Here is a 144179-nt window from a genome sequence, read left to right on the forward strand (position 1 = left end):
GTGCGGCTGGGTTCTCCTCAGCGACAACGATGACACTCTTTCGAGGATCTGCTAGAGGCTTGGGGCGAGACGTTCTTGCATCTTTTGGTGTCTTCTGGATAGCGGCGTCGTGATGGTGATGATGTTTCCTTGAGGTGTGGTGTCAGAGATACGCTCGGGGCGGCGATGGCGCCAGAGTTACACTCCGGTTGGATGCGGCAACTTTTCTGTAGAAGGGTGGAGGATTGATCTAAGCTGGGCTAGTCAAGTTTGGACTTTGGATGATGCTTTTCTTTGGGCCTTGTGGGCTGATAATTAGTTAGTTTTCTTTCTTTTATTTTCCTATTTTGTTTAAGGAATCCTATGTTTGTAGCTTAGTCGATCTATTTTCAATAATTCTCTAGTTTTTAGGGAGCTATGCACTTTTATGTGCTTTTAGCAAATGTTCTGGAGTAGTACCGAAGGAAGAGACCTGTTTTTCGATGTATTTGATGTCTAATTAGTGGACCTAGTACTACGTACCACTGTGAGTGCTAACACATCTTCTTGTCTGTCTATAGATGGCAGCGGAAGGGTATGTAATGGTCATTTTGGCTTAAGATTAATATTATTACTGTCTCTATGGGTTTGATCCAAAAAAAAAAAAAAAAAGGGAGTTTGATCTTTCCTGGATTTTGAAGTTTTTTTCCAACACCCAAATCCGACGAAAGTGACGGCGAAGATCATTGATCTCCACAGGCTTGGGTGAGAGGGATCTTCCCAACAAGTATGCTTGAGAATTTCGTCAAGTTTTTCCACGGGACAACATCGTGATATCAATCACATCATCTCCTGCAAGTGCAAGAGACGCTTGAAAGCTTGCAGTAACTTCCTCAAGAGAAGCCATTTGAAAACAAAGATGAAGGAGAGGAGGGGGAGGGTTGCGGGGTAGTGCACAAGGCACTATCAATGGCGGCTTTGGAAGCTGTCTACATCTTTAATAGGATTATAAGATCTCCACTAAAAGAAAAAATATGGGAAAATATTACAAATGGTTACTGAGTTATGACTCACTCAACACTTAACTCACTGTGTTACCAAATTTATCTAAGCGTTATAGTTGGAGTGGTTTTCGGGCTTGGTTTCTCTGCTAGGGTTTCTCAAACTTTTCTTCCTCTCAGTACTCTCTCTGCCTCCTCACCATGGTTGATCACGTCACCGCTCGTCTCGTTGCGGCCTTGGCCATCTCGGAGGACGGCCGGACGTCATTTGGCCTGGCTGGCGCTGCTGCTGTGTCTTCCCACCATTTTGCAGTGGGTAAATTGCTCTCTGTTACGGCTACACGTCGTGCCGATCCCAAGGCTTTTATGGGCACCATGACCTCTCTCTGGGGGCTTGGTAATCGTCTGTCTGTCAGGACACACCAAAATTGGTATGTGTTTCAATTCTCTCACATGGAGGACAGATCAAGGATTGTGGATGGTGGTTCGTGGTTCTTTGGTAAGTGGGCGCTTGCTATGGCGGAGTTCGATGGATTGCTGAGTGTCGCTGTTGTCCCGCTCCTATCTGTGCCGGTTTGGGTTGAGATCATGGGCCTCCCTCCTGTTCTTATCACTGAGGGAGCGGTGGCGCTCATTGGGGCCACGTTAGGGGAGGTGTTGCACCTCGACAGGCCGGGGATTCGGAAAGGCACGGCTAGGGTTCGGAGAAGCCATTTGAAAACAAAGATGAAGGAGAGGAGGGGGAGGGTTGCGGGGTAGTGCACAAGGCACTATCAATGACGGCTTTGGAAGCTGTCTACATCTTTAATAGGATTATAAGATCTCCACTAAAAGAAAAAATATGGGAAAATATTACAAATGGTTACTGAGTTATGACTCACTCAACACTTAACTCACTGCGTTACCAAATTTATCTAAGCGTTATAGTTGGAGTGGTTTTCGGGCTTGGTTTCTCTTCTAGGGTTTCTCAAACTTTTCTTCCTCTCAGTACTCTCTCTGCCTCCTCACCATGGTTGATCACGTCACCGCTCGTCTCGTTGCGGCCTTGGCCATCTCGGAGGACGGCCGGACGTCATTTGGCCTGGCTGGCGCTGCTGCTGTGTCTTCCCACCATTTTGCAGTGGGTAAATTGCTCTCTGTTACGGCTACACGTCGTGCCGATCCCAAGGCTTTTATGGGCACCATGACCTCTCTCTGGGGGCTTGGTAATCGTCTGTCTGTCAGGACACACCAAAATTGGTATGTGTTTCAATTCTCTCACATGGAGGACAGATCAAGGATTGTGGATGGTGGTTCGTGGTTCTTTGGTAAGTGGGCGCTTGCTATGGCGGAGTTCGATGGATTGCTGAGTGTCGCTGTTGTCCCGCTCCTATCTGTGCCGGTTTGGGTTGAGATCATGGGCCTCCCTCCTGTTCTTATCACTGAGGGAGCGGTGGCGCTCATTGGGGCCACGTTAGGGGAGGTGTTGCACCTCGACAGGCCGGGGATTCGGAAAGGCACGGCTAGGGTTCGGAGAAGCCATTTGAAAACAAAGATGAAGGAGAGGAGGGGGAGGGTTGCGGGGTAGTGCACAAGGCACTATCAATGACGGCTTTGGAAGCTGTCTACATCTTTAATAGGATTATAAGATCTCCACTAAAAGAAAAAATATGGGAAAATATTACAAATGGTTACTGAGTTATGACTCACTCAACACTTAACTCACTGCGTTACCAAATTTATCTAAGCGTTATAGTTGGAGTGGTTTTCGGGCTTGGTTTCTCTGCTAGGGTTTCTCAAACTTTTCTTCCTCTCAGTACTCTCTCTGCCTCCTCACCATGGTTGATCACGTCACCGCTCGTCTCGTTGCGGCCTTGGCCATCTCGGAGGACGGCCGGACGTCATTTGGCCTAGCTGGCGCTGCTGCTGTGTCTTCCCACCATTTTGCAGTGGGTAAATTGCTCTCTGTTACGGCTACACGTCGTGCCGATCCCAAGGCTTTTATGGGCACCATGACCTCTCTCTGGGGGCTTGGTAATCGTCTGTCTGTCAGGACACACCAAAATCAGTATGTGTTTCAATTCTCTCACTTGGAGGACAGATAAAGGATTGTGGATGGTGGTTCGTGGTTCTTTGGTAAGTGGGCGCTTGCTATGGCGGAGTTCGATGGATTGCTGAGTGTCGCTGTTGTCCCGCTCCTATCTGTGCCGGTTTGGGTTGAGATCATGGGCCTCCCTCCTGTTCTTATCACTGAGGGAGTGGTGGCGCTCATTGGGGCCACGTTAGGGGAGGTGTTGCACCTCGACAGGCCGGGGATTCGGAAAGGCACGGCTAGGGTTCGGATCTGACATGTCTTGTCAACACCGGTGTGTCAGGTATTCCCTCCTTCCACTTTTAATTTCACGTTTGGAGCTTCTGCTACTGTGAGATTCAAATATGAACGTCTCGTTGGATTCTGTCGTGTGTGTGGGATGATGGAGCACCCACAATATGGTTGTACTGGAGCCCCTGAGGCGGAGGTGGTCTCAGTCGGCCATAACCCTAACCCTAACTCGGCTAGGGTTTCCTCATCTGCTAGTCAACAAGCTCCGAGCCTTGCGGAGGTGTTGGCTCAATCTCCAGCACCGAACTTGTTCGCTGCTACGTCCAGATCCTTTCACATTTCGGGTATTTCTGGATCGGCCTTCGCTGCACTTTTGACAAAGGTTCCAGCTCCAGTAACTGTACCTATCATGAAGCCCATGCAGGTTGATGCTAAGGCCGATAATCCCATTACAGGGAAAAAGAGATCTGCAGCGGTGGCTTTGCTACAATATTCAAAGCGTAAGAGAGCAGATGTAGTGCCCCTTCCAACAGCTTCGGTTGTGTTGGATTTTGAACCAGAATTAGCTCTGAAGACTACCAATGGCATCATTCTGGTGTCCCCTGCTAAGAAGGCAAAGGTTGGGCGTCCTCCGGGTCGGAAGAACAACCCTAAACTAGCTAGTTTGCAGCCCCAGAAGCTGCTAACTGAGGAATCCAAACCTCGGCGGAAGAGGAACTTTAAGGCAATTGAACTCTCTCCTTCATTTGGAGAAGGTGAGATGGAAGCGGTCCCTGCAGCAGCTCCAAAACGAAATGTGGAGGAGATACCGTCCTCCAGCAACGCTCCTGAGCTGAAGGAAAGCACTCTCAAGAGTGCCCTAGAGTATGGTGGTTTTTGGGAACATGAATAAATTGGGATGACTTCTTGATTGTTTGTAGGAGGTCATCCTAGTAGTGTCAGATTTTTCTGCAGCACTTGAGCTTCATCTCATGGTTACATTATGTTTGTGTAGTCTAGGGTCTTTAGATTACTCATTCATGGCTCTCTTCTGTCGTTGCCCGGAGTTCGGGTGAGTCATACTTGTAATGTTTCCTACTTTACTATTAATGGACTGACACCCCACACGTTCAAAAGATAAAAAAAACACTTAACTCACTGTATTTTTAACAATATCACTTAATTCACTCACTTTTACATATGTCTTTCACTTAACTCACTGTCCTTAATTCTACCGTTAGAAGCTGTTAAAATTGAGGGTATATTTGTCTAAATACTAAAAAAAATCCATTTTTAACTTAATTTTTTTTTTTTTGAAGAAAAACTGACAAATATTTTTTTTTGAATTATATTTCATTTAAAAAAAATCCTTTCTTATTAGAAATTTCAGAAATTAAAAAAAAAATCTAATAAATTTATAATTTTTTTAAAAGTTGGAAATGTATTTTTAAGTGTTTTGACAAATATACCCTCAATTTTAACGGCTTCTCAAGGAAAATTTAATGACAGCGAGTTAAGTGTAAGATAATGTTAAATATGAGTGGGTTAAGTGATATTTTTGAAATGTCAGTGAGTTAAGTGTCGAACAGATCAAAACTCAGTGACTAATAGTGATTTTTTGCCTAAACAATAACTGAATAACAATGAGTATATAGAGATAGAGTTTACATCACAAATACACATCTAATAAATATTTACATAGACAACCACATAGATAATAATATTTAGAACAATAACAATAATTATAATACAATTCTAGAACTGGTATAAATGTAAATACGGATCAGATTACTATCAGACTAGATTAGTTTAAATCTATATCTGATCCATTGAAATAATGAATTATCAGATTTAGATGGTTATCATATTACAAGATCGATTTGTTAAATCCGTCTTCTTATGAAGAGGTCCACCTAGTCCTACTTATGAGGATGGATGATTCAGAACATCGACATGCACTTGTACCAATAGAATTTGATGGTTGGATAACATCAAGTGAATTTTTTGGTTATTAAAAAAAAAATCATAAATATCAAGTGTTGAGATCATCTAACAGGTGTTGGCTCACTACCAGTACATAGAAGAATTTCCACGGATTTTAACATGTAATTCTCGTATGAAATAGAAAAAAAAAAAAAACAAAAAAAAACAAAGGTGGACTGTGGATATTAGAGTGTGTTTGGATGAGGGAAAAAATGATGGAATTTAATTGAAAGTGAGGATTTCATAATTCCTAAAAGCCAATTCCCTCGTTTGGCATTATCAGATTGGAAATTTTAAATTTCTCTGTGGAAAAAAACGAAGGAATTCGTTATTTAAATTCATCACTTCAATTTCCACCAAAATAGGTGTCATTTACGAATTCCTTTGCAGTATTCAATTTTTATTTACAAAACAAGACTTTTTTCTATTTTATCTTTTTATTTGTTTTAAAATTTTTTAATTTATTATACATTTCAAATCCTAAATAGATGCAACCAAACAACAGAAATTGCAATTAATGGAATTTTAGATTGATGGAGTTAAAGATTCCATCATTTATAAATTCCTACGGATTTTATAATTTTCTCATCCAAACGCACCTTTAGCGATTGGGTGCACTTATTATTTGTCAAGGTGCATAGATAAGTACGGTCCCACAATGAGCCCGAAATGGTCCTTAAACCCTAAACCTTATATTCTCTTATCTCTCTTCAGGATTTTGGTTCTTTCTGTATATCTGTCTTCCTCTTCCGCCGAACCACCCAGCTTCTCAACCTTGTGTCTCTCTGTCACCGTCAATCTGTGAGCCACAAAAATGGTGAGGCCATACGCAGTGAAGGGAAAGAAGCGAAAGACGAGGGAAGAGAAGTATGACAGAGACGAAGAAGAAGCAGCAGAACAAGTAGAGGAACCCAGTAAACCAGCTATGGGTGACGAAAATGAAACACAAGGAAAAGAGGGCGAGCAATTTGAACTTGAGGGCATTCCAATTGCCCCAACTACTGACCAGAACCCGAAAAGCGGACCTGGGGTCATCTTTATCCTTGAGAAAGCTTCTTTGGAAATCGGCAAAGTTGGAAAGGTTCAATCTTGTTGCTATTGTATTGTTCAGTTGTTCTTTTGGATATTTGGGTAGAGGAGTTGGGTCTTAAATTTCAGATGTTTGTTTTGACTTTTCATTAATTTTTCGTCTTAAATTTGTTCTATGCTTAACAGACTGAACAGCTTTTGAATTCTGATGATCATGCAAATTTCTTGAAGAAGAAGGGCAAAAACCCTGCTCATTATAGGCCTGATATCCTTCATCAGGTTAGCAGACTCGGGCTATTGTTGGTTAAGCATTTTATAATCTGCATTTGCTTATATCTATTCTTGGTCAATGAGCAAAAAGTTAATTTCCATAGTAATGTGATGATTAATTTGAGGTGGACTATGTGATATAGAACAAATTAAAATCAAGAAGATTATAAAACAGCTGTTGAAATTCAATTGGTATAGTATTGCTTACAGTTTCTTTGGTTCTTATGTTACAATGGCATTTTTTGATCTGCAGGCTCTCCTCATGGTTTTAGATAGCCCGATTAATAAAGCTGGGAGGTTGCGATGTGTGTATGTGAAGACCGAGGATGGTAAACTTATTGAGATTAAACCATATGTTCGTATCCCAAGGACGTTTAAGCGGTTCTCTGGTGTCATGTGTAAGTCCATCTTATTTCCTTGTCTTACACTGTGCTTTATAAATTGTTTCTGTTCTGATAAAATGTGAGCAGAAGACTATCATCCTCTTTTATCTTATTTCTGTTATTACACACACACACACATATAGTTGCCTTATATAGGCACATTACAACAAAAGATCACTGAGGTAAAACTAATCCAACTTGACGTATGCATATGTGAAAGCATTAATAAGCAATTACCTCAAAAAAAAAAAAAAAAAAAAACCTGCATAACTATACTTAGCTCACAATGGTAAAACAAGAAAAGCATGTTGAATGTAAATGCCTGTAGTGAGCAGCCAACACTGACCACCATCCATGTGGCCATGCCTTAGTTTAACTGACTTCTAACTTGTTCTTTGCTTTTTCTTGAAAACCCCATTTTAGTGGTTTGTTAATCCTGCCATTCACCTTGCAGTGCAGCTGCTACAGAAACTGAGTATATCTGCCGTTGGTAAGCGTGAGAAACTTATGCGTATGATCAAGAACCCTGTGACACAGTATTTACCTGTTAACTCCCGGAAAGTAGGTAAGTATATTGTACTTTGGAAGCATTCATGTCACATCTATTACGAATGTCATGATGTATTTTTGCATTTCAGGACTCTCGTACAGTTCAGAGAAATTAGTTAGCATTCAAAAATATGTTGCTGCTGCTGAAAACAATACAGACCTTGTTTTTGTGGTATGGTTTTTACTAACTCGGTCTTATCTTTAAATATAATATGGTAAAAAATGGAATTCTATTATAGCACTGCATTTTCAGGTTGGTGCAATGGCTCATGGCAAAGTTGAGACGGACTATACTGATGATTTTGTATCAAGTAAGTTGATTGCCAATTGTGTTCTTTTCTGCTTTGGAATTTCCTTGTAAATTGGGTGGAGCACTCTCTTTATCTGCATGTATATATTTGCTTTTCATCAGCATAATTTTTTATGTTTTTGAGACAGACTCCCCCTGCTTTTACTACTGAAAAGTTAACAGAGCTACTGTTGGGATTCAAAATTATCTAAAGGGGTCCAATTTGGTGAATGATTAAAAAAAATTATTAGTTAAGAAAACCTGTGAGAACATTAGGATTCAAAGCAACATAGATAGACCTAGACATTATTAGGCCCTGCATTTTCTTTATGGTCCATGTATTTGAATTGATTGGATAGAAGTAATTATTTGAAATCATGCATTACTTCCGGCTTCGTCTTCTATGTAAATATCTATTTATTGTTAATAGTTCAATCAAGCTGTTAAACTATAGAATATTAACTGTGTTTTTGGGATTCAAATCACTCATCCAAATGGGGTCATTTTGTCAAAATGTTGATGACCAAGCTGGTACCAGTAACTGCCTTAGATTAATGTACTAACGTGCTTCATGAAGTTGGTCTGAGTGTTTGCAAGTCTTTACCTTTTGTTTTGTAATTGGGTCCTTCTAAATACACCCAGCAAAAAACGTAATGCACCCAGAAATTTTTTATTCCCAGCAAAATTTAAATTCTTTAGAAATGTCTATGTACATGGTACACCCAGCAAGATTTCCCATAATACCCCTTATTTTATGTCTCCAGCAAAACTCAGCCAAATCCATCCCCTTTAACTACACCTAGGCTACCTAGCAATTGTTTCTTTGTTGTTACGTTTACCCAGCGCCACCTTCTTTTTCTGGATCTTTGTCTGGGAGGATTTCTGTTCCTAGAAAGTGTAATTGCTTATTTCTATAATGAGCCGCGGCAGTGGTCCATGTAGTCTCGAAGCTGGAGACATTTTGTTTGCCACCAAGAAGAGTTCCCCTCTCAAGGTCATTGTTTTGAGGTTGTCTTTATTCTTCAGGCCAGGATGAAACTAAATCTAGGGCTTTTGATGTTGTGATATTAATCTTCTGATTGAAAAAAAAAAAAAAAAACCACTGATATATATGTATGCACATATATACGTCTGTGTGTAGATAGTAACTTCATCAGTTTTGATTTTGACTTATGTGGATACTTAGTTGGCTTACTATTTGTGGCTTCAGTTATAAATACATTGGAATATTCATCTTCATGGTATCTATAACGTATTAAAGTTATTATGATTAGTTACACTTGCTTGAACTGGTTGACCAAATTGTTTTTGGTGAGTAGTTAGGCTAAGATCAAGGCTTTTCTTTGGGCTACCAGAGTCGGTATATAAGTTCCTTCTGCTTTCTGGTGGTTCAGAAATATTGCTCTGTTGAATGGTTAATGCCATACAGAAGAGTTTGTAAATAGAAAATAGAAGACTCACATATGAAGGTTATTATGACTGGGGAGAATAGCTTAATTCTTGCCCTTTGAGAAAAGATCATGAACTTAGCGTGAATGTTTTCAGGTTTTGGCATTGAATTGATGAATTCGATGGGTGTATGTTGAATCATATTGGATTTTCATGGCCTTTTTTTCGTTATTATTTTTAAATATGGTGAACTTTAACATCATTTAATGCCAATCAAATTGATTAGGATTTTTTCTGGATACATTTAGAAGCACCATTTTAATTTTACCGAGTCCTGGGATTGTTCTATGTAACATTTATGTTTGTTTTTGCAGTTTGTAGCTATCCATTGAGTGCTGCGTACTGTATCACAATGATTTGCCAGGCACTGGCGGGCAAGTGGAATATTTTGTGATCATTTCTACTGGCTTTAGTCAAAATCAATGATATTCACTAAAAAATATCAAACGTTCCTCGATACGTTTGTTTTGTGTCGGACGATGTATGTGGATCTTATGTATTATTTGTTGAAATGGTTGGGATGTGGGTAATTCAAAGTCATTTAAACTATAAGCTCTCAAGCTGATGCAGATGATTTTTTTTTTGACTTGACTTTGTCAAGGGGAACCCAAAGGCTTCCTAGGCCCAAGATAAACCCCTTCGGCGCATGTGAAATGCTCCAACTGTGCATTGCAGCACAGTGCCTCGCCACTTTGACAGCTTCGGGGATCGAACCTAGGTTGGGGAGCACACCCAATTGGGCAAGAACCACTAGGCCACTTGCAGTGGTTAGCTGATGCAGATGATATTTCTCTTTCTACTTTGGAAATGCGGGTACAAGATATTGGTCGTGTTAACTTTTAGAAAGGCGAGCTTTTAGATCGTGAGAAATCCTCTATAATATAGCTCACATTTCAAGAAGAATTGAAAGGAGAATCATTGTCTGAAGAAATATGCAAGTCACGTTTCAAAAGAGGACAAATACAAATAAAATAGAAGAGCACGGATTCCACATGAATGAAAACGTGATTGAATGCTCTTTGGAAGGGAGAGGTAGAAGGGGAGAGGTACTCGCATGAGGAAAAGGATCCAATGACTTAAAAAAAAAAAAAATTGAACAAGGAGCCGTGTAATACTCCTACAAGGAATTGACATCAATAAATCATGGAAAACGATGGAGATATTTCTTCTGATTGACTGTTGTGGTATCATACCTGCGAAATGCATGGTTTTAGCTCATTTGTTTATCAACCATTAGATACAGTTTCGGGTAAAATTAATTTAAAATAGAGAAAAATTTATGAAATGATAACTGAACTATGATTCAGTATAAATTTTGGTTCTTGAACTTTCAAAACTACCTTGAATCCTTGATGGTACTTGAACTAATGCTCTGTTAGCTTTTTAGTACAAAATGCTGTTAAATTGTTTAGGTGGCATTTGTGTCGCATTCATTTGGTGATAATAGAATGGACAAAATAGTAGTTTTATTTTTAGCTAAAATATTAGGGGAATGAAATTGACACAATTTTTATTTTTGCAAACTACAAGACCGCTTTTCATTCTTGTCTCAGTATTTTACGAGAGACATGTGCGTGCTAAAGGGAAGAAGAAGGAGGAGGAGGGCTTGGGGTGAGGAGGTGTGGCTTGCAAAAAAGGGGATGTCAATTTCACATCCAACAATTATTAAGCAAAAAATAAAAAATAAAAAATAAAAAAATACATAAATAAAAAATTCTATAAAAAAAAAAGCCCTTTATTTGCTGCAACTTTGATCACCCTTTCTCCCCTTGCTGACTCCAATCACTCTCTTCACTCGCCAACTTCATTTGCCCCTCTAGTAAATTCTAGATCTAGTACCATTGGACAAATTTGAAGAAAGGGGATGAAGATGAACTAGAACCATTGGGCAAATTTAATTTTGTAGACCCAGTCTTTAGGATTAGCGCAAGTGATGATGAGGTTTTAGAATTCAGTTAAAATTAAGATAGATCAAGAATTGAATCGCTTCTGATATAACCAAAAAAAAAAAATGTTGTGCATCTATTTGTCAATGATGACTTTGGAGCAAACCAAACTCCCGATAATGTGTGATTTATTGGAGTCAAAATCTTGAGTTTGGTAAAAAAGTACTTTTATATGGTCCAGTAAGCAACCCCAGAGATGTCCTAAGCAATCATTACGAATCTTTATTCTTCCTCCGAATTACACCAGTTGTTGATAACCAAACAATCCTCTGTCGAGCCAATGCATGCATCTTCCTCAGACAGTACCAAAAGTACACAAGCGAACAACATTATAAAAAGGTTGGTGAATTTTAGGCCTCAAGACGTTTTAGACCCGAGCAAGCTCGCGATCGTCATGCTAACTTAAAAGAAATTCTCGAAATTATATTCAACTTCTAGTCTCGTCATCCTAGAGTTGTGACACCATCCCAAGCCACACCAACAGTTCTGGGGCTTAGGGTAACTCCAACCATTGGGTGCCAAACTAAAATTTGGCCAATTATGAGACTTTGCATCTCCAACCATGACTTTTTGGTGGATCTGGTCTTATAAATATAAGACTTGGGCTCATTTGGAGTCTCATATTTGAGACTTTTCCAAGACCAGAACTGGCTACAGTGACACGAGACCACAGAAATATCAGACCCAGCCCAATAAAGCAACTAACGCGCTGGAGAGAGAGATTGATTGAAACGCGCTGGGGTTTACGTCAGGCAAGGAACGCACGCGCAAGACCTGCGCTGGAGAGAGAAGAAACGCGGCAAATGACAGAAGACTGGGCCCCGCGCTGACTGAAGCTGTCGGCTCTTGACCGTTGGGATTTACAATGGTCTTATAATAAATGGCCACGATCTGTCCATTTTGAATATGGACGGCTATGATGTTGTCCTATATATATATATTTTTTAATGTAACGGATCTATTTGTCATCTGACGGCTCAGATTTGAGGAAAAACATTAATCCACGGCTCTTATTAAATAGTGGGTTATTAATTTCATTTTTATTCAAATTTTTTTAAAAAAATTCAGAAAATTGAGGAAAAATATATACCCTTTTTTTTTAATTCATTAAATAATAAGAATAATTTTTAAATATTATGATAAAATGTTAAAATTTTTTTGTTACCTTATTTAATTAAATTAACATATTTTTAATATAATATTCATCAAAATTATACTCATATTATATTTTAGTCAAGAATAGTAAAAATAGCACCTCATGGTTGGAGATGAGAATTGAGTCCTATATGAATAGTGCAACAAGGGGGTGCTAAAATGAGAATAGCACCCCCAAATAGAGCCAATGGTTGGAGTTGCCCTAAGGGATGTGGTGCGGAAGATAACAAAAATATATGACGTCGATTATCGATTTCAAGCTAGATTACTACGGTGAATGCCCATTAAAGAACATGAAGCCTTGGAGAGTTTAGTTTGTTATTGGAACTTCCTTCCGCGAATAAGCTTTGGGCCATCTTTGTGCAACTGGTAAAGGGTGAATAGAGGCTACAAAGCCAAATCAGATAGCCTAACCTCTATCAAAATCGCCCTAATACATGTCATCCTTTTGATATCTTACCTAAGTGGATGTTCGTATCCATATTGGCTCTGCAAATCGAGCCAAAGAGAGTGCAAGAGATGATACAAGACAGGGAAACACCTCTTTGACCATTCTCCGGGGTCATTTCCTAACCAGTATTGGGAATGAAAATAGGACTTAGGAGAGTCGCTCTCATTTCTCCTTAATCATGTATTTAAGTTGGTAGTGTGTGAGTAGGTAGTGATTCCCAGTCCTGAGGGAATCAACTTTTCATACTCACTCTCATTTTTTTTACAATAATCCAAAAACACCTTTATATTAATTTGTAAGTTTTTTTTTTTTTTTATTTTATTTTATTTTTTTTTTATCAAGAAGAAACTTCATTAATAATGAACTGGTTACAATGATTTTGGGCAACATCTCTTACATAGAAATGACCACTAGACTTCACACTGGAACTCTATAAAGACTGACTGAAGGAGCCAAAAAGGCTCCGACTAAAACAAAACTTGCACAACAACTAAATGACAAGGACAAAAAGCGCAGAAGCAGTGACTCTTTGACGCTCAACTTTGTCAACACTAACTCGCCAGCCAGAGTCCACACAGCCTGCCTTCAATCGACCAAGCCTACACTCGTTGTGACTTCGAACCCGACCAAATTGAATAGCTGGACCGTTAGACCTGGGACTAAAGTAAACCCAACACCGTCAACATCGTCAATCCACTACTGCTCCCAATCTCTATCGCCTCTGACCCGAAACCAGACAGGAACGACCCACTAGAAGGCCAAGGATGATTGTCTATGCCACAGCTAGACATTTTCACCATCGCTGCTGACCTAACTCCAGAACTGGAACGACCCGCTAGACTACCAAAAGCAAGATTGTCTCTATCACAACCTGCAGTGCGTCCTAACCAAACCTTGTGTTAATGTCTAAGATTCAGCGGTGGCTAAACCTTGGTTAACCCTGACCCGATGGGCGGATAGCTACTTGTGCTGTGATCAATACTTCCGCTACCTGTCAAGTAAAATACAAAGGGCGTCAAAGGGAGACCGCGCTGGGCGGTCTTCTCTTCTCCGATGCCTAAGTTAGTCGATGTATTTATGTTGACAGAATAACAGTAGGTAAGTAGTAAATGCGTAATTAATGAGGAGAGAGGAGAGAACCTTTTATAGGTGAGGAAGAGGCTGACCTCCTCCATGTTTTCGATGTGGGACTGATATGCTTCAGTTCCCAGCTTCTGGAGCTTCTGATGCTATCTTGGCACGGCGTGTGGCAGCGCGTCAGCGGTGATCTGAGGGTGAGTCGGGGCTCAGGCAGTAGCTGCTTGGCTGTGTTCCCATAGGTCACTCCTTTGGCGGGAGTTGGTACCGCTGGCGGTAGCATGAGCGTGGCTCATTATAGCTAATTATGCTTGGCAAATGCCTATGTAAGTACAAGTCCCCCAAGTCCCCAGTCAAGGATGGCCATCTTGGTTGGGGAGTTGCCTATCGGTCTGAAGCGTTACTTCCGCTAGACTTGCAAAAGCATAATTAGCGTCAGTGCGTTGTCAACCATGGACTTACTGAGCAAACGCTTTATACCCTTTCGGGTGGGCCCCTGCTAGGTCCCCCAGGGAGTCCCCCACTCCCCGGCTAAGATAGACCTCTGTTTGGTTGGTGTATTGTTTGTTGAGGGGAGCTACGCTGAGCAGAGGGTGTTGGGTAGCGAGCCCAATCTTTGATACCTGAGTGGCCGGGGTCAACATGCCTGATCAGGGCCGTTGTAAACTGTTGACAAGTCCCCTTGTCCCGGAGGGACGTAGCTTCTGCAACGCCGCGTGGCGGTCGTCGTAGATTGTTGACTCTAACGCCGTGTGGCGGTCGTTGTCAGAATGAGGCGTTTCCTTGGGCATCGCCGTTGGCGGAAGTCTATAGTAAGCGGAAAGACGTTGCGGGGACCTGGCTGGTTGCCATTCGGCGGAGACTGTCTCGCTTGTAACTTGTAAGATGAAGAGGGAGAAGTTCCGCTAGCGCGCGGTGTTGCCCTTAGCGGAGACTGTCTCGCTTGCAAGATGGACAGGGAGAAGTTCTGCTAGCGGTGTTGCGCTTAGCGGAGACTGTCTCGCTTGCAAGATGGACAGGGAGAAGTTCTTCTAGCGGTGTTGCGCTTAGCGGAGACTGTCTCGCTTATAAGATGAAGAGGGAGAAGTTCCGCTAGCGGTGTTGCGCTTAGAGGAGACTGCCTCGCTTGCAAGATGAACAGGGAGAAGTTCTGCTAGCGGTGTTGAGCTTAGCGGAGACTATCTCGCTTGCAAGATGAGAAGGGAGAAGTTTCGCTAGCAGTGTTGCGCTTAGCGGAGACTGTCTCGACGATTGGTATGTTTGCCTTTTGACTGTTACTTCGGCGAGACGCTTTGTCTGACGGCGCCCGACACGTGGCCATCCTGCATTGGGTTAGCGTGTGGGATAACGTCTCCTCAGCACGCCTGCATCCTCGCCATTAATGCGAGTAATTATGGATTTTGTAACTGACGCGACACCTCGGTTAATCCGGAGAGTAAGTACGATCTTGGGGCACGTGTAAGGCTGACGTGCGATGTCGTTTTCCAGCGAACGACCTAGATTTGTTTGATGTTGACATAAAAGAGAGGGAAACCGAGTGGTTCACCACTTTCTTCACTTCGAACTGATATCGTCGTCGTTGTCGTCTTCGAACTGATATCGTCGTCGTCGAGGATTGTCTTCTGCAAATCAAGTGAGAGCGTCGTTTGGTGAAGGAAAGAGATCCTTGGAAGTGAAGACCTACATCCCAAGCGTACTAGATCTCCCATATTTACAGGGTGGTGATCCGAGTTTCTTTACTTCCTTGCTTTTTGTCAGTTTCTGCCTTTCTGGTTTTGCTATGTGGAGTGATTTATTCCGTTCCCTGGTGTGTTTTGAAGGTCGAGAGTGATTTTTGGGGATGGGATTAGGTGTTGGACAGAGGGTTAAGGTTTCTTGTTTTGTTAGATGGTCGAATCTGGGTTTTGAGTGAATATGCATTTTGTTCTTGTTTTGGTACTTTCTGGGTTTTCTGGGTATGGTTGTTCTTGATGTTCTTGACTGAAAACTGTCATGGGGTTAGCTTAGATCATTGTTGAACTAACTGACCTGGGTTTTAGGGTTTATGATGGCTAGCGTCGTAGAGATCTCGAGCAGTGAGGATTTCGGGTCTGACGTGCCGCTCAGCGTGGCGGATAGGATATTTATTGATTCATTGCGTCCGTTTGCTCCTGCAAGAACCTCACTGCCGGAACCGCTAGACATCGAGCCTTTACAAACCATACCCTGGGACGTAGCAATGGCTAGAAGTGGGCGACCAGAGAGTTCTAGAACAAGGGAGGACGCTGCCGCTCGCAATCGGCGCAAGGAGAGGCTAGCGAGCAATAGCACCGCTAGCGGTTTCGCGGATGGGGGAGAGGCTGGCGGGGAAGAAATAGAATCAGCATGGGTCTTCCGTGACTGTACCGCAGTTGACGAGGTGGGCGGTCCGATGACTGCGTCGGCGGTAACTCGTCTGAAGAGGGTATTCCGCCTCCCTGGCGTAGTGAAGCTGCGTCCGCCGACGGGAGACGAGAGAGCGTCGATTTTGCCAGCGTGGCACGCCGCCGTGCATGAGGCCATATTCCGCCAGGGAGTGACGTTTCCGCTGCTGCCAAACCTTCAGATCCTAGTATGCGAGTTCGATTTTGCCTTTGGGAAAATTTGCCCTAATATGTGGCGGCTACTGATGGCGCTGAACTCGCTTTGGCATCTATCTAGGTGTGAAGGGCCGATTGTGGCGGAGGTGCTTCACTTCTACGAACTTGTCTACGTGTGGTGACAAGGGTGTAGCGGACAGGTGAACCTCACTCGCCGACAGGGGGCACCTAAGTTAATAAGGAACTTGAAGGATTCGATGTCTCCCTGGCGGGCGACATTCTGCGTTGCGACCTCGGGGTGGGAGTATGACGCAGGAGCAAACGATGGTGTGCAGACGTTTAGGATTAAGTCGGAGTTTCAACCAATCCGAGGTTGTCGACAGCCCTTGCTGACCAAAGTTGGCGGAAAATGTTTGTATGATATGCCGGTATTTTATCTTTTTTTTTTTTTTTTTTTTTTCTATCTAATGATTGGTTCTCTGTGCAGCGGGCTTGCGCTTCAACCTAACGCGTGAGGAACAGTGTCGCGTGGCGAGGATTAAAGGTTGTTGGCAGAACCGCAATCTTCTCGACCTCCGCCTGCTTACTGGGTGGGAGCTATTGGTCGACCTACAGTTGACGCGCGCCCTTGGTAAGTAACTCCTGCTGACTTGTGCCCTTGCTCAATTTGTCCCAGGCTAACTCGTTGTGCTTGTTTTAGATACACCGGCAGGCAACAAAGCGAGCCGTGACGCATTCGACAAAGCCATGGACCGCGCAGAAATTAATAATTTTTTGGAGAGCATGTACACCTCTAGGCTGGCTGTGCAACAAACTGTCGTTGATCCACAGACACTGGCGGTGAGCCAGTCAGAGACTCCAGTGGTGCTGCCAATGCCTCATCATTCGCACCTTGCTCCCGCTGATCAGATCGTGGCGAAGGCGGAGACGCGCGCGGAGCGTGGAGCTGCTGGCGGGAGCCAGGCACAAGCCGCGCCCGAGAAGGCAAAAGAGAAAATGCCCGTCACCCGGCGTGGGCCCCAGAGGGACGGGGTGGCGGTAAGGAGGGAAACTGTTGCCATTGCGGGATTGGAGCCGCAGGTAACCTCGAGGCCTGTCGCCACTGGTCCCACACCGGCGGTGCTTCAGAGGAAGCGGCGACAGAACGACAATGATGCGGAGGATGAGGCAGACGACACGGTGACCATCGGGGTCCGCCAGCAGAAAAGGGCAAGACAGGCCCTACCGAAGGTGACCGTGGCCACCGTCAGGGAGGTGCAGTCGGGCGGTCTAGATTTCTTTGCCGCGTATGCTGAATTCCTGACCGACCCCGAGTGGGAGTTTCTCTTCCACCTCTGTGAGCGGTTGGGGTTTGGCGGACTGGATGGGACTGTGCGCTCGACCGTTGTTGAACAATCGCCATTCAGCTCAGCCTTCCGGCATATGTCCGTTGGGCTACATGAGATGTTCCTGGCGGCGTCGAGCCAGCCTCAGGTTGAGCGGCAGCTGAGGGAGGAGATTAAAGGTCTCCAGAGGGAGCTGGGGAAGGCCAAAGACAAGCTGGTGGATGTTGAGCGGCGCCTGACCAAGGCAGAATGCGACGCTATGGATGCCCGCGGCAAGCTGAATGTCGCCATTGAGCAGGACCTCGAGCGGAACGACCATGTATCCAAGCTGGAGCAAGACATAGCTCTGCTGAAGGACAAACTAGCGGCGAAGGCTAAGAAAGTTGAGATCCTTCAGTGGGACTCTGCCGCCAAATTTGCTGAGGCGAAAAAGTTGGAGGGCGAGGTTGCCCGGCTGGAAGTTGAGAGGAGCCGCTCGGAGGCTGCCGCCGTAGAGTCGTTCAAGCAGTCTGCGGCGTATAAGCAAGCAATGATGGAGGCGGCGAAGGCTGGTGCAGCAGCTAATTTGGACTTGCTGAACAAGAAAGGTGCAATTGACTGGGTCAAAGCGTCTCAGGCTGCCAGCACGTCCAGCCAGCCTCGGGTGCTAGTGGGTGGGTCTGTCGCTGCCCATACTGGGGTGCGCGCTCTGGCAGTGGTGAGAGTGACCATGGTCCGCCGGATGATGCTCAGCGGACCCCCATGCCTACTCAATCCGAAGTGTCCCGTGCCGAGTTTATGGCGGCCAACACTCGGGAGGATGGCACTATGGTGACACCGAGCCTTACCGCTCGTGGCTCGGATCAGACGAGTCGCCTGGTGAATCCGCCGCCGCCGGTAGAAGAGAATGCTGCTGCCGCGCCCGACAATCCGTGAAGACTACACCGTAGCTTTTTGTAATGTGCTGAGGCTCTCTCTCTTTTTGTAACGTGACAATATTTTTTGGGCGGGGAGTCCCGACCCTGAATATATATGAAGTATGGCTATTTGTTTCTAAAATTTTGCCAAGTGTGGGATTGTGTTGTTTGAATGTTAATATACCGCTAGAGTTTTGACTTAGACTTTTTGTTAATCAATGAAACATTAAAGGAATTAAAATTGTTCCAAGTGCACGACGTAGCGGACATGGTCTACCGAATGTTGTTGGCGTTGCTAGTTAACTTTTGTGCTGGACTTGGTGACAATGGTTTGAATAATTCCTCGTTTCATTGATAGCTGACAGATCAGCATTTACAAAAGCGGGGTTGTACCCGTTGGATAGCTTCCCTTAGCTAAATATTGAACAAAAATTTAGCTAAGTCAAGATGCACTTGAGTAGCGGCATGACTATTTGTAATAATACCGAAGGTGTTCGGTATTCCAAGGGTAGGTCGTTGTGACGCCATCCTTGTCCATTAAGTAGAAGGTGCCGGGGCTAACGACTTCCACTATTTTGTATGGTCCTTCCCAAGTTGGCCGGAGTGCCGTTGGCGGTGGGATGTCTTCCTTCATTACCCAGTCTCCCAGTTGGAGGTTCCGGGCTTTGACTCTGGCATTGTAAAAACGCGATACCCGTTGTTTGTTTTGCAAGTTGTGCAAATGGGCCTTGTGGCGTTTTTCCTCGAGGAGGTCCTTGTCGAGGTTGACGCCCTCGCCATTGGTCTCGGAGCAGTAGCCCTCGACTCTAGCGGTAGGTTGGGTGACCCCAATGGGTAGGACGGCCTCAGTGCCGAACATCATACAGAATGGTGTTTCACCGGTGGCGGAAGTTGGGGTAGTCCTGATGGCCCACAGAACTTCCAGGAGTTTTTCCGCCCATAAACCCTTGGCGTCATCGAGTTTCATTTTTAGCAGCTTCTTGATTATCTTGTTTGCTGCTTCGACTTGGCCGTAGGTTTGGGGGTGAGCGACAGATGCAAAACTCATCTTGGTGCCCAAGTTAGCGGTGAAAGATATGAGTTCCTTGTTGTTGAACTGTGTGCCATTGTCTGTGATGATGGTATGGGGGACGCTGTAGCGGCAGTAGATATTCTTCCAGAGGAAGTGAGTGACCTTGGCGGTGGTTATTGCTGTCAGCGGTTCTGCTTCGATCCACTTGCTGTTGTAGTCTATGGCGACAGTGATGTACTTGAACTAACCCTTGGCGGTTGGGAATTTGCCGAGCAAGTCTAGGCCCCACATGGAGTGAATCCATAGGCCAATGATGATTGACAGGGGTTCCGCCGGGGCATGGGGTAGGTAAGCATATTGTTGACACTTGTGGTAAGACCTGGAAACCTTCCTTGCGTCATCGCAGAACGTGGGCCAGAAGTAGCCTTGTCGCATTGTGCGATTGGCCAGAGATCTGGCGCCGGAGTGGTTACCGCATTCTCCGGCGTGTATCATTGCAAGAACGACATTCCCCTCCTCTGAGGTCAGACATCGGAGGTTGGGGTGGGTGAATCCTTGGAGGTAAAGCTTGCCATTCTGGATGTTATAGCGGGTTGCTCTCCGTTTGAGTTGTCGTGCTTCGACCTTGTCTGTTGGCAGCGTTCCATTGAGCTTGTACTCGATGATTTCATCCATCCAACTGGGATTGACCTCAATGCTAAAAATCTCCGCTAGGGTTTTTGTGATGCTTGGCTTGTCATGGCATTCTGCCCTTGTGTCCGCTAGACTTTGGTGAGGTTGGGCGGTTGCTAGTCTTGCCAGTGAATCAGCCTTGGCATTCTTTTCCCTGGGAATCTGTGTGATGGTGTGAAATTTGAATTTTTTGAGAAGTGTCTTGACGTACCCCAAGTATGCTGCTAACTATTGGTCTTTGGCCTGGAAACTGTCGTTGACTTGGATAACGACTAGCTGGGAGTCGCTGAATATGTTGACACTGTCAGCTCCAGAGTCGATGGCTAGGAGTAAGCCTGCAATGAGCGCTTCATACTTCGGCATGTTGTTTGAGGCTGTGAAATTGAACTTTAAAGCGTATTCCACGTTCAGTCCCCCTGGTCCCGTCAAGATAACTCCGGCGCCGCAGGCCTTGGCGCAGGCGGAGCCGTCTATATAGAGGTTCCAGTCTGACTGCTGATGGAGGGCTGGTTCATCAGCGGTTATCATTGCTATGTTGGCCTCTGTCCCCAGGTTGGGTTCATCCTGACGCTCGGTGAGCTCAGCGATGAAATCTGCCACCGCCCGGCCTTTCATGGCGGTCATTGGCTTGTAGTCAATATCGAACTCGCTGAGCTCGATGGCCTACTTGCTAAGGCACCCGGAGTGCTCAGGGTTCTACATTACCTGCCTCAACGGTTGATTTGTAAAGACATGAATTTTGTGGGCCTGAAAGTACTGGCGGAGGTGTCTAGCGGCGACAATGAGTGCAAGGGCTAGCTGCTCCAGGGGGGTATATCCTGTTTTTGCCCCATTCATGCCTCTCCCGGCGTAGAATACTGGGAGCTCTTCCTGGTCCTCCCGTCTTACAATGGCGCAGCTTACCGCTGTATGGGGATACCGCTAGGTATATGTACAGTATCTCACCCTGTACAGGAATGGAAAGAAGTGGAACTGCTGCCAAGTATTCCTTCAAGTTTTGGAACGCCGCCTCACAGTCTGGTGTCCAGTCAATTTCTTTCTTGTGGGTCTTCTTCAAAACTTTGAAAAATGGGAGGCATCTGTCAGTGAGTCTGGAGATGAACCTAGAAAGGGCGGTCAGCTTTCCCTGTAGGCTCTGAACGTGTACCTTCCATTCCGGGGCCTTCATGTTGAGGATGGCTTGCACCTTGTCAGGGTTGGCCTCTATGCTCCGTTCACTGACGATGTAGCCTAGAAATTTGCTGGCTGTGACGCCAAAGAAACATTTCTCAGGGTTAAGGCGCATACCATAGGCCAAAAGAATGGCGAATATGATGCGGAGGTTTGCCACGTGTCCACTGGCCTTGATGCTTTTGACCAACATGTCGTCCATGTAGACCTCAATTATTTTGCCAAGGTGCTCCGCGAACATGGCGTTCATCAACCGCTGGTATGTTGCCCCAGCGTTCTTCAAACCGAAAGGCATGACATTGTAGCAGTATAGGCCCTTGTCGGTTGTGAAGGTGGTGCATTCTTGGTCGCCGATGTGCATCTTGATTTGATGGTATCCCGAGAAGGCGTCCATCATGCTGAGCAGCTCATGTCCCGCTGTAGCGTTAACCAGTTGGTCGATCGTGGGAGTGGGAAACTATCCTTGGGGCATGCCTTGTTGAGACCCTTAAAGTCTACGCACATCAGCCACTTTCCGCTAGGTTTTTTGACCATGACCAAGTTGGAAATCCACTGAGGATAATTGACTTGGCGGATGAATAGCTCCAAACCGGCTATTCCGGGTATTTGTAGGACTGCTCTTGTTGGACCCGGAGAGCTCGCCAGAGTGATTGTTGTTGTTGTTGGGCCCCGAACCGGACCTTTTCACATTAACCGCACCGATCCGGACGAACTGAAGCTGCTGCTGATGGTTTTACAGAGACTCAGCAATGTGAGCCAACGAGGCCACTCCAAGAGCAACAATGGGTGCAAGTAGAGAAGGACAGACACAAACCCAGAAGAAGAAGAGGCAGATGCGAGAGAGAGAAGGATTCGGGTGCAAAGAGAGGATTCGGGGTGTCCAAATCAACTTTCCTGGTACGCTACCGGTGATCAGAGCCTGGTCCTGGTCGTCGGAGTTGGGACGGTCGGAGTCCGAAGAAGAAACCGGTATCGTCCGCGTCGACGTTTTGGTCTGGGTTTTTCCGATCTTTGAAGCTCCGAGCCCAAAAGGAGGAGAGAGAGAGCAGAAAGAGAAGAAAGAGAAAGAGAGAGGACCTAAAAAGGAAGATTGTTGTGGTTTTGGAAGAGAGAGAGAGAGAGCGAGAGAGAGGACCCAGAAAGGAAGAAAAAAAAATTCTGATTTTAGGGTATTTTAGGAAGTTTTAAAAATTGTGAGATGAAATAATATTAAAAAATTAAAAGGGTGTGCCATTTGCAATTAGGGGTGTGCAAATTTCACCCCCTTTTTAATTACATACAGAATCTGTGTATAAGAACTAATTGCAGCGCGCATCTATGACACGCTGTGAAGAGACATTATAACGTTGTTAATATATATCCTTTTTTTTTTTTTGAGAGAATTGTCAACTTATTGCATTGATCAGCGAAATTACACATAATGACTCATCCCTGTGGGACTGTCAAAAGAGTCACTACCTAAGTAATTCAACCTTTTTAAAGATCATGAAGCCCTGCCAAAATCTAACCTCGAACATCCTAGAGAATCAAGAGGCCAAGACATCCTGGTTATTTTTGGCGACAAAACTCAGAGAGAAGCTACGAGTTCATTCTCCATAGGAGAATGAACCCTTACATAAAAGTAATTAAAATGAAAATAAACTAGCCCAACAACCCAACTACTCCATATGCCAGACAGAGGCCCAAAGGAAAGGGAAACCCTAGCACTAGGCCCAGAAGGGTTCAAAGCCCAACTGGACTTGCTAATGCCACCCAAACCCATGGACACCCAAACCCAGCAAGGCAGAGTACCAGTCCACCTCCATTCGACGGCACCGATCGAGGAAGACTTCCACCACCGCCCACCGCCATCGTCGCCGCTCCCAACAGCAGCCAGCTTTACTCCGGCACAGATCGGTGGAGCCATTGCTAGCCCAGCGCCGCAATCACCATCTATATCACCATTCGCCGACAGCACCCAGCCACTCAGCCCAGCAAGAACACTCGAGGAAGATCGTCGCCCGGCGCTCCACTGCGCAACCTCGCAACCAGCACCAATCACTGGATCCATTCTTGTCCAGCCAACCTCAATCTCGAATGACCCAGATCCCTCATATCCGCTGCGAGAAACTCCTCGCAACACAGGCTCACCACCACCCCTAAATTGGAGATGCCGACTACGAGGAACCCCGCAGCCCTCAATCTCCCAGCGACCAGATGAGAGGGAAATTCCATCTCCTCCAGCCCAATATGCAGAGCCGCCGCCATAAGGCCACGGCCTCCACCTACCTCTCAGAGAGAGTAACCTAAGCATTTTTTTTATCACTCTATAAAAAATTGTTAATATATATCCTTAATATATATAATTAAAAGATCAGAGATGTTCATTCTGTTTGGAATACAGAAGTTATTTTATTGTAGTTTACAGATAAATTGTAATTAATTGTAAATTCATAGTAAACTTCTGTTCATTATGAAGCGGCAAATCCTAAGCTCTCCATCAGGTTGTCTTGTTCCTAAAAGAGGTATACATCCAAAATGTGGAACAGAACTGTACTTATCCAATACCTGCACCATTTTTATTATTCTTATTACTTTGGTGAATGCTAATGTATACTTCAATCTTAATACTATTTTTTCTTTTTTCAAAAACATTAACATGGAGCGATATGTATGTGGTAAACAAAAACTACTTGGAAGAACTGTTTCAAAGGATAGTAACAAAAGAAAAAGAAGTACAGACAATATTAAAAACAAAAACAAAAGAAGTTCTTTGCAAATAACATGACCAAGCACAATGAACCGGATAAATAGTGATTATTTATTAATTTAGAAGTAAAATACGTTTTGGTTGGGTGAACCGGGACATGGAGAGAAAAGCAAAAGTCCTAATTTCTATCAGCAGTCTCCACCAAACTTCTATTTATATCATTTTCCTTGATTTCGTTCTCATTTCCTTCTCATTTCCTTTTCACTTCTTCATTTCCTCTTCTTATCGTTCATCTTATTCCTAATATATATTCTTTTCATATGTAAAAACACCTCCTCTTCTTGACTCACAAATCACTCATCTACACGGTACAGATATCTATATGTATGGAATGAATTCATGGGTTGCTCAAAAGAGATCTTGCAATTGCAGTGAATATATGTTCGCGGATTGATGTGAATGTTGAGGTGCAGCTTTAGAATCATATCTGTCATGGTTTTATTACTTTTGACAGTGTTTCTTGTTGTGCTACCGCTGCTTTTGCCACCACTGCCGCCGCCTCCTTTGATTCTTCTATTTGTTCCGGTCTTGATCATGGCGGTGCTTGTATTTCTCGCCATGTCTCGCTTGCCACAAGTTCCAGATCATCACCATATGGCAGCCGTTGTTAGTTATGTTTGATACGCATATGAACCAGCTTCTCTTTTTTATTTTTTTGAGGAGAAAAGGCAATATTTTATCCCCACACTACTCATCTCACTACTCATCTCATGATGTTAATGATGAGATTTGAACATCCAACCTCCACAACATCGGCTAGTCCAGAAGCCACAACTCACCAGTGAAGCAGCGTTACTTTATGATATTTCGATCTTTCATAAGTCCTCAGGTTGGTGACTAGTTAATAGACTAATTTGTTACAAGTAGGCTCTAGATGCAAAAGTTAATTTGCAGCATTTTTTTTTTAGATGAAAGAATTATATTTTAAATAATAAAGAAAACTGTATAGGGAAATTATCATGGGGTTTATAATGGCCGTGGCCATGTAAGAAACCAATTGAATTGCACAAATCTATAATCTCTAGGGTTGAATTCCAAAATTCATAAACTTGATAGCTGCTTGTCGGGTGATGAGTGATGACTACGAGCTTTTTTGGGTAAAATAAGATTAAAACCCGCGGATCACAATGTTCATATTTTGTGTAAATCAATCTTCTAAAAAAAAGAAGTAAAAATGCAGCATTTTATTATTGGTAAACATATATGTTTCTACCTCATTTATGCCTGGTTGCAAATTAAGAACACGATTATCAAGATACAGAGATGCATGTGGAGAAAAATTTGGTTTTGGATGGATAATGTTTTCCAGAAATTACGGTTCAAGTGAAACGATGATGATGTTATCGTCGCCGCCCAATGACATTTGGAGGAGGAGAAGAGCTTCGGAAGCCCAGCCTGGGATGGCCTTTGCAAACCACACTGCGGCTGTTGTAAAAGCATCACCGGATACGACTCCGTCATATCTCTGCCATAGGCTCCACTACTAAAGCAGCTGCGGTGTCTAACCCCACCACCGTATCACCTTACACCACCCTGCTTGACAGTTGTGTCACTTTCCTGGTACCAGCCAATTTCCCCAGTACATCACTAGCAGTTTACTCCTCGCCTGCGCCTTCTTCTTGATCAAGAATTGATCGCAACCTGCTGGAGCACAAGCGTTGCAGCAACCCCTTCACCTTGTTGTATTGCAAATCCACCTCCACCACCAACCCTTCAGCAAATTTATACTCTCTTGTTATCGAGCAACCTACCCATGGAAGTCCCAGCAATGAAGCGGTGGGACCTCCTTGTTGAGAATATATACATCCCCTCATAGGAAAAATTGGACTTTGTCCATGAGTTTTATAAAAGTTTAGGCCACTCCATCCATTGTCAATTGATTTTGGATGTGAACTCCAGATTACTTTATCATGGTATCAGAGCAGTTTATCCCACGTGTGCATGCCTCACAGCGACATGAGCTTCACGTCACCTAAAGTTGTCCACATGCATGACTTGAAAATTCGTCACACGTGCGGGGGTGTGTTGAGAATATATACATCCCACATGGAAAAAATTAGACATTGCCTATGAGTTTATAAGGGTATGGACCACTTTATCTATTGCTAATTGGTTTTGAATGTAAACCTCAGATTACTTTATCACTCCTCAACCTCACCCGAACCATTGTACTCTCCCAAAAATAACATCATTCCACTGCCATTGTTCATGAAGCCAAACGCGAACCGCTCCTTACCATGGACTAAGATTGAGCCGCTGCCATCGTCTCTGATAAACTCTCATCATCATTACGTTTGCTGGTCACCAGCCGTCTCACGAAATAGAAGAAGGAACTAGCCATCGTCGTCGTACCCACCTATCCAAAGTCCACCACCACATCTTCAGTCAATGCTAAGGCCGTCGATCATTGAGCCACCACATCTTGAGTCATCTCGGAAGATTGAAAGGTGTTGAGAAGATCTAGAGAAAAAAAAAAAAAAAAAGCCCTAGCAGACGGCTCTGTTTTGTTTTGAGTGGATGGTTGAAGCTCAGAATTTAAGTTGGGCCATAGAAAACCGAATTGAAAATAAAACCGACCCAAAAATGGGTATTTCTAAATGTACCAAGGGAGAGAATTCAGTGCACCGACGTGCACTTGCACCGACATAAATGGATAGTTAGATTATATTAAATACACTCTTAGGTTATTAATAAAAATATTAATAATAAATATCAAGGGTTGAGATCATCTTATAAGTGTTGGGTCATTTGCACCGTCAATGCATAGAATAATTTCCAATGTACCAAATAAATTTCTAAGTATATCTAGCAATTTATGTGAGATAATATTTGGCTAACTATAACCAATAACAAGAGGACACGTGCCCATTTAACAAGAATAGTACTTATAGTTTATTGTGGGGGAATATTCTTCACATTCTTGTCAAACACTTTTAGGTGGTTATTGGACACGTGTTCTCTTGTTATTGGCTGTGTTTAGCCAAGTATTCCATTTATTTATATTCAAAATATTTAATTAAACCCAGCAAACATTCCCAAAATACCTAGCTAAACAAATTACATGCACCTAGCAAATTGAATACTTGTTATGAGATAGGTCTGGATGTCTAACAATTGCAGCCTCCAATAGACTTCTGGTAGTTATAGCTAATATCCATAATTGGGTATACAAACCCAGAGCCGGCCCTGAGGGTTGCCAACTGAGGCAGCCGCCTTAGGCCATGGGCTTCCGGCGAGTCTCGAGAGATCTGACCTCCAGTATAATTATAAAATATATATAAAATTTGCACATAAATGACATGCAGTTTGCATTAGCATAGCGGTATTTTAACCATTGTTGAAACCACCGGAGTTATGGTTCGAATCTCACTGAGACCCTTTTCAAACTCGTCTCAAACTAGGAATCTTTTAGGTCTCAGAATTTATAAATCTACAAATAAAATAAATTTTATATATTTCTTTATGTTGTTATTATTTTTGTAATCATTAAATTTAACAAAAAAAAAATTTTGTATAACAATTTAATAAAAAATAGTTAAAATTCATATAAGGCCACATTCTAATTCTTTGCCTCAAGTCTTTTAAGGACCAGCCCTGATACAACCTGTTCATACCCATAAGGTCATATAAGGCCATAATCATGATTATATCATGATTATCCATTGATTTTTTTATTTTCTTTAATTCTATGCTATATTTTGGAAAAGGATTAATTCCTGTTTACCTACCTGAACTTTCCCTCATTCTTCATGTTAGTCCCTGAACTTCTAATTTCATCTACAACACTCCTGAACTCCCAATTTTCATCAGCCGTGTCCAATTTCTTGAGCTCCGTCCAAATTGGACGTTAAATCTGAAGTTCGGGGTCCACTGTAAGGGCTAAAATGGTCATTTCAAGACAAAAAAAAATATGTCATTGAAAAAAAAAGACAAAAAAAATCATATCAGGCCATTCCTCAGCCACACCTCCTTTCTTCTTCTTTCTTCGTTCTTCTCTGTTTACTCTGCTCCATATTCCAATTTAATTTAATCTAAAGCCAATCTCCCCCACTAAATTCCTCCACCTCTCCAAATTCACACTCCCAACCCATGATTGGCCCCCTACCCAAACCCACCTTGGCCACCTCTCCAAATTCACACTCCCAAACCCATGATTAATCCCCTACCCAAACCCACCTTGGCCACCTCTTCTTCTTCTTCTGCACTTCTCCTCCAACTACCATGATTCATCCCAGACCCAAATCCCCTTTCTACTTGAACAAACTTCATAGTACGTAGAGAAAGAATAAGAATACCATACTTTAGAAGCTACATGCTCAAGAACCTAGAAGACCTTGTTAAGAGGATCCCCTTCGCTCCCGGCTCCTTTTCTGTCCCATCTAGACGATCACCGCTCGGAGTGAACAATCTCGTTTGAAAATTGGCAAGCTCTCTGATGAGGAGTCTCTCTCTGTCGCCACCGACCAGATGGATTGGTGGCCCTGCTTTGATTTTTTGAGCAATGGTATGCTTGATTAACCCTTAACCTAGTTTGAATGGGTTGGGAAAGTAAATTTGCACGTGGGTTATGATTGTATTTGGGTGAGAATTTGACATGGGTTTGTGTGGTGAAGCTCCAGATCGGTCCGGAAGATCTTAAGGATGCAGATGGCGGTGTCGATCGAGTAGCGGTAGAGGCTTGTTTCTGGCGGTGTGATTTTTGATTTTGGAATTTAGCACTGTTGTGGTAGAGGTAGAAGAGTTTGGGGATTGGGACTCTAGGGTTTAGAGTTTTTGGGTGAGGGAGTTTTGGAGAGAGGTGAAATGGAAATTGAGGTGAGATTAGGTCTGACAAGAGAGAGAGGACGTTAGAGTGGGATTGAAGGAAGAAGAAGATTTTTTTTTTGTTCTTATTTTTTTTGTCTTGAAATGACCTTTTAAGGCCTTACAGTGGGCTCCGAACGTCCGATTTAACGTTCAAGGGTGTTGTTGATGAAATTGAAAATTCAAGGACTAATATGAAAAATGAGTGAAAGTTTAGGTAGGTAAACAAAAATTAATCCTTTGGAAAATCTTCTTAATTTCTAGAGATTAGAATTCAAGATCCCTATCCTTGTTGAGCAAGATCATACAATTTTATTCAATATTCAAAACAATACCAGTATCACGGAGTGAGTAGAGGGAAGAGGTAATCCTAAATAATTTCTTTTTCTCGTCTGCAAAGTGTGATGCTGGTGATAGCGAAGTTCGTTGCGAGTTGTTTGACAAGTCTGGGGACGATTAACTTCGGCGGTTGGACTCAAAAGCAGATTCTTTTGTGGTTTATGTATCATTTGGGAGCATGGCGGTGATGAAGAGTGGTCCTCCAACAGCTTCCCTATAATTTCTGTATAATAGGGAAGCAAAAGTCAAAACTTTAGCATCTTTTTCTTCTCAAACTCCAACAGATTCCCTATTTTAAAGCAATCTCTAAAATCTCCATATTCTTCCTTCAAATTTTAGAGATTGCTGTAAATATAGGGAATCTTTTTCTTTCCTCACTTTCTCTAAAATAGGGATAGTTATAGGGAATCTGTTGGAGCAAAAGAGGCTTATTTTTCCCAAAAGTAGAGAAAAATCAAAATATGGAGAAGCTGTTGGAGTTGCTCTCAGATGCAAGAGATGCTACATGGTTTGTTAGAGCAACTCCAACAGCTTCCCCATATTTTGATTTTTCTCTACTTTAGGGAAAAATAAGCCTCTTTTGCTCCAACAGATTCTCTATAACTATCCCTATTTTAGGGAAAGTGAGGAAAGAGAAAACCAAATTCCCTATATTTACAGCAATCTCTAAAAATTTAAGGAAGAATATGGAGATTTTAGAGATTGTTGTAAAATAGGGAATCTGTTGGAGTTGAAGAAAAAAAAGATGCTAAAGCTCTGACTTTTGCTTCCCTATTATATAAAAATTATAGGGAAGCTGTTGAAGTTGCTCTTAGATTGGTTGACAATGGACTCCCAGTTCTGTGGCTCATCCGTAAGTCAGAAAATGAAGGAGAACAAGAAACTGAAAATGTGATAAACAAAACACTAAAGAAGGAAGAAGAACACTGGGAATTCTGGATTGTTTGTGTTGGGTGCATAGTTTTGTTAAAGATGGGGTATACACACTGATTGAAATCAGTGGGTATAAATCCTAATAGTTACTGAAGTCAGTGTGGGAAGCCCCATGGCTACCCTACACTCACATATTCAACATCTGTTCTCTTTGGTGGGGTACGTGGTCTTTGGTCTTCCCCCACTGATAGAAAAATCAGTGTGGATGTTTTCATGAGACCCGTACTTTTATCTAACAAAATAAATAAAATTGATAGAAAATTCATCTTAAAAAAATCGGTGAGATGTTATTCAATACTCAACATCCGTGTGAACGGATTAAATTAAAATTATTCCAATTAGTATTTAATTTATGAGTCTGTCTAAATGTGATTACTTTTTTCATTCTAAACTTCCAGATCTGGTTCTTTATCTAGTATAGCCCCTACATCTTCTGCTTCATTATCATTGAGGTAATTTGAAACAGTCAAACTCCTATTATAGCTGGATATCTCTGCAAAGCATTGAACACAGCAACATTAATTATTGACTGATAAAGAACTGAAACTGATATTAAGTGAAGGAATATTCGTGTAGAGAAATCCTACAGCGACAACATTGGCGTTCAAAGATCTCTATAAACCAAGAAGATTAATTTTCTTGAACAAAAGATTAGATCATGAAGAGAAAAACGAAGACCCACTTTAGTAATTAAACCAAATCAAGAATGTCAATCAGAGATTCAAGACTGGACAATTACCTCCTATCGTATATTGCGTGAACTTTTGAAAGAGGGATAAAGAACTAGAGATGGCTGAATCATCCAAGATTGAGAACAAAGAACTTGGTAGTGAAGAGACCAACTGGGTTATATGATTCACTGCAAAAGCAACCTTCAAAAACTAGATGATGGAGCGGAAAGATCGAAAGTTGCCAGAGAGTCGCTGGCTACTGAGGTTGATGCAGCTAACACAAATAAACTTATGGCTTGCCTCTACTGATAGCTAACTTCGGAAATATTGATAGACAAAGCTAGATGAAACAACCAAACCAAATTTCAAATAGGAAAAGTGATGAAGTTGGGAAGAGAGAGCTATCTATAGGCAATATCCTATCTCTTGAGTCTTGACCAAGTTAACTTTTTGATTTATCAGTTATTTGTTTATAAAAATTGCCTACACACTTACAGCAAATATTCTATTTATACTGAAGTATGTAAAAGTATTTAGTCACACAGATTTTTGTGTATAAGAAACAATACATACAAATGTGTTACAAGCACCATAGACACTGATATCCGTCGTACTTAAGAGCAGTTAGTTTGAAATGTCACATCAATTCTCAGTATTCCTTGCACCGTGGAATAGGGCACCGGGTTGAAGCAACAAAACCGGTAAACTTTTGCAAGCTCGTGTGAGTAAATTCAAACAACCACAAAAACACGTTTTCGAGTCAAGGAAAAATAAATCAACACAATGATTATTTCTAAAATCAAAATCTTTTTCTTTTTAAGGAAAACACAAGTCACCACCATGACAAACCAAATCATTTGAAATCTCAACAACAAATCCAAGAGATCACTCTTCTTTCCTCTCGACAGGAAGCATTTATCACCACAACAACATGATAAAACATTTCTCAACTCACTATGAGTCTCAACACAACTACACTCACAAATTAAACTAAATAAAACCAGTAATCCCTGCATAGAAAATTAGTTCAGGAGATCACCAAAAGCACACAATCCAAAATCATAGTAATCCCTGCATATCGTTTAGTTCAGGAGATTACATTAAAATCAAATCAATAGAAGTCATAGTAATCTCTGCATGTCGTTTAGTTCAGGAGATTACATTAAAACCAATCAATTCAGAAAAAACAGTAATCCCTGCATATAATTTAGTTTAGGAAATTACAAAAGAAAACAAACAAATCACTAATAGAAATAAACTATAAACAATACACAATCATCCATTGATAACAGTCATAACACCAATCACTCAACAACAACAACCCACATCATTTATACAAAATCATCACGCAGATCATCTCACAGATCACCACACTAGTTGTCACATAATATTGTTTCCTCATCTTCGATCAACACCTCAAAACAATGGTGAAATCATTTTCCAAATATTGTTTTCTCAACTCAAAACCATCACCGAAATCATACCTACTTCTTTCAAAACTCAAAAGCAGACAAAACCATCTTTTCATGCCAATTTAATATATTTTCCTCAACATCATATTACACAACAATAGTAAATTGAACACACAATTCCACCAAGATATATATATTTCACATATATATATATATATATATATATATATATATATATACACACACACATACATACATACATACACGTAGTCATCCACTTAGGGATGCCACTAATACCAACTATAGTTCACAAATACAAAACCCGTGAAAAAATTATTTTTATAATAAAACTTCATTTTACTTACCTATGAACCGTAGACGATCACATCCATTAATCCATATAATTTAAAACACATATTTATTTCAGAAAACGATTTCACAATTTAACAAATAATTCCAAATAATAAAGTAACTCCGTTCATAAATGAACCTCGTTAGATTTACTCACCTCTAAATCCCACTGCGCCTTCACACGCTACACGAGATAAAGCTCGAACCATCAAACTCCTCTAAACAACCTCGTCACACGTAGTCACAACAAATCACACTCAATACGATACAATGTACACAAGCATTTAAAGTTCGAAACTTGCGAACTAAAAACCAAAAAATACGTCCAATAAGACGAAACTTCCTCCAAGACCTCCCAAGGTCTCTAGAACACTTCTAGGATCAATTTCACAAAATTATACGACGATCCAACGGTCGGATCCTCACAGATCGCAAACCGAAAAAAAAACTAAAATTACTGAAATACCTAACAAATCAAACGGTCTCGAAAAGTTACAAATCATCTATCAAAATGCTCGTATCGACGAGTAGATGATAATGAAGTAAGAAACTGCCCCAAACATGGCCGGAGGCGCTGCGACATGTGGCTGCACGTGGGCTCCACGCGCTGCCGGACCAACACAAAAAAATGGAGGATCAGCTCCTACCAACTTGTAGAGCACATCAAGGGGAACAACTTTAATACCTGGGACAAAGGCCGATTCGTCTTAGATCGAACTAGAACAAGCCCGAAAAATCTCCACTGTTGAACTTCAAACCGTGATTTCTCGCTCCACACTTTGAATCGATCTTCAAGGCTTGTATGGCTGTGATTAAGAGGAGGAGGACTTCAAAAATTGGTAAGAATCGAGCCCAGCCGCCGTCGGAATCGGAAAATCCGACCAAGTCCGCCGCCTCCTAACCTTTGGTTTCGATCTCCAGTTTTCGGCGAAAATTAATGGAAAGGATGCCGGTGGGGAGAACAGCGAGAAGGAGGCGAACAAGTCTGTGAAGGTGGCGTTGCAGAAGGTCGTCGGACGGCGAAGATACGGCCGGGTCGAGTCGTTCGGGTTCGGGTAGGGTGAGTCGAAAAATAGAGAGAGTTAGGGTTTCGGCCGAGAGAGAAAAAGGGTAGAAAATTTCCAAAACTGGAAATATAAAAAATTATGGGAAAAATTGGAAAAAATCCAATTTGTAGGAAAATTTCCGAAAAAGGAAACTTTTTCCGTCATCCATAACTTTCTCATACGAACTCCGATTTCCGCGTTCCACATGTTCACGAACTTGTATTGACGCGCTCTATGACTTTCGTGAGAAAAGTCTTCAGAGAAACTCAAGGAATAAAAATTCAACCATTTGACCCCTCTAAAATAAAACGTTTCGAGTAATTATTCGTCCGAAACACTTCCGCTCCACCTTCGAACCACGAAATCGTACAAACAAACACTTTATTAATTCCAGGGAATTCTAAGAAATTAATAACGAATTTCCAGGTATTACATTATTGTACTTGGTTCAATGCCCTAGACCGGACATTTCATTCGATATAATCTTGTTAGCTAGACATAGCTCTGTGTCAACACTCCACCTCTGAAAATGGCATACAAGACAATTTTCCGCTACTCTAAATGCATGATGGATATGGGCTTCTTGTATCCGTACGCATCAAGGAATGGTTCAAACCCTCTTGATCCTCGAATGATGTTTGCCTTGTTAGATGTGCTGACACGGGTTATCTATGTAAATTCACACAAGGCTTGTTCCCAAACTAGTTATGTCTTTACTATTAGGAATACAACAATATCTTGGAGGTATATGAAACAAACCTTTGTTGCTACCTCTTCAAATCATGCTGAGAGTCCAGCTCTTCACAAAGCATGTTCAAGGTATTAGTTTTACCTAGTATGTAGTTTTCAGGGGGAGTATCCCGAAGAATGCTTATTTGATCATCATGTGCTCTTTTTGTGCTTCATCCATGGTTATTTTGTCGCACTAGATTTTTTTTACCTGGCAAGGTTTTAATGAGGCACGCCTTTGGCATGATCATCCAACTCATACTGCATCTTGAAGATGCATTTATTTGATAGACATGTATGCATTTGCTCATCTTTTCCCTTCGACCACGGGTTTGTCCCACTGGGTTTACCCGGCAATGTTTTGGTGTAGCAACTCTTATGCATCTATCTCCGACGGACTCACAGCTTATGGTCCAGATAAGACTACTTCATAGAAATCCGAGGTTTCGATTACCACCCCTTACATGTGCGTTGTACTATTTTTCTCCTTTGACCAGGATTGTTTTTGTCCCATAATGTTTTTATTACCTAGAAAGGTGTTTGACAAGGCAACACCAAAGCACACAGCAGAGAAGACTAATGACAAAGAAAACCCAAGGGAGAGTGTTGTAAATAGTTATTCTTTAGTAGCTGTTGGTGAAATTACAATAAAAATTATAATTTCTATTTGGGGAACTCGTTAACATGCAGTAGGCTGAGGCACAGGTATCTCGATCTCTTTAAGGAGATTCAAGCCCTCTGGTGCACCAGAAATCTCTTGACTTGTCTCATCCAGGATACACCAGCCCAACAACAAGTTGTATGGCTCACATCAATCTGCACAAATTGGAGGAACTCAAAGCTCCACCAAATTTGGCCAAAAAAGAACACAAGACACTTTGGAGTTTTTTTGAGGGAAAGTTGATGGGTGAATAATTGGGTAAAGTTGGATCATTTGATGCATACAACAAATGATGGTATTTATAGGCTCATAAGACACTCCCTATAATAAATAGGGTAATAACAAAATGCCATAGGTTACAACAAATAAAATACCCAAAATAAATCAAAATAACCCACAATGATTTACAAATAAAATTCAACATAAATTGTAAATTTAAACACACAAAAAAAAGGTGATTTTTTTTTTTTTTAAGTTTATGATATTCTTAGCCGTCACAAAAAAAAAAAAAAACCTAAGCTGCGTCTTCTGCAGCACTCAAATGCTGATCTTCGGCAATCTACCGCACCAACATGCAGTGCAATGTCCTTCAATGGAATTGTCGTGGTATCGTCAATCAGGAGACCCAAAGTGCTTTGGTCGACATGATCTATGCAAAGAAGCCAAATCTTGTCTTCTTATCTGAAACCCTAGCAAACTCAAATGTCACTGACGCCATCCAAATCCTAATTGGTTTCGATGATAATCTCTGCTTCCCTTGTGAAAGGGAATCTCAAGGGGTTGCACTATTATGGAAGAACGATTTTAGAGCACATATGCTTACATATTCGACTCACCATATTGATGTTAAAGTTAGGGAGCGAGGGTCTGCCAATGCATGGAGGGTCACAGGCATTTACAGCTTTACCTCTAGAAACCAGCGACACCAAACATGGCAATTGATTTGATCTTTGGCTGTTGAGAATTGTTCTCTGCCGTGGTTTATAGCAGGTGATTTCAATGAAGTGATATGTATAGATGATAAATCAGGAGGCCTTCCTAGAGCTAACGCTGCTATGAAGTTATTCAACAATACCATGACTGATTGTGGCTATATAGATATGAAGTTTACTGAGAGCGTATACACTTGGGCAAACAAGTTTACTCAGGAGCGTCTTGATTGAAGCTTCTGCACAAATTCATGGAGAACAAAATTACCTTATTCCAGAGTGGTTACTTTGGCATAGGGATCTCAATGGGCTAGGTTGGCCCAGCCCTACCCAAAACTGACAGGCTAGGACCTGGCCAGGGTGGGCTTTAACATGATTATGCAATTTTATGGGCCGGGTCGGTCCGGGCTTTTTCTGAAAAATCAAAGCCTAGGCCCAGCCCTAGGCCTAAGGCCTCATGGGCTTTTCCGGCAGGGCCCGGGCTAGGCCTAAGTTTTTAATCATGTTTTATGAAAAATTTTACATTCTAATTGATAATGTTATTATATATGAATGTGGACATGGATTTTTCATTTTAAGGAATTAACAGAAGTTAGGGTGAAGCATAGAAAGGCAACTTCTTGAATTTTCTCGGGGTTTTGTTGGTTTGCTGTGTGAGCCATTATTAATTCCGAAACACCTGGGGAATTATGGAAGAAACTGAAAACCCTTTAAAGGGATCATATATATTTATATATGTGTGGTATGTTTTTCCATAATTGTGGTTAAAGATGTTACGTATTAACTAATGGTTGAAATACATGCTCCCAAACTTTAAAAATAACTGGTATATATTAATATATATTACATTATATAAATTATCACTGATAGGAGCATTTTTATGCGACGTTTTAATAATTATTTTTTCATATTTTTCTTAGTTATTTCCTTTACTTAATCATTTTTAATTTAGTTTCTATTTTCTAGGTACATTGGAATAAATGACAAGGAAATGAGCTTAAAGACACATGAGAAGGATGTGAGACATTGGAGATGACAAAGGCATGGCACAAGGATGCAGAAATGAGCTGAAATGAATAAAAATGGCATTGGGAGAAGATTCCTGGAGGCACTAGGAGACTACATGGCTTGAAGATGACACATGGAGGCCCAAGAATCTTCTAGGTTGAAGTCGATTTCGGAAAAATGGTGAAAGCCCATTGGATTTAGGGTTTTGATGATGTTGGAGATATTTTGGGAGAATAAATCTTTAATTTCCGTGAATTATCAAGAGAAGATTATGGAGACAACGTGAAAATCAAGAAAAGATCAAGGAGATTACATTGAGAAAATCTTGGGAGAGTTTCAAGGGATTGTGCACCAAGATAAGGCTCAAAACAAGTCCAGATTCGTTCCTCAATTCCCTCAAGATATGTTGGCTTTAATTAAGGAATTAAAATCTGCAATATTAATGTGAAAATCAAGAGAAAATCAAGGGGAGGACATTAAGGATAAAGTCATGGAGAGATTTAAGGGAGAAAAGGTCCAAAATGCGTCCAGATACATTGTCTAGGTTCATGCCTAGATATTTGGCCGAAATTTATGAATAAAATCAGAAATAATCCTTAAAAATTCGGCAACAATATATTAGGGATTTATTTTGGAGCTTTTTGATTGGTTGGATGACACAACAGAGCTGACGTGGCGCTACGTGATTGGTCGAAGCTGTGTGGCATTATCAGATTAATTCCTTGGGAAATTAAAAGAAGGATCATGAAGCTTGGCCGTCCCCCTATATAAACCCCCCTATGCTAGACGTTTTGAAAACACACTTTCATTCATAAAATTCTCCATAACGTCAAAGCTCTCTCTCTCTCTCTCCATTCTCTAGTTGCAAAGTTCTGTGTTTTCAAGCAAGGAGAGGAAGAAGAAGAAGGAGCCGTGAAGATCTACCTCCATCATCCACCTTGAAGACTTGCTTCCAAGATTCAAGATTCCAACGTTCAAGCTCTCCATCTCCATCTCCACTCACGGTGTAATTCGTTCTTTTTCCTTGTAACCTTTTTGGTTTCCTTGTTTGATTTCGTAGGAATTTGTTTCTAGTTAACAATAACGTTTAGGGCAAAGTTGAAGCCCAATTTCTATGTTTAAATAAAGTTTTCGCATTCTATGATTGTGATTCTAAGTTGCTTATGTGAGTTTGTTCGATTGAATTTGCTTGATAGAAAACTTTTATATGTTTATCTTATTTGGGTCAACACTTACAGGATTTGCATGTAATTGGTGCTAGATTTAGGTAAACAATTCACCTAATAGTTTTGTGAACCTAGATCGAAAGTAGTAAAGGCTTTGGACAAAAGTCGAATTCAATTGAAGGGGATTGCAAGTAGGTGAACTTATTCATACTAGGTTGTGCACTTAAGTTGATAACCTTTCTCTATGCTTCCTGCGTTGAACATGTATTGATTAGCTAGCTTTCTAGACTTTGATTGCATGTTTAATAGGATTAATCTAGGTGCTTTCATTTAGATTAATTAGTAAAGGAAAGTAAAATATGGGAAATCATTTGCTTCAAATGTTTCACATGATCAACTTCTTTCTCATGACTTAGATGATCAATTATAGGGTTTGAATCGAATTTGATTACATGGAATTGGTTTTGATCTTTGTTTCTTACGTTTCATTCTTGTACATGTGTTTTTATATTTTCTTTCTTTTATTTATTTTAATTTTCAAAACTCTAATTCTTAAACCCCCCTTTTATTTCGTTATTTGTATATGTTCTTTTTGTAAATTTATACTTTGTATTTATTTTAATTCTTTATGTGTTTTACAATGACAGGTGTACCCTCAATCCCTGGTTAGAACGATCCCTATTTACCGTATACTAACGATGACATTTTTCAGGGTTAAATTGCGCGCTTACTTTTAGCGTATCAATCACCGGGCTTTTAAGGGCCTTATTCGGGCTTAAATGGCCGGGCTTTGGCCTGGGCCTGGGCTTAGCGGGTTGCGCTGAAACGGGCTTCTCTTTGGGCCGGGCCGGGCTGGGTTTTCTTTATGGGTCGGGCTTGCTTTTGCGGGTGCCCAGGCCCGCGGGTCAAATTATGATCCCTACTTTGCCACCATCAGAATTTGACCATTGTCCCATTTTGGTGGAGGTTAAGGCTTGTAGAGACCGGAAGCATAGTACCCAGATGAGGTTTCATTTTGAAGAAATGTGGCACCTCGTGTGGAATGCAAGAAAACCATTCAGGATGGCTGGTCCGCTACTGCCACAGGCTCCCTACTCCAAGCAGTGGTCCGAAAAATTAAAAACACAGGCCAATGCTTACTGCAATGGCATAATGAGAGCTTCAGTCAAGCCAAAATTGAGATGAAGTTATTACAACACAAGATGAATGAGTTAATGAAGCAGCCCCATTCTCCAACCCATTATGAAGAATGAAGACAGTTACATAATCAGTATAGCTCTCTTCTTTCGCAGCAAGAAAAATACTGAAGGCAAAGTTTTAAAGCATTATAGCTGAAAGAAAGTGATAGGAGTACTGCTTTCTTTCATAGGAAAGCTTCCAACAGGCGTGCAAAGATCACTATCAAGGGTTTAAACAATGGTTCAGGTCAATGGCAGACTGAACCAGAGAAAATACAGGCTACTTTAGTCCAATATTTTTCTCAAATCTTCAAAATAGAAGCTGTGTGTGAGGAGGCAGTGCACCAAGTCTTGTCCACAGTTCAACCGAAAGTTACCACTGCTATGAATGAGCAGCTATTGCAACCATACACTGATGAGTAAATGAAGAAAGCTTTGTTCTAGATGAATCCCTCAAAGAGCCTGAGGCCTGAGGGTATGTCTCATTTTTTCTTTTAGAAAAATTGGGATACTGTTGGTAGTGACGTGTGCTTAGCAGTTAAACATGTGCTTGAAACTGGTCATATTGAGCATGATGCAAACCTAACTCCCTTAACTTTGATTCCAAAAGTTAATGATGTTAAGGAAGCACAACAACTTAGACCTATTGCTCTTTGCAATGTTCTTTTTAGAATCAGTTCAAAAGTCATAGCCAATAGACTCAAAGGTCTGCTCACAGATATCATATCTCCATCGAAAAGTGCTTATGTCCTAGGAAGATTAATTTCAGATAACACTTTGGTGGCCATGGAAGCTTCACACTTCATGCACAAATTGAAATCACAGGAAGAAGGCTTTTTTTCTTTGAAACTTGACATAAGCAAAGCTTGTGACAAACTGGAATGGTGTTTTTTTGCAAGTTATGCTAAACAAACTGGGTTTCTCTGCTGTTTTGATTAATATTGTCATGCAGTGTATTACATCAGTTAAGTACTCAATTTTAATTAATGGTGCAGTCACTGAGAAAATCATTCCAACTAGCGGTATTAGACAGTGAGACTGTCACGCCCCGAATTTCGAATAAAGGAATTCGAATCCGAAACGCGATAAATTAACAAGCACAAGAAAACACATAGAAAATTAGTTCAGGAGATCACCTAAAATCACACAACTCAAAATCATAGCAATCCCTGCGTGTATTTTAGTTCAAGAGACTACAATTAAATCAAACAATAGAATTCATAGTAATCCAAATCTCACGTATAAATTAAAGAAAGAACACCAGAAACATTCTCCGATAACTACGTACTCATGATGCAGCAACACAGTACCACCATGACCGCACGCATACGACAGACTACGTACTCATGATGCAGTAACCCAGTTACCACCATGACCGCACGCATACGACAGACTACGTACTCATGATGCAGTAACCCAGTTACCACCATGACCGCACGCATGCAAACAGACTAGAGCTCTACTGAATCGTAACCTGTCTCCTCGGCCGAGGTTCAGCCTTACAATATCAATTGCCTCTGTCACCACTGTGACACCAGATCCGTAGATCAGAAAAACATTGCCTCAACTGAATCGTAACCTGTCAGCTCATTCGAGGTTCAGCCTTACGATAACAATTGCCTCTGTCACCACTATGACACCAGATCCGTAGATCAGAAAAACATTTAAACAAAATCCCACATGACTTAAAATATTACCCCAACGCTTGAATACTCTCTCAACACCATATGTAACAGTTCAAAACGATATTCTAAATAACTCACAATTCATACGCACATCACAATGTCACGCCATCAACATATATATATATATATATATATATATATATATATATATATATAAACGTAGTCATCCACTCAGGAATGCCTACTAATACCAACTATAGTTCATACATAATAAAACCAAGAAATTCATTTTATACTTAAATTCATTTTTTTACCTGTGTGCCGTAGCCCTATGAACCGTAGTCGATCGAGTTCATATTATTTCAAACAAATCTTTATTTTCGAAAACGATTTACAATTATCAATCAATTCCGACAATTAAATAACTCGGTTCGTAAATGAACCACGTGAGATTTACTCACCTCTAAATTCCCGCTGCGTCTTCTTAACATCTCAAAACACGATTCACAATCGTCCGCCAACTCAAACCGTCAATTACCTAACCAAATACGATACTTAACTTAGCGCACAATTCATAAAACACACTTATACAAAGATCCAGCGGTCAGATCTTCACCGGTGACCACACAAAGTCATCGGGACAGTCCTAGGATCATTATATCAAAACTACAAGTCGATCGGACGGCCAAATCCTCACGGATAGAACATCGGTCAAACTGAAAACCCTAAACTTTGAAAATTCACAACTTTCTCATACGATTTCCAAAAATTTCAAACTATATATTGAAATGCTCGTATCGACTAGTAGATCAAAATCAGGAACAGAAACTGTCCCTGAGGTGGCCGGAACCTGCCGGAAAACACCACCACAGTGGCGGCACCGCCGACGACCCAAAGTCAAAATTTGACAAAACTTCCAAAACAAAAGATCTTCATCTCAACTCCAATTACAACTTTCATAACTAGCACAAAGTCAGAATCAAAGTCATTTGGCCGGAATTTACCTCGCAAGTTTTGAAAACTGATGAACCCTAGATTCCCAATCTTCCAAATTCGAGCTCCACAGGTTGAATCGTTGCAAGCCACCTTAGGAGAAAGCTTCTACGTCCTCTGGGCTTCAAAAGCCTCCAAGAATCACCGCCTGAGGTGGCCGAAATCCTGAGCTCCGATCTGGACGATTTGTAGCGCCACCGCCTATCTTTCCGGCCTTGTAGCGTCGTGCACGGGCCAACCCATTCCGTGAAACTTCCCAGACTTGGAGATGGGACTGAGGCGAAGAGAATGGAAGAAACGATTCGTTGATTAGTGGTCGGAGGAGGGAGAACGAAGCCGGCGAAACTGGGCTCGGGACCGAAGAGAGAGAAAAGTTTCCCATTTTGGAAACTTGATATTTTCTGATTTTTTTTTCCAGATTTTTCCTATATATCCTAAAATGGAAACTTTTTGCGATGGCCATAACTTCTTCATACGATACCGATTCTTGCGTTCCACATGTCCATGAACTCGTATCGACGCGCTCTACAACTTTCATGAAGGAAGTTCTCGCAGAATCTAAACGTATAAAAAGTCAACCCTTGAATCAAAGCATTCCGAGCGAATAATTGTCCGAAACACTTCCACTCCACCCTCGAACCACGAAATTGTACCAACGAACACTTATTAATTCCAGGAAACATTTAGAAATTAATAACAAATTTCCAGGGTCTTACAGAGACCCTCTCTCTCCTTATGTGTTTATCCTTTGTGCTGAAGGCTTATCATCATTAATCTCCCATGCAGTAGAAACACAGGAAATCACATGTTTGAAGATGTGTCCCACTGCACCTACTCTGCATCATTTATTTTTTGCATATGATAGCTTTATATCTGGAGCTGCAAAAGAAGAGGAATGCATTGCTTATAGAGCTATTCTCAATTTATATGAAAAAGCATCTGGTAAAAAGGATAATTTCTAGAAAAGTTGTGTGGTTTTCAACAACAATGTGTCCTAGACCACACAGGAATGCTTAGCAGACATTATTCAAGTAAAGTTTGAGAAAGAACATGATAGGTACCTTGGACTCCCACTTAGAATTGGTAGATCCAAAACTGAAATTTTTGCCTATATCAAAGAGATCGAGGATGACTAAAAAGCTTCTTGGTTGGAAGTCCAAAATATTAAGTGCTGCAGGTAAGGAATTACCCATCAAGGTAGTGGCTCGAACAATGCCTCTTTATGCAATGAATTGTTATCTGCTTCCCAAATTTTTTTGTGATGATCTACATCAATTGCGTGCTCAATTTTTTTGGGGTGATACAGAAGAAAAGAAGAAGATACACTGACGATCATGGGATAGATTATGCTTAACCAAACAAGAAGAAGCAATGGGTTTTAAAAACTTGCATGCTTACAACCTTGCAATGTTGGCAAAGCAAGGATGGAGGTTGGTTACTAAACCAAACTCATTGGTAGCTCAGGTTTTTAAAGCTAGATACTACCCTTAGAGTACCTTTTTGGGATGCAGATATTGTAGAATCACCTTCTTTCTCTTGGCCCAGCATTCATAGTGCAAGGAATGTCTTAGCAGCTGGTGTACAATGGAGAGTTGGTAATGGTACTAATATTGATATTTGGAGGGATAATTGGATACTTGACATACCACACTACATGCTCTCAAGACCAAATAACTGTGAGTTTCAGCGAGTCAGTAATCTGTTCTGTTCAGAAACTAAAACTTCGTTTACTCCTGTGTTACAGCAGCTTTTCAATCCCTGTATTATTGAGAAAATATTATATCTCAATATCAGCCATCACAACCTTCCAGAGAAGCTCACTTGGAAACCAAAAAAGAATGGTTTTTTCTCTATCAAAATAGCTTATTGGATAGCTAGGGATGCAGTTCTTGGAAATTCTTTGTCTTCCACTTCCAATGGCGATCCATTTAAAGACTTATGGAAGGTTCTATGTGACAGGACCTGCCCCGAATTTCATCTTGAAATCCAAAGTGGCCCTGCCGGGTCCCACCTTAGAAGAAATTCTACCAAATATTTGGCGGAACTTCCCCTAAAAGTTGACTACCTAAAACCTGTGAAAATATTACAACACTCCTTAATATTCAAATCCATCCTTAACTCTTGGAGCCTACCTGCTCCCCACAATTCATAAACAACTTCCCAACAAGTAATATAAAACAATTCCAAAACTCAAGTTTGAATATCAAATTATCTTTCTACTAAAACAACTGAAAGATGGTCATCAGAGCAAATCTAGCCAAATGAACAGGAATAAGGTAAAAGTAGGTTAACATGTAACCTACAAAGAAGATGGAAGCGGTGGTCACTATGCCTTGACTCCTATGCAAGCTCGACCTCAACCACTCTATAGAATGCGCACGAGAAATTGAAAAGCCCAGGGAAAAGCATTTGAAAACCGTTAGAGTGAGCAGACAAAAATAAAAAATTTCAAAGAAAAAATAACTCAAGATAATTGAAATGCTTTCCCAATTTTTATTCTCTTAAAAACCTTCTCTTAAAAACCACGCATGCAGCAAAATCTTGTGAAAATATTCTTGGCTAGTCTCTGATACTAAAATCTCGAAACATACTATAAATCATCTCGAAAATAAACTGATAACTCAAATCACACTGTAAATCTCATCTCAAAACTCTTGTTAAATACTCATGTAATCAAATATCTCGAAATCCTTTCATAAATTTCATATATCTCAAATATATAATGATATCTCAAAATCTCGATAAAAATAATCATGTCTCAAAATAGGCAATGACTAGATGGAACTGTCGACTAGTCATCTCATGCCACCTGGAGCGTACTGCCGACCAGGGACGCATCAGAGGGTACTACCGACCAGATGAGGAGGTGATGGCTAAAGGGTACTGTCGACTAACCATAGATAGTTAGAGGGTACTGCCGACCAGATGATGTATCGGAGGGTACTGCTGATCAGAATATATTCTGGAGGGTACTACCGACCAGAATATTGTCTGGAGGGTACTGCCGACCAGAATATATTCTGGAGAGTACTACCGACCAGGACTATTACCTGGAGGGTATTGTCGACCAGGTAATGCATGCATGCGCTAACATAATTACCTCCTCGAATATACTGAACTCATAAAATTTCTCATATAGTATTTGAACTCAAGAAATCTCGAGAAATCGATCATACTCAAATATTTAAATATCATACTCGTAACATTTAGATCTCTAATATTCTCTCAAAAACTCAATACTCAATATATTCGATAGAAATCATTATAAAATCTCAATAGTTCAACAACTTTTCGAAAGAAATCATAATAGCCCGAAATTCAAATAACTCGACAATTAAATAAAAGCTTTCGGAAAGTGAAATTCAATTTCAACTTAATCAACCCCGTAAATCATCAATAAATCACTGAATACATAAATCAGGAAATCTCGATAAAATATTCATACTCAATATCTCAATAAGCCGTAAAATCATCAATAAATCTCATAATAAATAATTGCTCAAAAGTAATACTGCATGCATAATTTATTTTAAAACAAATGTCCACTCATTGATTTGCGACTACAACGGTTGTCTACACGTCCTCCTGACAAAATGATTTTATAATTAACTATTTCTCGATAATCGGAATAAAATTGATGATAATAAAATTGAATCCCTAGAACCGATAATTCATCGAAAGCTTGAAATTATGTCAGAATGGGCACAAACTTCATATGTTACATTGACTCAATAATTATAACAATGTATCAAAAAATGGGATCGATCCAACGGTCAGATCTTCTCGAATCGAAACCCAAATTTTTGAAACTTCCAAAATTCCGATAAATTTCAAAACGGATACCAATTGATACAAAGTTCATATCCACATGTCCGTAACGATATGCTTTATTTAACGAACCAAAACAGAAGGGTTGAAGTGGCCGGACGCGCTCCCACGCGCGCCACTCGCCTCTAGTCTAACTCCGAATTGGGTCACCAAATTACATCAACATGATCCTTACAACATTCCCAACAACTTTCTCAACTTTGACAACGATCAATTTTAAGTATAGGAGTCAGAATTTAGCTCAATAGCTTTCGTCTCGATTTTGGCCTGATTTCTTCAATGCTTCAATTCTCACTCCTCCGGTCGAATTGGAGGAATAGAGTTGGTGGGTTAGAACCGTGGAGAACGAGGCTTCAAATCCCAAGCGGTGGTGTGGTTGGAAACGGCAGGAAAATCGAAAAACAGCTCGGCCAGAGTTTGAGCTCGCCGTACCCTCCACCACCGCAAATGTCGAATGCCGCCACCACCAAGAGGAAGAGGAAGGCAAGGCGGTCCAGATGGGACCAATTTCACGGCTGGATCGGAGGTGGTCGGAATCGACGCCGGCGAGGCTCAAAAATTTAGCAGCGAAACTGCCGATTCTGAGCTCTCTCTCTCTCTCTCTGTCTTGCTCTCTCTACTTTCCCAAAATAGAAGCCCCCGAAAATAGTAGTTTTCCCTTTAGGAAGCATCCAATGATACTTAAGGAGACTCCCAAAAATTACAAGATTGCCACTGTGTTTTAACCTTTATAACGTTTTCGTTATAGTTCTGATTTTAACGTGCCACATGTCCACGAACTCGGTTTATCGTGCTCTATAACTTTCGAGAAGGAAGTTTCCTAAAAAACTGACCCAAACAAAAAGTCAACTCTTGAAACCCCTAAAAAGTCTGAAACGAAGGTAAAACGTAAAAATGACTGTCGTTTACCGTCCAAATGATTAGTAAATGGGTAAGTTGGGTACGGGGCATTTCAGTTCCAGAAAACGTCAAGATTTGTGTTTGGAGGGCATGTAATAATCTGTTACCAACTAGAGGTAAACTGCTCACTAAGGGCTATCAAAGAGACACCAATTGTCTTCTCTGCACACATCCATTTGAAGATGTCAACCATGTCTTTTGTGGATACCCTATTGCCTCTACCATGCTTGCAGCACCTCCCTTCTTCACTCAGGTATACTTCTCCTCTTCATTCTAATTTAAAGAATGGCTGCTTAAGAAAGCACTTAATCATCAAGCTGGAGTCTTTGAAAAATTGATGATGGTATTGTGGGCTACTTGAAAAAATCGAAATGCCAAGCTATAGTCAGATACATCACCACCAGCACAAACCATTCTTCTAAAGTGCATGACCTGGTATAATGAATATAGAGCTGCTCATACCAGCAAGCCAAGTACAAAACCATCTCAGAAGCTTAAGCATTGGAAATCATCTACACCAAACAGACTGAAGCTCAATATCGATGGTGCTTTTTTGCCATCTCAAATTTCTGGTGGAGTTGGAGGAGTCCTACGAGATGCCAATGGTAAGTTTATTGCTGGTTTCCCAAAACACATAAGTCATGTAGCTTCAGCAAAACAGGTGGAGCTATTAGCTATCAAGCATGGGATAAATACTGGTTACTACCCTGTGGTTTGGGTCTATAATCAATTCAGTCCCTAGACTTCAAATTTCATCAAAAACACCCCTACACTATTATTTCTCATCCAATAGGTCATTTCGTCAAACTTCCGTCAAATAGAGCCGTTAAACTGATGATGTGGCTGCCAACTCAGCTACTAAGGAAGGGAAAATTTTAAAAATAACCCTGGCCTTCTTCTAACCCAGAATTCAGCCAAAACCCCTATTACGCGACCTTCCTCTCTAACACAATCCCAAATAAGATTTTGAGAAATCAAGAAAATCTAACGCTTTTGCTTTGAAGTCGGGCGACATCCAAAAAATGGAGAAGAATGATTGAAGGCGCGAACTTCGTCTTGTTCTAGAGAAGATTCTGACATGGCCAGCAACAAGCTCGATGTTTGAATACCCAGAAAAGAGAAGGGTGGAGATGAAATCCCTCATTATGGTGAGTTTGGTTGTTGTAATTTTGGATTATGATTTAATCTTCTAAATTGGGATTAAAGGGTTTCGGGTTTTGGCTTTCGAATCTTCTAAATGGGATTAAAGGGTATTGGGTTTAGGGTTTCGAAATTGGGAAAAAAGGGATTTAGCAGTTAGGGTTTGAAATCTTCTGAATTTGAAACTTGGGTTGGTGTTTACGGTTTCAAACCTGGGTTTGAAATTTTCCGAATTTAAAACTTGGATTGAGGTTAGGGATTGAGGGTTTATGGTTTTTGTTTCTGATGAGATATCTATTGAAAACCCTCATTTCATAACAAAATTGGGGTTTAAAAGAATTTATATGTACTAGATTCATGCTTTAAAGAGCACACTGCAATGGAAAAGCTTGATATTAAGGGCCATGTTCTAATGTTTTTGTGATAATAAGTTTCAGATTATAATGTTTTTGATTTCTGATTTTGATAACATGTGCTCTGCTTTTATATGTATTTGTTGATGAATAAGCTTGATATTAAGGGCCATGTTCTATTTTTGGTATTTATGTGTTGATGAAGAAGTGGTCCGAAAGCTTAGATTTTGGCATGTACGTATTGATGAATAAGTGGTTTGAGGCATATATTTTTTGTCATTATTTATGTGAGTGTAGAAGAACATGGTTGAATTGTAGGCATCGAGGAGACAAGGAGCAAATACTACAACTTTTAAGTCTGCCAAAGTTGCTGCCACATCTACCTCAACGAGCACAAGGCCTCCAGCAACAACTAAAGCATCAAAGGGGCAAGCTCCAACACCTTCCAGATCATCTCAGAAGATCAGGCAATAGCAAGCCCTAACATTTTTTTGTGCAACCTTGTTTTGTGTTACTCGATTGCTAGCTCTAACTTTTTTTTTTTAAAGATGATTACGGTTAAGGAATTGCGAACATCTGAACTACTAATTCTTTTGGAAATATGATGTGTTCCCTCCAAAGGTTTTTTTTTTTTTTTTTTTTTTTTTTTTGCAAAGTTGTTCTTGCAAAAAAAAGTTCCTTATGTTTGATGGTAAGACTCCAAGGTAGAGTAGATTTTAAAAATAGAATTTGGTTTTTGTGATGTGTATAAGTTTTGGTAGGAAATTATTAAAAAAATTGGGGTTTTGAGTGAATTCTAGGTTAGAAGAGGGCTAGGGTTATTTTTAGAATTTTCCTTTCCTTGTTAGCTGAGTTGGCATCCATGTCATCAATTTAACAACTCTATTTAACGGAATCTTGACGGAATGACCTATTAGATGAGAAATGATAGTGTAGGGATGTTTTTGATGAAATTATAAGTCTAGGTACTGAATTGATTTTGGACCCAAACCACAGGGTAGTAACTAATATTTAGTCGTTTATTGCTGGTTTCTCAAAACACACAAGTCATGTAGCTTTAGCAAAATAGGTGGAGCTATTAGCTATCAAGCATGGAGTTGATATGCTCCAAAGAATGCAGATTACAAATGTTGATGTGGAGAGTGATTGTATGGTAGCTGTACAAGCAATTTCAGCCAATGAAATAGATCTTTCTAAACACAGAAACTTGATTTTTGATATCCAAGAAAGTCTGAAGACTATTTTGGGGCTGCAGTTTGCTTATGCTCCAAGAACAATCAATTGGGTTGCTCACAGATTAGCTGTTATAGCTTATGAGGACTCTTTGAACACTGTTTGGCAGTGTGTTGCTCCAACAATCATTGTGGATGCACTCATCTTTGATTGTAACCATTTGAATTAATGATATTCATCATTTTACTCAAAAAAAAAAAAATTTCACCAAATTTAATTTCAATAACAGATAAAATATTAAAATGTTCTAACAGTAGGCATTCTTGTAATTAGCCAACTAGAGATATTATTGATCTCATCTCTATATAAGAGAGGGTTCTCTACTCAATAATATACACTCTATTCTCTGCGTCCAATCTCATTGAAATTCTCTCACTTTCTTTTACAAGCTTTTATAATCATTAGCGAATAGTGGGACTGTAGGAGTGGTGAAGAAGTTAAAATATGGAAACATTGAATAGATCGCCATTCATCTTGTTTGACTAAGCCAGCCGGTGGTCTTGATATGTTTTATTAGGATAATCGAATGCTTCATTTCATTTGTTAGATTTAGTAATGATGGCCGCTTCTTCTGCATCTGGCGGTCGTTGGAGCTATGATGTTTTCCTTAATTTTAGAGGCCACGATACTTGCAAGATCTTTGTCAGTCATCTGTACAAAGCTCTGGATCAGAAAGCAATCAGCACCTCCATGGATTCTGAAAAACTTAGAAAAGGCAATTAACGACCTTTCATAGCTCTTGGAAGCTATCATGGACTCGAGGCTTTCCATTGTTGTGTTTTCTGAAAACTATGCTTCTTCTAGATGGTGCTTGAAAGAATTGGTTAAAATTGTGGAATGCATGCATACAAAGAAGCAGATAGTGGTACCCATTTTCTACGAACTAGATCCATCCGATATTCGTAAACTGAAGGGAAGTTTTGCCCAAGCTTTTGCTAAACATGAACATGATCCTAATGTGGACATAGAAGAGGTGCAGAGCTAGAAGTCTGCTCCAAGTGAGGTCACCAATTTAACTGGCTGGGATTCGCGAAATTATAAGTACGACTTCTCCATATAGCTAAACCTAATTGAGTTTTATATTTTGTTTTAGTTGGCTGTTTAGCTAAATTTATTTAAGTTGTCATTATATGGGTCAGTCTTGTGAAGGGTGAACTACAACAAACCCTAGACACTGGGCTCAACAATAATACATTTGATCGACTTGTATGCATCGTATTTGTAGGATCTCTAGAGTTGTAACTAAAACCACATTTACTTATGTGTTATCCTGGTGTGCTCTTATTCTTTTTTCCTCCTAATATCACAGGGATGATGCCAAGCTTATTGAGAAAATTGTAGTAAATACTAGGAAGAACGTGAATCTGGGTGACTGGGATTGATAGACACGTTGCAATCCTTACGTACTGGGCAGAAATCAAAAATTCACGCAGAAAGCACAATTTTGGTTACGCAGTGAAAACCTCATGAACTTCTGAGATTAAAAACACTGCGGAGCTCTTACTCTTGAGAACCCAAATATAATGAATCCAATAATAGTGAAGGATATGGTTGTTTACAAACACATATAGCTCTCTACGTGGCTACAATCTCTAGACTCACTAAAGAGGTGCTTGTCGTGAATCTTGACCTTCTTCTTCACTTGAACGATCTGCAAATATCGCTCCTCTTGCAACACCAATCTTCTCTACTGATCTCGAGAGAATCAATGCATGTATATGAATGAACAATGAAACACTTAGACACGGAACAAGTGTTTCATGGACTCCTATGGAACTCTTTCTAAGCAAGCAAGACACACAATAATTCTTGCATCAAAATCCCCCCACAATCAACGCTGTTTTTCTGAATATATTGAGGAGAAAATAAATTCCCAACAATTAAGACTCAACCCTAATTGGACTCCTACTAGTAGGGCTGGGCGTTTGAGGCCGAAAATCCGAGGAACCGATCTGGAAGCCCGAGAAACCGACAATTCGGGTCGGGCTTTGCTGAGTTTTTTTTTCGGTCCGGGCTAAGACCGAACCGACAACCTTGTTAACGGGTCGATCTCGATTTCTAATATCTCTATGTTCGGGTAACCCGTATCGGCCCGATACCTACACCATGTATACTTGTCAGCCTTTCATTGGCCTTTAATTATCTCATTCAGACTAACCCTTGAGTCAAACACGAGTACACGACCTCAGCCTTTAGTCCTTCACATTTTGACATTTTGTTGTCTTGCTTCATTCAGTCGAACACGAACCCAGAACCCTAGCCCCCAAATTTCTTCCCCAATTTCTTCCTCAATGGCTCAATCAGTCGATCAGTGAATCGGGTCGATCAAGCATTGAAGCCTCAAGCCTCTGTCCCAATTTCTTCCCTCAATCAGTCAATCGACTCAATCCTTTCCCGATCAGTCTCGACTCACTCTCCCGATCTCTTAGTTCGTTGCAAAGCATGGCGTCAACTGATACAAGCATGGCTTCGGGGGGCACCCCGAATGCTATAATTCAGGCTGCTGATACAAGTCAGTCCAATCCGGCAAGTTCAACAGCTCTACCTCCTGTTGACCCGAAAGCGAAGGGGATTCATTGTACTGTATTCATTCTCTTCATTCTATGAGTTGTGATTTATGTTGTATGGTCATTGTGTTGCATTTTTATCTGATTCATATGAAAACAGGAAAGCTAGTGTTAACTGGGAAAACTGGAATTCTGGAAATCTGGAAATCTCCAAATCTGTGTTCTAGGACCGATAGCCTGAAAACCCGGACTGAATGTTACGGATCGGGTTACTGTCGGTCTGAGGTGGGAAAATAATGTGAATCGAACCGAGACCGATTACTCGGGTTCGGTCTCGGCTTCCCCTAAAACTAGGACCGGACCGAACCGCGCCCAGCCCTACCTACTAGGAAAGATCTTTTAATAAAAGATATCCAATTAAAATAAACAAATCCTAAATCACCTAGGACTTCAAAAGCACGATTTTATCAGTTGGAAAATATCTTTGTAAAATAAAATCTAAAAACCAAAATATACTTTCCAAAATCGAATTTCCTAAAACGTAGGACTGACTCAGGAATTGCAACACATGTTGCAATCCTGTGCTTATGCATGAGATGCAATTACCTGAAATTCTCCGAGATCAGTTTTGATGAACTTTGTAGGCTTCTTCAGTGCTTTGTATAGGGATGCCAACACATCAAGTATAAACCTTATACCTACGATCTCCCCCTTTGGCATTCCTATACAAAACATCCTATTTTAGGCACACTCCCCCTCAACAAGCACTACTAAAAAAAACTTCAATTGCTTCGCCTTTTTACTTCGGCGACAGTTGCCGTCGCAATTGACACCCTATTGCTACGGAAAATGTTCCGTCGCGATTAAGGCTTATCATTTGCGACGGAAAATCTTTGCCGTAGTAAATTTGTAGTCAATTGCGACGCCGTTTCCTCTTGCCGTCGCAAAACTTATTTATATATGTACTTTACAAAAAAAAAAAAAAAAAAAAAAAATTACGGAAAGAAAGCCGTGGCAACACATAAACGTCACCGTATTACTCTGGCGGTAACCCAAATAATTTTCCCTCCGTTTTTTCTTTTGTTTTTTTGGCCAAATGTCCTACTAACAAAACACTCAGCCCTAATTCTTTTTCCCTCTTTTTCCCAAGGTCTCAAACATCACCGCGCTCTTTCTCACTCTCGCCCAAACATCACCCTCTTTCTGAGCTCCGGAACCTCACCGTTCCCGTCGTTCTAAACATTCTGATAACCGAATCTTCTTCTTACCATCAGCTTACAGGTGACTCTTTCATTTTCAGCTTTTGGTATAATTTCGCTCTTGGTTGTATTCATGTTCTGATTTTGGTTCTGTATGGGATGTGATTGGGAAGAAGATCTAGTCTGTTGATTGCAAATTACAGTAGCTTTAGGAGGTAGCTGGTTGGGTTGTGGATCTTGGTTTTTGATTGTGTATATATGCTTTGCAGCTCCTCGAACGGGAACCTACCGAGGTATTTGGGCAATGGCGTGCAGGCCTACTTCTCCTATCGAGTAATCATCAAGGTAGTTTTACTTGATTTCGTCATTTTATTTTGCTGTTAATTGTAGATTTTATTGGATTTAGGTTAGGGTTTATGGCTCGATTTGGTTTTGTTGATTGCTTAGTTGACAATAGATACTTGGTTGATTGTTAGCTTAGAGTTGTTTCTATATATTCTTGGGTTTTGTTCGAGTCAAATGATTGGAGCAGGACTTGCTGAAATTGAATTAATTTCCAGAATAAGTAAAACTTGAGCTGGTGTGATGGGACGGCAGTTGAGGGTAGGCATTACAAGTCTATACGAGAGTCTCAATTTGATATAATTATAATTAGATGGGTACAATTCTCATCTCGCAATTTGCCTGAGCTTATTATTAAGCTTTATGCTAGCCTAATGGGTTGAGAGGTTGTTCTATTGGTTTGATGGGATTGCGGGTGTCACAGGGCAGTCTCACTACCCCTTTAGGAACTACCAAGAGATAGGCATCCTTGACTAGTCTTATGCCTGAAGTAGTCTTATGTTGCAAACTATTTTGCACTATTCTCCAAATTTCTCTAGTTTCATTGACTAGCTTGGAATTGGTAATTGCATCGTTGGGTCACAGGCTACAAAATGGTTTGATTTTTCAACTGTGATTTTATAGTTTTGGGACAAGTGTGGCTTGCTTACTTTTGCATGAATTTGCTCATTGAACATAAAACTTACCGTATATGATATGCTTTATTATTTATAACTTGAGCTTAGTCAATATGACCCTTGCTAGTGGGATGTTTTGGTCAAATGCTACCAATTGATTGGAGCAGAGCTTTTATATTGCCTTCAGATTAGGCATTATATGGGGATTGTGTTTGGTTGTTCGAAACCTTGTTCTCGTATTCCTGTTTGTGCTTTTTCAGGGGGATGGTTCATGAGATTCCCTTTTTAGTTGATATTCATGGATCAAGCAAGCAATCTAAATGTGTTCTTGTATGTGTGCTTAGAACATGCATTATTTGTTCAGATATAGAATTGAACAACAGTTTAATGTAAAAGACCAAATATTTAGTTTGTTCAGCTTATCTCTTCAAAATCGCATACTTGATGCTAAATTGTGATTATAAGTTCAGTACTCACCAAAACTATAGGAATTGTTCAAAAGAAAGGTCTTAAAATCTAAATGTTACTCTAGGGAGTTAGTCAATACTGCATTACCTAGGTTGAACCTTTGAATTAGAATAAAAAGAAGAAAGTGATTATTGTATATAGTTATTCTATTCCTTTTCAGATACATAATTGAGATTTTTCTTTCTTAGCCTCTTATCAATCCTAATGCCTCCATCCAAAATTGTAAGCTATGTACATCAAAAAATTGCTTCAGTTCCACTAATCATTATAGTTTAGTTTGGGCCATAAATCTTTACGATGTAATGGTGTTGAATGAATTGATCTTTGTGGACAGCAATATATTATTTTTCTTTCCTGAAAAAAAAAAAAAAAAAAAAAACTTGGTAGGGGTGATAGCTTTTATGAGATGTCAGCTCTGCTCCTATAGAGAAACACTCTATACGTAGGTCAAAATCAGGGCAAGAATTGCACTTGATTTGGATCTTCCCCGTAATGTCTTTATTGCAATAATTGTAGTGATAAGCCCTTTTTCCTTCACTCTTCCCCTGGCCTGGGTCCAAAAGAGTACAGAGAATCAGAAACAAAACTTAAAGAAAACAACAAGACAACTTCTTCAGAATTCTCATCTCAGAATTCTTCAGAATCATGTATAGATTTCGTTGCATTCACAACTTCATTTATACATTCAATCAAAGATGCATTTTTGTTATTATGACATTCTGTTCATATATTTGTTATTATTCAATGGTCTTTTGTTGTACTTGACATTCAGTTCTTGTGGTTCAATGTTGATATACACGCAGCAGCAGGGTCTCTAGTTTTAAATCGGTTTCTTTTTCCATTACTAGGAATCGCTTCCCATCTCTGACTTCAAGACCTGGACTCTTTCAAGTTTCCTATTCGGTAGGTTATATCATTGTAATACTACCGTGACTCTTCTTCTTTTTATGGTTGCCTCAACAATGTCATAGATAAATTTTTACATTCTTGGATTTTAATCAATAGGTCCAGTTTAATTGTTTGGGTAGTAGCTTTTTATTCATTGTGCTTCTGTAATGACAAGCAACACTCATTTTATTTTCTGCTGCAGTTTAAAACATCCATTAGTTTAAAACATCCATTAGTTAAAAAGGCTGCTCATCTTCAAGTCAGCAGTGAAGAATTTGGAATTAATTTTGGCAATCCAAAGCCAAGAGCTTGATATTACCAGGTTAGTACTTCATCCCCATTTTTATATTTCTTCTGTTTTCATTTATTATGGAAGAAGTACTAAGTTTATCTGTGGCAATGTAATATGGCTATGCTATTTTTTTTTATTGATGTACATTAGTCTTTTAGAGTTGACACTTGTTTATCTTAAATAAAAAGACATTATTTAATTTACGTAAAATATAACTTGCACAAGACATGCATACATATTCTGATGTAGCTTAATGAAACCAAGACAAACTTCTAAATAATGGAAAAATTCATTAACACAAATATGTATAATAAATAAACCTTTAGCCTTTGACATACATAAACTTGACTCAATGTTTTGTTTGATTGATCTAGAAAACTTGCATCTCACTATGGATAAGAGTTGGATAAACTTAGGCAACAGATGGTCAAAGAGGGTAGTGTTAAAGATCGAATTTTCCACTCTTTGATGGGAGATGATGGTCATGGGTATTGTCGTACTTTTGGAGCTGGTGTGCCTCGTAATCTAGTATATCCAAAGGAATCAAATATATCTCAAAGCACAGATGATCTCGTACAAAAAATCACTGAACAAGTGCGTCAAGAGTTTCAACTGCAGCTTCAGCAACTACATGCTCGAATTGATTTTCTGCAGAATAAGGACAGTAGCACATAGTCTCCTAAACAGGTTGAGTACAAACTTAATATGCAGATATATGGTTTATAAATTAGACTTTTGTCAATTGTATTACTACTTGCACTAACTTAAAATTATTATGTGTATATATATGTATTATATATTTCTTAGGTTGCTGATGCAACTAGCAGGCATGAAATTTTGAGGGAGTCTATAGGAGATGAAATAACTCCGAATGCAAATAGTGACCAGCCATTGTTGGAGCAGAATTCTCCAGTAACATCCCCTTCACAAAATGGATCTGAAAGGGTAATTCTCTTATAAATTTAGGCAATTCCAACAATTTTCTTATATTAATTGTTTATATTGCTCTTACATATTGTATTTCTAGTTGGTGCTTGACATTATCATAAACATGAGTTATAATTGGCTTGCTTGCAAATGGTTGTTGTTTCAGGCTAGTTATTGAGGTCTATACTTATGATTTTTTATGTCCTTTCACTTGGAAATTGGTTCTGTTTATGTTGCAAATGTTTGATTATGTATTTGTTTGTGACTTTGAGCTCTGTAGCTTGTTGTGGTTTTTCACCGAAGGATATTGATGAACTTGTTTTTGCTGTATGGTTGTTGAGTATGATTAGATCTGTGATTTTTTTTTTTTTAAAGATTGTTAGTTCGTTCAAGTTGATTTACTACTGGGTCAGCTTGATTTTGCCTTTTTGAAATTTACAGTTTGAGTAAAGAAAAAGTATTTTCAGATGAGGCTAGGAAAGTTATAAAGCCATATGTGGATGATGTAGGAAGATATGTTCTGAGCTGTGTTTTTGAAACTGTTTTGTGGTTTGGTTTTCAAAATTTAGATGGACTTTTTGGATTGTGCTTCATTATCTGGTTTGTGGATTTGATTAGTTCCATGTGACTATTTCCGTTGAAGCCATATTAATAGGTGTTGCTTTGTTGATATATTTATCTCAAATGGTTTTGTTGTCTATTTGGGTAATGATGAAGCAGCTATATTTTCTGTGATTCCAGCTACCGTGTAACTAACCTCAGCCATATTAATAGGTGTTGCTTTTCTTTTCCATTCATGAAAGGCTTTTCATTGTTTTGGTTATGATAGATTATTGTTTTTTTTTTTTTTTTGAAAGGATGATAGATTATTGTTAACAGCCCCTAGTTGTGTTATACTACTTGCTAAAGATGATATTGAGTTGAGATGATCTTTGAATATATGAGGGTTAGTTGTTTTGACTATCTGACTATTGATTGAGGTTCATTAATGTCTTAATGTTTTTTGTTTTGTTTGTACAGAAACCATCATGAAAGAGTGTGCAATTTGTTGTCTATCTTGCCTATTGGACATTAAGCTAACATTGGTTTTTATATGTTGATATTACAGGTTCTCATGGCAAAAAGAGCAAAGCAAATGAAAGCAAGTGCAAAGCTCACAAAATGACAAAGTAAAATGATGCACTTGTGATTGTTGTTTTATTTTAAGAGTGCTTATTATAATGTTCAATACTTACAAATGACATTATTTTCACTTTAGTATTTGTATTTGAATATGGTACAATGAGTCAATGGATATGTTTAAGTATATTATTCATGAATTAATGTTATTTTGATTTAATAGATCCAAATATTTAATATCTTAACTATTATTATTATTATTCATTTGTTTAATTTTGTGGAAATGGGCTAAATAATAATAAATAAATAAAATTGGCATTTGCGATGGCGATTTCAGCGTCGCAATTGGTATGAAAATATATAATTTCATCTATTTATTAAAAAAAATTAATAAAAAAATATAAATATATTTGCGACGGCAAACTAACCGTAGCAACAAATTTGGCGGTAAGGTTTTGGCGGTTATTTTGAAAATGTATGCATTGTGACGGCATCATAGCCGTCGCAAATACCTCCACATGGACTACCCTGTTGAAGACTTTGCGACGGAAGCTTGTGTAGCAAATCGCCGTCATAAAATAATAACTGAAGCGACGGCAACAGTTTTCCGTCGCAAATACTTTTTGCAACGGAAATTTACCGTTGCAAATGGATCTTGTGACGCCACCTATTGCAACGCTAACATTTCCGTCGCAAATGCTCAATTTGCCGTCGCGAAAAGTATTTGCTACGGCAAAATGCTTATTTGCCGTCGCAAACTGCCGTCGCAATTGAAGTTTTTTTTAGTAGTGAAGTACTTGAAGATCATCACATTCCATCAGCAATATGCCTTTCCTGAAACACTTATCAACACACCTTGTAGAAAGCAATTAAAGATAAGGCATAGGAGTGTCAACACAATTTCAAGATCAATATCAAAATATTTAAACAAACAAAATACAAGTTGATCAAATCCACCAATATCTCCCCCTTTGTCTCGGATTAATGACAAAGGCAACTTATGTAGTGGAAGCTATGTAGAATCAATCAGTTGGATATAGTCCAAGTATCAATACTCACCCTAAGTGTAATCTTGTTAAGAAAGATGCAAGAAAGCAATGCAAACACACAATCAGTGGGTTTGTATCCTTGTACAAATGACAGAGACAAAAGCATAGCTTTTAGACAAGAGTGTTAGCACCAATCCTCAAACATGAAAGTAATAAGTGAAGGTCACATGAGTGAAGAGTTTTTGACAACAACAAAATAAGCAAGAAGATGATCGAGTATTCTGTACCTTTGTTGTGTAAATGAACATAGCTTAAAGTGGGGTTTGTAAGAATATCAGAATCAGAGAAAGTAGAACACACATAAGAAGTGAAAAAGATAATCACAATTAACTCAAATCTCCTCTTATGTCACTGTGTGGGCATACTATTTTTTCATTTTGCCTTTCACACACTATGAAGCTTTTTCACACATTTTTTTTTTTCAAGAAAACTAAGACTCATGTAACAAGTTTTATGCCAGCAACTCCCAAGTCAGTTGACTTTAAGGTACTAGATGTAACAAGGACATCCCAAAGGACATATCAACTCGAGTCAATAGTTTCACAATCCACCAGGGTGACCAAACCATTCCCTTTTCTTCCCAAACCTCATATCGTTCACCACGACCAAGGCCTGTTTACTTTGGGAATAGTCTGGACTTGCTCCAAATATTTGTACCTTTTTAGTATTCACTCACTTAGTATGTGTGAACAAAAATCAAATCAACCAAGAGGATACGTACCACCACAAAGGAGTACGTGTGCGTGTGAGAATACAAAGTGATAAAGAATATGTTGTTCATGCTCAAGATTACAAAGTGATGCAAGAACCCATTCAAAACATGTTATTCGACTCATCAAAATCATATTTAAGGAAAGTATCAGAACACTTGTCAATCTAAGTTCAATTCGATTGCTGTCAGACACGTAGGGATACAAACCACACATGCAATCCTGATTTTCTAGAAAACTGAAAACAAAATGCAGAAATAAAAAGCGTAATGCACTTATACTAATATGATATCATACACTATCAATTCATGCAAAATGGATCAAGCGAAGTGAGAGTATCAATACTTAGAGCATCCACCAATGGTGCTTCTAAGTGATTCAAATCGAGCTGTGTTTAAGGGCTTAGTAAATGAATCAACCAATTTATGTTCAGTAGGAACAAAAGCAAGCTCAAGCATATGATCAAGATTATCCATATGAGCAGAGAAACAATTATTAGAACATTTTTTAATCCAGATTTGCTTCTGCTTCAAATTATCCATATCAACTTCAGATGCTCTTTCAGCTCAGCTTGCAGTGATGTAGTTGGGCTAATTTTTGATGCTTTCCTCTGATTTTGGGTGACCCTGCGAAGTATATTACACCTAGGATGTAAGTGTCCCAATTTTCCTCAAAAATGACAAGTGGGAGTAAAATTTTTAGAGTTATGAACATACCTGGGCTGACGCGCAGAGGTGTGACTGTCATAACTTACCTAAGCAACTTTTTGATGGGTTTTAAGGGCCAATTTAGGTTCTGATCTTTTGGGCAACTTGAGACCAGAATCATTGTCATTTGAAGCTTGTGACTGTCCCAACGAATTTTCACATTCAACACCTATTACAAAGGTCAAGGGCTTGCAAGACTCACCTTCATACCCTAAACCTTCTTTGTTGCAATGAGCTTTACCAAATCCAATCATCTTAGAGACCTTTCCAGACCCTATAGAAAATTTGTTGAAGCTTTCCTTGACTTTCAATAGCTCATCCTGCAATTTCTCATTTTCAAGGGTTAGTGAAACATTTAGAGTGGACTAAGCCTTGACTTCAACCTGCAAAATTTTGATTTTGTTAATAAGCTCATCATGCTCCTTGTCCCAATCTTGAGATTTGACCTCACCCTGCAAAACTTTAATCTTATCAACAAGATCAGTACGTTCTTCTTCCCATTCTTTTAAAGAAGTATCAAATTTTTGCTCAATTTTCATCTTTTCCACTCTTAAAGATTCAACTTCTTCTTCAAGTTTGTTATTTTTTCGAAGAACAATTTTTGAAGCATTATACAATTGCTTACACTTTTCATTTGTTTCTTCATCAAGAGTATCATCTTCCAAGTCAGAATCATCAGAAAAATCAATATTAAGAGAGGAAATAAGAGCAAGATTTACCTCTTCATTCTTAGATTGAGAGCCTTCATCACTGTCACTCCAAGTTGACTTAAGAGCCCTGTTATTTCGTGAGCTATATTTTCTGTTTCCACAATCAGGAGAGATATGACCAACACCACCACATTCATAACATTTAGGTTTTTCAACAATGCTTTTCTTTTGATCAGATGAACTTTTTGAAGTACTACCAGAAGAATTTTTATTTTTAAGAAATTGTTTAAACTCTTTGGTTAGTAAGGCAAAATCCACAGAACCATTATCATCCACATCTTTCAATTTAACAGAAGAAAAAGCAACATTTTTTACCTTTTTCTTGGGCTTGATCCTCATGTCAAAGGTTTTGAGATTACCTATCAGTTCATCAAGAGAATAGGTGTCCAGGTCTTGAGCCTCTTCTATGGCTGTCTGTTTGGATTGAAACTTTGATGAAAGAGATCTAAGGATTTTCTTGACAATTCGATTGTAATAACCTCGTTAGAGGAATTGTACGAAACTCGTCGGAGGAATAATACGAACCTCGATAGAGGAATAATACCATCTCGTGAAAGAATCAAAGACAAACATTTCACCCTTCCTTTAGTTTTCTCACCCCTCCCTTTAGCTGTAACGGTCCTCCTCTTGTCGGAGAGCCATCATTCTGTTTCTTTTTTTCATTTCTCTATCGACCTCTCTCTCACTCTCTCTCGTCCGAAAGCATCCAAGAACAGAGCAAACTTCTCCAAGCTCGTTCTCGCTCCATAGGCCATCGATCGACCCTAGACCACGTCCCACGCCTTCACTTCTTCCTTGCGCAGCTGCCGGTGGTAGCCTTTCGCCGGCTCTTGAACCGTACACGACGGTGGAACACGAGGCCGGTTTGAGCTCATTTTGGTTCCAAGCTTGATATCTCAAGCTACCGGCCATCAATCCTCACCAAACTTCATCCACGAGCTCGCCTCAACTTCCTGAAGCTCCCAGAAGTAACCTTGCACGTCGGCATGGCTTGTGGTGGCGACTGGAAGCTCAACCCGACCTAGATCGAAACTGGACTGTGGAGCTCGATATCTCGAGTTGTAGAGCTTTGTTTTGAGTGATTCTTGATCCAGTGAGTTCTCCTTGAGTTTCTTAACAACTCTTCAGAAGGGATCGAAGCGAGAAATTGAAGTTTTTACGTCGGAATTCAAGCTCGCCGGATTCTGGAAATTTTCCGGCCACCGACGCTTTCGATCAAGATATCTCGAGCTGTAGAGCTTCGTTTTGAGTGATTCTTGAACCAGTGCGTTCTTCTTTAAGTTCTGAACAAGTCTCCTGAAGGAATCGAAGCGAAAGGAGGACATTTTTACGTTGATCGGAGCTTCGACGGTTTCTGCAAATTCTCACCGGTTTCTGGAAAAATTCCGGCCACCTCGACTGTTTTAGGTAATTTCAACCACTTCCGGTCATTTTCAGCTTACATGGTAGTTATGAAAGTTGTTAAGCATGATGAGAGGAAGAAGAGCAGCCCGGCCCCGACACCATTGGCGGTGGTCGGCGGCGGCTCTGCCACTAACTCCGGCGGCCCTTTCCGGCCACCTCCGGGGATCAAAAATATGGTTTCTGTGCATTTTCAGATTCTATATTTCAATACGATCATTTTGATATATTATACGCAATTTTTGGATATTGTATGATTAAGTTATGAATTTTTAAGTTTAGATCGATTTCGATCGTTAGATTTGTGATCTGTGAAGTTAGGACCGTCAGATGGACTTGTAGTTTTGATATGATGATCTTATGACTGTCCCAGTGGCTTTGTGTGGTCATGGGCGAAGATCCGACCGTTGGATCTTCGTATAAATGCAAAACAGTGATTAGGGAGGCGATTCGTGAGAATCCGTCCGTCGGATTTTCGTATAAATTTGTGAAGATGTTAGTAAGGACGATTCAGGAAGATCCGACCGTTGGATCTTCGTGATGATTTTTGGAGGGTGATCCTAAAGGCGATCCGTGAGGATCCGACCGTTGGATCATCATTTAATTTCGATCCGACCGTTGGATTGTTGTTTGAGTATGTTTTTGAGTTGTTGGCTAAGTTAAGGTCATGTTTGACTAGGTGATTGACGGTCTTCCTTGGGTGAGCGGTTTCGGTGTGTATTGTGTTGAATTGAAGACGCAGCGGGAATATCGAGGTGAGTAAATCGCACATGGTTCATTCACGAACCGAAATTCGGTGATTTTATTTAATTGAGAAATTGTGGAAATTGTTTTATGAAAATAAATATTTGTTTTAAATTATATGGACTTGATCGACTACGGTCCATAGTAAGTAAAATGTATTTAACTATAAAAAAATGAATTTCTAGATTTTATTGCATGTGAACTATAGTTGGTATTAGTGGTCACTCTTGTGTGGGTGACTACGTATATATATATTTACGTGGAATATATATTGGATGGTGTAATTTACTGAGTTATATTTTGAGCATTACCCTTTGGAATATGTGATTTATCTTAGATGTTGTGTTGTCTATGATAATGGGTAATTGAGTAAAGTGCGATAGTTGAGTCGTTGAGATGAATTAAATGAGGAGTCGAGTGAATTGAGAAAAGCAGTCATTCGTAAGGTGAACCTTGGCCCAGGTGACACTTTACGATACAGTTAGAGCTCTAGTCTGTCTGCCGTCATACTGCTTGGGGGATAAACGAGTTATCATATGCCCTTGGGTATGACATGACATACTGAATGGGGTGATTAATATAATTAATCATAAGCCTGTAAGTATGATATACTGAATGGGGTGATTAATATAATTAATCATAAGCCTGTAAGTATAATATACTGCATAGGATGATTTATATAAATAAATCATAAGCCTGTGAGTATATATTGAGTAAGAAGTTGTTTATTATTGAGTAGTTATGATGAGATGTGAGTTGATTGATGCTTGAAGTGATGTTGTACACTTCAATTCTTATGCAAAACAAAATTAAAATGTGCTTGAGTTGATTGTGTTACTTTAAATCGTGCAATCCTTTCATTTACTCATACGAGCTTTGCAAAAAGCTTACCGGGTTTGTATTGTTGCAATCCCGGTACACTATTCAAACGGTGTAGCGGGTAATCCTGCAGGTCAGGAGAATCAGGGCGGTGATCGAGCGGGTTAGAGTATTTGTTATAGTTTTACAGCATTTGTAATAGTGAGGTGAGTTAAGCTCATTGAGCCTTACAATTTGATTTGGTGAGAGTGTGTTGTAATAATTAACTTGAGGATTTGATTTATTGTAATATTGAGAGGTGTGAAGTGTGGTTGTTTGTGAGAAAAAAATTCAGGACGTTTATTCTATTAAGTTGTATAATTCATGTTTCGGATTTGAATTGATTATTCAAAATTCGGGACGTGACAGTTTGGTATCAGAGCGTAAGGTACATATTTGGTGATAATCAATACTTCCCGAGTGATGGCCCGTCTGCAGCGGATCCCCATCATATACTCTTCGGTATTGGTATAATCATTGGGTATGTCTTAGTATGGGGTCTAGACAGCGTGTATGTCCGTAGGACGGTAGAGTTGCCTTCTAAGTTCGTATTAGAATAAGTTTAGTTTCCGCGAGTTGTGATCTTCGAGGAATGGAAACCTCCGGATTTAACTCTGATGAGTCAGTGAGGATTGTTTATGGAAATGAGTTTCCTTTTGTATGTAGAAGTGTTTGGTTGAAGGCATGGTGTGGACCTATGCTCGTATCTGATGTGGATACGAGTATTAATTGATAGTAATTTTGCCTTCTTAAGTTGGACATACAGATGCATCTGAATAGATTCTAGACTCATGTGGAGTTGTGAGTAGTGTTGCGGTTAGGGAAGAAATTATTCTGGTTAATTCTTCCATGTGCTTGTAAGTTGTTGAGCAGAGTTTGAGGTGCGAGAACGGAGTTTGATCTCGTGTTTGAGTGATTGAGACGAACGACTATATATTTGAGTTCTCTCCGAGTACCTAAAATCTTAAGGGCTATTTGAAGTGGGACTAGTGGTAGTTTTAGTATTTCTAAATTTAAATCGAGATCCGAGGAACATGTTTTGTATACGTTGTTGATGTTGCGAGCATCATTTTGATTGATATTTTGCGTTTCACAAAGACAACTGGATTGGAAATTCTCCGTTTGGACACCTTGGTCTGTTGACCTGACTATGACTTGTGGACATAGTTTTATTTAAGTGAAGGAAATTGATTTTGTGAACTAGTTTTCTTAAGTTTTGGATCGTAGTATGGAGTTGGACTGAAGTGAATTTGAGGTTGTTTGTGTTTTAAGTTTAAGTAGGCGGGACACTTAAAGTTTTGAAATGGAGTTTGATCTTGGTCGGTAAATAATGGGGAGATTTAGAGTCAACTCTCTGTAAATGTTATTAGATGAGGGTGTGTTTCTGTGGTGATGGATTTTAGGAGAAATGGTTAAGTGCAATTTTGGGTATTGATTGTAGTGACATTGTTGGGTATCCATAGTGGTTCAAGTGAATTACTATGCGATATGGAGTTTGATTCGGTTTCTAAATCGTAAATTCATAGGGTATGAATTGTGGTAAGTTTAATGGAGCAATTAATAGAGGAAATGGTTGAGATTTTATAAGATTTGTAAGAGTAACTCTAAAGACGTGGGTTTTTCCTAGCTAACTCAGGATGTGTTTAGCTTTATAAATCCCTAATCCTATCGATGAAATTGTTTGTGTTTGGTTTGACTCAGAGGATACTAGCTAGACCTCGATGCGACTTATTTGATTGTTGGATTCTTTTTGAGTGATTGTTTTTATTGCATCATTATGAAAGAAGTGTGCAGTAGAGTTGTTTATGGTTTTGAAAATAGTATTGGGTGACCAAGGTTCGATCCTTGGTGTTGTTGTTGGTTAAACAAAAAGAAAAGAAAACATGCACACCATCTTATTGATTTTATATTACAAAAAAAAAAAAAAAAAAAAAAAAAAAAAAAAAAAACGAGGACTATGCTATACTAAGCCTAGTCAGCAGCTCCGGATGGATTTAGGCTGAGCTCAAGAGAAACGTTTGAGCCACTGTGGTAACCGCCTGAGCCACCAGAATAGTAACCAAAAGCGCTACCTTCCTCGGAAGTAGCCTTCAGGTTACCAAAGACGTCCTCGCCGTGCACAGGGAACAGAGGAAGAGTTTGAACCTCCTGGTGATCTCCTCCTCGTTGTTGCAGGGATGTTTGTCCTCCTGTTGTGCCAAAAGAGTTGTACTGGTATTAGTGTTGAAGTGTGAGGAAGAATACGAAACAAAATTTAAGTAAATAAATCCTTCATTACCAGTAGAATAGGTGGAACCAAAGTTGAGATCAATGGATCTACCATCATCAGTAGAACTAGTGGACCCAAAATTGATGTCAATGGATCCACCAGCTGGCCCAAAATTGATGTCGATGGATCCACCAGCACCAGTAGAACCAGTGGACCCAAAATTGAGATCAATGGATCCACCAGTACCAAGAGAACTAGTTTCCATGGGCACTGGAGCAGCCTGATTACACCTATTCATCTGCTTCTCTCGAGCCCTGACGTTCTGGAACCAAAAGTAAATGTTCTTACCCTCAACATGTCCATACTGGTTCAGCTGGAGGCAGATCTCGTGAATGTGCTCTGAAGTTGGGCACTTAAATCCCTTGACGTAGTAAAGATCCTTGAGGATTCTTATTTGTTCTGGAGTAGGAATCCACCTGGTACGGCTTCGCCAGAAATCCATGTTGGCACTACTTCCAGCTGCTTGGGTGTTTCCTCCCTCCTCTGTTGGTTGCTGTTGTTGTGGTTCCATTTGTTGCGGGGTTTGGAGCTCCATTAGTTGCAGAGTTCGTGGCTCTTGGGTCATGGAGTGAGAGGATGTGAAAATCGAGGAATACATGGTTTAGTGTTTGAGGGAGATTTTGTTAGAAGGATTGGAGTTGTTGAACTGGTGATTGGAGATCTGAGATTCTCAGAGGAAAGATGAGATCGAATCTTCAAATGGAAGAAAAGATCTGAGAAAGAAGGATTGAAGATTTGGAGGAAAAGATTGAAGATCTGAGAGTGAAAAACTGGGGATTTGAGAAGAGAAAGGCTGAAGAGTTGAGAGAGAAAGGCTTGAGCTCGGAAGAAAATTTCTTTTCCTTTGGAGTGAACAGTCGCGTCTCCAGAATGCACCTATTTATAGAACAAGGTGAGCAGATCTCCACCGTTGGATGAACGATCTCAGAATTTGAATCCACGCGTTGGATTAAAGTCGCCCCGAAACCCGGAAAAGCTGTTGGCGCGTGGAGAGCGTGTAAGGGGACCGAGGGAATCTCGAGGCGCTGTGGCAGACAGCTGTAGCCGAAAGCAGATTTGACTGCCGTAAATCACGGAAGGGATAAGCCGTGACACAAGTGGGCCGTACTTGGGCCTGTCTCGGATCAAGGCATCACTGTAGCTGTGGGTGGAGGCCTGATGGGCCGAGTTTCAGAAACAGTTTTGGACATGATGGGCCGAGTTTCTGAAACAGTTTTGGATGAGTTGGGCCGGATTTCTGTAACAGTTTTGGATACGTTGGGCTGGGTTTCTGCAACAGTCTTGGATGTTTTGGGCCGAATTGTTGAAACAGTTGAAACAGTTGGTTTAAATAAAAGGATTGGTATGGATAATAACGTGAGCAGCCGTGCTCGAGTGGTTGAGTGTAAAGTTCGTGTACAAGAGGTCTGAGGTTCGAACCTCGCCTCTCGTTTATTTTTATTATGTTCGTTTATGACATAATAAGTATAAAATTTGTACACATTATATTAAGCACAGCTTGTGCTCCAGTGGTTGGGGACAAAGGTTTCGTGCAGCAGGTTAAGGTTTCGAACCTTGCCTCCCCCTTTATTTTATTTATGTCGCCTATGACATAATAAATATAACGCGTGTGCATATATTAATGAAAGCAGCTCTTGCTTCAGTGGTTGGGAGCAAAACCTTCGTGTTTGAGGTTGGGGGCTCGAACCTTACCTCCTACAAATATTTTTGGATCTCGTATATGCTTGATATACGGACGTATATACGGTATGTACGGTATACATACGTATATACAGTCTGTACGGTATGCATACGTATATACAGTTGTACGGTAGGCATACGTATATACGGTCTGTACGGTATGCATACGTATATACGGTATGTACAATTTCATACCGTAGCCGAGCTGGAAGTTGGTGGGCCAATTGGTAGGCCCAAATAGTAAGCCCAAATGGTAGGCCGAATGTTAAGCTCAAATGGAAGCCCAACGTTCAGCCCAAATGGTCAGCCTAAATGGCCGGTTCAAATGCTTAGCCCAAGGATTGGGCAAGCCCAAACTATCATCATTGGAGTGAACACGTACTAGTGGACCCTCCCAGAGCCCACAAGAAGGCCAAGTGGCCCATGATAAATAACCCATGATAAATAAGAAGATGTTGTGGAGGCGTTTAACCTTCTTTAAATTATGAGTGTAGTGAAGCATTGTTCTTCTACACATTATTTTGTGTGGTTAAGTTTGACTAATATTTGTAGTTAAACTTTTGCCTGTGATTCTTGTTCTGGAATGGTTGTGGATGGTTAGTTGTGTGATGTATGCCTCATGGTTGAGGAGATTGTGTGGGTTAGCCAAGGCTACACCTTATCGTGATTGTGTTATGAGATGATATAACACTTGTTGAGTAGTGATACGTGACTCATTACTATTATGATTGAGTTTCTATGTGGTGATTTGTGAAGTGATGAATTGATTTAGTTACCATTGAGATATGACCCTTGTGGTTAGAACTGTTCGTATCTGGGATAGTTCTACGAAGAGATTTCGTAAGAAGGAGGTTGATCTTGTGAAGGTGCTGTGGAGTCATCATGACGAGGGTGATGCATCATGGGAGTTAGAGTCTGACATGAGAGCGAAGTATCCACAGCTCTTTGTGGAATTAGGTGCTTGAATTTCGGGACGAAATTCTTTTAAGGGGGGTAGATTGTAATAACCTCGTTAGAGGAATTGTACGAAACTCGTCGGAGGAATAATACGAACCTCGATAGAGGAATAATACCATCTCGTGAAAGAATCAAAGACAAACATTTCACCCTTCCTTTAGTTTTCTCACCCCTCCCTTTAGCTGTAACGGTCCTCCTCTTGTCGGAGAGCCATCATTCTGTTTCTTTTTTTCATTTCTCTATCGACCTCTCTCTCACTCTCTCTCGTCCGAAAGCATCCAAGAACAGAGCAAACTTCTCCAAGCTCGTTCTCGCTCCATAGGCCATCGATCGACCCTAGACCACGTCCCACGCCTTCACTTCTTCCTTGCGCAGCTGCCGGTGGTAGCCTTTCGCCGGCTCTTGAACCGTACACGACGGTGGAACACGAGGCCGGTTTGAGCTCATTTTGGTTCCAAGCTTGATATCTCAAGCTACCGGCCATCAATCCTCACCAAACTTCATCCACGAGCTCGCCTCAACTTCCTGAAGCTCCCAGAAGTAACCTTGCACGTCGGCATGGCTTGTGGTGGCGACTGGAAGCTCAACCCGACCTAGATCGAAACTGGACTGTGGAGCTCGATATCTCGAGTTGTAGAGCTTTGTTTTGAGTGATTCTTGATCCAGTGAGTTCTCCTTGAGTTTCTTAACAACTCTTCAGAAGGGATCGAAGCGAGAAATTGAAGTTTTTACGTCGGAATTCAAGCTCGCCGGATTCTGGAAATTTTCCGGCCACCGACGCTTTCGATCAAGATATCTCGAGCTGTAGAGCTTCGTTTTGAGTGATTCTTGAACCAGTGCGTTCTTCTTTAAGTTCTGAACAAGTCTCCTGAAGGAATCGAAGCGAAAGGAGGACATTTTTACGTTGATCGGAGCTTCGACGGTTTCTGCAAATTCTCACCGGTTTCTGGAAAAATTCCGGCCACCTCGACTGTTTTAGGTAATTTCAACCACTTCCGGTCATTTTCAGCTTACATGGTAGTTATGAAAGTTGTTAAGCATGATGAGAGGAAGAAGAGCAGCCCGGCCCCGACACCATTGGCGGTGGTCGGCGGCGGCTCTGCCACTAACTCCGGCGGCCCTTTCCGGCCACCTCCGGGGATCAAAAATATGGTTTCTGTGCATTTTCAGATTCTATATTTCAATACGATCATTTTGATATATTATACGCAATTTTTGGATATCGTATGATTAAGTTATGAATTTTTAAGTTTAGATCGATTTCGATCGTTAGATTTGTGATCTGTGAAGTTAGGACCGTCAGATGGACTTGTAGTTTTGATATGATGATCTTATGACTGTCCCAGTGGCTTTGTGTGGTCATGGGCGAAGATCCGACCGTTGGATCTTCGTATAAATGCAAAACAGTGATTAGGGAGGCGATTCGTGAGAATCCGTCCGTCGGATTTTCGTATAAATTTGTGAAGATGTTAGTAAGGACGATTCAGGAAGATCCGACCGTTGGATCTTCGTGATGATTTTTGGAGGGTGATCCTAAAGGCGATCCGTGAGGATCCGACCGTTGGATCATCATTTAATTTCGATCCGACCGTTGGATTGTTGTTTGAGTATGTTTTTGAGTTGTTGGCTAAGTTAAGGTCATGTTTGACTAGGTGATTGACGGTCTTCCTTGGGTGAGCGGTTTCGGTGTGTATTGTGTTGAATTGAAGACGCAGCGGGAATATCGAGGTGAGTAAATCGCACATGGTTCATTCACGAACCGAAATTCGGTGATTTTATTTAATTGAGAAATTGTGGAAATTGTTTTATGAAAATAAATATTTGTTTTAAATTATATGGACTTGATCGACTACGGTCCATAGTAAGTAAAATGTATTTAACTATAAAAAAATGAATTTCTAGATTTTATTGCATGTGAACTATAGTTGGTATTAGTGGTCACTCTTGTGTGGGTGACTACGTATATATATATTTACGTGGAATATATATTGGATGGTGTAATTTACTGAGTTATATTTTGAGCATTACCCTTTGGAATATGTGATTTATCTTAGATGTTGTGTTGTCTATGATAATGGGTAATTGAGTAAAGTGCGATAGTTGAGTCGTTGAGATGAATTAAATGAGGAGTCGAGTGAATTGAGAAAAGCAGTCATTCGTAAGGTGAACCTTGGCCCAGGTGACACTTTACGATACAGTTAGAGCTCTAGTCTGTCTGCCGTCATACTGCTTGGGGGATAAACGAGTTATCATATGCCCTTGGGTATGACATGACATACTGAATGGGGTGATTAATATAATTAATCATAAGCCTGTAAGTATGATATACTGAATGGGGTGATTAATATAATTAATCATAAGCCTGTAAGTATAATATACTGCATAGGATGATTTATATAAATAAATCATAAGCCTGTGAGTATATATTGAGTAAGAAGTTGTTTATTATTGAGTAGTTATGATGAGATGTGAGTTGATTGATGCTTGAAGTGATGTTGTACACTTCAATTCTTATGCAAAACAAAATTAAAATGTGCTTGAGTTGATTGTGTTACTTTAAATCGTGCAATCCTTTCATTTACTCATACGAGCTTTGCAAAAAGCTTACCGGGTTTGTATTGTTGCAATCCCGGTACACTATTCAAACGGTGTAGCGGGTAATCCTGCAGGTCAGGAGAATCAGGGCGGTGATCGAGCGGGTTAGAGTATTTGTTATAGTTTTACAGCATTTGTAATAGTGAGGTGAGTTAAGCTCATTGAGCCTTACAATTTGATTTGGTGAGAGTGTGTTGTAATAATTAACTTGAGGATTTGATTTATTGTAATATTGAGAGGTGTGAAGTGTGGTTGTTTGTGAGAAAAAAATTCAGGACGTTTATTCTATTAAGTTGTATAATTCATGTTTCGGATTTGAATTGATTATTCAAAATTCGGGACGTGACATCGATGCTCTTCAAAAGGATCACCAAGACTATGACACTGACTTGTCACACTCAGAAAACGAGCATGAAAATCATCTATTGATTCATCCTCCCCCATTTGCATGTTCTCAAACTCCAAGACAAGTCTCTGAAGTTTCTGGCCTCTAACCTTTTTGTTGCCTTCATAAGTGACCTAAAGAAGATCCCATGCCTGTTTAGCAGTGTCACAGTGGCTAATTTTCATCCTCTCCTTCTTGGATAAAGCTGTGAATAGGGAATTTCGTGCCTTGTAATCACAATTTCTGTTCTGAACCTCCTCTTCTGTCTATTCCTTCCTAGGCTTAAGAACTCTTGCAGATGTCCCTTTTACTTTCTTCGAGTCTTCTGCCTTGGTCGGGTGTTCCCATCCAGTCTCAACTATATTCCACATATTTTCATCCTGAGAGTAGAGGAATGCCCTCATCATGATCTTCCATTGTGAGTAATCTTCACCATCAAACAAAGGGGGGCAGTTTATCGAACTGGAGGCTCTGTTATATTCACGTTCCATCATGTTCTCGGATCTACTAAAAAGCTTTAGAACCTACTCTGATGCCAAGTGAAAATACTTAGATGAAACTTTTTTTCTGGAAAATGGGGATTGATAGACACGTTGCACTCCTTACTGGGAAGAAATTAAAAATTCACGCAGAAAGCACAATTTTGGTTACGCAGTGAAAACCTCAACTTCTGAGATTAAAAACACTGCAGGGCTCTTACTCTTGAGAACCCAAATATAATCAATCCAATAATAGTGAAGGATATGGTTGTTTACAAACACATATAGCTCTCTACGTGGCTACAATCTCTAGACTCACTAAAGTGGTGCTTGTCTTGAATCTTGACCTTCTTCTTCACTTGAACGATCTGCAAATATCGCTTCTCTTGCAACACCAATCTTCTCTACTGATCTCGAGAGAATCAATGCATGTATATGAATGAACAATGAAACACTTAGACACGGAACAAGTGTTTCATGGACTCCTATGGAACTCTTTCTAAGCAAGCAAGACACACAATAATTCTTGCATCAAAATCCCCCCACAATCAACGCTGCTTTTCTGAATATTTTGAGGAGAAAATAAATTCTCAACAATTAAGACTTAACTCTAATTGGACTCCTACTAGGAAAGATCTTTTAATAAAAGATATCCAATTAAAATAAACAAATCCTAAATCACCTAGGACTTCAAAAGCACGATTTTATCAGTTGAAAAATATCTTTGTAAAATAAATTCTAAAAACCAAAAGATACTTTCCAAAATCGAATTTCCTAAAACGTAGGACTGACTCGGTGTTGCAATCCCGTGCTTATGTATGAGATGCAATTACCTGAAATTCTCCAATATCAGTTTTGATGAACTTTGTAGGCTTCTTGAGTGCTTTGTATAGGGATGCCAACACATCAAGTATAAACCTTATACCTACAATTGTTGAAGATATTTCTAAAAAATTATTCCACATTTCGTCTAGTAAAGCCAATGGGTTTTTTTTTGAATGGCTTCCCACCTGGCAGAAATGCATTCAATATTATGTCTTGGGGTGGATGATGTCCGGGTGGTTGGAATATACGGAATGCCTGGTATAGGTAACAACCATAGCTAGAGTCGTTTATGATGAACTTTCTTGTGAATTTGAACATTATTGCTTTCTCGAAAATGTCAAGGATGGTTTCAAGAACAACGGTGCACTACATATGCAAGAAGAAGTGAAGAACTTCTATCTAGGATCTTGGATAAAAAAGTGCGTAGCTTAGGCATTTTGAATACAGGTTTCAAGGTGGTAATGGAAAGGCTCAGTAAGAAAAAGGTTTTGCTTGTACTTGATGATGTGGAAAATTTTGCCCAAATTGAAGTCTTACTTGGGAAGCGATGTTCATTTGGTGGTGGAAGTAGAATCATTGTCACAACTAGAGATATACAATCACTAAGTGGAGTAAATGCGAGATATATCCCCAAATTTTTAAGTGATGATGAAGCTATTGAGCTCTTTATGCAGTATGCCTTCAGAACACGCCAACCCACAGGAGAGTATGATCTTCTCTCGAGGCGTGCCATAGAATATGCTCAAGGTCTGCCTTTAGCACTTAAAGTTTTGGGAGCTTTTCTTGATAACAAAAGTATATATGAGTGGCAAGATGAGCTAGAGAAAATAAAGGAAATCCCACACATAGAAATTCAAGGTGTCCTTAGAACAAGCTTTGATGGACTAGATCCTTTACAGAAGGACATATTTGTAGATATTGCATGTTTCTTCTGGGGAATGGACAAAGGCTATGTAACAAAAATTTTGGAAAGTTGTGGCTTCTATCCCCATAGTGGATTACGAGTACTACTTGATAGAGCTCTCATAACTATCTCATATGACAATAGGGTCGAAATGCATGATTTACTACAGGAGATAGGTTGGGAAATCGTACGCCAAGCTATCTATTAAAGATCCTGGCAGTCTGACATGCAGTCTCTGAAAAAGTTGATATTCCTTAATTTAAGTCACTCTCAAAATCTTAAGAACACCCTTGACTTGACAGAGGCGACGAACCTGGAGAAACTAATTCTTGATGGTTGTCTAAGTTTATTTGAGATTCATCCATCCATTTCAGCTCTTACAAACCTTGTTTTCATGAGTCTAAAAGGGTGCCAAGAGCTTAAGAGCCTTCCATGCAGCATTTATATAAAATCTCTTAAAACCCTTGATCTTTCTGGATGCTCAAATCTTCAGAAGTTTCCAGAGATTTCGGGAACTATGGAGGACCTATCACCTATCAGAGCTTTATTTAAATGAAACTGCAATTGAAGAACTACCTTCATCAATTGAACGGCTTCATGGGCTTGTCTGATTGAATATGACAGACTGCAGAAGCCTTTTCTGTCTTCCAGACAATATCTGTAATTTGGCATACCTTACCAGTCTCACTCTCTCTGGATGCTCAAAACTTATTCATTTGCCAGAGAATTTGGGGACTTTAGAGTCCTTGATGGGGCTTGAAGTTGAAAGAAGTGGTATAAAAGAACTCCCGTTTTCTATCTTACGCTTGACTAAGCTTAAAAGATTGTCATGCGATGGATGCAAAGAAATGCTGGCGCCTTTATCATCATGGTCTTCATCAATGAAACGAAACTGTAGTTACTCTGGTCTACTGCATCTGGATTTAAGTGACTGCAATCTGTTGGTATTGCTCATTTGTCCTCATTATTGAAAACATTAGAGCTGTGCAGAAACAACTTGGAGAGCTTACCTGCAGCAATGAATTGTCTTCGTCGTTTATCACGGCTTGAATTGGAAGCTTGCAAGAGACTGAAATCAATACCAGAGCTTGCATCAAGTATTAATTACATAGATGTGCATGATTGTGCAGTTTTAGAAACAGTATCACCACCAAAGCCTCGGTATTCTACGAATCTTTGCTTCACATTTTCTAATTGCCTCCAGCTGGTACAAACAAATTTAGAGATATTGTGGAAACTCATTCTCATTATCAGGTTACTCTCTCTCTTCTATCTCTGAAATAAATCCATTGACCAGAGCACTAATTAACAAGTACAAGCAAAAAGTTAACCAAATGAAGTACGTACCAAATGAAGTCTTAATTGGTTCAACCATCAGTGTAAGGGATCGATCTTCAGTAACTGTACATCTACCACCGAATTGGTTGGACAATGAGTTTCTGGGATTAGCTATATGCGTTGTTAGTAATTTTAAAGGTGCTCTGCACAATGCATATGATCTATCTGCTGTATGTTTTTGTACCTTCAAAGGAAATCATGGTGATTACGAGTTCAGTTTTCATTTGCTTGATTGGGGATTCAGAACACACAGGTTCCTCCAGCTAGATCACAAGTTTCTAGGATATGTGCCATGGTCTGAATATCGCTTCATTGAAGAAGGAAAGCCTGTCCATGAACGCTATTACACTGAGGTCACATTTGAGATTGTAGTAGAAAATGGAGTGTACATTCATGATGATTCCAGGACGATGATAAAACATGATTGCATCACAAGTTGTGGAGTCCGTTTCTTTCATGGTGAATACTTGGAAGTGGAAAGTCTTAGCATTACCCAGCCTAAATCTCATCATGATAGCTGTGAAATCCTATTGGCCACTGCGAGGAAGAGCAGAAAGAGAAAAAGAAAGGGAGTGGCAGTGCAGTGGGAGCAGGGCCGGTCCTGAGCTTTTTGATGTCCAGGGCGAAATTTTGTGTGTGTGCCCAACTAGCCTAAATAGACATGTAGTGATTCTTATAAAAGTCATGCTCTAAATTCTTTTTTTTTAGGGGTTTGGAACTCAGTCAAACTAGGCGGCTCATCCTCACGCCGATTTTATTACATAAAAAAACATTATACAACGGACATAAAACCAAAACCCCGTATAAAAAAGAATACAAATTTTTTCTTGCCACAAAAAACTCCTAGCTAGCTAATCCAAAAGATCACACATAATGTAGCACTTCGAGACAATCACACAAATAAGAGACATGGTAACGCGTGTCTTGGTTAAACTTACGAAGAATTCCTGAATCAAAAAAGAAAAACCATATTCAAAAGTTGAACAAACAAATAGAAAATGACTTGGAAAAAAATAGAAATTATCGAATATGCACTTACTTATGGCCGCCCGCTATGAAGTATATGCTTCAACAAGGAAGCCATATAGATATATTCACCCAGTATGCTGCCATTTCCACAATCGAATGGATTACACCAAATGATCAGTAATGTGCATGAAATTTTCTATTCAATAAAACCAATTGAAAAAGCCCTAGTATTTTACCTCATCTTGAATATGGTGGCTGACCCCCCAAATGAACAGGGTGCTTACAACATGAAAAGTAGCACAAAATAGCATTGTAGTCCCAAGCTAAATATGATATCTTGCTGAAACTTCAAACTGAAAGTTGGCAAGCCAAAACACTAAACTTTGAATGAGAAACACTTTAGCATAGAATAATAAAACCTGCAAATCTAGAATCAGCTTTTTTCCTTCTTGTTTTTTCTTTTCTAATCGGGATTGACTTGCAAATCCAACTTCTAATTGCACCTAATATTGAAAATTGAAACCGATGAATGAGTAGGTTGTTGGAATTCACTTTGAATGATAATTGATAAACACTGAAGCATAGAACAATACCTGGAAATCTGGAACTTGCTTTTTTCCTTCTTGTTCTTTCTTTTCTGATCGAGATTGACTTGCAACTCCAACTTCCAATTGCACCTAATATTGAAAATTGAAAACCAATGAATGAGCAGGTTGTTAGAAATCAATAGAACTCAAAAAACAAGTAACAAGACTTTTGATATCCTAATTTTCATGGGATATCAAAATTGAAGAATACCCAATACCTATTTTGATTTGTACCTCAGCCTACATCGATGGAAAGCTGAAAAATTCGTATGATCACCGTAGAATAACATAAACATGGAGAGGAGAAAGATTGGGTGATGGATGAGAATGAACTGAAGAATTGAGTAACCATTGAAACCAATTTAATAAAAAAAATTGCTGGGTTTCAAGGTTTGGGACTTGGGAGAGAGCAAGAGACGCTTGGATAATCAATTTTGTGCCTACCGTTGTGCGTTGGAAGAAGAAGAATAAGTAAAGATGCGATCTGCGTCTAGAAATCTGAATTTTTTTTTTTTTTTACATTCCACTCTCTATACATATATAATTATATATAATTAAATATATATGTTATATATATTAAATTTTATTGATAAAATTTGGTGCCCCCTTTATGTTGGGCCCTGGGCTGTCGCCAACGATGCCCATGGGCAAGGCCGGCCCTGAGTGGGAGGGGTCTCCAGCAGGAGAGGTGTTCTCTGAGCGAGAAGGATCATCAGCGTGGGAAGGGTCCTCGGTGGGAGAACGGGTGCTTTCTATCTTGTACGTCTTCAGTACCAACGGTAGAAAGTGGTACCAATGAGTATGTTACTAAATTTTTCGTTACTAAACTTTTTTTTTTATTGGGGGAGGTTAGCGTTAGAAAGTTAGTAACACACACACCCTTCGGGGGGTATCCCAGCAGAGTCGGACTAATCCCTTCCGAACGCCACGGGGCAATAAGCACCCATTAGCTTTTGTTTTTGGTTTTGTTTTTGTTTTTTTTTTGTTTTTTTTTTTTTTTTTTCAAACTAGCTTATCCATTTAGCATTCATTTGCGACAAAAAATAATGATGTGATTCTTTCAAAAAAAAAAATAATAATGATGTGATTAATTTCATTTTATCTATGGAACTGTTACATCCAGAATCATTTATGCCATTCACTTCAAATTTCATCAAATTTGATCATAACAATCCGTTAATTCTTCTGTCAATTGTTTTTTTTTTTTTTTTGATTGGGGGAGGTTAGCGTTAGAAAGTTAGCAACACACACACCCTTCGGGGGGTATCCCAGCAGAGCCGGACTAATCCCTTCAGAACGCCACGGGGCAATAAGCACCCATTAGCTAGCCACCAAGGCCTCATGGGGATTCGAAAGCCAGACATGGGGATTCCAGACTGGGACCTTCTACCACCCCACTATCCCTAGTGGTTCTTCTGTCAATTGTTTTCGTTAGTACGTTGCTTGTGTTAACGTATTTTTGTAACATTGGAAGTGCATAGCACAAATTTTTTATGTAAAGATCATGGAGTTGAAATAAAGTTAACCCAAAATAACTTTCACTACTTTCAATTTCCTTTAGATCAAGTGGCTCTTTTCATCATGGCAACGTATTTGACTTTGTAGTACTTCATGTAGCTTGAGATCTCACATGAAAATATTGTCACAAAACACTCTAAAGAACTATTCATTTATTTCCTCGCATAACATTTGATTGTTTTTGTTGGCAGACATGATAACCCAACAAACCTTGACAATCTTCTTGATAATGGCTTTATTTGGAGAAAGAAAGGCCAAAAGCAGATGGCCATCCAACGAAGGTATGTAGGACATTTTCATCATATCACATCTAGCTATGCTTCTGATGAGATGTACGACAATTGAAGAATTCAAACCATGACCGTTTCTAAACCAGGCCAAGATATGATGTTAGATAACTACTGGCCTAAAAGTTTAAGATGTCGGGGAATTGGTCAATGCTTTATATAAGCTCAGGACTTAATTTTTATTTATTTATTTATTTTTATTTTGAAATATATAGTAAATACAGCAGTGTACACTGGACAGGAAGATGAAATTTTTCCTAGGACCGGGCGCCACAGACCAAAAATAAAGCAAGTATTTAAGTATAGCTTATCACATATGTGGAATTCATGACTTTACTACGTTTCTTCTTATTAATCCAGAGTTTCTCGTTTTGATTCTTTATATTGGCTGACACGGTGACTCAACAATTCTTGATATTACTAACAGGAAGGCACACATTTTTGGCAACTCAGCCGGTGTGGACTCAAGTTACAAATGATCTTCTTGATGATGGCTTTTCTTAGAGTACTATGACCAAAATATGATACTTGGACCTAGCCTTCCAAGGATTTAGGACAATTGAGTTTAAATGTCCTTTGAACAAAACAAAAACAACAGTCCTTCGCTGTTTCCATTGTGCAGAACTTGTGTTTTAACTTTCATACTTTCCTCGAGTCATCATATAGTCTTAATTCCTTGCTCATTTATTTACAACAAAGCTTTTTTGTGTTTTTTTGTTTTATCTGTATTAGATAGGATATATATCGCATAGAAAAGTGACAAAAGATAACATGACTTATAAGTGGGTGGCTCACACCTAATTGTAGGCCTTTTGTGATTAAAACTCAACACCTAACAGGTGGTTAAGTTGGGACAGTATCGGTACAATGGTGGGCCACGGGCCACGTTTCGCTGTTTAACATGGTATCAGAGCAGGTCCCTCTCCAATTGTCATGGGTCTGAATTTGGTTCCTTATATTGCCATCAGAAAATTCTGAATGGATCGTCACCAAGTGTTCGATGTGGGTCTTGGATTGGTATATTGACTAAGTTGCTGATATGGGACTTGTGTCTCAATTTCCAATGTGGGAATTTGGTTGTTAATTAATTTCATGTGCAGACCTAGAGCTAGGTTGCAGGTGAGATGGCGTGTTGGAGAGGAAAGATCCCATATTAGAAAAGTGACAAAAGATAACATGACTTATAAATAGGTTGGCTCACACCCAATTATATCGATGCCTTTTGTGATTAAAACCCAACACCTAACAGGTAGTTAAGTTGGGACAGCATTGGTACAATGGTGGGTCACTGGACACATTTATCATTGTTTGACGATCAAAAAGAACTTCATTAACTGAAAAACTTTCGGGCAATAATAACATCATGTAGAGAGAGCTATCGTATCCCTTCCTGCATTACACAGCAATTGCATTAAATAAATTACTCACCCAAGGAGGTCTAACAACTTCCTGGCAGTACATCATCTGATCCAAAAACCAAAGCCTCACAAGCTAGGGTGTTGGCATGTCGATTTTTTTTTGTTTTTTGTTTTTTGGACATGCTTCCAAGTAATGACTACCTATTAGTATAAGAATTTTGTGTGTTGGTATTTTCTATACAAAACAATGAGTCTTAGGCTATTTTAGAACTGTGCGAGTATTTGAAGTACAGACTAAAGTGATTGAAACACAAGATGAAGACAAAGGTTCTAACTGATCTTATTTTCGAAAGGGTAATTCATTTATTGCATCTCATAGCATGTTTGTTTCTTGTATGATTGCATGAAGGGATTCAAATTTGTGTTTCAATCCTGAGGTGGTCTAAAAGGGATATTTAATTTACATGCAATTTATTAATGTGATAGTAGCTGTACCCAAGGCTTATCAAGACTCAAGGGCTGAAATTCCATTTCATGGTATTCCTACTCTGGGTCAAGGGTAGTAGGAATTCAATTGACATGAATTAAAGCCCTAATAGTTCATCTAGCTCAGATCAAGAAGACTAGAGATCGAGGAATTAGGCAACCAAGCTCACCATAACTGCAATCAAGCTAGCTATGTAATGAACCATGCTGCTTGTATCCCTACGAATACAAAATCGGGGGTTCAAGCTCTAAAATCTAAGGATTTCATCCCCTAAATTTTAATCTAGAAATATTAAAACACATGCCCAAGAGTTGGCAATTCTTAAGCATGCATTCTAATCGATTATTATATAATACAAGCATCCAATTTTAAACAAAAGATGAACTCAAGCTATTGAAAAACCAGCTCATGAATTTCCCAACTTAACAATACTGAGGTAAATAATCAGAGTTACAATCTTAGACATTTATTTTGTAAAGTTTCTAACCATTCAACAAAGCTATTATTCCAGCTTAATGAAGTAGGGCAATTTGAGTAGCAAAACAGCATTGCCTGAAAATATGATCTATACTTTCATTAGAATGGCCAGAAAAGAGACAAAGGGGAGATAAATTCATATTATACCTTGCAAGTTGACTTATAGTCTTGAGTCTTTATCTGAATTGAATTTTTTTACCTTAGGTGTTTAACTTCCGTTTGTAGATTTGCTTTATCATGAGGTTGAACCTAATTACTTGTAATCAAGTAACATCGCTCCTTGTACTCTTCAGTTTCATTTAATATAGCTTGTCGTATTTTTCTTTTGAGAGAATTCCATAAATGGTCACTCAACTATGACTCATTCGACACTTTGATCACTCACCTTTCAAATATATCACTTTGGTCACTCAACTATTACTCTGTCAATCACTTTAGTCACCCAAAGGGCATTTTATCTCACTTTAATCACTTCTCCAAATCATTCTCACACAGATTTCTCAATTTTTCACAATTGATTGGATGAAAATATCATTAATATTGTGGCAAATAAATTTTTTTTAATTAAAAAAATTAATTAAGTGACTAAAGTGAATAACAGAGTTAAAGTTAAGTATTTAAAAGGTGAGTGACCAAAGTGTCGAATAGGTAAAAGTTCAGTGACTATTTATGATATTCTCAATTTTTTTTAAAATAAAAAATAGCATGTTTAATCGTAAATTTTCCATTACTAGAGGGACCCAAACAAATTTTAAAGGGCCAATGATAAAAGAGGTCATTTTGAAGTGCCTTATTATAATTCAGGATACACAAATGTCCCGATGATAAATAAGGTCACTTCTTCACAACCTGTCACTAAAAATAACAATATTTACAAAAACTGCCACTAGTAGCTCCCCCTCTCCCGTTACCCAAGCCCGGGTTCACTGAACCCTTATCCATTCGGACTCAATGACTCATTCATCTCTCTCTCTCTCTCTCGCGCTCCCCAAAGGCGTCCAGTACGCCCAGTCTCCCTACGCCGTAGTTTCTGCCCTTCTTCGCCGGAGCGGGAGCTTCGAATCGGCTCTGTAGAGATGGAGAGATCTGGTAGAGGCGGCGCCGATATCCGGGACTTGCTTCGGAGTTCCTCAGGTCCGATTTCGTTCTTGAGCTTTTCGAGAGTTATTTTTGTAGCTAGGATTTCGATTTGACTTCTAACATGCACAGTAGTCAAGTTGTTCCTCACTAACTTTTTCTTTCCTTGTAAATTACTCACTAATGATATTCTACTTTTGTAGGACGGAGACATCATAAACATAGATGTTACTGTCTACCTAAATGTATGTTTCTGATTTTATGATTTTTATGATTTTCATCTTAGCTCATTCCATCCTTAACCTACTGAATTTGATCTAACAAAATGATTTTATCAGTAATCTGTTCTAGTTTGTAAAATTACTGATTTTACATAAAGAATCATATAGGTGTTACTGATTTATAGAGAACCAAGTATATATTAGTTATCTGTAGTTTATTGTGTGAAGTCATTACAATGAGTGGAATTTAAGACCTGAAGGGTGATTAATAGAAAGCCTCACTTCATAATTGGATAATGAATAGCATGATTCAATCGGTGGGGTATTTCAGTGCATTGGCTGCTTTTATCATTGTCTGTTATTTGATAATGAATGTACGATGTTTGGTATTGTTTTTATCTTCCTTGTCAAGGTGGAAGCTCAACTCTTCTTCATACTCTGTTATGTCTGTCTGTAACAGGGATATCATGGAGACACATCAAAGACATTTCTTTGTGGGGAGGTCAGTGATAGTGTGCAACGCCTAGTGAAGGTAAGCTTTTTTCAGCTTGGTAGAATTGCACCTTGTGGTTATTATCAGAATTCCTCTGAACATGTGGAAAATTGATTTTTGTCATTCATGTCCATTAAATATTATCTTGAAGGTGTTCTGTAACAGGCGTTAAGCCTGCATCTGGGGATTCTCCTTTACAGGTAGTTTGATTTTGAGAGCTCTATTTTGACTTTATTCTTGATATTATCATTACTCTTCTAAGTTGGATCCCTTATTAGTTTATAGCCTTTAGATTTTATGTTTATGGATGCATATAAATATCAACTTTGATGCAATCAGAAGTTGGTGATGGGTATTGGTAGAGGTGTGGACTGGATGGTGGTGATGATGATGTATATTAGTGTTCTTATGACTATGATAATCAAGATGATGATTAATGTTTCAGGTGCTTTAATCTTCTTTTCCTTGATGCTTTTTGGTATTACAGATTTTGATTATTAATGAATGAATAGCTCATGGTGGTGTGTACGGCATCATCACATTATAATCATAGTCGTCTCGCAGCGTTCTGCTTCCTAAAATTATTGTTATGTTGTTAGCCTAGCATATGAAAATACATTGTGGTCGTGTTCGATTTATATGCCTTCTAGCTTTGTAATTCTGTAAAGTAGATCATAGTTATATACACATGCCTGATATGAAGTATGCATCCACTGTTAGTAGACTATATAATCAACTATCGTCTTGTCAAAGATTAAAGAAAAGTTCATATTTTTAGGTAGCATGGGATGTGACCCAGATCTGCTTCAAAATGTGAGATGTGTCAGTCCATGTTTGGTCGAATTGGTATCGAGCATACCAACTATTGATCTATCTCCCTACTCGCCTCCAAGAAAGAAGCTGCGGCTTCAACAAAACCAAGACTATTCTCTTATTGGTCAACTGCCAATGCCGTCTGTTTACGGCTCTTTTTTTTTTTTAGGTTACCTTGCTAGCACCCAATAGCTTGTATACTTATTCAAATTTGTAAACACATCTTCAATTTACTTTGGCTCGGATCACTGAAATTAACAACCAAGGCTGGTATGGATCTCTAATGATGGTATAACAGTGACATGCAATGTGCTTTCCCAATGACTTGGTTAGTAACTTGTGTACAACAGTGACCTAGATTGTGAAAATGAGAAGATCATCAGTGACTTTGATAGTTACATGGTCAGTGACTTGTAATTGACTGTGACATGGCTAGTGGCATAGCCAGTGAATTGAGGTTAACAGTGACCTGACCAATGACTTCACTGACTAGTGACATAGCTAGTGACTTGGTTAGTAACTTGTGTATAACAGTGACCTAGTTAGTGACATGCAATGTGCCTTCCCAGTGACTTAACAAGTGACGTAGCCAGTGACTTGAGGTTAACAGTCACTGACCATGTCACTAACCAAGTAACTGTCAGTAGCCAAGTCACAACCAAGTAACTAAGTAACTGACCATGTCACTAACTAAGTAACTGACCATGTCACTAACCAAGTAACTGTCAGTAGCTAAGTCACAAGTTAATAGTCAAGTCACTATTAATCACATGTCACTAACTAAGTAACTGACCATGTCACTAACCAAGTAACTGTCAGTAGCTAAGTCACAAGTTAATAGCCAAGTCACTGTTAATCACATGTCACTAACCAAGTAATTGACCATGTCACTAACCAAGTAACTGTCAGTAGCCAAGTCACAAGTTAATAGCCAAGTTGTTCAATATCAAAATATGTAATTAATTCTCTTTCCTTAGTACAAAAGCTATTATATCAAGCAACCACTGTCTATCCTAGTGATGACAACCATGGAAAATATTGTCAATAATCAAAACCTCCAATTGCTAAAATAACATCAGTAATGCTTAAGACAAAGAAAGAAGGATATTGATATAAGAGCCTACAAAACTCTGCAGCTATACGAGCCTTTTCCTGCAATGATTTTATTTTACTTTCCATCTCTTGTATCTTTTATTTGTTCTTAAGACGTCTGCATCGTTGGCATATGAATCCATTATCATCTGCACATCCACTTTTGAAATTTCAGGGAACATTTGGAATGTATCAAGGTGCAAGTAACCATGAAGAATTGCATAATTTGTTGAAGGCAACAGTGATGATTCGGAGACTCAAAAATGATGTACTCTCTGAACTTCCTGTGAAGCGCAGACAACAGGTCAGCATCTGTATGTTATATTCAATCTGCTTCTTGACCTGTGAGATGGCCTTGGTAGTCCTGTTGCAATCTTTGATTATTCTGTTTTTTTTTCCTGTGCTGATCCCAGGTCTTCCTAGATTTGGCTGAAAAGGACATGAAACAAATCAATGCTTTATTCCGTGAGGTAATTTAAATCATTGGTAGTTTGGTTATATATGAAATCTCTTTAATCAAGTTCATAATTCTAGACTGCATTTATTATCTAATTCGTTTCACCACACTAACTAGTCTACATGTAATTCCATACCAGAGTTGCAAAGCAAAAGGCCATCGCATTCACCTAGAGGACATATCTCATACACATGGTGGGCATTACAAAAATATAAGCTGTTAGCGATTCTGAAACCAGAATCTGGATTTCAGATACATTAAGGAAGTGATAACCCAATGAGTTTGATATGTAGATGTAATGAGGAAAGGAAACTGATCATTTTGATTTATAATTCACATAAATAAACACAAACCATACACATGTTAAGAGCCAAATGTTGCTTAACAATCAATAAAATCCACAGCCCAACCCAACAAATTAAATAGAAATCCACAACAAACACAAGTTTCATGCCAAAAGTTGCATAACCATTACCCAACCTGGTGATCAGGAACCTGATGAACATTGCTCACATCTTACAGTTGTCCACACCCTCATCAGTAACTCAACATAAACACAGCCACAAATTGAAGAAACAAATTTGAAAAAAAGGCCAACCTAAAATCTATTAGAGAAGATGGTAGAGATAGCGCTGCCGAACTAAGAGTGTTAATAATACTTTTCCTATGCCATGTCCACTGACGACATCGTTCCTACCAAAAATAAAATTGCATAGCAAATTCAGACCCCATCAAAAAGCTCAACTGAAAAAAAAAAATGGTGGCTTCGAAATCAAACCTCTACGAATTCATGTAAGCTACTAGTGAGGAGATAATCACAAGTTAATCGGAAGATCACATATCAGTAAGCTACAGTACCAAATCTATATATCAAAGCACACAAAACATAATCAACGTCAGGAGCCATACATAACCAGCTATCAGACCCAAGCTAAACTATATCCATGGACCTATTGCACCAGCCATACATAACATAATCAACTTCGGGAGTCTCAATTTGCAGAAGTATGTTACATATGCAGTAAAATGAACACATGACTAGCAAATATAAGTGTTACCTTCAAGAATCAACATGAGGATTCTGAAGCAAATATGTAGCATTATGCAGCACAACACTAGCCTCCTCATTCGAAGCATCAATCGAGCGCAACTCTCTGATCTCCTCCTGCCATTTCTCCATTTCCTCCTTGTGAATCCTACACAAAAAATTTCAGTCAGGCATAAACACAAACACCTTCCGGTCACTATTGAGATACATTTTCTTGTTCCTTTCGAAACTCACAGATTCAATCTACAATCACAGTCAATACTACTTCTCACAAGCATCTCATCAAACACCTTATCTTCACAAAAATCTATGCCTATTTCAACGAACCTCTCTTTGGAGTTTTTGCCGGAGCTTATTGGAGGAAGTTAATTCGGCCTAAAATTCATGCAACCTCCGACCATATTCTTCATCAGATTGCTTCTGTTTCTGTATCCAAACACTTAAATTGATATGATCGAGCAAAAAAAAAAAAAATCAATCGAAAAAATGCTTAAAGTGAATTTCAGAGCAAAACCTGAACAAGGAGTGACGAGGCGTCAAGGACGAACACATTATAGAGCTAGGCGTAGCGATAGACGACGACGTTCTCGTCAGCCGTTGTTCCGAGATTGTGCCGATTAACTCTTCTTTCCTTCGTTTTATCGGCTGAGAAAGCTTCGATCTCTCCTTTTGATCTCGACCGTATAGGCATTGCCGGCAACGGCGAATTAGACGCCCCCGGTTCCCGATCGGGCGCGGAAGAAGGCAAAGGACAAATGACTGTCGTCGAAATTCTCATCATCGGAGGACGAGGCTTCCAGGTCGAAAGGCACGGCGGAGGGGATTCTCTCCCTGGACTCGAAGAAGCGCTCATCGTCTTCTTCGTTGTGGAGGTCGTCCCAGTTCATAGTGATAGTCCTCTTCCGCTCCATGGTCATCTTGTTGCATTTAGAGTTTCAAATTTCTGGGCGATCTGGCTCTACTATAATGGGAATCAGAAACATGTATTAGGCTTTAAGGGTAGAATCGGAATCAAAAAAATTAAAAACTGACTTTTTTTAACATCAACTTATTATTCATCGGACTAAATTAATATTACTAACAATTCACAATGGACATTTTTATCAAGTGGGAAACTAGGTGATCTTTTTATCATTTCACTCTCTAAAGTGACATTTTCTTTCATTTCCCTAATTTTAAATCCTAAATATTTTCTTTTGTTACAATTTTTAATTTTACCCTCGCAATATTTAACGAATAGTCTATATAATTTCCTTTAATAAATGCATGTAATTAATAGCTGGAATATAATGCAACGGTCGAAAACAGCTGGCATGTAACCTGAATCCCTCTCCATTAAGGAAACCGCTGTCTCTTTAAATTAACCAACTTCTTCTCTGATTCTCAATTTGTGACTTTGCTTCTTCTTCTTCTCCTCCTCCTCCTCCTCCTCCTCTAGCGATTCAGTTTCCCAATCGAACATTTCAATCTGTTCCTCTCAATCCAAGGAAGAAAGAATCTTTGATCATCTGAGATCATCACCATGGTGAAGTCACAGAGCAGGAAAAGCAGAGAAGAGATCAAAGGGCGTGAACCCAATTTCAGAAGTCTAAAATCTTTAGAAAAATCAACCCATAAGAGTCTCAAGAGGAATGTTGTCGGGGATTATGATGATATTGATCATTTCTTGAATGATTTTCTTGGTAAGGGTCTGGAGATTTTCGAAGAAAGTAAGGGTTTTGATGATTGGTTCAATAACATACCCACAGAATCCTCAATGATAGATGAGATGATTGATTTTATTTGTGTTGATCCTGATGACCATGTTCTCAATAATGGGTCAGGTGCTGTTCTTGGCCAATGTTCTGATATTGATCATTTTCTAAATACCCAAAGTGTGACCTCCGCAGAATTTGAGATATGGTCGCCTACTCCTGACTACTCTGGTTTTGAGGCAGCAGAGTATTTGCTTAATTTCTTGACATCACTTGAGGAGGATGAGAACAATATCAATCCTTCTTTACCAAACCGGGAGGAAAAGCCAGATTGATGATGATACTTTTGGCAGATATTGAAGGCGACTCAGGATGAGTCTTCCTAACCTGTCCTTTTTTCTTCTTTTTATTCTTCCATGTCAATTTAATTAGTGCACAAAGTTAGTACTTGTTGATTTCCATGATTATATATTGTTTTAAAGATCATAGTTTCTTTCTGTTTGAAGAATGTATTTGACTGAGAATTTTTGTTTTGTTTCAATTCTATGATTGTGTTTGAAGCATGCATGTATATATACATGTTGCAGAAAATATTGAGATTCTTTTGCTATGGTTTAACTCCACTTTCTAGAACCAGAAACTTGTGTTTATGTATTTCAAAAAAAAAAAACTTGTGTTCTTTTCTCAATATTCATATTGACAACAGTGTATCAAATAAATATAATCCAATTGTGGATAAATGGATCTGAGTGCCCATGTAACAACTAGTAATGCAGTTTTTAAAAAGATGCCAATTTTAGGCCTCAGAATGAATTGATTAGTTTCATTTCCTGTTTTCTTTTAGATTATAGAGTATCATGTTGGAAGAGCTGGCCGGGTTGCTTATAATATACACAGCTCCAAGTTTTCATGGTTTATGATGAACCATCTATTAATTGAGTGTAATAGCTATTTTGGTACTGAATGCTAATATGACAGATGAGTAGTTGCGCTTTTGTAGTTCATCTCATGCCAGAGATTTAAACTTTGGGAGATGGTATGAACAATTTGAGGCTATGTGATTTTATGAACTATAAAGGAGCTGGTTCCTCAAGTTGGGACAATGGATGTAGCGGCTTCTTACCAGACAGGCAAGTTACACTTTGGTTCTTTAGTTTTATTCTGTTTGAGTTGTTGACTTGGATATGAATGTTGTCTTCTGTTAGCTATTCGGTTACATTATATTTGCTTTTGGGCTGTATTGCTTTCAATGAATTTAATGCTAATAAGCATGGGGTTGATTTTGTGAATTATGTGTAATCTAGCTCCCATTCACTGGCCTCCATTTACTTGGTCCAATAAACATCATGAGATAAAGTGGAAAACCGAAATATGGCCTTATAATCATCCCAAGTTCCCAACCTAATAGTCTCATAAGTCAGAAACAAGAACTTCCAGAGTTGAAGATATCAGTGTTACTTGGGACTCTATTGGAGGTCTTGAAATTGTTAAGGGGAAACTTTCAAGAGATGTGTTTGGTATGCTGTAGAGCACCCTGAGAATTTAGAAAATTTGGAACGGCACCCTCAAAGGGGGTTCTTTTCTACAGCCCTCATGGATGCGCTAAACTCTTGTGGCCAAGGCTATTGCCAATGAGTGTTGGGGAAACTTCATCAGTGTCGAGGGACTTGAATTGCTCACAATGTGGTTTTGGAGATGTGGGATGTTGTTGACAGGGCTCGTGGTCCTCTTCTTTGATGTGCCTGATTCCACTGCTACTCAAAGAGGTAGCAGTGTAGGTGTTGATAGGGTTTTGAACATTACAAAACAAGATGGAGTGTCTACCAAGAAAAGTTTTTTCATTATCGGCACCACCAACAGATCTGACCTTATAGAACTTGCACTTCTACCTACATCCAGCACATCTGGCCCCAATGAGGAATCATACTTGAATATTCAAGGCTTGCCTGTTTGCTTGAGGAAATCACCGATTCACCAGTTTCCAAATATGTGGACATCAGAGCGCTTGCCAAGTATACACAAGGGTTCAGTGGTGCTGATATGAAACAAATATGCCAGGGTTCTTGGAAATATGCTAGTGGAGAAAACAGTTAAAAACATATCAAGCTAGGGAGATCAGGGCAGCTAATTTTGAAGGATCAAAAGTATATTCATCGGATTGTTAATGATTCTGATATCCTCAAGCATCATGCAGTGCAGACATTGCACCTGGCGAGATGGTTTGGATCAGATCAGTTCAGGTTTCAGATTTTGGGCCCGCAGTTTGATCCGTTCCCCTTACTACTACTGCTGATGGAGCTACTAAAGATGACTCTACAGTTGTGAGTTTTTCATATTTTTTACTTTTTTGTTATAACAATTAGGTTGATTCTGTTTCAATTGCGTCGCAAAGAAAAGTGTAATGAGTATGTAGATTGAGGATCCATTTTATGACGATTGCTGGTTTTGCTGTGCTCTTTGGTGTTGAGGTTTGTGGATTGCGCGTGCTTGGGTACTACTGCATGAATGGCATGATAAGTTGCTCCAGAACTATCTGTTCCTTCGTTTTACAGAATTTGTTGTTGAAACCACTTATACTTTGACAAAATAAATGCAAACCGAGCATTCCTTTTGAACAATTTTTAGTAACCAAAGCAAAAAATTTTGGACTTTTACATTTTTTTCTTGTGACTAGCATGGAACATACTATAATAGAATAAAAAAAACATCCCCGAACATTTTGTTTTCAAATTTAGAATATTCAGAGTAACTACGGTAACAAATATATCACATATATAACTAGAGCCTATCACACATCTCTGTCTAGAAATTAGAAGAGTTTATGACACCAAGGAGAAAAACAAAAAAACAGAAAAAGCACATAACTAGAGCCTATCATACATCTCTGTCTAGAAATTAGAAGAGTTTACGACACCAGGGAGAAAAACAAAAAAAAACAAAAAAGAGAGGCGGCGTGAACACTTTCTGCACCAAGCCTCACAGGCGATTCATCTCATTTTCCTTTCAGCCCATGCTTGCATAGCAATAGAAATCTACTTGAAAGAATTGAATAAGAAATCCATATTAATCGAAGTTACAATTGCCTGCATGAATACTTCAACATACAAAGAGAAAAGTACAATACTAGGTTTTTCGGTTAAAACGTACAATACAAGTTACTAATGTATATATCTAACTTTTAGGCCCTGTAGATAGAATTGACAGAAAAATTTCCTCATCAAATTCCTTTTCCCCTAATCATAATGACAGAAATGATTTAGATGCTGCATAATAAGTATCAATTTAGGTAACAGCCAAAAAGAAAAATAATGTGTGCCTGTGTGAGAAAACTACATGGCCGCTTTTCATTCTTGTATGAGTATTTTACAATAGACGTGCGTGCTAAAGGTAAGAAGAAGGAGAAGGGTGAGGAGGAGGGCTTAGGGTGAGGAGGTGTGGCTTGCAAAAAAAGGGATGTTAATTCAATTTCATATCCAACAATTATTAAACCAAAAAAAAAAAAAACTAAAATTCTATATATATATATATATATATATATATATATATATATATATATATATATAATAAAAAATAAAAAAGCCCTTTATTTGCTGCAACTCCGATCACCCTTTCTCCCCTTGCTAACTCCGATCACTTTCTCTTCACTCGCCAACTCCATTTGCCCCTTCTAGTTAATTCTAGATCTAGTACCATTGGACAAATTTGAAGAAAGAGGATGAAGATGAACTAGAACCATTGGGCAAATTTAATTTTGTATACCCAGTCTTTTGGATTAGGGTAAGTGATGATGGAGGTTTGAGAATTCAGTCTAAATTAAGATAGGTCAAGAATTCATATAATTTTTTTTTTCTTTAAATAAAAAAGAGAGAGAGAAAGAGGTGTGCATCTATTTGTCAATGATGACTATGGAGCAAACCAAACTCCCGATAATGTGTGATTTATTGGAGTCAAAATCTTGAGTTTGGTAAAAAGGTACTTTTCTATGGTCCAGACCAGTGAGTAAACCCAAACATGCCCTAAGCAATCATTACGAATCTTTATTCTTCCTCCGAATTACACCTGTTGTTGATAACCAAAAAAAATCCTTTGTCGAGCCAATGCATCTTCCTCAGACAATACCAAAAGTTAACAAGGAACAACATTAGAAAAAGGTGGATTTTAGGCCTCAAGACGTCTTAGACCCGAGCAAGCTCGCGATCGTCGCTAAAATTCATGGTCACGATGAACTATTGTGATTGGATTTTCTTATTACACTCATTTTTGCAGTATACTCTTCATATACTAGAAGAAAATATAACTAATGATTTTTACTATACTACCCTTAACAGTGCTAACTTAAAGAAATTTTCGAAATTATACTCAACTTCTAGTCTCGTCATTCTAGAGTTGTGACACCATCCCAAGCCACACTAACAGTTCTGAGGCTTATAGGAGTGGATGTGGTGCGGAAGATAACAAAAATATAGGACGCCGATTATCGATTTCAAGCTAAGTTACTACGGTGAATGCCCATTAAAGAACATGATGAAGCATTGGAGAGTTTAATTTGTTATCGGAACTTCCTTTCTCGAATAAGCTTTGGGCCATATTTGTGCAACTGGTACAGGGTGAATAGAGGGGGGCAAAGCCAAATCAGAGAGCCTAACCCCTATCAAAATCGCCTTAATACATGTCATCCTTTCGATATCTTACCTAAGTCAATGTTCGTATCCACATTGGCTCTGCAAATCGAGCCAAAGAGAGTGCAAGAGATTATACAAGACAGGGAAACACCTCATTGACCATTCTCCTTTCTCTTTAATCATGTATTTAAGTAGGTAGTGAGGGAGTAGGTAGTGACTTCTAGTCCTGAGGGAATCAACTTTTCATACTCACTCTCATTTTTTTACAATAATCCAAAAACACCTTTATATTATTTTGTAAGTTTGTAACAATGTCATTTTTTTTTTTTTAACCAAAAAAATATGCTTATATATATCTTCAATAATATAAAAGTACCTATTGATTTCTACTCCAATTCGAATACTAGTAACCTTCTTGATAGGAATAACTAGTGTTCATCCCTTTTCCATCTTCTCCTATTCCTTCTCTCTCAAACCCCTTCTCAACTTGATTCAAGTTTCGTAAACATATTGTAAGAGAAGAATGGAGGAGAATAGCCCAAATCCTACAAACCCTAACAGCGGAGGAGCCGGTGGCTTCTTTTTTACCATTCGTTATTAATGTAATGATCGAGTAATGATCAATGGCTGAAAGATAGTATATATATGTATTCTAAAATCAATAGGCGACTTGTGTACTAGCTGGTCACTGTTATATGGTTTTTAATTACATACAGAATGTCTGTGTATAAGCACTAATTGCAGCCTCTATGCCGCGCTGTGAAGAGACATTGTAACGTTGTTATCCTTAATATATATAATTAAAATTACCAGAGAGGTTCATTCTGTTTGGAATACAGAAGTTATTTTATGAGAAAAATGCACCATCAGTGCCTCAACTCTTGTGCACCGGCCAGTTTGATACCTACACTCTCAATGGTATCAATGTGATACCTGAACCCATATTTTGCTATCAACAGGATACTTCCGTTAAATTTTTCCGACGGCGACGTTAAAAAAGTCACGTGCCAAGCACGTGGGCCTAAAAAAAAGGGCAAACACGTCTTTTTGCCCAAAATGCATCCCTAATCGATCAAAACCTTCACTTTTCCCTCCATTCTCAGAAGCATCCAAAGCAACCAAGTCTTCCAATACCTATCTACACCAGCAAATCAAAAACCTTAGCAAACGCATCAGCAATAGCTCTCAGTCTCTTTGGCATCGGCCGATGCAGCAACGTCTTAGACCCATTTTCCCTCGACATCTAGGACCCCTTCCAAGGCATAGGCTTTCTCGTCAACTCCTCCTCCACTGCCGGCGACACCTCCGCCTTCGCCCAGACCTGAATCTACTGGAAGGAGACCCCTGAGGCCCACACCTTCAAGGAGGACCTCCCCGGACTGAAGAAGGAAGAAGTGAAGGTTGAGCGGAGGAAGGGAATGTCCTTCAGATCAGCTGAGAGAGGAGTAGAGAGCAGATGGGAACTTTGGATTGAGCGGGGAGCAGATGGGAACTTTGGATTGAACCTGGCCTGCGAGTCGCCGGCGACGATGACCCAAGATCTATTGAGTAAATCAGCGGCATCGAATCGGCCGAGCTTCTGGAAGGCGCGGGGGAGACAGAGGAGGAAAAAGTGTCCCAAGCCCAGGACTTGTGGTAATGGAGGGAATTGGGGGAGGGAGTGACGTCCCAAACGAGGTCGTGGAGGTGGGAGAGGTAGGAGTCGTGGCGGTTCTGGAAAACGACGACGGAGGAGAATGGGAAGTTTGGTTCGATTTCTGCTCATTACATGTGGTCTCTTCCAATTTGTTCTTCTAAAGCCATCAGTGATTATGGCTTTATCAAAATCTGCGACTATGGCTTCCGATTTGTTCTTCCAAAGCCATTAGGATTTGCTTCATCAAAATCTGATTGCTTCCAATTTGTTGGTCTAAAGCCATCAGCGATTATGCGTCGATCGTAGTTTTTTTTTTTTTTTTTTTTTTTCCGGCTCTTGCTCTCGTGTTTCCTTCACAAATTTTGTTTTCTTTCTTCCTTGTGGTCTTCCTTTCCTTCATACAGCCCTCTGGGTTGTACAAATTGAGCCATGAATTTACCAGTCATCAACACCAATATATACAACAAGCAATTAATTGAAGTGGATTTTGCTGTAATTTGGTAAGGAAGGTTTGACTTTCTGAAATTAAAACAAAAAATTTTGGGGCCCACGTGCTTGCCACGTCAGACATCTGACGGAGCCGTCAGCGAAATCTGACGGAAGTACCCCATTGATAGCAAAATATGGGTTCAGGTATCACATTGATACCATTGAGAGTGTGGGTATAAAATTGGCCGGTGCACAAGAGTTGAGGCACTGATGGTGCATTTTTCTCTTATTTTATTGTAGTTTACAGATAAATTGTAATTGTAAATTCATAGTAAACTTCTGTTCATTATGAAGCGGCAAATCCTAAGCTCTCCATCAGGTTGTTCCTAAAAGAGGTATATATATACCGGCATTTCTATATAACTTTCTAGCAATTACCTGGCCTTTTGAAACTTTAGAAGTACACCCAAAAATGGTAAATTTTTGTATTTCAATTACCTGGCCTTGACTTGACTTTCGAGCATTGCTTCTACTCTTATTCACTTCCATTGTTAAGTTCCCATAAGCTTGCAACCACATCATATTCATTATTCTATGCTCTTTTGAAACTTTAAACTCAGAAAAATAGCTCGAGACTTAATGGAATGAAATTTAGATGGTACACTTATTTTAGCCAAGTTATAAACTACACCATAGAGAATGTTAACAGTAATCTCAAAAATTCAATGACCAGCAAGTAACATGAGAGTATTTTGTTTTCCTTATCATCTTCTAAACCATTATTTATTTTATGCAGACTCAACTTGATAAGGACCTAGAGAATGAAAAATGGATGACAGGCATCATGGACTCTGTGACAATAATCAAGTTCATTCAATGGCATACTGTTGCAGAATCAAAAATGACATTGTTCGAGCATATGTTCAAGATCATCTATTTGATGTACTAATGCAATTGGTCTTGCATCTGCAGTTTTAGCAATCAGGTTTTATTGGTGGCTCAATCATGTTGGTTAGTACCCCAAATTTGATGATCAAACTGGACGTGGATTCCTACTGTACAGTCTTTTGATAGTTAAAATTTTGATGAACTCATAAGGAAAACACGTAGTTAATTCAATTTTTCTTTCTGACCACGTACAACATATCATCTCCAAAATTCTAAATCATGAAATACTTGTGCTTTACCTGATAAACTGTTGTAAATCCTCCCCGCTCTTTCTTTTATATATATATAGAAGCTCAGCTAGACGGAGCTTTGAACTTTGCTTCTTTTAATTGGAACTTCCTGGCTGAACAACAACTTGGCTAACGGCCGTTGCCGCACATGCATCAGCAAAAGCTTTATTGGAAGCCTAAAGACAAAGTAAATCAGTGATTCAGTTGGGCATGCATCTACTTTTTAATCCGCAGAATAACTACAAACATATATACGTACCTCGCTGAACTAAGTGTAGGGATTTCCACCATATTTTAAATTTGTTATATCAAAGATACCATCTTGGGCTCCAGTTGTAGATGCTAACGCTGAGACCAAATCAAAAATGCAATCTCAGCAAGGTCTTCATCCCCAACAAAAGCAATCGCAGAGCAATTAATTGACTACTTCCCATATCTAATTCCACAAAACACAGCTCAAATGCAAACTCATACAAAACCCAGATAAAAAAAAATGCTAAATCACCCACAAAACCAAATTCAAATTCCAAACCAAACACAGCTAGATAAACGTACATATCCACATTCATATGAACCACCCAAAATTGCATGCACCGAAATTCAAAACAAATCAACCAAATAAAAAACTTACCTGAAGCTCAAAGTCTCAAAAATATCTGATTGCTCAATCGGATCCTCTGATTTGATCAAAAGGTTGCCAGCTCAGTCGCAACTGAAAGATGAAAGCGGTGCGTCTGGATCAATCTCGATCAAGAGATTTGATCGATATTTGAGAGAGTTCAGATTTCAGAGAGAGGAGCGCGAGAGAAACGAAAGAAGATCGGACGCAGGCTGAAGAAGGCAAAACCTAGGGCTGATAGGAAGCGCAAAACCGTCATTTCACAGTTCCGGCTTGGCTCGAGCCGGCACTGTTACTAAATCGATGAACATTTAACCCGCAAATAGTATATAGTAAATTACACAAAATGTGGAACAGAACTGATTGATAAACACAATATCTTCACCATTTATATTATTCTTATTAACTTTGGTGGACCCTATGTATGTGGGAAACAAAACAACTTGGAAGAACTATTTCAAAGGAAAAGAAAAGGACAGATAATATTAAAAAGAAAAACAAAAGATGTTCTTTGCAAATAACATGACCACGCACAATGTACCCGATAAATAGTCATTAATTATTTATTGATTTAGCAGTAAATTACGTTTTGGTTGGGTGAACCGGGACATGGAGAGAAAAGCAAACGTCCTCTTATCAGCAGTCTCCACCAAACTTCTATATATATCATTTTCCTTGATTTCGATCCCATTTCCTTTTCACTTCCTCATTTCCTCTTCTTATCGTTCATCTTATTCCTAATATATATTCTGTTCATGTGTAAATAACACTTTCTCTTCTTGACTCACAAGTCACTTGATCAGCTACACGGTACAGATATATCTATATGTATATGGAATGAATTCAAGGGTTGCGCAAAAGAGATCTTGCAATTGCAGTGAATTGCAAAAGAGATCTTACAAGTGGATTGATGTGAATGTTGAGGTGCAGCTTTAGAATCATATCTGTCATGGTTTTATTACTTTTGACAGTGTTTCTTGTTGTGCTACCGCTGCTTTTGCCACCACTGCCGCCGCCTCCTTTGATCCTTCTATTTGTTCCTGTCTTGATCATGGCTATGCTTGTATTTCTCGCCATGTCTTCCTTGCCACAAGTTCCGGATCATCACCATACGATAGCCGTGATTAGTTTTGTTTGATATATATATGTGTGTGTGTTAGTTCTGTTTGATATATATATATGTGTGTGTGTAACCAGCTTCACTTTTTTACCTTTTTTTTTTTTTAAAAGGAGAAATGGAATATTTTATCTTCACTCTACTCATCTCATGATGTTACTGAGATTTGAACATCCGACCTCCACAATATCGATCAGCTATTTCAGAGGCCACAACTCACTTGCAAAGCAGCTTTACTTTATGATATTTCGATCTTGTGTGTGTGTGTGTTAGTTCTGTTTGATATATGTGTGTGTGTAACCAGCTTCACTTTTTTACTTTTTTTTTTTTAAGGAGAAATGGAATATTTTATCTTCACTCTACTCATCTCATGATGTTAATGAGATTTGAACATCTGACCTCCACAATATCGATTAGCTATTTCAGAGGCCACAACTCACTTGCAAAGCAGCTTTACTTTATGATATTTCGATCTTTCATGACCTCAGGTTGGTGACTAGTTATTGTTACAAGTAGGCTCTATATGCAAAAGTTAATCTATAACATTTTTTTTTTTTGAAATGAAAGAATATATTTTAAATATCAAAGAAAATTGTACAGGGAAATTATCATGGGGTTCATAATGGCCGTGGCCATGTAAGAAACCAACTGAATCGCACATCTATAATTTCTAGGGTTGAATTTCAAAATTTACATGCTCATAAACTTGATAGCTGCTAGTTGGGTTATGGAGCTTTTTTGGGTAAAATAAGATTAAAACCAAAGGATCACAATGTTCATATTTTGCGTAAACCGATCTTCTCAAAAAAAAAAAAATGCAGCATTTTATTATTGGTAAACATATATGATTCTACCTCAGGTGAATTTTTTTATGATTGGTTACAAAGAACACGATTATCAAGATACAGAGTTTTTTTTTTTTTTTTTTTTTTTTTTTGGAGGAGAAAATGAAAATTACAAAGAAAACCCCTTCGGGCAACCAAAGCTAAACTTGTCCCAGTAAAAGGCAGGGAGAGCCATAACAAAGAACACGATTATCAAGATACAGAGATGCATGTGGAGAAAAAATTGGTTTTGGATGGATGGTGCCTTCCAGAAATTACAGTTCAAGTGAAGCGATGATGATGCTATCGTTGCTATTCTAGCTGTAGCACAACGCACGCCTCACTCCAATACATGAATCACTAGAGGAGCTTCGGAAGCCCAACCTGGGATGGCCTTTGCCAACCACACTGCGGCTGTTGCAAAAGCATCACCAGATTCGACTCCATCATATCTCTGCCATAGGCTCCACTAATAGAGACCGCATGGTCTAACCCCACCACCGTATCACCTTACACCACCTTGCTTGACAATTGCATCACTTTCCTACCAGCCAATTTCCCCAGTCCATCACTAGCAGTTTACTCCTCGCCTACGCCTTCTTCTTGATCAAGAATGATCACTGCTGGAGCCCAAGCCTTGCAGCAAACCCTTCACCTTGTTGTGTTGCAAATCCACCCCCTCCACCACCAATTCTCTTCAGCAAATTTATGCTCTCTTGTTATCGAGCAACTTACTTACCCATGGAAGTCCCAGCAATGAAGCGGTGGGACCTCCTCAACCTCACCCAAACCATCGTACCAAAAGTAACATCATTCCGTTATAATACCATGGACCGCCATGAAGGATTCGATTGCATTAATCCCTTTTCTTACCATGGACCACTGTAATACGAACCACTGCTTACCATGGGCTGAGATCGAGAGGCGGTCTCTCAGTCCCCATACTGCTGCCGTCGTTCCTGATAAACCCTTATCATTATTAGGTTTGCTGGAAGGTCACCAGCCGTCTCACCAAATAGAAGAAGGAACTGGCCATCACCGACGTACCCACCTCCTCAAAGTCCACCACCACATCTTCAGTCAATGCAAAGGCCGTCGACAATCTAGCCACCATATCTTCAGTATTCTCAGAAGATTGAAAGGTGTAGAGAAGCCCTAGAAGAAAAACCCTAGCAGACGGCTAGGTTTTGTGTTACGTTTCTTGAATGGATGGTGGAAGCTCACAATTTTAGTTGGGCTATTAAAAAGCTAATCGAAAATAAAACCGACCAAACAATATTAATTTACGTTTTTGTAAACCTGCCTAGGTTGTAGTCAGACTGGTCGTCTAAGACGTGTTTAATTTGTATGTCGTAATCATGCCTAGGCTGGTTAAGTACTTTATTTCTACCCAAAGTGCTCGATACCCAACATGATTGTTCATATTACTGTAAATATTAACTTTTATGCCGCCGTCCCCGTCATTAATTACTTAATTAGAAATTTACATATAATATCTCAATAGTTTATAATTTTATATACTTATCATGTAAATCCTACCTCTATATAAAGTAAAGTACTGAGATTGAAAAATAAAGTTCTCTAATTTCTCTCATACTTCTCTCTACATTTTTACTCTCTACAATGTAAGCCATTAATTTATAACATGTTATCAGCACACTCTATTTTTTTCTTTAAAACTCTACAAAGTGAGTCTTATGATGCAACAACAATTACTCAAGATCTGTGTGTTTTATTGCAATTTCAGCTTTAAAACGATGTACATTTACAACATATATGTTGGCAAGCATGTGGCATTTTTCATCTCTCATCTTTGCTAATTATGAGCAATGATCTATAGTATAGCACGTTTCTTTTACAAATATAATTTATCAGTAGTAAAGCTAGCATTTGAAAGTACTTTTGGTTTCTCTCTAAGGCTCAATTAATATGTTTCTTTATATATAAGATTTATTTTGTTAACAGTGGAGCATTTTTAGCCGACTCTCTATCTTGTCTTCTTATCTATTTTAAAGAGCAAGTTTAACTTTTTATCAGTTTTAACAGTTGCACTAGACTCCTAAATATAAAGAGCGAGTTGAGGCTCTCTATTATTTTTGTAAACTTAAAATATTATTTTTAAGTTATTTTGTGTAATTTATAAATGAATTTAAATATTTATTTATTTATTTAACAAATAATATAAATTCAAAACTAGCTAAAACAGAGTGAACTGATGCAGATGTATTTCTAAAGGGGGAAATCATTACACAAATTTCTGCTACATTAATCCCCCTTGCTCCAACAACTTATAAGATTATCCCCTTACTCAAACAAATTACTCATTTTGTCTCCTAATACCCAATTTTTTTTTTTTGTCTTCTTTCTTTTTTTGACCATTTTGCCCTCTGTCCCTTTGTCACATAGAGAGACAATGGAAGAGAGAAGTCATCAGACGTTGCCGAAATCATCGTCGATCGCCGGACTCCGGTCACCGAACTCCTGTCATCGAAATCCAGGCATTGGTCGCGGGAAGTGGCCGGAAACCTCACCGGAGATCCCCAAAGAGGTCTTGGGAGATCTCATAGGTCACCACAGAGGTCATCGGAGACTTTTATTGCCCCCGAATAAAACCCAATAAACTTTTATTGGATTTTATTGAGGGTCAATAAAAATTTGTTGAGAGGAAGGTGGACTAATCTCCCTAAAATTAGACAGATAAAACTTTGATTCAGGAAGAAGGTATAGAGATTACATCAATTCAAAACCTTTATTAGGAGGCAATAAAAGTTTATTCGGTTTTATTAAGGGTAATAAAAGTTTTTATTGGGGGCAATAAATTTCATTGAGTTTTATTTGGAGGCAATAAATTTTTTATTGGGGCAATAAAAGTTTATTGAGTCTTATTGGAGGGCTATAAATTTTTTAGGGTGCGGCTATTGCCACCCTACCATTTTCTTTGTTCACCCTACTTGCTCATTACACCCTACATTTAATTTCAATTATTAAATTTACTTATCTAACCCATTTCTCTTTCCAAGAATATCCTTATATAACATATCCAATTAAAAAATAAATATTTTTAACGAAAATCTCTAATTTAATTTATACCAATAAAAAATATATTAAAGTTTTCTAATAAAATCATAATCTGATTTACTTCCATTTTTCTTAATTTTTTCCTTTCAATTTCAATGTTCTCTATTTCAATCCATGTAAAAATATTAGTAAATTTACATCTATGAGCAATAAAGAAGAGATTGATTTTTTCGGTGTTTTAAATTTTTTATTTGCGGTGTTCACAAAAGGTATTGCAAAGATTTTGATGAAGTTAACACTAATGGTTTTGTGAATTGAATAACGAATTAACTATGAGGAGGCAATAAAAAGACAAAAAAAAAAGTAATAAATTCAAATTTGGGTGGAGAAGATAAAAATTAATGTTATCCAATAAGAAATTAAGTAGTTTTTATATTTAATTAATTACTTATGTATTTATTTTTTCTTACATATTTGGATTTTTAAAAATTAGTGTACTTATTAGTCATTTTACATTTGGGTAATATAGTCTTTCAATAATTCATGTGTTTGTAGGGTGAACTAAGAAAATGGTAGGGTGGCAATAGCCTCACCCAATTTTTTATTGGAAGGCAATAAAAATTTATTGAGTTTTATTGGAGAGTAATAAACTTTTTATTGAGAGACGTCAATAAAAGTTTACCGTTATGTAGCATCACCGTTATGTATCATATTCATAGTAGCATAGAGACGTCAATAAAAGTTTACTGTGAGGTAATAAAACCAATAAAATTTGGACATAGTAGCATCACCGTTATGTATCATATTCATCTAAAGCTACAAGCCTACAACACATTCACTGTGAAAAAAGCACTGAACTCATGTACTAAATTCCAAAACCATGAGAGAGCGATTGAATGGCACATAGTGGATATTAAAATCCTTCTTCGCTTTCTTCTTATTCTTGTTCTTGTTTTTCTAGACTTCCATCATTATTATTACTCAATAACCTACAATGTAGGAAAGCATCACCGTCCATTATGACAACTCCAAATAATAGCCCGGCCCCAGAATCATATTCACATTTTTGTTTATTAAAAGATCGCTATAATTGGTGTCTCGGCCTTCCTCAAAACTCACATCCACATTCATTTATTTTTGTGGTCAATTTATCATGTCTGTAGATCGATCAAAGAAACCGATCAGTATGGTGCTCTCCAAAACGGCATCGCAGTCAGATGTCTCTGTCCACTCCACCTTCGCTTCACGATATGTTTGAACTTCTCTTCCAAGGCAAACCATCTCTGCTATTTGAACATTGATAGCAGCCACTTCTCCTCTCTTGAAAAGTTGAAAACCACATGATTGCAGCCACTTCTCCTCTCAACTCCGCATCCCCGATTCCTGCCCCAAACCCTTTCGCGGGCTTCTCCTAAGGTTTCCTTCTCTGAGCCAAAGGTTCGGCTTCGGCCTAGTCTGGGCTAGCAAACAGTTTCTTTTGCTGATGCTCGAGCTTGCCAACACCGAGGGTGTAGTCGTCGAGGCGTCCATTGACCTGACTTCTTCTCAAACGCTGTGGACAAGGAGAGCACCAACCTCGTCACAAGATTCTTTTCTATGCCTTACGGATAAGGACTTTTGGTGTGATCTATTGGTTAGCGTTGTAGGCTAAGCAGAGCAATCACCGGCGAGTAGGAGAAAGCACAAGGTTTGCTAAAGCGTGATTTTAGCTTTGCTGGGTTGCTAGGGCGTGACCGTGGCTTCGCTAGTTCAACTGACGTTGAGGGTAGGTTGCTCCCGAGAGACTTTGGATAATCTGTGAGATTAGTTGATTGAAGAGTTGTGCGTTGTTCGTTCCTTCTTAACCTCTATATATAGGCGACTCGCTGCATATTCACCTTCCTAATATGAGTGAAATATCCTCAAAGGATATACTATATTTTAAGCCACAGTTATTGGTCTTGAATCAAATCGAAACACTTATTAGTTTTGATAACTATCGTCTTGCCTCTGTGATGTAGCATTTCATAGGCAAGGTTAATTGTGTCTTGGAGTCTTGGACGTAATCTTCCTCTAGGCAAAGTAATTGCCTCAATGACCAACTGTTGGATATATGCATATATAATTATATATCATATTCATATATATCTTCAAGCATAATAATCCACGGATATTGGCCTTCTTTAGTTGTCGCACTGTAATCAATAATATATATCCTTGTTTAATGCAATCAAGGATGTATATTCCTGATTAAACTGTTCCAGGTCCATGAATCCTTAATTGCATTGGAAACCTTGATTGCTTGCACATATATTGGTACTGAAGGATAATGAAGGATGATTGAATCTGTGCTTAATTGATCAACTCCAATATATGATGATATTGTTAATAACCACGACTTTGGCTGCACGTCAAAGCCCGCCCCCCCCCCCCCCCCCTCCAATCTTCCAATCTTTACAAGCAGACCAACTCTTTAATGAACAAATATTTGATAATTAATAATAAATCAAGGAATATCCAAATTTGCTCCAAGATTACTTGGTCTCTAACTAGGCTTTGTTTCTCTGCTCATATGGATAATCTTGATAATATGCTTGAGCGTGCTGTTGTTCCTACTGAACATCATTTAGATGATTCGTTTACAAATCCCTTGGATAATACACGTTTAGCATCACTTAGAAGTGCCATCGGTGTTCTAAGTTCTGAGACTCTTCCTTAATTTCCTTATCCCTCTGCATGCATTCATGTTGTATGTCTTCATGGTAGTATAGCTGCCTTATTATTTATGTTTCTGCATTGTTAGGATCAGTTTCTGGAAATTCAGGATTAAAATTGTGGTTTGTATCCCCAAGTGTCTGACAGATTAATTTGAACTTAGATTGACAAGGGCTGTCCTCCTTTCCTTAAATCGTTGTGCAATGGGGTGCTTAGCACGTTTTGAATTTGCTCTTGCATCACTCTGTAATCTTGAGCATGAACAACATATTCTGTATCACTTTGGATCATCACATGCACACATACTCTACGTGGCGGTAAGTAATATTTGTGGTTGATCTGTTCTCAATACTCATGTACGAAGTTGTTCAATGTTATTGCTGCTCCTTGATAATAATAATATAAAAAAAGGTACAATGTTTTGTGGAGCATGGCCAGACTATTTCCAAAGTAAACAGGCCTCGGTCGTAACGAACGATATGAGGATTGGGAAGAAACGGGAATGGTTTGGTAACCCAAGTGGATTGTGAAACTATTGACTCAAGTAGATGTGCTCTTTGGGATGTCCTTGTTACATCTAGTACCCTAAAGTCATCTGACTTGGGAGCGGCTGGCATAATACTCGTTACATGGGTCGTAGTCTTCTTGTGCAAAAATGTTACTTTGTGTGAAAGGCAAAAAGAAAAATTCGAAGTCATGCCCACACGGTGTTATAAGGGGAATAAATATTATGTGTATCAAATTCTTTCGTATGTGAGTTCTGCTTTAAAGGTTTTTACAAATATTACACACCCCATCTTGAGATATGTTCACTCTACACAACAAAAGGTAAAGAATACTTGATGATCTTCTATCTTACCTTATGGTTGTCGGAAACGATTCACTCGTGTGAATTTATCTTGTTGCACTCTTGTTTCTGGATGTGTGGTCTTGCTCTTGTTGGAAAAGCTATGCAAATTCAATCTGTTCTTATCATTTGGATACAAACCAAATCATTGTGTGATTGCATTTCATTAGTGCATTCATTATAACATGTTAAATTAAGGGGGAGTTTCAGTTCTTAGTCACATTGATGTGCTCTCTCTCTGATGTGGAATGGGCAAGTTAAGGTACAATCTTGAGCAAAGTGGCAGATCACTCTTGATCTTTGGCATACCTATCCAAAAAGGGGGAGAAGAATATTATTGTGTTTCATTGTGTTTTCTGTTAACGATTATTTTTGGCTAGACTTCTTTATGTGTTAAGCTAGTAGTTGACGTTTGACATGTGTTAAAATGGCTTATTGAATTGCAATTTTATGTCTTGATTATATCATCTATTTTTCATAAGGTGTGTGATAAGTGTTTCAGGAATTGAAGGCTTCTTCCCAAGTAGGATTCCTCAAGTACTTGTTGAGAGGGAGTGCTGTCTCAAATATGGTAGTTTTGTATAGGAATGCCAAAGGGGGAGATTGTAGGTACAAGTTTCTTGTGTGTGTGTTGGCATCCCTATACAATGCTCTAAAGAAGTCATCCGAGTCAGTCCTATGATTTAGGAAGGTCGATTTTGGGGAAGTGTCTTTTGGGCTTTAAGTTTTTGAGTTTCAAAGATATTTCCAACTGTTAAAATCGTGGTATTAAAGTCCTGATTGTTTTAGGATTTATTGGATATCTCTTATTGAAAGTTCTTTCCTATTAAGAGTTGTATTAGGGTTGAGTCATGATTGAGTATCTATGATCTCCTCAATATATTATCAAAGTGTGCGTTCTTTTGGAGTAGAGAGAGACGCAAGAATTATTGGAGAATCTTGCTTGCTTAAGATCAAGTTTCATAGAAGTCCAAGACACTTGTTCCATGTTTAAGTGTTCTTGGTCATTTGCTCATGTGCATTGATTCTTTTGAGATCAGTAGAGAGGTTGTGAAGCAAGAAAAGCAATAGTTGGAGATCGTTCAAGTGAAGAAGGAGTTCAAGATTGAAGACAAACTTCTCATTAGTAATTTCTAGTAATTGTAGCTGAGCTAGTGCTACTTGAGTTTGTAAAGAACATATCCTTCATCATAAATAAATTGTCTTTATTTTGGGTTCTCAAGAGTAAGAGCCCCACAGTGTTTTTAATCTCATATTTGAGGTTTTCACTGCGTAACCAAAAATCTTGTGTTCTGTTTGAATTTTTGGTTTCTGCCCAGTAAGGATTGAAACGTGCCTATCAATCCCCGTTTTCCAGAAAAACGTTTCACCCAAGTATTTTTCAGCCCCCTCCAACCTCGAAGTCATAGGTCCCAATCTTGACTGAAGAGGTCTTAAGTCAGCACTGTTCTTGCAATAGCGTCTCTTTAAAACCACTTGCATTGGCTTAATTGATAAGTACATGCTTGAAATCACTTGACCGATCCCATATAGGCCTCTAAATAGACAATGAAGCTTGAATGCCATCAAGTCACCATGACGAATAAAGATGTTGCTAGACAATTCTAATAGCAGCACACTGAATAACTGATGATCATATAAAAATAAATACCTGGGACTTGAATCACCATTAATGAATGATCATCAGCTTGTAATGATATTGTGAACATTGCTGTTACGTATAGAAGGCTTGCTACAAGGCATGTCCAGCCCCAATATGTTTCAACACGATAAAAAGGCCACATGCTTTGGCCTTGAATAGCTGAAGTAGCTTGATCATAGTGAGTTTCCAAAACCACCTTTGGCTTTGATAGCTACTGATAGCTTTTAGCCTCATTGGGCTTTCATCCTTCTTCTGTAGCAGAGTTACCAGGTTAGCTCACTTTGCTTCCGAACCGCGATCAGGATTACACGACCCAGAACGCAATAAGTTCGCGATCCAAATTGTTGGTAGAAGCATTCCCAATATATTAATGTCTCTCTATACTTCTCTTATCATCCTTAGTCTCTCTCTGTACTTCTCTCATCGCCCTTAATTAGTCTCTCCCTGCACTGCTCTCATGGTGGCTTATTCTCTTTCTATACTTCGTTAATGGCAGCTTAGGGCTCAGTGTCTCAAAATCATGGAGGAAAGGTTGGGTCGTGTGAAAGAAAGAATCTTTGACAGATTCTTAGTGATTATATATGAACAGAAGACTTGGTATTGTGGGAAGATATTATTTAAGTCCTTATTTTTGTTGTCAAAAAATTGGCTTTTTTAAATCTATCTGTAAAAGTAAATTGAGAATTAGAATTGGTCTACTCATTTCATTTCATAGTCCCTTTATATAGGGAGAGAATTACAACGGAAATATCAATTACAATGATCACATTAAATGCTGATTGATCCGCAATCCTTGCTGATTGATGGTAATCACTAATTCCTTGATTCTCTCTCCGTCAGTCACTTTGACGAAGACACATAATGTGTTTTTCCTTTAACACTCCCCTTTGTGCCAAGTCAAAGACGAAATGGTGCATGAGTTGTTGCCTCACTAAAAACCTTGCCAAGTAACAATAAAAACCCTGTGGGACAAAAAAATACACCTTGGTCGAAGGAAAAGAGCACAACACACCTTTTACATTTGAGGATGACATGTGTGTGTTAGACTCCCCCTGACGTCTGCACCACCCCCTGATCCTTACATTAATCAAGGGAGCTTGGAAAGTCTTCGCATTCCTATGCTTTTCACATGTTTCTCAAATATGGCCTTAGGCAATGATTTGGTGAACAAATCTGCCACATTCTCCTCAAACCTTACTTGATTCACTTGAATCTTGAGGAGGGCCTGTTGTTGTTGATTGTAGAAAAACTTTGGCGATATGTGTTTTGTATTATCACCCTTGATATATCCTAGCTTCATCTATTCGATGAAAACTGCATTATCTTCATAAATGCAAGTAGGCTCTTCAGTGGTACAACTCAAACCACTAGTCCCTCGAATATGTGTAATGATATCTCTTAACCATATACACTCACGAACCGCCTCATGTAGAGCAATGATCTCTGAGTGGTTCGAGGAGGTAGCCACAAGGGTTTGCTTGGTTGATCTCCAAGATATCGTCGTGTTCCTAATGGTAAATACATAATCAGTTTGGGAACGACCTTTATGTGGGTCAGAGAGGTACCCAGCATCAGCAGAACCAACCAAAATGTCATTTGGCGTTTCGGTGTAGTGAGTGGCGCTTTCGCCATCAACATTTCCTTTAGGGATTGCAGATCCATCTGCGGTCCCTCTTGTCTCTCTGTAGGGAAAGAACAGTCCCAAGTCAATGGTTCATTTTAGGTATCGGAAAATGTTCTTGATACCATTCCAGTGACGTTGCGTTGGCGTTGAGCTAAATCTATCTAACAAGTTCACTGAGAATGCAATGTCTGGTCGAGTACATTGGGCTAAGTACAATAATGCGCCTATTGCACTTAGATAGGGAATTTCAGCTCCCAACACCTTTTCGTCATCTTCCTTTGGACAAAATGGATCTTTCTTTGCATCCAAACTTCGACCGATCATGGGAGTGCTAGCAGGATGCGCTTTGTCCATGTTAAATCGCCTGAGCATCTTTTGGACATACGCAGACTGGTGGATTAGTATTCCACAAACTCGGTGTTCTAGTTCAAGGCCTAGACAGAATCGAGTTTTCCCAAGATCCTTCATCTCAAATTTGGATTTCAAGTAGCTCGCGGTTTCTCTTATTTCATCAAGAGTACCTATTATGTTCATATCATCGACATATACAGCTACAATTGCAAATCCGGAACTTGTTTTTCTTTATAAATACGCAGGGGCACAATTCATCGTTCTTATATCCCTTCCCAATCAAGTAGTCACTTAGACAAGTATACCACATCCGCCCGGATTGTTTCAATCCGTAAAGTGAGCGTTTCAACCTAATTACAAACGTACTCCATTGTTTAGAGTCACTTGACTTGGGTAATGTAAGGCCATCGAGCACTTTCATATATCTCTGAATCAAGATCCCCATAGAGATATGCAGTAACCACATCCATGAGCTGCATTTCCAGTCCTTCGGAAACTACCAAGCTCACTAAGTAGCGGAACGTTATAACGTCCATTACAGGAGAGTATGTCTCCTCGTAGTCAATTCCAGGGCGTTGTGAGAAACCTTGCGCCACAAGGCGAGCCTTGTACCTCAGGACTTCATTCTTCTCATTAAATTTTCTGACAAAGACCCATTTATGTTCTACAGGCTTTACACTTGGTGGGGTTAGCACTACCGGACCAAATACCTGTCTCTTTGCCAGAGAATCTAGTTCTGCCTGGATTGCTTCTTTCCATTTAGGCCAATCTGCTCTTTGTTGACATTCTGCAACAGAGCGTAGTTCGATATCATCGTGCTCTATGATTTCTTGAGCAACAGTGTATGCAAATACATCATCAATGTGTATGGAAGATCTTTCTATCAACTCATACGCACTCTCATAATCCATTGAGATTTCTTTGTTCTCTGGAATCATTTCAAACATCGGAGCGTCCTCCAGTATTGATTCATGGACATAACTATAATCAGAGACAATCTCACGAGAGGGATCCTCTACATTGATGATTAATGGATCGGTTTGTGCCTTACTCGCCCTCTTCTTCCTTGGGTGAGTGTCAATCGAACCAAGTGGCCTCCCCCTCTTCCTTTGGGGAGCCAAGGCCTCAACCACACCTCCACTAAGTGTGGTTGCAGTGCCTCTGTCTGCGGCACCGTGCCCCTTGTTGGGGACTTCTAACCTTGCAGTCACATTTGCAGCTGGTATATGTGATGTCGTCACTTTTGCGATATCAGTAAACGCATCAGGCATCGAATCTGCTAAGTTCTGAAGATCGATTATTCTTTTCACTTCACTTTCACATTATGAAGTGCGGGGATCAAAATGAGACAGAGTGGGGACAAACCACGACAATTCCTGTCGTTCCCTTGGAAAATCCATTTTCCTATCTCCCCCTAACGACGGGAAGACTGTCTCATCAAAGTGACAATCCGCAAATCTAGCGGTAAATAGATCACCTGTCAAGGGTTCCAAGTAGCGGATAATTGTTGGGGATTCGTATCCAACATAAATACTTAATCATCTCTGAGGACCCATTTTGGTGCGCCGTGGGGGCGCAATAGGCACATATACTGCGCAACCAAATATGCGTAAATTTGAAATGTCAGGCTCATATCCAGTTACCAACTGGTACGCAGAAAATGGTTGGCTGGCAGTGGGTCTGAAACGAATAAGTAAAGCTGCGTGCAATATTGCATAACCCCATGCAGATATAGGCAGGTTGGTGCGCATAACCAATGCCCTAGCCACCATCTGTAGCCTTTTGATGGTGGCTTCTGCGAGACCATTTTGTGTATGTACATGGAGTACAGGATGCTCTACATCGATCCCAATAGACATGTAATAATCATCAAATACTTTTGATGTAAACTCTCCAGCGTTATCAAGCTTTATAGACTTGATAGGGTGATCAGGGTGGTGAGCCCTTAAGCGTATAATCTGTGCTAGGAGTTTTGCAAATGCAGCATTTCTTGTGGACAATAAAACGACATGTGACCAGCGTGTCGAAGCATCCACCAGAACCATAAAGTACTTGAATGGTCCGCATTCTGGATGGATAGGTCCGCATTTTGGTTTCTTTTTTTTTCGACGGGAAGAAGAAATAAACTAGAAAATTAGGGTTTTTTTCTTGGCTATAGGCTCTGAGCGTGCTGATAACGTGTAAAAGTAAATTGAGAATTGGAATTGGTCTACTCATTTCATTTCATAGTCCCTTTATATAGGGAGAGAATTACAACGGAAATATCAATTACAATGATGACATTAAATGCTGATTGATCTGTAATCCTTGCTGATTGATGGTAATCACTAATTCCTTGATTCCCTCTCCGTCAGTCACTTTGACGAAGGCACATAATGTGTTTTTCCTTTAACACTATCGTTTTTAATTACGAGTTATTCATAATTATTATCAGATAGGGTTATTTATATTAGATAATGCATAAAATTAGAAAATTACATACAAGTAACAGACCAAATTTAAAAAAAAAAAAAAAACAGAAAACTCATCTTGTATTAGATTTATACAAATAAGGACACAAAGCCTGGGCCCAAGAAGAATGAAGTAGACCTAACCTCTGAGATTTCATGCGTAATTACAAATTAATACAATTTTTTGTTAAAATTACTGCTGTGCCATATCAAAAATCATTTCTTTTATTTCTCTTTCATCACACCAATTGTAGTCTAATCGTTTCTTTTATTTCTCTTCTAAAAAATCTCTAGCTTACAATTTGGAGCCAGCAAAAACCTTGCCTCATCATCAATGGCGAAATCCTCTTACCAAACCTACCGGCGCTGAATTCGAACCTACCGGAACTGGCTGAAGTTTTAGCTCTTGGATGACGTCACCGCATCCATAACTCCCACCTCAGCACAATCGAAATGGCTTGATTTGTTGCATACAACCAAAAGAGTTGAGTCTCCAGCTGTCTCATGGAGGTGCTCTTCCTCCATCCTTCTGTGTAGACTCTCATTCTCGTGCATAGCTTGCTCTTCTCTCGACCTAGATCTCTGCACCTTCTCCTCAAACAGTTCCACTTTTGCTGTTTAGCAATTTCTTGGTTATGGTAGTTTTGGTGGGTTAGGAACTCATGCACATCAGGTGTTTGATGAAAGTCCTCAATGAGGTTGTTGTTATACAAAACACTTTTGTTTTGGCATGTTGATTACTATTACTAATTGCTACTGGTTTGACTAATTGATACTGGTTTGGTAATCTTGTTGTGGGAATAATGCGATCTTTTATGTTTTCAATTTCATTCATGGATTTACAGATCTAATTGCTACTGCTCCTACTCTTGCTACTGCTACTGCTACTGCCACTGGATTGACAGATCTAATTGCTACTGCTTTTGCTCCTGCTACTGCTATTGGATTGACAGGTCTAATTATTGCTACTGCACCTGCTCATACTCCTCCTATTGCTACTACTCCTGCTACTGCTACTTCCACTGATACTGCTCCTGCTGCTACTACTGTTACTGCTCCAGCTCCTGCTACTGCTAATGCGACTACAAATGAAGCTGCTACTGAACCAAGGACACGTTCAGTAATGAAGAAGAAGAGAAAGAAGTTTGACGAAGAGCTCTGAGCGTGTAACCATAAAGATATTTTTTTTTTCTTTGAGAAGTAACATAAAGTCAAAATAAATAGTTAAGGGTAAAAGAGTAAATTAACTCATGACATGTGGCAAGTGGAAAACATATTGTTCTTATTTGTAAGATTTAGTCCTTATATGTTTAATTCAATCTTTAAAGAATGTATCTGTTAAGTCATCTTTTGTCAGTAATTTATATGTAATTTGTTATAAATTTATTGATAAAATTATTTATTTTTAAACAATATATGTATATATATAGCGTACCACGAACCATGAATACTAGTGTACCACGTACCCGTACCACGTTCCGTACCTTAGCGACCCGCGATCCAGGTAACACTATTTTGTAGCAATGAACCCCATGGACTCCTCACAAGTTGACCATTACTTTGTTGAGCGAAACCTTTCATGTATCCAGGCCAGAAGCCTTTAGAAAGCTGCAGTCTTTCCTCCACTCCCTGCCTTCGATATATCATTAGCAACCACTTGTAAACTAATTTTCCTTTCCAAAATCTTGCTGCTAACTTCCATGAACGATCGCAAAAATCTAGAAGGTAGTCCATTTCTCAGCAGTACCATTAACCTTGAGAGGAGATTCTTATTCAAGTTCTGCACCTTTGTACTCTTCTAAGTTATCCCATTATGAACTAAGCAAATACTCATAAGCCTCTATACTTGTCATTTAGGCCTGTGATTCAATCTTATTGCTTGTGCACATTCACTATGAGTCGTGAGGCCTCACATGTACATAAGATGCTAGCGCTCTTATCACCAAGATTTTGTCAATGCTTCGCTTCAGTGTATTATGATAATAAGAGAGCACTTAGTGGTCACATGAGGACATAACCAAGCATTCATTTCCTTTGCAGCAATAGTCTTCAGTGTCCAACAATAGAGCCTCTACATACTGCCTTCTGAACGAGTTACCCCCCAAGAATTACAGTGACTGGTTTCAAGTGCTCTTAAAATATTTTGAACAATTTTAAGCATGAGACCGTAGTCGTGCATCCGTACATCCTCAATAATCAGGCCAAGTAACCACAAATATAGTTTTAATAAGCCTCTTTTGTTCTTAGTGGACGATAACATGTTGTAGCTATGCATTTAATACCACCGCACAAAGCATGCTGCGAGTGTCCATAAGTTTGTGGCCACATGATTTGGCCAAGAAAAGATACTGCTAGCTTTTTCTTCAACAATTGGTAATCCAGAATCATGATCACAAGACTGGTTTTTGTTTCATAGAAAACGCCAATTCATGCATTTGACATACCATATCCATATATATTGATTGATTGAGCATTCACAGCAGTATCCTTTATGCCACGAGCTGGCAGTAATAAATCTTCATGAAGCCTATATTTCTCTTTGCTCCTGCAATATCTTTGTTTAATAACAAAGACCATGATGGGTAGGATTAAAGCTTTTTGCCACTAACTTGGCTAGCCGACATATAACCACCAGGTGTGCCACATATTGAGCACATAAAGTCAAAAATCACCTCTTCACCACTTCACATGCAGATCCTTTGACAAAGAAGAAATGATGAACCTGGAACTTGAATCAAGTATGCTTTTCTCCCCTACACCTATAGCCACTGTAATTGGCATATACTAGAGCCACTTGCTGGCTTAGCTAGATTATCTTCCAATAGTGCTTCAGCCATGACCACGAGGTAAAGTATTATGTGCCAAAGACTACTGTGAGGAGAAATTCTGAAATTTTCCTAGTAGCTTTACTTAACGAGCTCACACTTCTCAATGGCATTCACATCCTTGTTTTGTATCCAATTCACAGACTTCATGTAACTAGAGTCAACAATCAGAGATGTCCACCATCGTTCAAAAGTTCTTCTTCAAATGCCACTGTAATTGGCATTTAGATTTTCTCAAAAGTTTTAACTCAGAAATTTTTTTTAAGGCCAAAAGTATTGGCCCAGGTGATATTAAGACACTTCAAGTCTTGATCTGTGAAGTTTGGCATTAAAATCATGCACAAAAAATTTGAAATACATGTCCCATATGTGCCCCCCAGTTTTGATGTCCGATACAAAGCAAGTTGAGCTAGGGGTTGACGAAACTTGGGAAGGGTGTAGGAGATCAAAACTTTAGCGTGCCCCCATGCGAAGGAGGCTGCTTTGGATTAAGAACGAGTAGCCTTCTCCTTCCTTGGTAGTGGCTTCGCCAGGTATATATATAGTATCATATACCTTCCAAGCGCGAACAAGTAGGCTTATTCATGGCCTCTTGGAATGATACATACCAAAGCAAAGTGATATCAGTGAATAAATTATGGCCCAAATCAAGACTTGCGTGGGGCACCCGCACCGCCACGTGGTGCGGTAGACCAATCACTGCCCAGCAGGGGGGTCTTTTGGGTATTGTACATTTAGGGAGCAGGGGCAGTTTCAAAAAAGAGGAAAAATTTTCTTTCTTCTGATTGGGTGGCCCTAAAGCCTATGTGTGTGTGAACAGTGAGCACACATATATTAATCACCAGACTTCGGTATGCTTATTTGCGAGGCCATATTTAGCTCTAAGAACTCGTTCGCAGCCCTCCATTCCGCCAGAATTACTGGCAAACGTGTCATTTGGGTTTCTTCTATTTTACTTTGTTGATACCATAGTCTTAGGCATGTTGAATGCCTCTCATATATGGACTCAGGCCAAAACCAACGGCCTCCAAGTATATTAGAAAGTTCAAACCACTGCTAGGCAAGAACCCTATACTTTTGAATCTCAGCGATGCACAAACTTAGAACTCTTTTTATAATTTTTTTTTTTTTATATTTGAAAGAAAACTAAAAACAAAAAATGATACAATCTAGAAGCGAAGAAAGATTACCAAAGAAAACTATAAACCAAAAAACTGCAATTTACTGGAAGCGAAGAAAGATTATGCATACCAAAGCAAGTTTAGCTAGCCTGCAGAAGGCCACAGAGGAGGCCATTTATGCTTCACTCCAAGTTTTGATGCTTTGAAATTTTCAGCAGGGAACACCTTCTTTCTTGAACTCCTAGGCAAAGAATAAAGATACTTTGTACCAAGACATTGAAAACTTTGCTTGTAGGACACGTCACCTTGCCCCCCAAGTATCTTTGTTGCTTGGTTAAGTATGACCTTCACTTGTAACTTTGGAGATGAAGATGAGCATACATTGGCTTTGTCGCCAACTACCATGTCATAGAACATGGTCTCTCTAGAATTAGCCACAGATTGGCTATTATAGATGACCACTTGTTGGTCTAAATTCTCCATATTAAGAGCTTCAAAGAGTTTAAACTCTCGCATCCGAGACATATGATTATTGGAACCCATAATCAAATCATAATCATCATCATAATCATCGAAAGTTGGCTCCATGTCAAGATTGAACTTGGGGTCACCAAATCTGTCTTCACAAATAGGCATATCAAATAATGAGAATGTTCGAAAATTTGGATTGCCTATATACTCTTTCCAGGCATCATATTGAGACGCCTCTATGGATTGTTCAGTACCATCATAGATAAACTTCTTTTGCAAGAAATATGGAGCTAGCTGGATAATTGTAAGCAAGAATTAACTTGCATTGATGGTACTCCAGTTTATAGCCGTGAAGGACAAATTGGCAACTAAAATGATAATTGTTCAGGCCATTCTTGCAAGCTAGATGGGTCATAGATGTGTTCTCCAAGCATATCAAAGCCACCGCCTGGCCTTGAAGAATAGATGAAGATCCTCAAGTTGAATTGATTAATAAAGCCACAGCTTGGCTTATCAAGACCACAACTTAATTCATAATTAAGTTGGCCATGCTGATGATCATCTTCTTGAAAATGTCCAGTACCAAGATAACAGCCTAATTGGTAATTCAGTTGATCATGGCTTAATTGATAATTAAGTAGACCATGCTCTTGACCATATGCATGATCATGGTGACATCCAGCAGCCAGATGCCATCGTGATTGATAATCGAGTGGATTACTTTGACCATGCTTTGATCAATATTTTGACCATGGTGGCGCCCAGTAGCAAGATCACATCTTTCTTGGCTAAATTCCTTTAGGGGCTTTTCCTTCCTGTAGAGAACAATTTGGTCATCAATCATCACTTGGCCTCCGTATAGTTTTGTCGAGTCATGGGGCCGCTTAGGATGATCAGAGGTATGAACATGGGCATTATCTCCCCCCCCCCCCCCCCCCCCCATGTATCTGACTAGTATATATCCACGTATATGGCTAGATCAGTGGAGAAATCAAATATTTATTCAGAGACAATTTTATTGTCAAGAGAGCAATCTTGTTGATTATCTTCTCCATAAGCAGCCTCTATATAAGGCTGTGATTCACCAATGAGGCCCTTAGATTGATCACTACCTATAGGCAATTTGATCTCAGAAACAATCTCTGTGTGCAGCTTCTTGACTTTTCAATTTGCCTTACTGCGAACTGACTTGAGTAACCAAGCGGGAACCTTCCTTGTGCAAGTTCACAAATTCTGCTGCAGCTTCTTTGTGACTGCTCGTGAAGAAACCCTGGATTTGTTGAAATTGCTCTCTAGCTTCTCGAGCGTTCTGCTCCATCCACTCCTTAGTTTCCCGAGCATTCTGCTCCATCCACTGGGTAAGTTCTCGAGTGTTCTGCTCCATTTTTGTCAACGATTTCTTGTATGCTTCCCACTGCCTATTGTTATTGATCTTTAGGATAGCCAGAGTGTCTTCCAAGCTTGCGCCCTCTGGAATGGGGATGGGGACAAACCCACCAGAAGAGGTGGAGTCGCCAGTGGCGCTATTGGCCATCTTTTCTGTCTGCTAGTCTAGGGCAGAGTTCGTAGACACTTCTTCCTCGGAAAGACCGCGACAAGCATCACTTTTATGCGGCTTGTAACTGGAGGTCTTGTGTTTTGGGAAGTTTAGGAATTTACACTTCTTCCTCAAAAAAACTGCAACATGCATCACTGTAGGGATTTCTTTTGGTAAAGATTTTCCCTGGCATCCCAATGATGGCAAACATGATAGAAGCAATATAAGCGATGTTTTTAATGTCATTCTCTCTACATTTTACTTAGTTATTTCCTTAACACTGTCATTGCTAACTTAGTTTGTTGTAATTAGGTACATTTGAGCTCCATACGCAGGAATTGAGCTACCAAGAGCTGAAAATGAAAGAAATGAAGGCAAGGAAGAAATCAGGCACAGAAATGAAAAAGAAATGGAGAAATGAAGTTTTCCCAGTCCGACTAAGAGAAGGAATCCCAGTTGAAGTAGGAATCCTAAGTCAACTAGGAGTGAGCTCGTGGAAATGAATGCAGAAATGAGAAATGATAGAATCCTAGTTAGATAAGGAAACTCATTCCTACCAGGAAAAGGAAACATGACCAGGAGTCCCTATTGCACTAGGAGAGCTCATGAAGGTTCCAGAACATCTTAGAAATGAAGAGTCCTAATTGGACTAGAAAACCTGTTTGCATTAGGAGTCTTGATGATACTAGGATACCTGGGAAGGCTAGGAGATGTTGTGGCTTCAAGATGACTCAAGATGGTATAAGAATGTTATATAGAATCAAAAATGGCGTCATATACATAGATGGGTTTCGAAATTGTCTAATTATTGAAGAAACCTGACCTAAAAATTGAAGCATGTGACTTCCATGTGACCTTCTAGAATGTCCTTGACGTCTAAAGGAGTTTGATTCCAAAAATAATACCTTTTTGCCGTGAAAATAAAGAATATTCAAGAAGATTTCGGCAATGAGTCAATTTGGGAGAGTTTTGGAGAAAATGTACTTCGTGTGCAATCAAGAAAAGAAAATAAAAGAGAATAATTATCAACTTAGGTTTCCTAATTACATTCTACATTCAAGTTGGCCGAAATAAGGTCTAGGTTCATGCAATATTTCGGCAATCAAGAGGAAGAATGGATTTTTACTTCTCATGCAATATTTTATTGGTCAAATGATGCATAAGAATCAGAGAAAATCCCAAACACTAGCCCTAGCCGTGCACTATATAAGGAGGGGAGTAGGGGATGCGAAAATCATCATCAAAACCCAAAATCACTTTCAAAATTCCTCCTCTTTATTCTCAAAGTCTTGGCCCCTCTCCATTGTTCAAGACTTGAAGCCGTGAAGCAAGCTCCATCTTCTCCATTCATCCCTTACCATGAGCCTCATCATTCCCCACCACCTTTTGAAGACCTTCTTGCGTTCTTGAAGCATCTATAAAAGCGTAACCATGACCTCTATTCATTTGTTTTCGGTTTTATGTTCTTCTAAATTTAAAACCATATTCTATAGCGTTCTATGTTTTTGTTTTGAATGGATGTTTCGAATCTTTGTTAGAATGAAGAGTGTGTATTGATGTTTAGTTTTCGTTAACTTTGAAGCATGAAAATGTTTTAGGATTTTTAGATAAAAAATGGCGATTTCAAAGTATGTTCTTGGATGTTTGTTGATTTTGTTCTTCAATCCCACCTTTCATGTTTTCGTTTTCTTTGATGGCTAACTTAGGTCTCGAATTGCATGATTGAATCCAAATTAAGATTGCTAGCATTCTAGCTAGGTCTTAATTGTTTATGTGGAAAACCTATAATCCCTTAGGTAAATTAACAAAGACAATTGCATGCTTGATTAGCATTCTAACTTGTGTGTTTTGCTTAAATCAATCAAACTTTTTAAGTGCTTATTGCGTAGAATTTATTTTGTTAATGGAATGATCACTCACTAGCATTGCATGTTTAATAGGGTTAACTATGGTGCGTTCATCTAGTTAATTTGACTAAGGAAAGTAAAAAGAACTTTGTACGCACATATCTCTGTTCTTGATTGATTTCTTCCAAGTGCATGTTTGATTCGTGATTTGTTATTTGATATTCTGTTTTCGTGTTAATGGTTGTTGACTACATCATACATGTTTGCCGTCCATCGATCTTATCTCCATGATTCATGGTTTGATCGATCAATGTAATTAATTTAATTAGATTAGAAATAAAAACAATTCAAAACCCCTTTTACTTGTAATTTTCGTACATATTGTATACTTGCAACTAATATTTCTTTCTTTGACGTTTAAATGACAGGAGCACCCTTAATTCCCAGAAAGAACGATCCCTACTCGCTTTATACTAAAAATTGTCAACAGGATAAATTTTGAGAACTCAATCCGAGCTGATCAGAACACAAAAAGACTCTAGTGCAGTCCAACTAGGTGTGCCAAAATGTTTGGCTTCGGCCTAGTTTGGGCTAGCAAACAGTCTCTTTTGCTGATGCACGAGTGTGCCAACACCGAGGGTGTAGTCGTCGGGGCGTCCCTTGACCTGACTTCTTCTCAAACGCTGTGGACGAGGAGAGCACTAACCTCGCCACAAGGTTCTTTTCTATGTCTTATGGATAAGGACTTTTGGTGTAATCTCTTGAGTCACCGAATCGATACTTAGCGTTGTAGGCTAAGCAGAGCAATTACCGACAAGTAGGAGAAAGCACAAGGTTTGCTAAAGCGTGACTTTAGCTTCGCTGGGTTGCTAGGGCATGACCCTGGCTTCGCTGGTTCAATTGACATTGAGGGTGGGTTGCTCCCGAGAGACTTTGGATAATCTGTGAGATTAGTTGATTGAAGAGTTGTGTGTTGTTCGTTCCTTCTTAGCCTCTATATATAGGCTACTCACTGCAGATTCACCTTCATAATATGAGTGAAATACCCTCAAAGGATATACTATATTTTAGGCTACAGTTATTGGCCTTGAATCAAATCAAAACACTTATTAGTTTTGATAACTATCGTAGGCAATAAGAGATTGCCTCTGTGACGTAGCATTTTGCAAGCAAGGTTAATTGCCTCTTAGAGTCTTGGATGTAATCTTTCTCTAGGCAACGTAATTACCTCAATGACCAACTATTGGATATATGTATATATAATTATATATCATATTCATATATATATATATATATATACTACTAGAATTATGCCCTCAAACATCGGCCAAAAACCGATGAGAAAAAGAATCCCGACCGATGTCTTAGTGGGTGATGAGAAAGGTCCGGAAAATCCAGCCGATGTCTGGTATCAGTCTACACATCGGTTACCTATTATAAACCAATGTAAATATGTTTAATTGATAACAAACTTATATGTTTAACTATTGTTAAACCTTCATTTTATTGCCTTTAATGCTTAAACAAATATAGATCCTACAGCACAACCATGCATTTTAACATCGTTATTCATTTAAAAACGATGACTGATATTGTTTCACACATCGGTTTTCTGGTATTCATCGATGACAATACTTATACTAGACATCGATCTCTATCTAAAACACGATGTGCACTAGTTTGTGGCACATCGGTTCCAACATAATAATTCAATCTCCTGTGGTTAATGGGACATCGATTTTTATTTTGAGACTGATGTATTTCTCTCAATCCCAATATATATGGAATTAAGAACTTTGACAATAAACTAAAAAAAACTAACAGAAGGAAAGAAACGAAAAGGAAGTGAAAGCACTTCATATTTGAATATAAAACATTGCTCCATTTCAAGTTCTAGTACTTTTCTACATTTGCAAATATACAAAGTTGAGTTTTCAGAAGAGTAAAATAACAAGATCTTACGAGCAGAAGCCAGACCCAAAGGTAAACAAGATGGTTACTCAAAAAAAAAAAAAAAAAAAAAAAGAAGAGTGATAAAACAAGTCTCTATGCATGCGCTCTCCACTCATTCCCTACCCTGCACCCTTAGGATCTGCAAAAGAAGATTTAGGAAACATATGAGCAATTGCAGCTCAATTAATGAGTAATTAAAAGAACCTTCACAAACATATCAACGAATAATAATGGGATGCCACTGCAACTCATAGTGAGCTTGGAACCTGCTTCTAATAACTTGGAACCTGCTCCAAAATTCAGTAAGAATAAACAGCCCCTTTAGTGAGCTCCATATTTAATTGTGCTTCTGCATCTTCTAGCCTCTTTTCCAGCAAGTATATTGCTCATAAGTTAAAGATTATCAAGAAATGATTAACCAAGATGCTATGAATATTTAATACCAACTCCAGTCATTCAAACATAGAAGCAACCTTTTCTAATTCCTGAAATATGCAAAAGAGGAGAGATACTCACTTTAACCATATTTCATGTAAGGTTCGTCCAAATTTCTGACAATGGAACTCTAACTGCAATCTAAGCTATTGTATCTCACATAGCAATCTCATCAACCTGTGAATTAAATACAAAACTTGGAAATGTGGTGGTAATATCCCTCTGAACACGAAATACCTCTTGGTGCTCAATAAAGCCCGTGTTATCCAAGTCATAGAGCTTAAATGAAACTGCAAAGTGATAGGAACCGTTAGGCAAAAATTACATTATAATAATGGTGGGACACTAAAAACTACTCTGTTCTGTGAATACTTCTCACTAAAGAAAGCCATTACTTCTCATGTAAACAAAGAACCGCAGAAACCAAGACATAAACATGTAAGCAAAGCACATGATGTGGAAGACATATGATATTGAGACTTTACCATTTCTTTTTTTATTTGCTAGAAAGACTACTTGTCTAACTTGTTGATACTAGAATAAATAGTTCTGAATTTTTCAGGCGGCACTCTACATATTTCCAACATTCCATCCAACAACTTTCAGTGATTTAACTTAACCTGTGCAAGAAACACCAAGAAATAATCTTCATCAGCCAGAAGATTAGGCATAAGAAGTCTGAAAATTAGTCTAGAAAACACTTCAACAACAGTTATAAGAAGAAAACTTGTTATATTGGCATATCACCTCTTACAAGGTGAGGACCATAATTATGTGGCAGTCCATCTCTACATAAAGGTAAAGGGTATCAAAATTATATATAATCTTGCTTCCATATACATAGCACCGAGAAAAAATCTTTGCTTCAAATTAATGTAAAACTAATATCCACAAGGAGCACTGGGACTATCATCCATTAAGTTGTTCAACTTAAAAAGAAACTTTGTACATAATGATGCACATCAAAGAAGACAGCCTCAAAATAAAGAGTTACCTCATAGTCTCCAATATTTAGCTCATCAAGAAGTTCTGTTAGCACATAGACAGCCTCGAAATCTGGTACCTTTTAAAGGATGTGATGCCATTCGATCATAGCAACATACCTAGCAAATGGAACAGTTAAATCATATCGCAGTGAGGAAAGCTCTCCTCCCTGTCAACAAGATAAAACACAAAGCACATCAGATGTGCAAACAACATGGCTAAATACAGAAACAGTGTCTAGAATGTTATGTTTCCATGCCACTTCACATTGCATTTACATGAAGCACGACAAGCAAAACTTGGCAGGGCTTCAAGTCTTTGATTGAATTGAGAAAAGGTGAGATAGAGATAATTACCTGGTCAACAAGATCATAAATCAATTTTGAGTCTTCCCCATATTTGCCCATGAGAGTGTCTCTCAATTCAAAAACTGGAGTATCCAGGGCTGTGGCACCATGCCTCTCAAAAACATCTTGTATTATCGAAAATGCTTTCTTTCTTATTGTCATTTGTTCTTTTGCAAAGTCACGAGTACCCTACCATGCAGAATAATATGTCAACATGTGCTAGTAACTCCATTCATTACAACCCAAAAATCAGTATTAAAGAAAAAAATAAGCAAAGGCAACTAAACTACTAACAAACTGACAGTATCCTGTTAGAATCTACAGACAACTATTATAAGTTGTAGCTAGATCAAACTTATTTGAGAATCTACTACCAAATTGATAGGATCCTGCTTTCATAAGAGATACCTCTGTCGCTCAAAGGATAATGTCATAGTTGCGAAGATATGAATAATAGTCCCTTTCCATACTCCAAACCATCAATGAAAAAAAAATAGATTAGAGAAAAAGCATTCAAGATACAAATGAAAGCAAGATTCTAGCAATGCAACTACCTTTGGAAGCTTTGGGAGTCCTCATTTAGTCCTGTATGCTATTATTTGCTCTTTTCATAACAACAACAACAACAGCTTAGCTCCTCACAAGTCACAACAAAGAGGATGACCAAAATGACCCAAAGCCGAATGTAAATGAAAATTGGTAAAAAGCATTACCTTGAGATCATCCTCAATCTTTGCAACTTGACCATGAATGTTGTCGATAACCTCCTTCAACGGAGACATTGTGGGGAACTAGGATTCATCCCAGACGAACCTAGCATGAGAGAAACTCAAAATTCAGTGGGTAAACAAACACACACAGACATTATGGAAAAGCTAATGATAAGTGATGTGATGAATACCTAGTGAGGTATGAATCCACTGGAACTCCATCCACGGTGAGAGAGGTGCTCTCGACTCCTGAAACCCTCTCTAGCTCCTCGATCTGACGCCTGATCTTGTGAGAAACACCCTTTACAAAGTTGTTGGACTGCAAATTGCGGAATTGCAATGTCAAACTGACGTGGTTTTGGCGTCGGCCACTTCTCTGAGCTTAAAAACTTTGGGGGCGAACTGTGAGGAGTTGAATAGGGTTTAGGCGGAAGCCAAATCAACTCGAATCCCTCAAGTACAAGAAATCGAATTCGAAACTGGACCTGTTTAATAGTGCCATATTAGAAGAGAGAGAAAATCAGAATTGGGGTTGGAGAGAAGAGAGAGAGGACCTACGCTGGTGGCGGTCGGACCAAGATCTCGAGGGGTCTCAGGTCGGAGAATGACCTCGAGGACAGATAAGAGAAGGAGCTCTAGGCCGCTCAGGTCGGACAAAGAGCTGAGGTCGAGGGCGAGGGTCTGGTTGGAGAAGAAGCCGAGGTCGGGGGCGCGGGTCAGGTTGGAGACGCTGAAGTCAAAAGTGAAAAAAAACAGACTAAGTGTTGGGGGGAATGAAAATTTGGTCCCCGCGCCTCTCAAACTTTTTAAGTTAGTCCCTCCGCGTTTTTTCAAAATTTTTGAACAAGACTTTACACATCGGTTAATTTAACGACCGATGTTTATAATCACAACAGAAATCGATATTTCATAAACCGATGTTAGGATGTATTTTTTACGTCGCGTGCAATTCCGACCGATTTAATAGTGGTGATGTCTGATGGCATAATTCTAGTAGTGATATAGTCCTTCTCAGGTTAGGATATCCTTACATTAGCTAAGGAACGGATTTCCATATTCTGGCCACTTTTCAATCACATATTCACATCTTAACCGTTCAATTTTTAGGTCCTAATGTGTAGATCACTTCTGCAAATTTTCAGCCAAATTGATGATCGTTAAGGTATCGAACTCGATTAAATCAATGAACGAACCGAATTTATCCAACCGGAATCGTTCGTGTTCATTATTGTAAATTGCAGTTTTGAAAGTCTTAACGATCATCAATTTGGCTGAAATTTTGCAGAGATGATCTATAAATTAGGACCTAAAAACTAAATGGTTAAGATGTGAATATGTGATCGAAAAGTGGTCAAAAACTTGAAATCCGTTCCTAAGCTAAGGTAAGGACATCCTTAGCCAAAAACGATTGTGTGTGTGTCTATATATATATATATATATATATATATATATATATGTGTGTCACGCCCCTGATTTTTACGCAAATAAAAATCGATATATATAACCCCATAATTATATATGCGTGAACGTTCAGTCATCAATACAAATACCGGGAACATCTTTCCCTTAAGACAAGTACATACTGATGCCCTGAACCAATCCAAGTTAATATACACTCGCTCAACAGAGTTATATATTACATAAGCTTACGAATTAAATTGTCATCACAAAATAAAACGTAAATACTCCTCAGAGTTCACTACAAAGCGGAAGTCATAACAATGGCAAAGCCAATCAAATTTGCTTCCTACCAGTTCTGCTGCCAACAAGCTACCTCAGCTTCAGCCATGATTTCCCTGACCTGCAAGATTAACCCCTACACCGTTTGAATAGTGCACCGGGTTGTCACACAACAAACCCGGTAAGCTTTTGCAAGCCCGTATGAGTAACTCAAAACAACTCACACCAAATTACAGGATAAAAGCCCGCACAACTCACGCCAACACGAGGAACATCTTTCGACTCGCGAATAAGGAAAACATACCATGCTTCCCAAAACAATACTTTTTTCCAAAAAGGAAATCACAAAAGTCACACCGTGACAAAATCATATAAATCGTTAACCTAACAATTCAAATATGATTAATCGATCCAATCTGGATAAAACACATAAGCACATCAATCATACCTATCGTTAACCTAACAAATAGCATATGATTCTTAGTCCAACCTGGACAAAATACATACCCAGGAGTCATAAGTAATCTACTTAGATCCATGAGGTACCATGGCAGACATACTAGCGCTCTAGCTTATCGTAACCACTCGCCCGGCTAACTGCGCGATTCCTTATTTCTTGCCTTGGTCACTATCAGCGACCTGTCACCATCTATGACATATGATCTTCAGCCCCCATCTGGTCTCAGATCAACCATTAGTCACCATCTGCGACTTGTCACCATCTGTGACATATAGAATATGATTCACAAGTCCTCCCAGGACATTTAAGAGAAAGAATTCTTGAAACTCTCTTTTAAAAACACGTACTCATGAGCATCAGATAGCTCCCCGCTAACCCCATGATGCACCAACAACAACTCAGTCTAACCTAGACATATCAACACAGATTCACCACGAAGCCACCAATACATGAATACGTATTTATATATATATATATATATATATATATCCCATAATATATATATGTACACACATAATCATTCACTCACAAATGCCACTAATACCATCTATAGTCACAGTTAATTCCATAACTCTAAGACAATATGGTAACTAGGCTCATAACACAGATAATCATTGGTCACCATCTGCAACCTATCACCGTCTGTGACTTTTGGTTTTCATACCCCGTCTGGTCTTAGAACCAACCGTTGGTCACTATCTACGACTCATGCTTTTCAGACCCCATCTGGTCTCAAGTCAATGTTAAGTAAGTCACACCTGACCTAAAAACGTTACGACCATCTAGTTCCGGCTTTCCCCATCCCTGCTCACCATCTGTGACCCTTGGTACAAAGACCAATACAATTAAAATGAGTCACGCTTGACTCCAAAATGTAACATCAACTCAATACTTTTCAAACAATAGAAAACATCTTTTTCCACAATATTGTTTCTATGAAAAGTCTCATTCAACAATAATATGAACCCATCATGCATATTATTCATCACACATCATCCACAAGAATATATATATTTCACGTAAATATATATATACGCAGTCATTCGCTCAGGAATGCCTACTAATACCAACTATAGTTTGCAGTTAAATAATTAACGCCAAAACAATAATGGTAATTCCGTTCATAATGAACCTTGTGAGATTACTCACCTCGAAACTCCCGCTGCGTCTTCAATACTGAACAAGGCAGCCACACCACAAAACAACCGTCCAAGGATACCTCGTCAAGCACCTAATCACATACGGTTTCAACTTAGCAACAATCCACAAACGATTTAAGTCCGAAACCCCTGTTTTGAACTACAATCCCCAAAGTGACGCCAATCGAGGCGAAACCACATCCGAGACCACCCAATGTCTCGGGAATACTTCTACGATCGATATGCCAAGACCACAAGTCGATCGGAAGCTCGAATCCTCACGGATCGAAACATCGAACGGTCCGAAACCGTAAAAATCACAACATGCTCATACGATCTCCAAAAATTACAAACAATATATCGAAATGCTCGTATCGACGAGTAGATCGAACTCAGGAACATAAACTATCCCTGAGGTGGCCGGAAACAGCCGGAAAACACCACCACAGTGGCGGCACCGCCGCCAAACCAAACTCGGAATTTGACAAAACTCCCAACACCAAAGTTCTTCATCTCAACCCAATTTCAACTTTCATAACTACGACAACGTCCAAATATGAACCAATCGATCGAAGTTTACCTTAGAAGCCGACAGATCCGATGAACCCTAGTTTTGAATTCGCTCCAATTCGATCTCCACAAATGAAATCGATGCAAGCTACCTTGTGGGAAATGATCTACGTCCCTTGAAGTGCAGAATCCCTTTTGGAACCACCGCTAAAGGTGGCCGGAGCTGGGAGAACGAAGATCGGCGAATAGAGGCGATTCTGACCTCTACTCGGGTTTTTCTCGACGTTGTAGCACAAGCTGCAGCTCGACCCACCCTCGATTTCTTCCACAGACGTGTAGAGGGAAGCAAGGCGAACACAACCCACCTTGGATCGAGTCCTATGGTGGCCGGAGGAGGAAGAACGAAGCCGGCGAAGTGGAGAGGAGAAACCGGGCTCGGGGGAGAAGAGGAAAGCTCGGGTTTCCATTTTGGGAAATCTGGGCTTTTCTGCAATTTTCCCAAAAATTCGTCCTTTTATACAAAAATGGAAAGTTTTTCCGAAGCCCATAACTTCTTCATACGAACTCCGATTTCCACGTTCTGCATGTCCACGAACTCGTATCGACGCGTTCTACAACTTTCGTAAAGGAAGTTTTCGGAGAATCTCAACGTATCAAAAGTCAACCTTAGCAACCCCCCCTAAAGTCATACTTTTCGAATAAAAATTCAACCGGAACACTTCCGCTCCATCCACAAGCCACGAAATCGTTCATTACCCACAATTTAAATTCCGGAAAATCCTCAGAAAGTAAATACGAATTTCCGGGGCATCACAATATATATATATATATATATATATATATATATATATATATATATATATATATATGACTAAATATTCGTTACTCCTCATATTTTTGCATGAAAAACAGTTTAGTCCAAAATTTTAAAATTAAACAGTTTTGTCCTTATTCATTCTAATTCTCACACAACAGGTCCTAAAATGACTATTATACCCCTCACTTTTTATTTTTTTTTATTTTTCTCTCTTTTTTTTTTCTGCCTCTCTCTCTCTCTATATATATATATACACACACACATACATATATACACATATATACACACACATATATACATATACACACACACACACACACTATATATATATATATATATATATATGTAGGGAGAGAGAGAGAAAAAAAAAAAGTGAGGGATATAATAGTCATTTTAGGACCTGTTGTGTGAGAATTAGAAAGAATAAGGACTAAACTGTTTAATTTTAAAAATTTGGACTAAACTCTTTTTCATGCAAAAGTATGAGGAGTAACGAGTATTTAATATATATCTTTAAGCATAATAATCCATGGATATTGGCCTTCCTTAGTTGTCGCACCGTAATCAATAATATATATCCTTGTTTAATGCAATCAAGGATGTATATTCCTGATTAAACTGTTCCGCATCAATGAATCCTTAATTTCATGGGAAACCTTGATTGCTTGCACATATATTGGTACTGCAGGATAATTGAATCCTTCCTTAATCGATCAACTCCAATATATGATGATATTGTTAATAACCACGACTTTGCCTGAACGTCAAAAGTCCCCCCGGCACAATCTTTGCAAGCAAACCAACTCTTTAATTATCAAATATTTGATAATTAATAATAAACCAAGGAATATCCAGATTTAGCCTCTAAACAATATATTCCGAATTTGTCGAAAATATATAGTTTGGGCCACAAAAATTGGCCAAATTAATTTTCTTTTGAGTCACACCTTGTCAGGAAAAATGTTAATTTGGGTTCAAACAGGACTTCCTGCAGAGAATTGTAGGTGGAGGCTGCTTACGGGGATCCACGCACCAGGGGCTGAAGGTGGAGATTGATAGCAGTGGGAAGCTAGGATGTCTTCATTTATATAATTTTTCATTTTACAAACCAAGTCCCAATTGTTCAAAATTAGGTCGCAACTGAATACAATTCTATAGAAGCAGGGCTGATCTAGGTCTAGGTCGTCATTGGCATTGAACGTCTGTTGAAGCAGATCGAATCATGCTAGAGTGGAGCCAAATCAAGTCGTCCAGCGGTCTTGGTTGAAGTCCCGTAGTCTGGTGGCGTCGAGTTCTGGTCAGGAGTCGGGTTTATGGTCTAAGTCTAGTGACAAATATATATATATATATATATATAGACCCGTTCTAGAGAGGAGTCCTTACTTTAAGAATTTGAGGATTTTTGTTATTTTACAGAAGTATGTGACCTAAATCAATGATCTTAACCGTTGATCCTTTAGATTCCTATGCAAGAATGATGTCTACAAAAAATCAACCAAATCCATAATCATTTGGTCATTCAAAATTGTGTAAACAATTGTAATCCTTTAGATAAAATTAAACCAAACATTGTGCTAATCAAATGGTTAAACATATTCCTATTTGGCTAATTTTTTGTAGGATTCGTATGTGTGTAGGTAATACTAAAGAATGAGTGGTTGTGATTATTAAAATATATCATAAAAATAAAAACATCCTCACTTTAAGTGTTTAAGAACATCCTCTCTTATGTATATGTATATACACACACACATAGTGCTGATCAAGAGCGGCCGTCCGCGAACTTGAAAAAATGCAGATTAAGTGAAGTGTCAGTCATTCATTGGTTGAGTTGCCAAACTCATCAGCTCGCAGCCCCACCCACTACTGCATCATCTTCCTAACAGCCAAGGATCTAATAGCTTAGAAAACACCACGAATGTCCCAAATGGACTTGGCTTCTCTGCTATAATTTACTTTGCTATAATTTGCTTGGATTTCATCATAGCCGTCAGATATAGTTTTAAGGGCCAGCTGATGCCACATCAAGAAACATCAAGAAGTTTTAAGGGCCAGATGATGCACTTTTTTTTCTAGCAAATTATAGTTATAGCAGAGAAGCCAAATCCGTCCCAAATGGCCTATATTTGTTTTTTAATCTAATCGATGGAATGGTTTTCAATTAATATAAGAGCAACTAATGTAAAGCTTTCCAATTGAATCAGAATCAAGCAAACCCAAACAGATCTGTAAATCCAAACATGTTTCCAACTAATAGAGTTGAGCCCAGAAATTGATCTCAGAAATTAGATAAGTCCTTTAACTGAGAAACTGATGCCCAGAAAATAGAGAAGTCGTGTATTTGAGAAACTGATGCCCAGAAAATCCTTGATTTTGCGATCGAAGATTAAAACTCAAAAAGGGAGGAGTTGTATCTGAGACAGAGATTAGGAGAGAAGTCTAGAGGAGGATCAGTACCAAACTACCAACCCAGAAGAAAAGAAAAGAAAAGAAAAGAAAAAAAAATATTTATATGTCGAGCTTCATCAGTGAGATTCCTTGTATTCCGATCAGTAGTTCCCTCTGATGCGTCACTTGGTGGCAATACCCTCTAGTCATTGATTATTTTATTATGTGAGAATTTGAATTGATTTTGAGTAATCGCATATTGTATGAGATGATTTACAGTAAATTTTGAGATCAGTAAAAGAGAGTTTTCAACATGTTTTGAGGTACCAGTACTAGAGGATGGTTACAAGTATTTTCACGAAACTCGTACTGCATGCATGCTTGGTTTTATATGAAAACAAATTTGAGAAAACATTAAATTTTATTTAATTTATTTCCTTGAAATTATTTATTTTTCGTCCACTCACTCTAATAGTTTTTCTAAATGTTCTTCCCTGGACTTTTCATTTTTTCTGTGCTCAGTCTGCAGATTAGCTGAGGTCGGGCATACATCGGAGTTGAGGCATACTGTCCACCACTTCTGATTTTTTTGTAGGTTACATGTTTGACTTACTTGTATCTTATTTCAGTTCCCGGTCTAGACTACGTTGATTGCCAAATTTTAGTTGCATTGATAAATTGATATTTGAGATTTATTTTTAAGAAATCTTGTAAATTACTTGTGAGAGTTGACCGGTTGAAGAGAGCATGTAGGTTCTTGAAGTTTTGAGTTGTTGTTGGCTATTGGAAGTGTATCTTTTGTCTTCACTGGTTTGGATACTTCATTTTTAGGAGTAATTCTGCCAAACTTTCTATAGAGTTTCTCTGAAAAGTGGGCCCTGCAGGGCCACTTCAGATTTCAGGGTGAAATTCAGGGCGAGCCTTGTCAACGTTTGTGGGTTTAAGACATTAACAGATCCAACACAAGCATTCAAGCCAAGGCTGGCCTTGAGGCGGCGCTGGTGGTGTAGCTGCATCAGGTTTCTGATCTGTATATGATGTATATATTTTATCAAAATGCTAATATTATTAAAATGTTTTATGGCTCGCTTGGTAAATTTTGATGTATTATACCATTTTTTCTTAACTATTTTCAGAGGAAGTCATTAATAAAAATGTCCCATTTAAATTTTTGCACCTGGCCTCTTATTATTTAAGACCGGTCATGCTTTAAGCCCTTTCCAGTTATTAAGAGCAGTCCCTTCTTGGTAGAGGTGGAAGGCAAACTGTTGAAGTATAGCTCAAATTAATGTCAAGTTTGTTTAGCAGGTGCGGTACTATTTATATGGAAAGAAATAGGCTGCAACATGCACAAGGTAAATGCATGTGATATAATATATGGAATTCATTTCTGAGAATAATATATGAATTTTATTGGGTTTAATCCCCCGGCTCCTCGAAACACTCTTGCATTGTACAGAATCTCTTTTCTACCTGGCTGCAAATCGTCATTATTTATACGTTATATATCTTCATCTTTCATTTGATCAACATAGGCTAGCAGTTTATATTACATTGTGCGATGTAATCAAGCAGTCCTAGTTCAGTCTTACTCATGTATCAGACTAAAAAAAAACTCTTTGCCCTATTTAGTAAATATAATGCCCCTCTTCCCGCCTCCACTTAATTTGAAGCTCTCACACAATAAATCAACAATGTGAAATTGGAATAACCCACCTACCCACTCAATTTGGCTTCCCTAAACAATCTACGCAGCAAGAATGTATCTCCTATATACCTTAAGGAGTTTAACGAAGCGACTACCCAAGGTGAGCAAATCTGCTTTTAGTTCATTCATGTCAATTTGATAGATTGAAAACCTATGGTTGAGAATCTTTTGCAGTTTTATTTTGATTCCTCTGTGTCAAATCCTTATTTTCTAGTTCACCCTGTTGTTCATTAACTCGTTTCATCATCTCTTGCTTCACGTATGCATGGAAGACCTGTTAACAAATAATTTTTTTTTTTAAAAAAAAAAAAAAAAACTTCTCTCCTTTCACCTTGTTTTAGCGGGAAGTTCTATTGTTTCTGATTTTCTGTTGTCCAAACATTGCACCAAAAATGAATCAGACTACAGCTTTTCACTGTCGTCTGATAAGGCACGTTGCTGCTGTCTATCTCAATGCCATTTGATGGGTCAATCAGATGACAACACGTACTTTAATGCCTTCTAACTGTGTTTTTAGTCTTGTCACATAGAACTATGTTTAGAAAATTAATGAATCGGAAAGTTGATCGAACTTGACAACTTCTTGAATCCGTGAGTTTATGTAGCCTTTAGATGGTGGCTTAGTCATTTCTACGGGAAATGCTAAGTTGCTTGAATTTCTTACTCTAAACTTAATGCATGTGCCATGAGTTTAATTTCTCTAAGGGGGTGTTAGGTTTGCGGTACATAACCCACTTTGTGTTTTAATCAAATATAAATGGGACTAAGATTGTGTAATTAACCTAGCTTTACCAAACTTTGTTGAATTACATGGTTAGTTGGTTTCTGGGTAGCTTCATCAAATATGGGTTACATTTTGTGCATGAGTAAGGTTAGGTGCGATGTCAATCTCGACAAACGAGTGGTATCAATCACATCCACAGCAGGTGGAGCGCGCAAGCACAACATACAGCGTCTCCACCTCCTCCTCATGGAACTCCTCCACAGGAGGGACCTTGCCTCTATCCCTAGCTCTGCCCCCTCCTCGAGGCCTACCTCGGCCTCTAACTCTACGTCTCGGTGGATCCATCACCTAAGGAGCATATCACGCTTGGTTAATACATATATAAAACTTAAACACAAGCATAAGTCAAATACAAAGGCCGTATTAACCAAGACACTAATACAAGGAACATACACATCCGAAATCAAAATCTTCTATGTTTAAAAAGAGTTTTAATCTAGAGATTCCCATTCCTTAAAAGATTAAAACTCAAAATTAAGAAGCTACACAAAGCTCCTACACTTCACCTATAGAGCCGACCTATGCTCTAACGACTTAACGTTCTAAACAACATCTAACACTCCCACATACCCAATGACTATATCAATACTGAAGAGTATATGATGGGGATCCGCTGCAGACGGATCATCACTCGAGTAGTACTGATTATCACCAAATATGTACCTTACGCTCTGATACCAAACTGTCACACCCCGAATTTTGGATAAAGAAATTCAAAATCTGAAACGCGATAACTCAAACAAATGCCCAGAAAAACATAGAAACTTTTTCAATTTAATCTAAGAAATAAAACAACCAAGCTTACAGTGTCAATACCGACTCGTTCTCTAGAGTCACATATTACATCACCACGGGTTTACATAAACTTGAAAGCATCAAAGTAAATGCAAACGCTCACCAGGAGCATACTATAAACAGCAGTAAATAAAATAAACAAAATAGGTTCTAAATCTAATACTGTTGTAACAACAAGCTGCGACCTCAACCCTGGTTACCCTAACCTGCAGGAAAAACCCCTACACCATGAAATAGTGCATTGGGTTGCAACAACAAACCCGGTAAGCTTTTTAAGCTCGTATGAGTAAACTCAAATAAGATGACTCAAACAACGCATGCTTACAATTTCTCAACTCATGAGGTAATTTAAAGTAACAACATTTAACTCCACAAAACACAACCGAACTTACAATCACACAAGATAAAAATTAGTAATCCCTACACAGGAAATTAGTTCAGGAGATCACCTAAAATCACATAATAGAAATCATAGTAATCCATGCATAGAGTTTAGTTCAGGAGCTTACATTAAAATCAAACAATAGAAATGAAAAAGGAAAATAAATAAGGAAAACAAACAACTCACGCTGAAGCCATGAAATCACCCCTTTAAACTCAGCTAAAATGATCAAAAAAATGATTCATTTTCAAACTTGACATCCTTATCTCTTAAGGATAACATAAGTCACTAAAGTGACAGAATCACATTACTGTAACTCACAATTTAAATAAGAAATCAAGTCCCTCCTTGGACAATTAAAAGAAAGAATACACCCCAAACTGTCTTTTAAAAACACGTACTCATTAGTTGCAGGTAACCTGCTTGTTAACCCCCATGAGATACAATGGCAGACAAACTAGAGCTCTAACTGAATCGTAACTCATCAGCCGGCCAAAAGTTATAACATGAACTGACACTTTCTTTGCCAACTTTATTGTCCCCCATGTATCTGATGTCTGGTATGCAGTGAATTGGCGAAACTTGGGCAGGTTGTAGGAGATCAGAACTTTAGCGTGCCCCCCATGCCAAGGAGACTGCTTTTGATCGCTAATGAGGATCCTTCTCTTCCTTGGTGGTAGCTTTGTCATGTGTATAGCAGCAAGTATCTGCCTTGTTCGCTAGCTCTCTGTTGATTTTCTCAAATGTAGGTGTTGGAGTCGCTTCGCTGGCTAGATCAAGTTTGATCAAGGCCTACAGTACTTGGCGAAATAAGATGCAGAATAGAAAACTGTTTGCTGTCATTTAATCCTTCGCGAGTCTTATGCTGAAGAGGATGATTGAATCATGGCTATCGACATCATGACATGTGACCAAGTGAAACCACCATACTTGCTGCAACTTTAGCATCTAAAACCGCATGGATTTTAATCATGTTTAAAAAAAACATCAGGCCACTATGTTGGCCCTGCGGTTGTATGGAAAGGTGCAATGCCATCTCTTCACCACCACCTCAGATGCAATTCTCAAGATGGAATAATGATTAATTAATTATCAACTAGAGCCACTCACTGGCCCAGCTAATAAATTAATCTCCAAAAATATCTGAGCTATAAATCAAGGTGTAGTGGAGAAGTGTTCCTTGCGACCCAGAAATGGCACCTAAGAAACCATTCATTATCGATCAGGCAGATGAAATCACTGAGAAAGCCGCATTCACCTGGCGGACTAACATGGGTGTTTGATGCAGAAGTCAGACCAAAGAAGAGAGAAGTCGACTGATGGGCTTTGGTGGAGGTGATAATCAAGCGAGTCTGGGTCCCACACCTCGCGATCGTTTGCCAGATGATGCTATGGTCTATTATGGGCTTCCCATCCGCCGTCCCATAGCGGCTCTTCGGCAGGTGCCCGGTGATTTAAGCAGTTGGGGGCCAAGGAGAAAAGTGGGTTTCTGGCCTACCATCGCTCCCGAGGAAAATGTTTGGTATCAGGAGGTCCGAGCGAGAGATTTGGCCCTTTGGGATGCAGTGGGTATCACCCAAACCATCGATCTATGCTTTTGTCTTTCCCATAATACCAGCCCTGCACCGCTAGCCGCCGCTCTTTGCTTCTGGAACACCTCCAGCAATACATTCGATTTCCGGTTGGGGCAGATAAGCATAACTCTACTGGATGTTCTTACCATCACGGGATTGCCCATTGACTTTGACCCCTATGTGCATGGTCAGTTTGATGGCATTCAATTTCCTTTGAGAATGGATATGGCTGGTCGGGGGCATCGCAGCAAATCCTACCCATTCTGGCACGACTATTACCGCACCCAGCGCGACCATATAGGAGGTATTGCATTCCTGGAATTCTGGCTTTGCAAATTTATCTTTTGCACTTCTTCCAACAAACATATTGGGCCCTGGAATTCTCTGACCACTGCTCTCTACAATGGTATTTGCGTTGGCCTTGGGCAACCTGTATTGGGTGAGTTATATCGCTCCCTTTATAAAGCCGTAATGCGCCCCTTCGATACTGACATTAGTGGCCCTTTCTGGATCCTTGCCTTTTCGCTGCAGATTTATTTCCCTCGCTTCCGTCGCGGTGATATTCCAAAGGAACTTCCAGTCGATTCCCTTTTGGGGAACTGGCTTTGCCGCAATGTAAAGTATCGAGCTCCACCCTACTCTGAGTGTTTTATTTACTTGTACTTGCTGGAAGAGATGCCAGACCTAAAAATAGTCCTTTCTAAGCGATTCCCTCCTCCCCTTGATGATGGCTTTCTGCCCAGTAGACGGGATCATAGCGAAAGAGCCCTCCTGGCCTTTCGTCGCGCCATCTCCTACTTGGATATTTGTCTTGCCACCGACCGCGTAAGTTACGAGCTCTATGCCCCTAACCACTTTGCTCGCCAATTTGGGTTGGCCCAGTTGGTACCCTGACCTTTGGTTGATTCTGCCAATTACTACACCTCTTGGCGGAGATTAGCCTCGCCTGGGTCTGCCCCCTTTCAGAGTCAGTTTACTTTGATAGTGATTCCCCCTTGGGTCAGAGCGCTGTACCCCCTCAACGATGTCGACGATGATTATGCTGATTAGTGGAAAGAAGTGTCTGTGAACTGTTGGGACCTGCCATATAACGAACTCTTCGCCCTAATCTTCCGTGGCATGAGTAGTCCTGGTCGGGAGGACCGCAAGATTCTTGAGTGCTTCTCCAACCCTGCAGCACAACCCCCGCGACCTATTCTACCTTCTCGCTCACCGCGTTCAGGGATAAAAATCCACGAGCCTGGGGCAACAGTAAGTTTTTGTATTTCTTCACCATTCCTTTTCCTTGTCTTGATTTTCCCGCTCTTATTCCTGAGTGTGTTTTGCAGCAAACTACCCGGAGCAGGACAGCCTCTATCCAGGCCGGGAAACAAAAGGCAATAGCAGAGGAGACTCCCAAGGGAGAGTCTTCTCATGATGAAGATCCCGCTGAGGTAATTTGGTTAATAATGATCCCAAAGTTGTATATTTGGTGCTTCCCCTCTTTTTGAGTTGTGATTCTTTTCTCGTACAGGCCACTGATGTCTTCGCTTGCAAACGCGATCGAGCTCAATTCGTCGAAGAGAGTTTTGAAGATGACGAACCTCTGGGAATGCGATTGGTAAACTCCGACCCCGTCTTATCCTATTTAAATTTTAGAATATGGGCAGGATCTTCACTATGTATCTTTTGACAGGTCCATCAGAGGACCACTGATCCCTTTCGCCTGAGCGAGGCTGAATCCTCAGCCGCTGTAGAAGTGTCAACTCTCTCGCTAGTTCAAGCATCAACTAGCCCTGTGGCGTCTCTTCCCTCTCCCACATCTACAGAGCATCTGCAAGGTCCTACCATTCTAATAACGATCTCCGATGACAACTTCCCGGAGCATGAAAGCGTGGAAAGTCACTTTGAGGCTTCTGCCGCTTATGAGGAAATGACGACAGAGATTCCCGCGGCACTAGAGGTCCAAGAGGTGAATGAAGCGGGGCCTCTTCCTCTTGGTGACCACGTACCAGATATCGACCCGATAGTTCGAGAGGTAAGCCACTATTGGCCAATGCTTTCCATTTCCCTTTAGATCCAAACCCGCTCTCAGACATTTCTGAACCTGACCAGGATTCTGTTTGTACCGAGGAGGTGGTCCTTGACGCCAAAGCTCTGGCCGGCGGGACGTATATCCCAGGTTTGGGGGATGAGGCGAGCAGTGGTGATCTTTTGATTTTGGAAATAGACGAGGCGAGCGTTGAGGTCGAAGGTTCTGCTCTCGGAGCTGCTCGTTTCCAACACTCTACTGATGAACCTCGCATTGAATTTCCAGAGTCTCCCGCGGCTGAGACGTCGGACCAAGCTCAGGGGGTCGTTGACGGAGATTATGCTGAAGATGAAAGAATTGAGGAACCAATCGACCCTCTAGCATTGGTGACTTATGATCGTGCTGTGAATCCTCCGCCTCCTCCTCCCACTAGGCTTGAAAAGCTAGCTCGAATCCTTGAGGAAACTCCTCCTATCGCCGCTGAACTAGAGAGGACAAAGCTTCGAAACCTTTTGGGACAGCGGCGGCTGGGGCCTGAAGAACTCCCCAGGATCTGGGAAGCCATTGTGTTCCTTCGCCGAGAGCGTGCGGTCAATCCAACTTAGCTCGACACTATAGAGAAGCTGTTGAAAGACCTTGACGTGGCTCGCGCTCGCCAATCTGCCGCAGAGGCTCGAGCTCGTGCGGCCCGCGTGGTACGGAATAATTTCGCTAGTCAGATGGAGACTCTTCGCGGCACCTTGAATGATCGGGCCACTCGCATGGGGGAGATAAGGCTCCAGAAGTTAGACTTAGAAGCCCAGATCTGACATCTCCAAGCTTGTTTGGCCCATGTGAACAACGAGCTCAGCGCGGAGGAAGCCCAACTGGACGCTCCCTTGGCTGCCTCCGAAGAATTGACTCGCCGCTTGGCCCAAGCTGAAGAACGGGCCTTGTTGATTGAAAACGGGGCCCTTGCTGCAGGCCTCCAGGTTGAGGTGCTTTGTGTGAAGCTTGATTTTGCGGGCCGACCACTTTAGGCCTCTTATGACTTATAGTAGTGATTTCCTTAGGCCCAATTGTAGTACAAAATATATATATATATATATATATATATATATATATATATAAGGGGCCGTGACCACTTACCCAATTTCAGCCTAAAAATTGCCCACATACTCCACTAAGAGTTTTTTAACCCCTTTTACCCAATTTAAACACGAATGACAATGTTACCCTTAGACTCTCTCTCTATCTTGACTCCTCTCTCTCTCTCTCTCTCTCTCTCACATCCAGATCTAAAACCACCATAACAACACGCCCCCGCCCCCACGACAACCAGCTCACCTACACCAGCGGCGAGACCAAGATCCTCGCCGTCGAACGCACCATCAAGTTCTCCGCCCTCTCCACAGTGACGTGTCGTTCAAGTACCAACTCCCCGGGGAAGACCTCGACTCCTTGATCTCAGTCACCAACTCGACTCAGCTCGTCTTCAACCTCACCAAACAGTACCAGCACCTGACTGACGCCCTCCAGAACCTCGACTTCGACGGCAAGATGACGCAGGCAAACGACAAATCTGATTGGGTTTGGGTTGGGTACTCCAGGTTCGATCGTGTGGTGGTGACGTGAACATGGTGCAACAACCGGAGTTCCTAGATTGGTGGCGGCAGTGGATGCAGTCGGTGTCTGGTTGACTGACTTGCAGGAGGGTGGAGAGGGGGCTGGGCTGGGTCAGCCTTGTTGGACCTTGGGCCTTGACTTTCCTTTAGGGCCACTCTAGACTGTTGCCTCATTTTTTTTCCGATAAATCCCCACTATTTTCTGGTGGTTCCGGTCTATTTTGTCCTACTTTGGTAGCTTTCCCTTTATTTTGGTCTAGTTTGTCTAATCTATTCTAGCTGAAGTTCTTCTATGAGTCTTTTTAGAGGTGTTATTTATGTTTCTACTACAATTGGGAGGCAATAATATGAGTATTGGGAGGCAATAATATGCATATAAATTGATCAATTGTGTCTGTAGTGTATTCATTTTGGTTTTGGGAGTTTATGCAATTCACTGGAGGGCAATAATATGATTATTGGGAGGCAATAATATGATTACTGGGGGGCAATAATATGATTACTGGGGGGCAATAATATGGTTACTGGGTATTATTAGGGGGCAATAAATTCAGACGCCGGAATCCGGTCACCAGTCCGGTAGCCGGATTCAGGTCATTAGTCGCCGGATTCTAGTCACCGGTCGCCGGAGTCCGGTCACCAGTCGCCGGAGTCCAGGGCCGGCCATTGGTCACCGGAGCACAGCAAGATGGAGGATGACTTTTCTCTCTAAGTGAGAAAGAAGGAGAGGGCAAAAAAGTCCCAAAAATAAATAAAAATAATAATAAAAAAATTAATTGGGTATTAGGGAAATAATCTCTTAGAGTGTTTTCGGTAAATGGGGATAAAAAACTGTAAGTGGAGCAAGTGGACAATTTTTAAGCTAAAATTGGGTAAATAATCATTTCCCCATATATATATATATATATATACATACATATATATTCTTCTTGTAGTACCGACGGCATCTTTATTTCTTAACTAATATTTATCTTTTGAATCCACTTGCTGGCCCCAACTCAAAACTCTTGGTTTTATCTTCTTAATGAGTCTTTAACTTCGCATTAACTAACTGTTGAAAACTCCACCGTGAGAAGATAATATTGAAAATGGAACAGTTACCTCCTCGAAAACCGTTCAGTTCCCCCACGCGTCAATAATCCCTTATTTTCCGAGATTTAGGGCAACTTTAATCAAGATTTACTGACACTTAGTTTGATTCTTCGACTGTCCATCCCCAGGTGGAGATGCTTTTCCGAGATTTAGAGCAACTTAATCAAGATTGACCGACACTTAGTTTGACTCTTCTCTTCGACTATCCATCCAAGGGTGGAGATTTGCATGCCCTGTTCCTATAAATAGGTGCATTCTGGGGATGGGAACGTTCGCGCCAAAAACCTTCCTCTGAGTTTTAGATCCTCAATAATGGCCTTTCAATCTTTGCTTCTCTTTCTCCTTCTTCACAAATCTTCCCCTCAGGAAATGGCCCTTACATCTAAATTTTAGGCTTTATGGCGTAATCTCAAGCCTGGTTTAGGCCTTATGGCATAATCTCAGGCAACCCCTTGTTTCGACCTTCTGGAAGTCTGGATGGAAAATGCCAGGCTTCAGATTGGTTTAGAAACGCGAGGGGGCTCCAAGTGTGGGATCTCCGGTCATGCGAGATCATCTTTGTTAGAATCCCACACGCGGAGCGAAACTGGGAAAGGGAGGAAGGCCACTTTGTGGCTCATCTTTCCTCCTCTGTTTCCTTCCTTCTGGACCCGGCCCGTGTTGTGCCCTCCAGATGGAAGGGGCTTTGGTTCTCACCTCCTTCTCCCCCTCTCTCTTCTTGACAAAATCTTGGAGGGATGAGAAGGGATGGACTCTTTGAAGGAATGGGTTCAAGCTACAGAATGGTTGTTCCCATACTTCACGTCCAACTAATGGTGGTTACCAATGCTAAAGGGGGTGCAGAGACTCAAGCCGATATTCGGTTCCTTCACTCTCTGCCCCTCCCGGAGATAGTGGCGCGGGTCAACCCGACGTTGGATTTCATAGCTACTTCCAATTTAGGGGGCTTGGAGGCTCCATTTTCTTTCACTGGAGTCTCCCCTTCTCATGGATAATGGCGTGGCTCAACCCGACGTTGGATTCCTTTGCCGCTTCATTTGAAGGGGGCGCGGGGGCTCTGTTCCTCTTCTTTTTCCTTCCCAGAAGTCTGCCCCTCTTTGGGATAATGGTGTGGCTCAAACCGATGTTTGGTTCCTTAACTGCTTCCATTTAAAGAAAGATTCAGAAGATATCCGAAGATTCCTGTTTTATATTTTAGCCACTTTTGACTTTGTAATGAATGTACTGCTTTTGGCCGCAAAGCCACTTTATGAATACAATAATATTTTCTTATCCTGATATTCAAATATCCGTGAGGAGCCAATAATTGTGTCTTGCAAGGCCCCAAATATAGGCCCCCATAGTTGTATATTCAGGAGCTTTGAAAATAATATGAACTTTAAAATATGCTCCGCGTCAAAAAGAGCCTCGCGGCGAAGGTTTTGAGAAAATCCACACCTCGACCCTATTTTCCCGCGAAGGTGTTTTCTCTGCGAGAGAAGAGACAAAGCTCAAAAAAATTTCCAGAGCCGCTGACTCGGCTTAGTATAGTGTAGTGTTGCTAGGCGTAGCGAAGAAACGATTATGGGCCTCAAAAACAGGCCTTCATGAATGGGCTTTCGTGAGTGTAGGAACACTAGAATTCCCCCCCATGTCTTATGTGAAGAAACCGTCTACGACTCCTCCGAGTCCCATGTCTTATACGAAGAAACCGGCTAATAAATTAATCTCTAAAAATATCTCAGCCACAAATCAAGATATAGTAAGTTCTTGATACTTTTCGCGGGCTCATTTCGCTTGGAATTCACCTCTTGTCTGTACTCCATTTGCAGACTTCATGCAACTACTTTTTGTGTGGATCTTTTGCGAAGCTTAGGAGGCAGATTTCACTGTGCTCCAAAGTGTTTCGCTCAACTATTTCTGTGACGCCTGTGGGCCTTTGGGATGCTTCGCGAACAAACAGGAGAGGCCTCCAAAATGATAGCTTCTCCAGAAATTCTTTGAGGAGAAATTTTCTCAAGGTAGATCCGAGTGAGGAGGAATCTCTTTGAGCTTGGTGAATATATTCCTCACGAAGATTTTGCCGGCTTTTTGGATCGACTCCGCCTCAGTGTTTCGACTCCTCAATAATTTTTGGATCGCACTAATGGAATCATGGTGGGTTTAAATGATGAATTGAATAAGTAGCTGAATTCAATAAGACATTGTGAATCAAGGTTTAGACATGCGGCTCAAGTATAGTCGCCTAGACACAAATTTTCTTTCAAATCATTTGGGCAACCTTACTGAAATGGCCCGGTGGGGGAGGGCGAACAAGAGAGGAAGAATCCATTTTGGCATGAGCTACTGCCACATAGTGGTTTAGGCCCATTTGCACGCACTTCTGGATTCAAGAACCTGTCATGAACGTTGTCCCATTTCTAGACACCATTTCACATAGGCTATACTTACTAAGATGAGAAAGGTCATAAGTGTGAAGACAGTTCAACAAGTGTTAATAAAAGCCGCCCTTAACCTTAAGGGACTTGAACTAGGCACCAATAAGGAGTTTAGGCCAATATTAACAAAAGAGATTTCGTTATGATTCACAACCCCTTACCAACCTCAACTTCTTAATAGTGGTGTGATTTACATAGAGATTTTTCAATCCCCGGCAACGGCGCCAGAAATAAATAAGTGTTTCCACCATTCGCCGCCTCTATAAGATCACGGGGGAGGCCATCTATGCTTAACTCCAAGCTCCGATGTATCAAAATTTGTAGGGTAAAAATCCCTCTTGTGAGAGCTTGTAGGAAAAGAACAAAGATACTTCGCGTTGAAGAATTTGGAGGAATTTGGCTCGTGAGAGGGGTAATCTTGCCCCCCCCCCCCAAGTATCCTTGTTGGTTGGCGAAGCATGATCTTCAATTGCAATTTTGGAGATGAAGATGAGTATAGATCGGCTTTGTTACAAACTACCATATCATAGAACATGGTGTCTTCAGAATAAACCACGAATTGGCTTTTGCATTTGACCACTTGTTGGTCTGAATTCTCCACATCAAGAGCTTCAAAGAACTTGAACTCGCTCCTTCATATGATTTTTGAAACCAATAATCAAATTATAATTATCATCATATTTATCATAGATTGGCTCCGCATCGAGATCAAATTTAGAATCACTAAAATTCGATGAATCGATCTCTTCTTCGAAAAAAGGCATATCAAATATTTGTTTGCCTCTATATTCTTTCTAGGCATCATATTGAGACGCCTCTATGGACTGTTTAGTATCATAGACAAATTTCTTTTGCAAGAAATTTGGAGCTGGATAATTGTAAACAAGAGTTAACTTGTATTGATGATACTCAAATTTACAGTCGCGAAGGACAACTTGGCCACTAGAATAATTGTTCTGGCCATTCATGCAACGTGGGTTGTAGATGTGCCCTCCACATATATCAAAGCCACCGCTTGGCCTTGAAGAATATATGAAGAACTTCAAGTTGAATTGATTAATAAAGCCACAGATTGGTTTCTGTAGACCACAACTTAATTGATAATTAAGTTGGTCATGGCTTAATTGATTAACTCCACCATGACGTCCAGCATGGCCAAGGCTAAATTGATGATAGTAAGGTGGGCCCTGCCCTTGACCCTTTGCATGATCATGATGACGTCCAGCCACCATATTCCATCTTGATTGATAATTGAGTGGGTCATGTTGACCATGCTCTTGACCCTTTGTATGGTCATGATGACGTCCAGTAGCAGAGTCACAATTGAATGGATCATGAACTTGCTTCTTTTGATCAAAGGGATGATCATGGGCCATATCTTGCCCCCTATGCATCTGACCAGTAGCCATGTATTTGGCTTGATCAGTGGAGAAATCAGCTATTTGTTCAGAGACAATTTTCTTGTCAGAAGAATAATCTTGTTGATCC

At 39.6% G+C, this 144179-nt stretch overlaps 1 protein-coding gene, 7 long non-coding RNA genes and 2 pseudogenes across 12 annotated transcripts; 8 read left to right on the plus strand and 2 right to left on the minus strand.

The window, feature by feature from the left end:
• Nucleotides 1-5875: 5875 nt before the first annotated feature.
• LOC133718389 (uncharacterized) lies at nt 5876-9744 on the plus strand. The gene is made up of 7 exons (XM_062145224.1): nt 5876-6304; nt 6439-6531; nt 6776-6920; nt 7360-7470; nt 7544-7626; nt 7708-7765; nt 9507-9744. The coding sequence occupies exons 1-7, from the start codon at nt 6038-6040 to the stop codon at nt 9584-9586; spliced, it is 837 nt and encodes a 278-aa protein (XP_062001208.1). The 5' UTR covers nt 5876-6037; the 3' UTR covers nt 9587-9744.
• Nucleotides 7772-9433, plus strand: LOC133718390 (uncharacterized). Its single transcript, XR_009850271.1, has 2 exons — nt 7772-8995; nt 9079-9433. It is a non-coding gene; the product is annotated as an uncharacterized LOC133718390 (long non-coding RNA).
• A 43035-nt stretch (nt 9745-52779) lies between the features above and the next one.
• On the plus strand, nt 52780-58084 carry LOC133718069 (uncharacterized). 4 transcript variants are annotated; one of them, XR_009850088.1, is made up of 7 exons: nt 52780-53289; nt 53477-53552; nt 55438-55537; nt 55742-55844; nt 56189-56501; nt 56622-56759; nt 57850-58084. It is a non-coding gene; the product is annotated as an uncharacterized LOC133718069 (long non-coding RNA). The 4 variants fall into 4 exon arrangements; XR_009850089.1 differs by having other exon boundaries at nt 55441-55537; XR_009850090.1 differs by having other exon boundaries at nt 55444-55537.
• A 4659-nt stretch (nt 58085-62743) lies between these two features.
• On the plus strand, nt 62744-64347 carry LOC133714171 (uncharacterized). Its single transcript, XR_009848484.1, has 2 exons — nt 62744-63192; nt 64119-64347. It is a non-coding gene; the product is annotated as an uncharacterized LOC133714171 (long non-coding RNA).
• Nucleotides 64348-70112: 5765 nt separating this feature from the next.
• LOC133714091 (uncharacterized) lies at nt 70113-71828 on the plus strand. The gene is made up of 2 exons (XR_009848442.1): nt 70113-70673; nt 71600-71828. It is a non-coding gene; the product is annotated as an uncharacterized LOC133714091 (long non-coding RNA).
• Nucleotides 71829-73299: 1471 nt separating this feature from the next.
• On the plus strand, nt 73300-74689 carry LOC133716169 (disease resistance protein RUN1-like; annotated as a pseudogene).
• Nucleotides 74690-76558: 1869 nt separating this feature from the next.
• On the minus strand, nt 76559-77487 carry LOC133713555 (uncharacterized). Of its 2 annotated transcripts, XR_009848087.1 has the most exons (4): nt 77246-77487; nt 77034-77117; nt 76860-76943; nt 76559-76780 (listed from the first exon to the last, which is right to left on the minus strand). It is a non-coding gene; the product is annotated as an uncharacterized LOC133713555 (long non-coding RNA). The 2 variants fall into 2 exon arrangements; XR_009848086.1 differs by having other exon boundaries at nt 76561-76943.
• A 4601-nt stretch (nt 77488-82088) lies between these two features.
• On the plus strand, nt 82089-84068 carry LOC133718792 (uncharacterized). The gene is made up of 5 exons (XR_009850579.1): nt 82089-82288; nt 82435-82476; nt 82913-82984; nt 83097-83145; nt 83724-84068. It is a non-coding gene; the product is annotated as an uncharacterized LOC133718792 (long non-coding RNA).
• A 5019-nt stretch (nt 84069-89087) lies between these two features.
• LOC133716170 (cell division control protein 48 homolog D-like) lies at nt 89088-90486 on the plus strand (annotated as a pseudogene).
• A 5153-nt stretch (nt 90487-95639) lies between these two features.
• LOC133713801 (uncharacterized) lies at nt 95640-96843 on the minus strand. The gene is made up of 3 exons (XR_009848249.1): nt 96546-96843; nt 96174-96262; nt 95640-96090 (listed from the first exon to the last, which is right to left on the minus strand). It is a non-coding gene; the product is annotated as an uncharacterized LOC133713801 (long non-coding RNA).
• Between the last annotated feature and the right edge of the window lie 47336 nt (nt 96844-144179).

This window comes from Rosa rugosa, chromosome 6 (assembly GCF_958449725.1).
Source record: "Rosa rugosa chromosome 6, drRosRugo1.1, whole genome shotgun sequence".
Lineage (NCBI taxonomy): Eukaryota > Viridiplantae > Streptophyta > Magnoliopsida > Rosales > Rosaceae > Rosa > Rosa rugosa.

Bases quoted from the DNA above. Each gene is read 5' to 3' on its own strand.
- LOC133718389 (XM_062145224.1), top strand. From the start codon at position 6,038: ATGGTGAGGCCATACGCAGTGAAGGGAAAGAAGCGAAAGACGAGGGAA. The intron at 7,471-7,543 runs GTAAGTATATTG...TTTGCATTTCAG, and splicing joins TGTTAACTCCCGGAAAGTAG to GACTCTCGTACAGTTCAGAG. The intron at 7,627-7,707 runs GTATGGTTTTTA...CTGCATTTTCAG, and splicing joins ATACAGACCTTGTTTTTGTG to GTTGGTGCAATGGCTCATGG.